Source organism: Girardinichthys multiradiatus, chromosome 19, assembly GCF_021462225.1.
Source record: "Girardinichthys multiradiatus isolate DD_20200921_A chromosome 19, DD_fGirMul_XY1, whole genome shotgun sequence".
Classification (NCBI taxonomy): Eukaryota; Metazoa; Chordata; class Actinopteri; order Cyprinodontiformes; family Goodeidae; genus Girardinichthys; species Girardinichthys multiradiatus.
Window position 1 is genome coordinate 9,545,351 of NC_061811.1, and position 144,179 is coordinate 9,689,529.

The 144,179-nt window shown below is 41.1% G+C and overlaps 3 protein-coding genes and 1 long non-coding RNA gene across 4 annotated transcripts in view; 3 read left to right on the forward strand and 1 right to left on the reverse strand.

The window, feature by feature from the left end:
* The first annotated feature begins 5,184 nt into the window (after nt 1-5,184).
* On the forward strand, nt 5,185-38,830 carry clmna (calmin a). Its single transcript, XM_047345574.1, has 13 exons — nt 5,185-7,325; nt 24,357-24,418; nt 28,813-28,908; nt 28,996-29,079; nt 29,167-29,259; nt 29,422-29,618; nt 29,705-29,898; nt 31,186-31,268; nt 31,351-33,432; nt 33,878-34,011; nt 34,806-34,887; nt 34,982-35,034; nt 35,505-38,830. Exons 1-13 carry the CDS (start codon nt 7,241-7,243, stop codon nt 35,620-35,622), a joined length of 3,363 nt encoding a protein of 1,120 aa, XP_047201530.1. The 5' UTR covers nt 5,185-7,240; the 3' UTR covers nt 35,623-38,830.
* Nucleotides 38,831-43,096: 4,266 nt separating this feature from the next.
* dicer1 (dicer 1, ribonuclease type III) lies at nt 43,097-80,211 on the forward strand. The gene is made up of 31 exons (XM_047344851.1): nt 43,097-43,355; nt 50,240-50,344; nt 50,523-50,578; nt 52,686-52,794; nt 52,914-53,120; nt 53,236-53,398; nt 53,480-53,610; nt 57,857-57,991; nt 58,071-58,231; nt 60,469-60,637; nt 60,785-61,257; nt 61,412-61,544; nt 65,728-65,970; nt 66,068-66,222; nt 66,307-66,439; nt 66,518-66,593; nt 66,681-66,820; nt 66,905-67,084; nt 67,183-67,396; nt 67,481-67,634; nt 67,713-67,895; nt 69,506-69,611; nt 69,740-69,915; nt 71,980-72,619; nt 72,754-72,906; nt 73,014-73,634; nt 73,953-74,208; nt 74,286-74,554; nt 76,148-76,310; nt 76,391-76,466; nt 76,769-80,211. Exons 5-31 carry the CDS (start codon nt 53,007-53,009, stop codon nt 76,932-76,934), a joined length of 5,583 nt encoding a protein of 1,860 aa, XP_047200807.1. The 5' UTR covers nt 43,097-43,355; nt 50,240-50,344; nt 50,523-50,578; nt 52,686-52,794; nt 52,914-53,006; the 3' UTR covers nt 76,935-80,211.
* Nucleotides 80,212-125,143: 44,932 nt separating this feature from the next.
* On the reverse strand, nt 125,144-125,851 carry LOC124855855. Its single transcript, XR_007035169.1, has 2 exons — nt 125,648-125,851; nt 125,144-125,481 (listed from the first exon to the last, which is right to left on the reverse strand). It is a non-coding gene; the product is annotated as an uncharacterized LOC124855855 (long non-coding RNA).
* Nucleotides 125,852-141,191: 15,340 nt separating this feature from the next.
* The window catches only part of gsc (goosecoid), a 3,147-nt gene continuing 159 nt past the window's right edge, over nt 141,192-144,179 (forward strand). Inside the window, exons 1-3 of the mRNA XM_047345786.1 lie at nt 141,192-141,772; nt 142,291-142,550; nt 143,544-144,179. The exon at nt 143,544-144,179 is cut by the window's right edge and continues 159 nt beyond it. Coding sequence (XP_047201742.1) covers nt 141,457-141,772; nt 142,291-142,550; nt 143,544-143,681 — 714 coding nt within the window. The 5' untranslated portion in view covers nt 141,192-141,456 and the 3' untranslated portion in view covers nt 143,682-144,179. The remainder of the gene's footprint in view (nt 141,773-142,290; nt 142,551-143,543) is intronic.

Consider the following 144,179-nt stretch of genomic DNA (forward strand, 5'->3'; position numbering starts at 1 on the left):
CCTTATTCTGGTTCAATCTCTAAAGCTGCCTCTTCACCTGACTTCTTGAGACACACAGGTGGAAGGGGGAGGCAAAGGGAGCATCAGCATCTTCTGATTGGGTTGAAGGTAAACATGGCTGAGGTGGAACATAAAACATTTGAGGTGTGACATGAAAACTGTGGGTCAAAGGAAGGTGGGATGTCTGATTGGCTGTAAGCGGGAGAGAACGATGCTGAGCTTGTTTCTGAACTGAGCTTATTGAAGACTGAATTCAGTTAATTGGTTCTGTCAAGACATCCATCTGGTTCTAATGGCCCCTCCTCTACCTCAGAGCCAGTCCCACTGAGCTGCGCTGCCATCTGGACCTCAAATCTTGCCAAAGAAGCAGAGCTGCCTCTCAGCTATAGCTATTTTTTTAATCCTTCTGCTGCAAAATGACTCCATCAATGATCTAAAATCAGACATTTTAGCCATCAGAGCTCCTGATTGGAAACATATTTTGGTTAGTTTGCTGCTAAATGTAAAGAAATTCAGGTTTTGAGATGGACAATAACAGCAACAGAGTGTCTGGGTGTGGCTCATGTGCTCCTCTGCATATTTCAAAGATTTTTCTGTACAACGATAACTTTGCAGTACGACCTATGCTTTCACGTAAAAATTATCTTCAATCAGAGAAATGTCTGAAACCTGTCCAGTAATGCTGGTTTCAGACCCAGATTACCAGTTAAATATAGCTGCAGTGCCATGTGTGTTCTCACTGTTAATTGGCTGAGAGCCTGCAGGCTGTGATTCTGGTCTGTTAACCTGTTTCTCAGCCAGAAGAAGCTCCAACCTGCTGGATGTTGAATGGGGGAAGTTGGGAAGATGCAGCTGGAGGGAAACTACACCAATATTGTCTTTACTTGGTGTTACCAGTAGCAGAATCAACAAATAGTTTAAACAGTTTATAATTTCTGAGACATCTGCGGACTCTGGATCTAAGCCTTTTACAACTGACGTATAACAGATTTTCAAGCTGTTTTTTTCTGCAGAGATATTAAATCATTCAGTCAGAATAACATGAAAAGTCAGAGTATGATGAATCAGAGACATCTGACGAAAGACACTGGACTGATACAGGTTCAATCTGCAGAGTATTGCTAGGTCTAAGCAGAAATTCAAAAGCAAATTAATCAGAATCAGAATATCCTTTATTGTCATTGTCACAATTACAGCGAAAATGTTCTGTGCATGAGCAATAAACAATTTATGGAAAATAGAAAAATTGTAGCCAAGACCTACAGCATGCACTGGGACGGTTCGCAGCCGAGTGTGAAGCGGCTGGGATGAAGATCAGCTCCTCCAAGTCCGAGGCCATGGTACTCGACCGGAAAAGGGTGGCTTGTCCTCTTCAGGTTGGAGGGGAGTTCCTGCCTCAAGTGGAGGAGTTTAAGTATCTCGGGGTCTTGCTCACGAGTGAGGGAAGAATGGAGCGGGAGATCAACAGACAGATCGGTGCGGCTGCCACAGTAATGCGGGCACTGTGTCGGTCCGTTGTGGTGAAGAGAGAGCTGAGCCAAAAAGCAAAGCTCTCGATTTACCGGTCGGTCTACGTTCCTACCCTCACCTATGGCCATGAACTTTGGGTCATGACCGAAAGAACGAGATCCCGGATACAAGCGGCTGAAATGAGCTTCCTCCGTAGGGTGGCCGGGCACTCCCTTAGAGATAGGGTGAGGAGCTCGGCCATCCGGGAGGGGCTCGGAGTAGAGCCGCTGCTTCTCCACATCGAGAGGAACCAGTTGAGGTGGCTCGGGCATCTATACCGGATGCCTCTTGGACGCCTTCCTCGGGAGGTGTTCCAGGCACGTCCCACCGGGAGGAGGCCCAGGACACGGCCCAGGACACGCTGGAGGGACTATGTCTCTCAGCTGGCCTGGGAACGCCTTGGGCCCCCCCCGGAGGAGCTGGAAGAGGTGTCTGGGGAGAGGGACGTCTGGGCGTCTCTGCTGAGTCTGCTGCCCCCGCGACCCGGTCCCGGATAAAGCGGAAGACGACGAGTACGAGTACGAGAAAAATTGTTAAAAAGACAAAAACACATCTACACACAATCATACAGATTGTGTATTCCCAATACTGTTTAATCATCTTGTCCTTGCTATAAGTGATCTGTAGCGTATGTCTGACGGTAACAGTTCAAGCAGACCGTGACCCAGGTGAGAAGTGTCCTTTATGATGTTATGGGCGTTTTGGAGGTAGCAGAAACTGTGAAGATCTTCAAGTGTGGGGAGAGGGCAGCCAACGTTCTACTGGGCTGCGTTAATGACTCTCTGGAGCTCTTTCCTCTGAGCCCCTGTACAGCTGGTGTACCACACACAGATCCACCAGTATAAGGACACCAGCAGCCTCTGTTTGATTTTATTTCTCCTAAGCACCATCAGGAGGTTCTTCCTCTGCTGGGTCTTTTTCAGCACCTCAGAGGTGTTCATGGTCCAGGTCAGGTCTTCCTTGAGTCCAAGGAAGAGGAAGTCCGCCACCCTGCTGAAGATCGATCGCTGATGACTTGATCCTCCATCTTGGTTTTTAAGACTGAAATCTCCCTGAAATTAGTTACTTTATTTAAATCAGTGAGTGGAAAGATACTATTCTCTGAAAATTATCCTTAAGTGATCTAATTGTTTATCAGGACAAATGCGCCAGATGGTTTAAAAAGATGCGCCCTGATGCTGCTGCTGATGATCTTGTCTGTCCCTATACTTTTCTGAGTTTATGCCTCTCATCTGTCCTCTCAAACCATAGACCACCGAGGCAGATGGCCGGTTATCCTGAGCCTGGTTCTGCTTCTGCTGGAGGTTTCATTGTGTTAAAAAGAAGTGGTTCCTGTCAGCTGCTTCCACATGCTTCCTCAGGTGCAAAGACAACATGGTGCAATTGATCGAACTTTCTAAAATAACTTTATACCAGTTGATATTAGAGATCCAATAAATTTGACTGGATGTGACATAATTGAACTGAATTATATTATTTTGTCCTGTACAGCGTGTTGAGGTGACTTATACTGTGATTTTGCATCATATAAATAAACTTAATAGAATTAATAGTTATGTTTCCTTGAATCTGTCTCCTGTGGTGGTACCTGTGAGCTGTTAGGGCTCAGCTGAGCCGGATTCAGTTCTAAAACAGGAGGATACTTAGGAGAATCTGGAGGCTGACGAGTGTCGATGTGGGTCAACATGCAGCAGAACCTCCTTCTGATCTGGTTTATTCATATCAATTGGTTGGTGTGGGTGAAGCAGACAGAAATATCTCCCCAGCTTCTAGAAATGTCAGACACAGTTATAAACCCTCTCAGATGTGCACTCAGAGCAACACAGAAGGTAGTATATTATGGATCGTCCTTCTTGAACATTTAAAACCTGAGCAGAATGGAAATGTTAAATGAAGTTGTTTTAGTATTACTAAAGTATTCTCAGAGCTCTGATGTTTTTCATGCTGATGCTATAGAAATACTTTATTATTCACCTTCTTCCCACTTAAACTTCATCTTCCTGCAGCAGAGTCCAAAACAGCTTCTGCTCTTTATTTAAAATACCTTCAAAATGATGAGATGATAAAACACAGGGTGAATTTTGTTTGTGAAAAGCTGAAGATCTGCTGTAAAGACCAGAATTTATACTGAATCTTATTTTCTATTGCTATCAGGAGTTATCTTCATATTTCTGCAGCACACATTCACAAGGTAAAATAGAGTTTCATTTGTCTTTTTTGTTTTTTAGGGGCTGCACGGTGGTGCAGTTGGTAGCACTGTTGCCTTGCAGCAAGAAGGTCCTGGGTTCAATTCCCAGCCTGGGGTCTTTCTGCATGGAGTTTGCATGTTCTCTCCCTGTGCATGCGTGGGTTCTCACCGGGTACTCCAGCTTCCTCCCACAGTCCAAAGACATGACTGTTAGGTTAATTGGTCACTCTAAATTGACCTTAGGTGTGTGCATGTTTGTTTGTGTGTTGCCCTGCGATGGACTGGCGACCTGTCCAGGGTGTATCTCGCCCATAGACTGCTGGAGTTAGGCACCAGCTCCCCTGTGACCCACTATGGAATAAGTGGTAGAAAATTACTGACTGACTTGTCTTTTTTATCACATTCCTCAACAGTGAAACAAGCTGTGTAACAAGTTTATCTGTTTTACACACAGTAATCTGACACAAACTATTCTGTTTGCTTCCTGCTACAAAACCACAGACTGAGACAATAGCTCAAGGTGTTTTTTGACCAGCCACTTTGTTTTTTGCATGCATTGTATTATTTTGATCTGCATTTCTCTGATGCAGCACCCCGACTAAGAGGATGTACACAAGGTGTAGTTAAAATTTAGGTTAAACGTCTGAGAACTTTCCTGTAAGGTAAACCTCAAGACGAGCTTTGGATTACATTTTTTACCATCAGTCACAGTTGATAAAGCGAATCTGAATGTTTTTCGCCTGCTTCTTTGCATGTTCTAAATCTGTAACCAGTTGTACAGACTTCAAAAACAGCAGAGAAATCCTGCAAAACATGTCTTGCTATAAACAAACCTGCATGTTTTCTGGAACACAAAACCTGATAGTTATTTTTATTGTATAATGACTCATTCTGGATCTCAGGAGGTCAATGTTGTAACTAAAGCAGATACAGCTAAAGCCAGTTTAGTTCATTTGTCCTCAATAAAATACATGCGAGGAAAGAGAAACGGCTTGTCACCAAAGCCTGGCAGCAGAGATGTCTTTAAAGATATAATGAGGTCACCAGCTCCTGAGGTCCACTTTGTAACTTTGTGACCACTTTGGAGCGCTGCTGGCCAGGGGCACTGCAAGAGAAATTAAACTTGTACAGACTGACAAATGTACCAGTTGCACACATACTAAGGCAGGACTTCATAGTTTGAAGTTATGTTAACAGAATCGTACATGTAAAGCCAGTTTAATCATCCTCCTGCTTCTGCTTAGCTAGAAAACATTTCACATGCAGCTGCATCTCGATAAATTTGAATTTACTGTATATCATATAGATTTTTTACAAACAGGGTAATACATTTAAAGTGTTTATGTTTGTTTTGATGATTATGGATTACAGCTAATGAAAACTCAAAATTCAGTTTATCAGAATATTAGAACATTAAATAAGATCAATAAAAAAGGATTTTTAAATAGAAATAGGGTTCTAGTAAAAAGTATGTCCATCTATAAAGTATCTGCTCTCAAAACTTAATCGCACCTCCTTCTGCATGAATTACTGTATCAATGCAGCGTGGCATGGAGGTGACCAGCCTGTTGCTCTGCTGAGGTGTTCCAGAAGCTCAGGTTGCTTTATTAGCAGCCATTAGGGGCTCCAAGATTTTCCCGTAGACGGTTGCGCTGACCTTAACCTTGATAAATCAATGTATGTTCAGGAGGGGTTGCAAAACTTTATTCATTTTTTATCTTTATAAATACATAATTTTTGTAATATCTTTTTTGGCATTAGTGGCCCTTATGTTGTAAGTTGACCAACAGGAAACAGGGTGGAGAGAGAGAGGGAAAGACAGGCAGCAAGGGTCAGCGAGGTCGGGACTTGAACCTGCAACAACTGCATTGAGGAATGTAGCCTACGCCTTTGGGTGATGCACTTTACCCCTGTGCCACCGCCACATCCATTTACATTTCAAGTGAATCGCCCCTCTCATTTACTCTTTATTCACCCCCATACAACATGATTACAAATGCTTGTAAATGCATGAGTCTTCTTCAGCCTCATTTCTAAATGTCTTTTTTGTGTTTTTTTTTTTTTTTTTACATAAAACCTGCAACAGTTAAACCAGTTTGTTATCAACATGTCTGCTACTGCCCTGCAGTGACATTTTTGGGTGACAAAGTAAGGATCTGAAACTGTTGCTCCTCATCATAAAGCCGCTGAGGAGAATTTATCAATGGATTTTTGGGATTTAAGACCAAGGAAGAAATTGTCTACAAGTAATGCTGCAACATTCAGCAAACAAAACCACATGACCCGCTTAGATTGGTTTCTCTCTGTTCAACAGCTGCAGATGTTCAGTCAGAATCAGCGGAATCTGAGGAGAACCAGTCTGGCATCAACAGCACAACAACTGTAGCCAGGTAGTTCTGGAAGTCGGTGAGCCCAGTGGACTCCCAGATCTGAGTAGAACATCTTCAAGTTTCTGGCATCATGAATCTGATATAATGAGCCAACATGAAGCAGAAGAGATCAGAAACCTGGTGAAACATAAGCTTCTCAAAATCTCAGAATTAAGATAGAAATCTTTACATGATTACAATGTTTTCATTCAGTGCTGCAGATCTTTTTTAGTCTAATTCTTCTTTCCAACATCATTCCTGCATGTTCATTTCTTATAGTACAAACATTTGTTTCAATATCCTGCTGTATGACTGAATAAAATGATAAACGTTTCCCGTCACTGTTTTATATTCCCACCATGTTTGTTTGCTTTCAGACTACCTTATTAAACCAGATATTCACAATAACTCCATAATTACAGCCTGTGTTGTGCGAAGATCATTTAGCCCATTTTATTAAAGGTTCTTGGTATTGGCCCCTGTGTTGTTGCTGTAGTGTTGCAGGGTCATTGGTGTGCTTATGTATTACCTATAAAACCATAATTAGACTATTAATTGATCTTCCAGAACCTAATTTTTTTATACTTAGTCATAATGAGTTATTGCTGATGAATCCATTAATTATTATTTAACAGTTGCAGCTGCGATTTTGAACTTTTAGACATAAAAGTGATAAATGTCCTAATAAATTCCCTGATAAAAGTTCTGATAAATGTCCTGACAAATCACCAGCTGCAAAAAATATCTCAACCATAACTCAGAATCCTGCAGCAGCCAGCACTGAGTCTGTCTGTGTGTGTGTGAAAGCATCTTATGGTTCAGTGCATGTGTGCGTGTGGATCATGCTGTGTGTATGTGTGTGTGTGTGTGTGTGTGTGTGTGAGTGGGTGCAGAAAGGCGGAGGTGGATAGGGGGGCGGTCCCTGGACCAGCTCCATCCCACCTCGGGAACACCAACCAGGTGCAGCGGCTCCTTCCTCCTCCTCCTCCCGGAGCTAGGTGACTCTGAGCGCGGTGCAGAGACGGAAGAAGCCGCAGTGTGGAGCAGAGATGTGGGTGTACTGATTAAACAGTCCGCTGTGTCTCTGTGGGCTGGCCGGATAACCGATTGCAGCCGCGTCCTCCTCCGGCTGCGGAGCTCCGTGTCCCTCCCGGATTTCCAAAGCGCTGTCCGGATGGCTGGACACCACTGCGAGGACTGGTTCGAGCGGGAGGAGTTCATCGGACAGATCAGCGACATCCGAGTGCAGAACCTGCAAGGTAGAAGCATTTGGGTTGGTACCGTGACACAGTGCACGCTAAACGCGTGCATGGTGAAGTTTAGTTAATGATGGAGCAGGAGGACCAAACAGAGGAGCCGCGGAGCTTTAGGAGCCTCATCCTCCCCATAAACGCGCAGCTCCCGGTGCACCGTGCGTGACAAAGTTTAGAGGCTCGGCTCAGTGATGGTGGAGTTCTGGTGATTCTTTCAGACTGAGCTCCTTCTGTGGGTCCAGATCAGAGACACAGGCCGGGACCAGCACCAAAACAGACGACCAGGGTCCCACAACAAGTATCCGCTGCACGTGATCTGTTTACTAATTTATGAGCAATAGATCGATATGCGACCACCAGCGTGGACTGAAGGTATCCCTCCGCAGCGCATGGGTGGAGGGACTATTTAGCCTACATCAGGTTTAGTTTAAGAAAATAAAAGATCAGAAAATAAAAATAATTGTGTGTTATAACAAAACAGAATATTTACCTTTAGTTTTACAGTCAAACAAGCTGCAGAAGCTCATTTAAAATCATTTATATACTATTATTAATTCCCTTTTTCGCAATAATTTCATAAAAAGTGCCATCAGATTAATACAGAAAACATATTTTATAAAGTATGTTGCGTGAGTTAATTGAATAAAATCTTAATTAGATAAGACAAGCTATTTCATCTCATTAACTTCATAAATATAAGCGATCTCAGTTTCCTTCAAAATAAAGCTGTGTTTCTTTCAGAATAAAAGGGTTGTTTGGGCAGCTGATGTTCAGAAAGTTAGGATTTTAGTGCACATGTTAACAACTGTCAGGTAAAGCTGATGAGGTGTTTCAGTGCTGACAGTTTTGTCTCTGTGGCCCACTGAGTGACTCAACGTGCCTTGTGTGTCATTGTGGTACCTGCAGCTCAATAAACACAAACTGACTTGAAACTTTTGCAGGAATCTGATCTGCTCTGCTAAACCCTGCTGTACATGATAATTCTAGATGTGTTTAAACTGCAGACACTCAGTCCTCTCTGAGCAAACATTGGCTGACCTAAGGGGGAAAAACTCTGGGGAATAAAATCTGATTTCTTTATTAAAAATAACACTCCGACGTAGGCAGGGATGAAGTTTGCTTCAGAGAAAACACAACACGCTTTGATGATTGTTACACTGAGCAACTGTTGCCATGGAAACACACACACTGAGAGCTGACACATAGTCTTGAATCAGAGAAAGTTCTGGATCATCTTAGAAATAACTGTGGGATTAATCTGGACACAGCTAGCATTACAAAGAGTCTATTTTAACCCGACACATCTTGTTTGTAGATAGTACCTGTGACATGCTGCGTGGTGAAGGCTGGAGTTACGCCCCACCCCTGCCTCAGATTTCAAGCTGTAATGTTCAAACTGTGCAGAAAGTGTACTCAGGTGTTTCATAATTCTCCTTAAGATCTCTGGTGCTCAACAGTTTGGGATAAATGCAGTAAGTCTCTCTCCATTTTAGGGCGAGTAATTTCTTCTATTAAAGGCAGTCTTATCTGTCTGTAGAGGTAGATCATGTCTGGTCTCAGCCATTTTATCATACATTGTTTTGCTTAATTTGGAATTTGGGCAATTTCCATTCATAGAGGTTCCTAAATGAGTACACAAGAGGTTCAGACTTAAACCGCACTATAAACATATTCACAGTTTGATACTTTCTATAACAAAATCTTTAATTAATTTGGAACAACATCAGCTAAATAATGTCAAACTTATACAAAATAAGATAATATCTTCACTGTTATTCTGGCTGTGATTACATGTTGCATGTTCAAAGAGAAAAGACTGAAGCAGTCTAGTTAAAATCAGAGTACAGAGATGTGGTTGTAACAGCCTGACCACACAGCAGACAACCACATTCATTTCAACTAAGAACTAGTTCAGGTTTGTGATTAAAGTTAGTAGGTTTGCAGCTGCTGTTAACCCCTGAACAGAAGGTAGTTAATGTCTCCAAAAAGAGCAATACTCTGTTTGAATTGGTCAGGGGTAAAATAGCCTCGTTGGTGTACAATATAGCTGCTGTGTACAGTGCAAAAGTATTCATACCTCAAACCTTTTCACATTCTGTTTGCATTGTATTTTATTGGGATTTTATGTGATACACTAATACAAAGGAGTTCATAATTGTGATAAGGAAAGAAGAGAGTGCACAAGGTTTAAAAGTTTTGTACAAATATTTTAAAAAGTGTGCTCTGCATTTGTGTTTAGCCTTCCTGAGTGAACGCTTTGTAAAACAACCTTGTGCTCCAATTACGGCAGCAAGCCTTTCGGGGTATGTCTATGCCAGCTTTGGACATTTAGAGTTTGAACTTATTGCAGATTCACCTCTGCAAAATAATTCAAGCTCAAGCGGAGAGGATGAGTGCACCTGGGAATCTTTTAAGTCTTGCCACAAATTCTGAATTGTATTTAGGTATAGGCTTTTACTGGACCATTTTTTATGTTTAGATCTAGCCATTCTATTGTTAAAAGCCACTGTCCTTCAGGAAGGTGAACATCTGTATCCAACAGGTTTTTTTTTTTTACCATACTTTCCTGAATTTAGCTCCATACATCTTCCCATTAACGCAACCAGCTATTGTGGAGTGCATGAATAAAACTGGTCCTATCAGCAGATTCTTCCACCTGAGCTGTGGATCTCTGCAGCTCCTCCAGAGTCAACATCTGCATCATGGCTGGTTCTATGATCAATGATCTCCTTGCCCAGCCTGTCTATTTAGGTGGATGACCATGTCTTGGTAGGTCAGCAGTTATGCTGGTTTTAAACCAATGCATTATTTTCTTTCTATTGCACAATTATGCCTTACTTTGATCTTTCACATAATAGTTCCGATAAAATGTGTTGACATTTGTGATTGTAACGTGACAAAAATGGAAAACAGTCAAGGGGTGTGAACATTTTTTGTCCAGCACTGTATATGATATATAACTCTTACAACATCTGTATGGTATGGCCAAAGCTGTCCTTCTGAGCCAAGCTTGTTCAGCTTCATCAGTTAATCAGCAATCAGTTCCTGTGTTTACCTTGCAGCAACTCTTCGGTAGTCCTGTCTGTGTGAGGTCTGTTGTTCCTCTCCTGGTTGTTTTAGCACCCACAGACTAAGGATCCGTTCTCAGCACTTTAAAACTTAAAATCGAATCATTTCTGGACATAAAATTGATGGATCATCATCACTTGTGTCAGTATTGGTCGTTGGACGTGTTGTTTTTACTTCATTAAAAAAGATGGTGGGTGCTGATTTATAGTGCTTTATCTGCTAAATCTGAGTGCACTGTTTGATGCTAAAATATGGATTTGATTTTGTGTGCAAGACCTGCAATAAAGCTTTAGTTACGCTGTTTGTAGTACAAGGTTATTGACTGGTTGATGGTTGATATGAATCAACCCAGGAGTCTGTGCATTGCTGTTATAACATATTAAAACCTTAAGACTCTTGGTGGTTGTGCTTCCTTGTTGCTGTTTCTCCTTGATTCTTCATGACCATCGTGATGTGTTAAAAAACACCTTTGAATGGTCAATATTGATGAGTAATGGCTGGAAACTGTTGGACCTTATGGAGGATGTCAGTCATGCCTTGCATACCATCATCAGAGCCTTTCCAGAGCTCCTTCCCAAGTACAGGACCATCACAGTACAGGCTGTGATCTGTGGGACAGGTTACCGATCATCAGGTGAAAATCTGGAGCTGCATTAATAGATTAGTTTGCATCCATCACCTGTAGAACCAGTTGGGCTAAAGCAATAAGAGCCTGCAATTTGTTTCTGATCAGGCTTGGAATTTGTCAGCCCGGCCTGTAACCAGTGCGTTCCAATGAAGAAGCGGCAGATTTCGGGCCTGTTTGATCCAAACATTCCCAATCTGTTCCTGTAAACGTGGATTTTGACAGCTCCTTGCAGTGTGTCTCTGCAGCTTTGTGGGCTGAAGCATCTGATGAGTGGAAGCAGTGAGAACATCGACCGAGGGCTTGTTACATAACACAACGATTTGAGGAAAAGATCAGAGCTGAACGCATCACACATCCCACACAGATCTGCCTCCCACCTCCGGAGCTGCCGGAACCAGAGGAGCGTTCAGGATCCAGGCTGAAGCTCACACACCATAATGTTCAGAGAATAACAGTCAGGAGAAACATTAATGCGTTTTGACTTTTATGCATAAAAATATCGGCACCGTTAATGAGTGATCTGAAGCTCACAACTTCACTTTGGTTTGCTCAGGCATTATTATCCAGAAGAAAAAAAACAAACAAGGTTTTAAGTCTAAACTTGTGATTCACAGTTTATTCTGGGAGCTGCAACTATTACTAGTGATAAACAGTGTTGTTTTATCTCTTTCGTTCAAATTTAATAAATCAAAAAAATCTAACCAGCTAGTTAAATGCAGTGAATCTGTCTCATATCATCTACTTGCTGCCTCATTTCTCTGTGAGCTAACCGATGGCGTGTGAAACACACTTTACACTACATTCAGTCATCCACCCATTCATACACTGACAGTGGTAGGCTACATTGTAGCCACAGCTACAGCGGGGGTTTAAACCGGCAACCCACCAGTTACAGAACGAACCCCTACCACCTGACCCACCTTCGCCCTCGTCATCAAAGCGTACAGTGAATGACCTTAATGATCGCCAGATATTAATTGCTCAGTTAAGAGGAAACAAAGTGGATAAAACATTAACATTCAGTACATTTTGATGAAACTGATGTGAACAGGCAAGTCTGAATAAACTGTGGCTTCTGTAACAGAGCACATTAACTCCTCGTGTTTCTGTTGAACTTCATAAACTCGGACCTGTTTGATTTTCTCATTGTTCCTCCACAGCAGAAGTTAAGAGTCTATGTGAGCTCCTGATACAGATCTTTACATTTTACATGTTCTTCTTATTACTGTTATCACTATAGTTACAAGTGATCCATGGTTCACAGCTCTTTACAATATAAAACAAACTCAAGGTGTTTATTTTCAGCTCCATATCGTTGATGTAGGTTTCTTCTTTCAAGTCGTCTCTAACTGACATACCGTCTCTAGAGTTTTTAAAGCCACCTTTGTCTTCATTCTCTGGACCTTGTGCTGACATGGCATTGAGTGTAAAGACATAACAATATTCTCTCATAACCCTGTCCTGTCCGACCATTTTTTAATAACCTTTGAGTTTAATTTAACCGAGTACTCCACACCTGAAAGAAAATTTCATTATAGTAGATCATTATCAGACAATGCTGTAACAACATTTAACAAATCTGTTCCACTTTTGATTTCCTCATTATCACAGAAAAACACAGTGGAGGGCAATCATTTTGTTTCTTCCCCTTCACAAATTGATTCTCTTGTTGATAGTATTACTTCATCATTGCGTGATGCATTAGACAATGCAGCCCCCCTTGAAAAAGAAAGCAATTATTCATAGGAGGCTGGCTCCTTGGTTTAATTCAGAGCTGCGTACTTTAAAGCACAATGTTAGAAAATTGGAGAGAAAATGGCGCTCTACACACCTAGAGGATTCCTACTTAATCTGGAAAAATAGCCTACTGTTGTATAAAAAGACACTTCGCCAAGCTAGAACAGCTTATTTCTCATCATTAATGGAAGAGAACAAGAATAATCCTAGGTTTCTCTTTAGTACAGTTGCTAAACTTACACAGAGTCATAGCTCTGTTGAGCCATCCATTCCCTTAGCTCTTAGCAGTCATGACTTTATGGGATTCTTCTTAAATAAAATTGATTCTATTAAAAAGAAAATCTTTGACATACTCCCGAAGATGATTACTTCATCCTCAGCAAGTGAGACAACATTGGAAGTAACTGTAGAACCTGATCTGTGTTTGGACTGTTTTGATCCTGTGAAGCTTCCTGAGTTTTCAGAAATATTAGCTTCATTTAAACCTGCAACTTGTATGTTAGACCCAATCCCAACCAAATTATTTAAGGAAGTGTTCCCTCTGATTACCAGCCCCATTTTAGATATGATTAATCTATCTTTAGTAAATGGATATGTACCACAGGCTTTTAAGGTAGCTGTAATTAAACCTTTACTTAAGAAACCTTCGCTTGATCGAGATGACTTGAAAAATTACAGACCTACATCCAATCTTCCATTCTTATCTAAAATTCTTGAGAAAATAGTTGCTAATCAAATGTGTGAACATTTACACAGCAATGACCTGTTTGAAGAGTTTCAGTCAGGCTTCAGAGCTCATCATAGCACTGAAACAGCTCTGCTGAAAGTCACTAATGATATTCTTATGGCCTCAGATAATGGACTTGTGTCTGTTCTGGTTCTGTTAGATCTCAGTGCTACATTTGATACAGTCGACCATAATATTCTCTTAGAAAGGCTGGAATATGCTTTAGGGATCAGGGGAACAGCGCTAGGCTGGTTTAAATCTTATCTGTCTGACAGATTGCAGTTTGTTCATGTAAATGATAAATCATCTTTAAACTCCAGGGTTAATTGTGGAGTACCACAGGGCTCAGTACTTGGGCCAATTCTCTTTACTATATTTATGCTTCCAATAGTTAAAATTATCAGGCAGCATAGGATAAATTTTCACTGTTACGCTGATGACACTCAGCTTTACTTATCCATGAAACCTGGTGAACCCAACCAGTTAGATAGACTACAAGCATGTCTTGAAGACATAAAAACCTGGATGACTTTAAATTTTCTGCTTCTAAATTCAGACAAGACAGAAGTTGTTGTCTTTGGACCAGAGTCTTTAAAAAAGAAACTGCTTAGTCAATCACTTAACCTGGATGGCATTAAATTGACCTCCGATAATAAAGTAAAAAACCTTGGTGTTATTTTTTACCAGGATATGTCATTTAAATCCCATATTAAACAGGTTTCTAGGATTTCCTTCTTTCACCTCCGGAACATTGCCAAAATTAGAAATATCCTGTCCAGGAGTGATGCTGAAAAACTAGTCCATGCATTTGTTACTTCAAAGCTGGACTATTGTAATTCTTTACTATCAGGATGTCCACAAAATGCAGTTAAAAGCCTTCAGCTGATTCAAAATGCTGCAGCAAGAGTTCTGATGAAAATTAGAAAGAGAGATCATATTTCTCCTATTTTAGCTTCCCTTCATTGGCTTCCTGTTAAATCCAGAATAAAATTTAAAATTCTCCTCCTCACATATAAAGCCCTTAATGATCTAGCTCCATCATACATCAGAGATCTGATTGGTCCATATGTTCCTAACAGAGCACTTCGTTCTCAGACTGCAGGTTTACTGGTGGTTCCTAGAGTCTCTAGAAGTAGAATGGGAGGCAGATCCTTTAGTTATCAGGCTCCTCTCCTGTGGAACCAGCTCCCAGTTTTAGTCCGTGAGGCAGACACCCTGTCTACTTTAAAGGCCTGGCTTAAAACCTTCCTTTTTGATAAAGCTTATAGTTAGAGTGGCTTAGGTTATCCTGAGCTATCTCTGTAGTTATGCTGCTATAGGCTTAGGCTGCTGGAGGACATAATGACCACTTTCACCCTCTTCGCTACATTCTCACACTACCCTCCAGTTTTGTATTATTTGCTGTTATTTCAGTTTTTAACTTTATGTTCTCCCTCTTTTCTCTTCCTAGAAGCTACACCTGGCCTGACTCTGTGTCTACCTGTGACACCTTTCTGGAGAGGGGCATCGTCCAAGCTTCTGCTGGCAACAGCTTAATGCTCACCTTCTACCGATGATCCACATGGCCCTGTCTTTTAGTGTTTAACCCTTTCTCTCTCCTAGACATGGCTGAGCTTCTGTGACTAACTCTATGTGCTCTCTTTCAGACTCTAACCTTGAAAACTGGCTCAGAGTTTATCTGTTCTTTCTTTCTAGGTGAAACGACTAAAGGAGCTACATCCATTAACATTTACTTTTCCTTCCCATAGAAAGGACTCCTGGATCAGCGCTTCTGTGGTCTCTTTCTGTCTCTGCTCTGTTCTCTCAAAGCCCCAGTTGGTCGTGGCAGATGGCCGCTCACACTGAGCCTAGTTCTGGTTCTGCTGGAGGTTTCTTCCTGTTAAAAGGGAGTTTTTCCTCTCCACTGTCGCTACATGCATGCTCAGTATGAGGGATTGCTGCAAAGTCAATGCCAGTGACTGTCCACTGTCTCTACATGCTCATCCAGGAGGAGTGAATGCTGCAAGTCACTGACTGGATGCAATCTGCTGGGTTTCCTTAGACAGAAAAACTTTTTATCCAATTTGAATAAATAACTGAATCTGACTGCACTGTTCAATTGTTACAATTAATTGGAATGTATGAACCTGACTTTTGTGAAGTGCCTTGAGACGACATGTGTTGTGAATTGGTGCTATATAAATAAACTGAATTGAATTGAGTTAAAGTTTAGCGTAAGGGTTATTAGCACTATTATTATATTGTTTTCCTTAGGGATGCAGCCAACTATTTAGCAATTTAGTTACAGAGAATCATTGAAGGAATATTTTCTGCCCTAGACTCTTTAAAGGAGTTTCTGCTTTGTTGAAGCTTTTTCTCTTTAGCTGAATTTTTCTCCTGTTTTGCTGAATTTTACTGATTGTGGTGAAAATAATCTTGAAGCAGAACCTCTAAGTGGAAGTGGAAGACAATGGATGGGTGAGTGGGACACTTAACTGTTTAATAGCTCAATAAATTTCAGTGCAGAGCTTTTCCCTCTGATCGGAAAATTCTCCTCCAGCAGTTTACCTTTCTTTTCTTATTCATCTGGTATCTGCCTTTTCAGAATCTGATGAGACCTGATCCAACACGTGGAGTCTCAGCTGGTGGCTTGCTCCTCTGACATAAATAGGAAGATCAGGTTCAGAGGCAGAAACACTGAGTTCTGTTTTTGTTCCTGATGTTTGTGTGCAGCCTCTGCCAGTCATACGTGTCCAAACAGAAACATATCCGGATTACGTGAGTCAGATGATCTGAGTATGTGCAGAAAAAATTATAACACACCTGTGATGACCTCACCTGTTTCTTATCTTGCCGGTGATTCAGCAACACCTCTCAGATCTCTTCAGATTAGAACTACAGGTTCTCCCAAAGATATCAGAGGCCATCTAAAGCAACTAAACACTTTGGGTCAGAACCAATCAGTGCAAATATCGATCTCTGATCAAACTGGAAGTTCAGAAACTGCATCTTAAATAAGTTTAATCAGTTTTCAAACAGCTCGAATGAAGAGTCCCTCCGGGTAAAACTGGTTTTGTTGTTGTAAGGCTGGATTCTGATCCAAACTCCTGCTGCTCGGTGGACCTTGATAGGAATAAAGTGTGCTGACTGTATGACGCTGACCTCATTTCCTGATTTCCTACCCTAAAAATACCTCGGCCCATTCGGAAAGGTCACTGCTCTCTTTGTGTATGATGTCAGGATGCTGAGCTCACGGCTGGACTGGAATGCTGCCTTTTATGAGAAGCAGGTGGTTTCAATGAGGTTTACACACACACACACATGCGCGCACACATACACACACACACAGATCCTCTGGCAACCCGAAGCTTGGTGAGGCTTTACTTTGTAAAGAAATTATGGCAGAGCGTCGGTGAGCACGTCTTGTCAACATTTTAATATTTTAATTTGTTTCCATGACAACAAAATCTTGACATCTTAACTGAAATTTGATGAACCAGTTTTACTCCTTTTCAACTATCTGTTCATTACTGTGTCTCTGATAGAAAAACCTGTTACTTTGAGGGAGTGGTGAGTCCACCACATCTCCGTTTTTGTGCAGCTCAGCTGAAGCTTTCTTTGTGAGAAAGACACTTTACAGCATGGCCCCCTTTTAATAAACTCTTTTTGTTCCATTTTTGTCCTCAGCTGAAATTCAATTTCCGTTTAGGTTTTGAAAGTTGTTTTTTTTTCAGTTCTTTTAAAAGCCAGAAACAAATGAAAACCTTCTGTGTCGGGTCTGCTGTGTTTGTGGCGGTGTGTATCTGACGAATTCGGGTGCAGTGGGACAAAACAGGGAATGCATGTTGTTAGTTTCACAGTTATCTTCAAGTATGGGATTCCGAATGTAAAAATGCAGCAACCCCATATGGAAGTGTGTTAATGAGATGCTTTTTACTTTGCTCAACTGCACAATGTTTAACTGGGTTTCAACTGTGGATGAGGGTAACTGTGGATAACTTTGTTTTGTTTTCATGATGTCGCTGCTTTGCATTTTGCAAACATGCAGTTCAAATGCGTCACATTCAGGTGATTTTCCCTGGAATACTAGAATATATATATGTTTCATGTGGTTCCTGCTGATCTTCCTACTACTGATTGTTGACGCTGACTGTGGCAGGGTGGTCTGGCCTGAATTTAATTTCCTGATATAGTTGGATTTTGTTGCGGTACGCGATATATATTGCAATGTTAAAAATTCATGCTTCATCGCTGTACTGCAGCTGTGAGCAGTGAGTTTGACTTTAATTCTTCTTCCATCAGCAGGACCACAGCAACACATTTTGCAGCTGTTTTTCCACATAATTCAACCGTAGAATGTTTTTTTTTTGGTTAACCAGTTCAGTTCCAAAACAAAGCTGCAGGATATCAGACTGTCAAATGTATCTGCAGAAACAAGTCCTAACCCATGAGACCCATGATGGAAATACAAATCCCTCTGACAAATAATCAGACCAATCAGATGCTAGGCCACAAAATTATCCACAAAACACACAAAAACAACTAAATAAAAACAGTTGACAGTGTGGTGGGGCATGGATGATTCGAGCACTGAAACATCAGAACAATGCTCAGGGACCAGATTTCACCTTTTAGGCTTCGTTTTCATATTTTGCTTTTAGGTTTAAAATAAATGAAGTATAATGTAAATGGCAACTCTGTTAACTGATCAATATTTAAAGCATTATAAAGCTGGTTCCGAACAACACTTTTTATGTTTATAATACTGCACAAAGTGACTGGGAAACATAACGTCAGATGATCAGCTAACAAACAGTGGAAATCGCAACAAAAGGTTAATCAGCCTCTGATAGTGAGAGCATTTGTAAAGTTCATGTCAAACGGTACCATAAACCCAAGCAGTTTTGATAGAAAAGAGCTGAAATATGATTGGTGCATCCCTAATACTGACTCTGAAACTTAACTCAGACTTTCTGTAGGACACCGGAAGTCATTTTTCCCCTGCTGTGTTTTTGAGGAATCTGACCTGCAGCTTATATGAACCTTCAGCACCTGCTCTGATTTCTTCTCAGCCTGATCTGCTAACTTTGTGTTTGCAGAGAAAGTTCGCCTGGGATCACCTGATTTACACATGCTGGATGTGATCCCCTCGAATCTCTGAGTTTCCTCTTTAATCTCTGTAACGAGCTGCTGCAGCAGGTTTTTAATAATCTGTAGGATGATTTAAGCTGCTTTAGAACAGAGCGCTCACTCTGATCTGATCTGATCTGACGTGACGGAGCAAACAGTCATCTTACGGTGACTGAAATTGGGCTGAAGCAGCTTGGGTTTGTTTCATGGAGACACTTCAGGTTCATTAACTGGTTTCCTATCTGATCTCCCAGCTAAAGCTAAAGGAGCAGCTGATTAAGAACAGTCCAGGTTTCTCCTGAAGGTTCAGTCTGCTCTGTTTTGTTTTTTTTCCCAGTTATTTCTGCTGAAGAGATGGTTTTAGACATTACATCTAAAGGTTGTTTGGTCTTTGATCTCAAGGTTTGATGTTCTAGATGCAGTCTTTCTTGGAACATGTCTTTGGAGGTTTTCTTGCCGTGACATAAAACTAAAGCATAAACAATCCTCCCACATGTTGAGTTTAATTATGTCTCTGAAAGTTTCTGCAGGAGCTGTTATCAGTTCAGTGTTCAGCTCTGCTTCCTGCTGATGCTTCGGGAGTTTATGGTTCTGCTGCAAAACGTCTGAACAGGTTTATGGTGCTGATAAGAATCCATTTAAATGTGATTAGAATTAACTTGGAGTATGCAGCTGCAGAGCGAGGCTACTGTCAGCTAACAGGATGAAGCCATAACCTGACCTCTACAAAAAGCTGCTGCAGAGACTCAGTCTGGACTCTGAGAGGGAACCGTATGTCAAAGACCTCTAGCACAGTTTGTGTTATCAGCTCACTGAACTCTGAACACGGATACAGAAATCAGGAGTCAGGCTTTCAAACCGTCTCGGTGAGGAAGATGCAGTTCCAGATGTTTCTTTATGGCTGCGATCATGTTTATGGCTGCGATGATTCTGAGTGACACAAACTGATCTGAACCCATTTGATCGGCTGAGGTTAAAGAGCTCAAAGTGAGTCACATCAATGTTTCCACACTGAATCATGTTTGTGTGGGTGGGAGGGCACAATGAAGGAAGTGACTGATCGATTCTGTTAATGACTGACCGCCTGCAGGAGTGAAAACCTGCCACGTCACACTCTGATCAGTTTAACATCAGTTGCTCTTTCCATCTGTTTATCCGTCTGTTTATCTTTACTTCTTTCCAACCTTTCTATAATCCATAAGCACCATTACATCCCTGTGTCTGTATGTTTATGTTCTGCTTTTTTCTGGCTGCCCAGCTTTTCTTCAGGAATAAAAAAACATTTTGTCTACTTTTTATGTGTTTATTTTTGAATAGATTGTAATTAGCTACCATGAACAGATTCTTGATTCTTCATAAGTTCCTGATTCCAAGCAGATTTCTGATTTTACTCCTGAGCAGATTCCCTGCTCTCAACAGATAATTGATCTGGAAGATTTTTGATTCCTGGTTGTTAAATAACCGATTCCTGAACAGATTTGATACTCCGTACCGATTACTGGCTCTGAACAGGTTCTTATTTGGTCAGGTTCAGTCTCTGAACTATAACGTTCTCTGGCAGAGGATCTGACTCAGGAGTGCTGGAGGAAGACGCCTGGGAATTGGAAATCAGTGTAAGATGTGTAGGAGTGATGGAAGTAAGGTATAAACTTATACACCTCTGATTTAGACTTTATCATGTTTAGAGCATGGTTATTTCACTGAAACGTCGTCTCTAACAATCAGTGATTGAAATCAGTGGAACATGAGGAACATGTGAGCAGATGGAGGGATGAAGACTCTCATCCTCTGTGAACTGTGATATTACATAACTGCGAGGCGACGCAGCACTGCAGTGTTCAGGGAACACCCCCCATCCCTCATGAATATTTTACCATCGCTGCAGCTCTTCCTGCGACCCCTGCAGCCACATTCACACCTCCGCTCTGATCGTTCTTGGCGGTGTCGCTCGTCATCTTTCATCTCTGAGCCAGCGTTCAGACTCAGTTTGTTTCCATGTGGGAGGACTGCAGGAAGAAGTCAGCTGCTTGTCTCTAATTGGCACCCAGGACGAGAAACTCTGCGGCGTGGAGGCAGATTGTCTTGTTGTAGGCAGGATTGAGGAGGAAGAGCCCTCTAATCAGAGACGTCAGGGTGAAACGTGGCTTCCAGAGACTGTAATCAGGGAAAAATCACACCCCAGCACCACATAAACTAAAATAAGCAGTGTTTAAAGGGAGTTTCTGACCAGAATCAGATGTAGGGCTCTTTATAGGTTAAAGATGTTAGGAAGACGCTTACTCGTCTCGTTAGCTCACAGTCAGACTCATTAAACAGTCTGTTGGGGAACAGCTGGCTGGATTTCTGCAATTTAATTACATAAAGTTGTCAGATTACACTAAGACATCACTAATCTAAACTGATCAGGATCAGATTGTTGGTGTGATTGATCGGCAGTGATCTGCTGTTAAACTTCGTGCTGTGAAGCTGCACCTGTTCCTGCTAATAAATAGCTTCCTTTATGGGATTTGATAACACAAAGCAAACACACTATGAGGTCTCTGTATGCCTTGACATGTTTGTTGGGTGTACAGGGTTGGTATTACCTCTGACCTAAGGACAGGATCTGCACTAAGAGATGCAGCAGAGGTCTGAACCTCTGATTTTCTGCTCCTGCTAATGTTTGACCTGCTCCCAGTTTATCACCTCCTCATGCTGTTTTTCTCCTGGTTTCAGTCTCTGTGTTCAGAACTGTAAAGGCTGCAGTCCTGCTGCGCTGTAAAGAAGGTACACTCTGATGTTTGCATGGCAAACAAATGAGCTGGAGCAGCTCTAGGGTTCACACTCGACCTTATCTGTGAGATGAAGCAGAAACATCACGTGTTTCTGAACAGGAAATACATTTGATCTGACTATGTCCTGTTTTAATGAGTAACGCGCTCAACTGTTTGCCGGAGGCTGAGGTAACCTGCTGCTTTAGAAACCTATATGAATCTGGGTATAGGAGGTTTCTGCAGGCCTGTGAGGTTCAGGACGGGTTTGGAACAGAAAATAAGATATTTCATCAACTTTTTAAACTAATTTCAGGACAGCAAACAAGTTGTTTACAAATCTTATCTATAGGTACAGCAGTAAAACTTTGTTTTGTCAACTTTGTTTAAAGTAAATTATTTATTCCCTTTAAAAATATCTGTGATTTACTAATGACCTGTTCCTGGTGTATCCATGTCTTCAGACAAACGCCATCAATTAGCAGTCTTTCTCTAGATGAAAAAAACTGGAACTGCTACTTAAATACAGAAAGTAAGATTTTTACTGTATTTATGCCAGTGTTACAAAGGATGGACTGGAGTGGAGAAAATTCTGTAAATTAAGAAAATAATACATTTGACCTCATCAACCACTTTTCCTCCCATGTTTTTTGAGCCTGGAAGTCAAAAGTCTTAGTGCATGTAGGATTTGAGCTAAACTGTATCACAGATAAAAATGGTTCCCAGTAACCATCCTTCAGGTTCTCCACAGTAAATAAAGCTCCCCAATAAAAGAAACTTATTGACTTTAAATTGAGTTGTTTAAATAGAAGGTAAACTGTGCACATTATTCACAAAGCAGTGTGGACTTGAATTGTCTTTTCTGTTGTCTTAAATGAAAACATGGTGTGAGGGATTTATTTCAGAATTTTGGCCAGAAACTCGAGTTGAATTTGGGTCGGATTAGTAAAGGATAGGTTGGTTTGAAAAATCTTTTGTTAAAAACGGGATCCTCTCTGAATGTTCCCGCAGTAAAACCTGATGGACATTTCTACAAAACCAGGAAGTTTGATCTCTTGCTGCAGATAGTTGGGGATATTTAGGTTCTTTCAGCTTCTATATGAAAACCAGAATCTGTCTGCAGGTTCTGTTGGACAATCAGGTTAGCCTCCTGCGTGATTCTGGTTTCTTTCCTGCAGTTGTAAGAGATCAACAACCCAGACAGCTGGAAGCAGTGAGTCTTATCATCGAACTTGCTTCTGGTTTCATCTGTCACATACATTAGGCTCCAATCCGGCTTTGCCCCTGCTCCATCATCACCCATCTTCATGCTCTCTGCCTCCACAATCTGCAGCTTTGTCTCAGAACATTGGAGAAGATCTTCTTCTGCTCAGGATGCTATTAACATCATTACATCAGCAACAGCTCTCATTACCTGGTGTGTGCTGTTGGGGAAGGAGGGGGTGAGTCATTCAGGACATTAAAATGAAAAACAGCTAACCGTGCTGCCATGGTAACGCTTCATAGCTCCTCCTATCACTTCCTGCTCTGTGCAGCATCAGGTTCCTCAACCTGACAGATAAAATAAAACATCCTATTGCTCTCAAGATCCATAACAACAGATTTTACATTAAACCTCTGCTCTGATCATTCAGTTTTTCCTGAAGGAACTCTGTGGTTTTATAAACTGGGATCCTGCAGCACTGATTCATCTTCACAGAGATAAAAGAGGACAACAGTTTCTGAACAGAACATCAGCTACTGTTTGAAGCTCAGTGAAACTTCAAATCTCCCTGTTATGCATGATAAAATACATTCTGTGGTATGGCAGATAGTGACATACAGTATCTAACATTTTTGGAATCCTACTACAAGCTTCTTGAAACAGTTCGCTGGATGTTTGGCCCATTCCTCCTGACAGAACTGGTGGAAATGAGTCAGGTTTGTAGGCCAGGTTTAGGGTCATCGTCCATTTGGAAGACCCATTTGTGTCCAAGCTTTAACTTCCTGGCTGACATCTTTAGATGTTGCTTCAAAATTACCACCTATTCTTCTTTTCCACACTTTGCCATCTGTTTTGTGAACTGCACCGGTTTTTCCAAAAGCCAAACACAGCATGATGCTGCCACCCCCATACCTCACAGTTGGGATGTTTGTTTCAGGCATACAAGCTTCACCAATGTTCCTCCAAATCTTATTATGGTCATTATGGCCAGACACTTCTCTCCAAGATTACAATCTGGCATTTTACGTTGCTGATGGAGTAATGGCTTCTTCCTCCCCGAGTGGCCTTTTAAGCAGGGAGAAAAATGTTGTCTGTGTTTTTTAGTGTATGTAGATTTCTGTTTTTAGCTGTAGCTCTGACTTTAGATTTTCACTTATTAAATGTGACAACCCACTGGGGTGGAAATATGTTAATGCGTTCAGACCTTCAGCATCCAAAAGCCACTGAAACCTTTAATTTCTCTCAGGAAACGTTAAATTAAAATCTTCTAAGATGCTTCTCCTCGTGCTTTTAATGTTAATGTTGCCGATTCACTGTTTTATAAATATTTCAACCAAGGTTTTTTCTGCAGCTACAAATCAATGACTGAATGCTCTTTAAACAGATGTGCTGCATCAGGTCAGAATGAGTTTATTTAGAGGGAAAGTCACTGGAAAATCTATTTTATCTCTAAAACTCAGATAAAATAAAGACTGTTTTCCTGAGATGCATTGTTTTTAACGGCTGCTGTATGTGCTGTGTGCTTTATTTTATAGCCGTTTGTTCATGTATGGGTGTGTAACTGAGCTATGAATAGAAATCGACCAATATAAGTCTAATAATGTCATACAAAATGAGGCCGACAGTGGCCACAACTGTAAACATCCTGGAGCAGAGAAATGATTCTGTTCCTATGGTTTCTAAAATAGTTAATTTAATGAATGGAAACCTGTCAAAAGTGGCTGTTTTATTCTAATTCTGTTTAATGTTCCTATCTCTGCATTGTCTCCACATTTCTGCAGCGTCTTATTATCTTCTTGTTTGTGTGTTTCAGTGGAAAGAGAGGTGGTTCAGAAGAGGACCTTCACACGATGGATGAACCTGCACTTAGAGAAGGTCTGTTCAGTTTCTCCTCCTTCACTCTCCACCTCAGGGGAACTTTGCTTTATGTTAAACTGTCCTGAAACTTCACAGTGCCGATCTGAGAGTAGCAGCGATAACAGCGCCCCCTTTCTGCTGATGTGAGGACCCGCTGACGGTTAGAGTAGGACCCTGAAAGTCCTCTGTAGACATCAACATGACAAACTGCTGAAAATGATCCGGTCATGCTGTGTCACGTGTAACTGGACACCTGCAGCCCATTTGTGTTTTATGGTCTGATCTTTGACAACGTGAATATGCAAACATGCAACGTGAGATCAGCAGCGGTTTTGAGGCTACAGCACCAACAGAACAGAAGATGATTTCAGCTGCACAGGTTGGACGGTCAGGATGCTCTGTGTTAATGTGGCACAGTGGGGACAGCAGCCATAAGGCAGAGATGTCTAATCTGTCCTGCTCCCTTTAGGGCTTACACTCCTTAAACCAGACCATAAACTGAAATAAACAGCACAGATTTAAAGCAAACAGCAAACTCACTGAAAAATGTTATCTTATGATCTGTATCTATGGCTGTGTTTACATTAACCAGGTTAAAATCTATTTCTGAAGCAGATTGTGCTGTTCAGACATCATTAACTTCAGTCAGGTCATATTCCGGATAATCAGTAATCGGATTATGATTATAGATTCAGATACTAACACCGTGTTGGCTCGTTTAAACCTCCATCATTCTGGAGACTTTAATCATTTATATGAACCGAGTTTTCACTGTAAACAGAGTCACAACAGAACATTGTTTCTGACCCAGAGCTCAACAATGACTGTCTGGACTGAGGCAGAAGTTACAGGGGAGCAGAAAGACGAGCCTTGGCCAGAGTTATTCATCAAACACTACAACGTTGTCCAGAATTGGTTCCAAAAAATTGGTTCCGACAGATACCAACCACTTATTAACGATTTAACTGAGTCTAAAATGTTTTGCTGTGCTTGGTTTGTTTTGGGATTCTGGACCAATGCCGTTGTTTATTTTATGTGTCTGTCTTCTCAAACCCCCAGCCTGTCGTAGTGGGTGGCCTCTTCTGGCCGGGTTCTGCTGAAGGTTTCTTTCTGAGTAATTCTTTTCCTCTGTTGAACTTCAGTATGGGGGACTGCTACAGTGTTTTAGACTGCAGTTGTCAGGATTTTATTAGAAAGAAAACTTTATGCCCATAATAAACCTGACTGTGTTTTATTATAACAAGGAACTAATTAGATCGTCTATATAATTGGACTGATTTGATTATATGTTCCTGTGTATAGTTTGGATCTGTTGATCAGAACTCGAATCTTAGAATGACGTCACACCCGAGTTGAGCCGGTTCATGTTGCCAGTTGGAAAACCAGCAGGAGTTAACGGTTGTAGTGTGACGGCTGTCAGTATTACATACTGATTACATCACATGTCTTTCGATTCTGTGTGTTTACACAGTAAAGGAACATGCTAACAAAAAGAAACTGTACAGTACTGCTGACTACACAGTTCTCTTGTGTGCATTAATGTGATAAAAACTGTCAGAATGCAGAGAAATAGTTTATTCTTGCACTATTTGACAACGTTCTGTATGGTTCAGCTCACAGATGGACAGAACCTTTGTCTTAAAAATCCTATTTAACTTGAGCGTGACCACAGGACCTAAAGCTGTGAAGCTTAATCAAACTTATGGATTTTAGGACAATGAAGAATGTCTCACTCTGTGATTGATTTTTTTATTACTACTGATTTTTGCTTTTATTTTATATTTTCAGTTATATTGTTATGTAATGTAGTTGCTATGATCGTGTATGTTTCAAACTGGTCTCTCTTTAAAAAAAAAGAGACCCTGTGACTCTATGAATGAAGGTAAAATAAAATAATACAAATGTGTATTCATATTGGATATTGAACGCAGGGTCTGGAAAACAAAAAAATAAAGTTAATAAAAACAGTAAAATTATATAAAATACATAAAAAATATAAATCAGTAGTACAAATAGGTAAAAGCTCTCATAGGATTTGAATAAAATAAAAGGTAAAATAAAATTTTAAACATTATTATAAAAAAAATATTCAGCCATGCTTTCCGTGTTTTGGGACTTCCAACCTAAGGAAGACACTGCAAACAAGACTGGGTCCTGAAATGCTTGAAAGTTATTGTACCAGAGTTCCTCCTGAAAGCTGCTGCATCAAAACGGCTTAGAAAAATGACATTTATTCTGCAACAATCAGAAAAGTTTCCTCTGTGAATACAGTCATACTGTGAGAGAAACGCTCGGTCCTGCTATGAATAAGCTGTCAGGAAAGTCGGTTCACATTAACATAAAAGTCAAGGTGTCGCCGCCTGCTGACAAGCTGAGGAGTTATGTAGTGTTTGTTGTATTGATCCTCTGCAGCCACCATCTACAGTTCAGTTTCTGTCTGTTTTTGTCCTGTTTGGTGTGCTGTTTTGGGTGGCATTAGGTTGTGTTTCTATTATTATTGTGTCGTCCAGCCTTAGCAGGCTTTGTCCTCAGCTTAGTTTGTCAACAGTGAGTCCGAGCCATCAGATTGTTTCTTTTGTCTTCTGCGACACAATAATCCTCTCTTCTCTCCCTCTGTGTCTGGCCTGCTGTCAGAACTCTGACACACTAATTAAACAATCAGACACTTGTTTTCAGCCATCTTGGAACGTTTCAGCTTCCCACCACCCCACCACCATGAACGCCCTCCATGTCCCAGCAGGTTCATGTCAGGGCTGAGTGTTTCCTCAGCCTCCTCTCTCTGAAGCAGTGATAAATCTGCAACCATCATCATCTTACCCCATTTGTCTCCTGCTCACATAACACAGAGCTGCTCCATCAGCAGCTTCTGAAAGTTCCTCAATGGGAAGATTTAATGGGAGGTCTGAGAGCTGCTAAACCTGGTTCCTCTGCAGTAATAATGTTTAATTATTTAGTCTTAAAACATGACTAACGGAGGATTTCGACCTGCGGCTTAGACAATTCAAAACGACATCATCATAGTTCCTCAGTTACGTATCTTCTCCATAAACTCTGGGCTAACCTGTAACTGCATCTGCTCTGAGTTTGGCTACAATAGAGCTGTTGAAATGACTTTATTGGATTAGATTGCTAGTACCGAGTTGGATTCCCCCGTTTGCCTTTACAATTTCCCTAATTCTTCATGGTATATTCAACAGCATGTTGGAAACATTCCTCAGAGATTTTGGACAAGATTGATAGCTGCAGATTATTCTGCTGCACATTCAGGGGGTCTAGTATCCCGATCCACCACAGCCCAAAGGATCCAGCGCTTCAGTTTGAGATGGTTTGAGTTTTGTGTCTCTGTGCATAATGATGCTAGAGGTAGCCATCAGAAGATGGGTACACTGTGGTCATAAAGGGATGGATATGGTCAGCAACAATACTCAGGCAGGCAGTGGGGTTTAAATGATGCTCAGTTGGTAGTAATGGGCCAAAGCTTGCGGAGAAAATACCTTCCACACGATAGCACTACCACCAGCTGCCTGAACCGTGGATACAAGGCAGGATGAATCAATGCTTTCATGTCATTAATGCCAAATGCTATCTGATTGTCGCAGCTGAAATGAAGACTCATCAGCCAACGTTTTTCCAATGTGTTTAAGTCCAAATGGCTGAGAATGTTTGCTGTTCTCAGCCAACAGTAGTGGTACCTGGTGTGGTTGTCTGCTGCTGTAGCCTATCTGCTTCAAGGTTTGATGAGTTGTGCACTGAGACAGTGGTTGTAATGGCTGGTAATTTAAGGTACTGTGGCTTTTTTGTTATATCAAAGCCTGTGTCCTTTAACCTGTGACATCAACAGAGCAATTTCACCCATTCAGCTTGCGATCATTGAATATTTTCTTCAAAATTCCCATCTGGCACCAACAGCCTTGTCACAATCAAAGTCTCTTTCTCACTCTGATGCTCAGTTTGAACCTCAGCAAGTTGTCTGAATCACAACTAAATGCCTAAATGGATTGAGTTGTTGCCGTGTGATCGGTCGGTAGGGTGGTTGTAAGCCAGTGTATCTAATAAAGTGGTTGGTGCTAACTGTTCATCTGCTTATTGATACTACATCAGTAATTAGTGAAAGCTTGGATCTTTAAACCATAAATGGGAAGAATCACAGAAAAAGTACAACCAGGAGATTCAGCCTTACTATAAACATCAATAACATTCTTCTTCGAAGATAAAGTGAATTTAATAGCTTTAAATAAAAACTTTACATCAAAAAACAAGTTAACTTTCTTCTTCCGTGTTCCATAAATGATGCAAATAAAGATAGAAGGACAGATAATCTAGCTCTCTGACATGAAACTGGAATTTGGGACACATATGAAGATGTTCAGATTTGACTATACATCTCCCTTCTTTCTTCTCTCTTCTCCCAGTGTGACCCACCCCTGCAGATCCAGGATCTGTTCCAGGACATTCAGGATGGATACGTCCTCATGGCCCTGCTGGAGGAGCTCTCTGGCTGCAAATTGGTCAGACTCTGATGTTCTCAATCATTTTCATGTAAACTCATGATGTCCTGAGCAGCTGTGTAACTGCTCTCTGTTTCCGTCTCATAGCTTCACAGCTTCAAGAAGTCCGCACATCGGATTTTCCGGCTCAACAACATCGCCAAGGTGCTGTCTTTCCTGGAGGAGAGAAACGTGAGACTCCCACTCAGTCGACTGTGCTTGAGCCGATCCCTGTCTGATTGATCGGTTTGTTAAAGCTGGATTTATTCGTGTTTCCAGGTGAAGCTGGTCAGCATCGATGCGGTCGACATCGCTGATGGAAACTCCTCCATCATCCTTGGACTCATCTGGAACGTCATCCTCTTCTTTCAGGTACTCCGTGTCTATCAGCATTTGGCTTTCATGCTCTACCTCTGATCCGTTGTTCCCAGTTAGGTGTGAGAAAAAAGAAAAAAAACGGACACTTTCAGCTGGTTTATGGTCATATCTGACATTCAAGGGTGTATCTAATCCAACTTTTCCATCTCCACTAAGATCAAAGAGCTTACGGGAAACATCCGGAGCCAGTTCCCCTCCTCGTCCAGCTTGTCATCCATACCCACCAGCTCCGACTCCGACACGTCCTTCAGCAGCACGCCATCAGAAGAGCGACAGTCTGCAGCCATCACCATGAGGGAGAACAGCAAGGCCATCAAGAAGCTGCTGCAGTGGATCCAGAGGAGAACCCGGAAGTGGGTTGGCTGTGGACTTTTGTAGCAGAATAAAACCCAGACTAATAAAGAAACTGATTCTGATTTGATCTCTTGTCGTCTTGTAGGTACGGGGTGGCTGTGCAAGACTTTGGGAAAAGCTGGACCAGTGGTCTGGCCTTCCTGGCAGTCATTAAGTCTATTGACTGCAGTCTGGTGGACATGAGGAAGGCCAAGCTGAGGACTCCCAGAGAGAACCTGGAGGATGCCTTCAGGATAGCTCACTACAGTTTGGGAATACCTCGACTGCTGGAACCTGAGGGTAAAAATCGCAGTTTTACATTTCTGATCCATGAATTAGACGCTGGCTACCGCTGATGCTGTGGCACATTCCTGATGTTCTGATTAGATGAACAGCAGTTTCTCTAGGACCTTCATGATGTGGAATGTCAGGGCAACAGGTCTATAGTCATTGAGGACTGATGGGGGACTTTTTGGACCTGCAGCCTTATTCCAGTTCAGTCTCTCCAGTTGCGTCTTCACCTGACTTCTTGAGACACACAAGTGGAAGTTGAGGCAAAGGAAGCATCAACATGTTCTGATTTTGTTGAAGACAAACATGTAGAAGCAGAAGGATCCATGGCTGAAGTGGAAGATAAAACTTTTGAGGTGTGAAAGTAAGGCTTTAGGTCAAAGGAGAGTGGGATGTCTGTTTGGCTGTGAGCAGGAGAGGAGGATGCAGAGCTTGTTTCAGAACTGAATCTATTGAGAATGTGTTTGGTTCATTGGCTCTGTCCAGACCTCCATCGGTCCGATCTTCTTACCTGTGATCTTCTTCATCCCTGACCACACATCTCCGATATTGTTTTGCTGGAGCTTGCTCTCCAGCTTCTTCTTGTACACCTCCTTGCTAAGTTGCTTCTGTATACTCCTCAATGATTTCCTTGTCTCCCCATCTCACAGCTATTTTTTTGTTGTTAAGGTCCTTCAGGTCACTGGTGATCCAGTGTTTGTGTAATGTATAAGGTCTAGGATATAGAGCGTATGGCAATATGAAGTAAGCTATAAGGTTTAGGAAATACGTAGAGCGTAAGGTAAGTAAAGAGTAAAGTAGAAGGAGAAGTCGAAATGGTGCTCTGTTTTAATTGTGAGAGGTTAATTTTTATTGGCCCATGTTTTCTTTCATAGCTACTAAGTTCTCAGAGCTGACCTTCCCTCCATCCAGGACTAGAGTGAGGAAATGGCAGCTAACATCTCTGCAGACCCCACACATGCTGGACAAAAATTGTTTATACATTTACCTTCCGGTCGGCGCTACGGATTACTGTTTTCAAAAAACCAGCCACCACAGAGATGGTTTCCTCCCCCAGACAGTCTCTCTCACTCAAGAACACTCAGTCAGATTGTGCATATTTGCACTAATTCAACGTTGTCTTCCTCTTTTGTAAAAACAATGTATATATACATAATTAACTGAACACTTTTATTATCCAATAAGTCTTATTTTATGTTTATATTTGAGAGCAAAGTGGAACTGATGTCAAATCCCTTGTTTGTGTCACAAACGTAGTGAATAAGACTGATTCTTATTTCCTCCTTTCCTGTGTAGACATGGCTATAAACGCTCCGGATGAGCAGTCCATCATCATGTATGTTTCACAGTTCCTGGAGCACTTCCCCGGCATACAGGAGGTAACAAAATGTGACTACAGATTCTGACAGGTTCTGATTCTGACAGAAAACCTCTCTGTTAACGTCTGTGTCCCTCTGACAGTCCGAGGAACCCTCCCAGCTGATTGAACGAAGTCTCTCCATGGGCAGACTCAACTTTCGTGACATTGACTCGGAGCACATGAGGAACGGAGCTCATCACGGCAGAGTGAAGCAGCGTTCCTACATGTTCCAGAAGGACGCAACCCAACCTCCACCCAAAGTCTTGATTTCCTCAGTGTCAGAGGACAGAAGTGTCCTTGAGCCACGTTTCAGGGTGGCTGCGGCTCGATCGTGGTCCAGTGAAGACATTTTATCAGACTCCCCCCACACTGAAGACCTCTCCCGCACTATGGACGTAAACTCCAGAGAGCCTGGCAGCAATGTCTTGCAGGACTTTGATTCCCCTGAGCATCCCTTCACTCACTCACCCTCATCAGTACCAGAGTCGCTGATTGGTGACTCTGCCATCAACTCTCCAGACTCCTGGATTGAGGGTGAGCTGAATCCTGACAGGTTCTGTGAGAGTCGCAGTGACAGTTCTTTATGTGACAGTGGGACGGCTTGGGATGTTTACCGGGCCACACCAGTGGAGGTAACTCCATATGATGAGGGATTTATCTCCTCCGTTGAGGATCGAGCTCCTGATGAGTCCATTTTTGAGACATACATTGATGAAAGCATGAGCTCCCTGGGCAGAAATGATATGCAGACTGTGAGAAACAAAGAGGAAGAGGGGAAGGAGAAACAGGAGAACACTGAGACTGAATACCTGGACCCAGAACCAGACCTGGCAGCTGATCTTAGAGAAACGAAACATGTAGTTGAAACTTCTCTTCAACAGGACAAAGTTCCCAAAGAACAAAAACCATTAGATAAGCTGTGTGAACCAGAAGGACTGGACAGCTCTGGTGCTGGAGATCTCCTTCAGAAATCGGATCAGCTGAACCAGTTTGAGCCCATCTTCTCCACTGAACCCCCTGATGAAGTAAACAGTGCTGAAGAGATCCCTATGAAAGAACAGGACAGAGAAGGAAGCTACCAGGATGAAAAGCTTAACGGTGAAAGAGAATGTCTGGAGCAAAGGTCTCCGGAGGAAACTAGAGGTCAAATAACTCATTCAGCCCCGGAGGATGAAGTAGAGGAGTTAGGAAAAAAGTCAGAAAGTTTAAAGGAAGGGAACGACTCAGCTATCGAAAGCCTAGAGGTTTTAGGAGACTCCTCACAGTATAAAGAAAGCAGCAACTCAGAAACATTAGATAAACATTCAGCCAACGGTGACACAACGTCCAAACCAAGTCTGAACATTCCTCTGATCTCCATCACCAGTGAGCCAGAGGAACCGGACGAAGAGACAGAATCTTACCCAGGAATACTTGATCAGGACGAGCATAAAGATAAGCAGAAAAACACAAAGGTCCAGAGTTCCCAAAGTCCAGATCCACTAAACATTGTTTGCAGTAAGGATGATGGACAAGAACCACCAGAGATCCCATCCAGTTTAATGCCTGGAAACAAAATACAAACGAGAGACCCAGAAAGAGAGTCTGTAAATGATCCAGGTGACCAGGATGGCAGCTATGGGACACACTCAGAAGGTAACGATGAAAGCAGAGACAAACAGAAGGAACGGTTTCCTGGGAAAGAAGGTGAGAATGTTTCAGATCAGTGTCCTTCAGCAAACACTGACACCCAGACGGAGAATCCTGGCGGCAGGAATCAGTCTGATGGACACCGGGGCAAACCGACTGAAAGGGAGACAGAGAACAGCCCACAGAACCTGCTGGATTCATTTGATACTTGTCAGAACATTCTGGATTCTCGTTCTCAGAAGCTGAATGGTCAAATGGGAACACCATTTTTGGAACCAGCAGATTTACCCAGAAACTTGGACCAGTTTTCCTCTGACTCTGATAGACGTTCTTCAACAGAGGATCTGGTCGGTGACCGAATAGAACCTATGGATCTGTTCTACCCCGACAAAGAGGAGTCCATTCTTCCAGAACCTCCTGACATTGAGATGCAGAGGTGGCCTTCGGTTTTGAGCGTTTCTGCTCTTCAACCAGCGCCTCCTTCAGACAGACCAGAGGACCTACAGGTGGACTTGCTGGGTGAAGACTTCCTGGGTGGAGGAGAGCAAGATCATGTGAGATTTCTTTTTTTCTGATAGATTCAGAACTGTTCCCTGAGTTTGGATAATGTTGTTCCTTAAAAAGAAATGCTGGATGTCTGTAACATTCAAAGAGCACAAATGTTTAGTATTCTACCAGTGATTTAAGTTATCAGGTCAGGTTCCAAGTTTGTTTAGCTGCTGGACCACATTCAAATGTATGCAAATGACACAGTGTGGGTGTGTCCATGTTCTACAGGGATCTTTGAGTCCATTTGGTAAAAAAACTGAGCTCACCAAACTTGCTGAACATGTTTAAGTCTGACAAAAAGAAAACAGCAATAAATCAACCATCTTTCTGATATTTTTGATCACTTAAAAAATTTTACATTTAATGACATGTTTCTCTGAGTTTTTCTGATTCTCTCTCCTTCTTACTAGTTATTGTTTGGCTAAAGGATTCTTCACTTTCTCTAATCAGGTGATCAGTCAGACCAATCAGACACCGTCCGACCCGCCTCCATCCCAGGAGCAGTGTGTAATGTGTGGAGTGAACATCGGAGCTCCGCAGGCCGCTGACGTTTCAGAAGCAGACAGTAAAGGAAGCTCTCTGAGGTAGAGCTTCTATTCTGGTACTGTGAGAACCAGACCAGGCCCGAGGGACAGCAGTGGGACCGTTCTGACCCAGATCCTCTCTGACTGCTCACAAGTTCCCATAAATGTACCGAGAGCAGACATCTGAGAGGGCTGCAGGGATGAATCATTGCAGCTTAAAGACAGGAGATGAGGATTATAGATGTTATTGTGCTTCAATTAATTCTTACATCACAGATTAACTGTTCCTGTTCTTCGGTTGGAATTAAATTTATGATCCGGCAGGCTGTCAGACATCTGACCTCTTTTCTGATTCTGGTGGAGCTCTGTCGTGTTTTAGCTGCAGCCTTCAGGGTTCTGTAATTGTTGCTCTGAAAGGGATGCGATGTACATACATTCAGGATGCATGAAAATGCGTGAATATATTGCATGAACAAAAATGCATACAGGATGTTGAGGGACTTGTGCATGAAAGGTTTGGTCATTTTTTAAGGTGGAAATTCAAAATTTACGATCTACTTTTTTGAGTAATTATAATTTTTAAATAAATTCTGATATCAGAGGAATGGGGAGTTTATTGTATTTTGTGATGTTAGAGGATTTCCAGCTGTCAAATGGTCACTCCTCCAGAGTAACATAACAGTGAACTGAATGTCCCAGGATCACACATCTAATTGAAACTTGAGTAGAACTGAACTAAATCCTCTAAGAACGACCAAGCACCTACAAGACCAAGACTTTTAATTAAAGATTTCAGAACTTACTGACACTTTTGTTTCTCTCCGGGACCATAACTGATGGATTCTGTCTTTTAGGATTGACTCCATCAGAACGGATGAGATCCACATCCCTCCGGTACTCCGACACAGGAAGGGAGCTCGCATCTCAGAGTCCATGGTGGGTTTGATCCTCTGGCTTGTCCTCTGTGGGCCTTTTTGCTGGGATGATGCCTTATAGATAATAAATAACAATAATTATGTACGTCTCACAGGACAAACATAGAGCTGTACCCAGAACAGCTGAACGTGAAGACACTGATTTATGGTGAGAAAATGTTTTTACATTTGTTTGCACAACGCTGTTATCTGCAGCCATTTGAAGGGTTTTAAACTCGTTGCAGAGTAGCATTGAACATGTAGGAGTATTGATCAGGTGAACAAAATGCAGAATGGGGTTAGCTGAAAAGTAGGACAGAAAGGAGCATAAATCTAGCTGGAAAAGGGTAGCTATGGGATGTTTTAGTCCAAGTTTTCAACGATCCTCTTTGATATTGGACCTTTGTGTCTGGAGAGCCAAAAGGGATCAAATTAAATAAATAAATATATCATGGTCTAAAGCCATCATGAAACTCTCTTTCTGCTACCTCTGAGGATCTACTGATGTGCTCCAGTGTGTTTCAGAGTGAAGTCTTCAGGGAATCTATGTTGATGTTGATTTTCTAACCTGTTCTGTCTGTTTTTGTCTAAACTCTGAGCTCTCTGGTCCTTAAGAGGTATTTCTGTGTGTGTTCGCAGGTGGAGGGAGAACTGGGAGCTGTGTGTGCTGCTGCTGCTGTGGCTGCTTCTCTACTCCTTCATGGTTCTTCCTCAGATGGACCTGAAGACGCTGCCGAGCCTGCTGCTCAACCGATAAACACACACACAAACACACTTACTAAAACACCCTTAGTAAAACTCACATTAAAACCTCTGACACAGAGTCAGAGCTGAGCTGCCATCCTCCTCTTCATCACTGAGTGCCCTCCAGATTAAATGAAGGCTTTTTATTCTTATTTTCTGACTGAATACATTTTGTTTTTGGTTTACTTTTGTAAAAAATACGGTGTCATATAAGAGTTCAGCTTTTATGTAAACAATGAAGTAAACAAATGTAAATTTACAGATTTATGAAGTTGGGAGACTAAACTGTCAAACTAAAGCTGCTGCTTTATATTTAAATCACTCACATCTGTTTAGGGGAAGAGCAACACATCTAGTAATCAGACAGAAAGAAGGCCTAATTCTACAAAAATGATGAACAGTTTCTGTTTAACTGCCGAGAAAACGCATTACAGGGACATTTTATTTAAAAAAAACAATAATTATCAACAAAATTTTTGTTTTTTGATAGAAACTGTGAAAATCTAAACTTCAGTTCTTTATTGACCGTTTTTAATAAATCCATGCCATTTACAGTCTCATAAGCATGAATTATTGATTTAGTCATCCATATTCAAAGTAGGCTTTTGCTTAATTTTACTCATATTTGCCTTATAATTTTCTTGTTTGTTGTAAGATCACACTACAGATACTGCTGCTTAATGCCATTACTAAATCAGGACTGCTGTTGTAACTTGTCATATGTCTGATGTTGTGAAATATTTTATTTTGAAATGTTCCTTTTGGGCAGATGTGTTAAGAGCAACAGAAATGTAAATACTGAAGATGTATGAAATGAAAGAAGATTTTAACTCAGATGATGAATGAGATTACAGTCTCTCTGCAGAATGTGTAATGAGTCACAGTAACAGCTGGAGGAAGAGAAGGTGGTTTTTCCCACATTCAAACCTGTAATCTGTTCCAGTTTGTCAGTAGAGTGATTTAAAGGGCCTTAGAAATATATTCACACCCTTAAAGTTTTCCACATTTTGTCACATCACAACCTCAAAAATCACTGTGTTTCATGGGTGCAACACACATTGTGCATAGGAAGTAAAGTGATTCATGGTTTTCAAAGCGTTTTACAAATGAAAATCTGAAATCAGTATGATCTGAGTTAATATTTTGTAGAGCCACCTTTTGTTGCATTTACAGCTGCATGTTTTGGGGGTTTAGGTCCCTACCATGTTTTCTGTGTTCCCTAAATGGCTTGTAGTTCACTGGAAACAGGACTTTGTTTGGCTTTTTTCAGCTGAGGACAGAAAAGCCATATTTGTGGATGGCACAACTGTTAGTTGATCTGTTGATAGTGTCCCTGCAGGTCCTCCAGAATTACCAGTTTAGGTGGACAGCCTTGTCTTGGTAAGTTTACAGTTGTGCCATCGTCTTTCATTTTTCAGATGATGGATTGCACAGAGCTCTAGGAGATATTCAAAGCTTGGGATATTGTTTTATCGCCTAACCTTGCTTTCATCTTCTCCACAATTTTCTACTTGACCTGTTTGTTCAAAAATGTGCTGTAAGAAGCTAAATGACATTCACAGGAAGCTGTATTTACACTGAGGTGACAGGGCCCAGCTGATTAGCTACTGTTTGTACTGGATTATTAGGGGTATCAGAGAGATTTTAATATGTAAAAAAACATTGAAAACATTTTATTGTCTCCCTCTACTTCTCCACTGCTCTGTGTCATATAAATGTCACAATAAAATACACTGACGTTTTTAATTGTAATCTAACAAAATCAGAAAAATACTTTTGAAAGGTATGGATGAGCACGTAACTTCTAGGAGGAGAAAAATCCGAAGGAGAATATAATGTTAAAAACTGAAATAACAGTAAACAATGCAAGGTCACTGAATCTGACCTGCAACAATCAACGGTCTGAGCATGCTCAGTTTGGTCAATCAGGCATTAGAAGTTATGACTCTGATGATCAGAATGTGAACATATGTGAATGTGACATAATTTAAAGGTTTCATCACACAAGAATATTCAAAATTGATCAAAATCCCCCTTTAATGCAAGTAAAGATTTGGATTACAAGTTAATAAATGGATCCAGGGTGGCATCCTGTTGCTTGCGCAATGTTACTGTTTGTTAAACTGGGAAGACTTACAGTTCCTGCTCATTTACTGTGACTCGGGACATTTCCAACAAACATTCTTGTTAACATTGAGATTGAACTGTGATAAAAGACTGAAGCAAGATGTAGATGATCAGTTCTAGATTTTCTGTATGTTTGTAAGGTTTGATAGAGCCTCTATGTGCTGCACCTTGTAAACAGGAAATCTGAAGAAGCAAACTGCCAAAGATCCTGTTGGATGCATTAATTCACCAGCAGATGCACATCAGGTCACTGGTTTCAGCAGGTTTAACCGTGTGGTTTTACAAGACTAAGTGGGAATGTTTGTGGATCCTAAAATGGGTGGATGGATTTTTGAGTATATGTTTGAAAACTTATTTTTTACTTAATTTCTGTGTGAAACCACCATCAAACACTAAACATTAATCATTCTTCTTATCACCATAAAGCTTTTCCCTCCATCTGAGTTAAATACAGCAGCTCCTATGTCCACTGGGGGGCAGCAGAGAGGCTGCTCGTCACAGTTCATCTTCATCACTACTGTGTGCCTGCTCTAAATTTACTATTTACACAACTTTGTACTAATTGTACACTTATTACGGACGGAAGTCTGTCATCAGCCTCAACATTAGAACCACTGGGAGGAGAAATAATGCACTTCCAGTCAGAGGAACCTTCATGTTGTCACATACCCTCCAGACCCCCACGACCCGGCTCCAACACGACTCCCGCTCAGGGACGGTTCCAGAAATGCAAAAGAGACCGATCCTAACAGTGACACCTCACTGAGACCCCGCTCAACACCCCTCAGGACCCACAACATACACAGCCCACATCCCACAGATGTCCTGTGTGCATACTGTTTGACCTACTCCACATAAGGAAACTGGTTTTAATGTTATGGCTGTTTGTTGCACTGTTATTATAAAATAAATATATGTAAGGTTTTTGTAGAAATGTTAAAAACCACTGAAATTCTGCATTTAATATCCTGTTTTATTTGCATTTAAACCAGCAGAAACCAGCCAGTGTGAGTGAATTGAGTATATTTTATGTATATTATTTACCTTATTAGGTTGTTGCTGATGCATTAAAGTGCTCCTAATATGGAAATTAACAGAGTTGTCCTTTTTATTTTGGTCAGCTGCTGTGTTTTGTTTTTCTGCTCATATTTCTGCAGCTCATTCTGTCTTAAACTAGTTTATGCCATGATTTGTTTCAACTTTTATGTTTGAGGACCACTAGGCAGAGCACTAGAGCAGCAGATTCTGTCATCTTGAATCAACCTTATTTCCTACACCTGTTCAATATCTTTTTAACACAATTATCAAATCAATCAATCACATGACAGAAACTCAAAGCAGTCAGGTATCTAGACATGGTGAACTTAGTGAAGTTCAAACTGTGCATCAGTGTGGGGAAGAAAGAGGATTTAAGTGAATTTAAAGGTGGCATGGTTGTTAGTGGTCTAAGTAGAGAAACTGCTGATCTGCTGGGATTTTCACACAGAGCTATCTCATACCTTGTTAATGGGAGAGGAAATAGACAGACTGATTTGAGGTGAGAGAAATTCACCAGTTGCTTAACTAACCACTTATTATAACTAAGGTATGCAGAAGACCATTTCTGAACACACAAGTCGAAGCTTGAATCAGCAGAGGACCATTTAAGATCAGGAAGCTGAGGTGCCAATTCACACAGACTCACCAACATTGGACTATAACAGAATGGAAAAATGCTGCTAGGTTGAGTCTTGGTTTCAGCTGCAACATTTAGATTGTAGGGCCGGAATCTGGTGTTAACATGAAAGCATGGCTCCATAGTACCTTGTATCAACGGTTCTCTTTGAACATTCGTTTCGGTATCTCACTATGGGTTGCTGAGATGCCTCACTCATGTTTTAGAGAACCGGGGTTAAATCCTTAACCTAAAGTTCAGTTTGATGGTGGAAGTGAATTGTGTGGGTGGTGTTTTCTTGGAACATTAGGGGGCCCCTTAATACCAATGAAAACATTGTTTAAACCCCACAGACTACCTGAGGATTATGATCATGTGCACCTCGTTATGACCACTGTGTACTCATCTTGTGATGGCTACTTCCGGCAGGATAACGCACCCTGTCACAAAGCTCAAATCCTCTCAAACTGGTTTATTGAACATGACAATGAGTTCACTGTGTTCCAATTGTCTCCACAGTCACCAGATTTCAATCCAGCAGAGCCCCTTTGGGATTTTGTGGAACGGGAGATTCACATGAATGTACATTCAAAAAATCTGCAGCAAATCTGTGATACTGTCACGTTAAGATGGACCTTGTTGAACCTATGACCTGAAGAACTAGGGCCAGGAACTAACAAGGTGTACCTAATAAACTGACCAGATAGTGTAAGCATATTATATTCCATGAAAACAACCGTGTCTGTCCGGTTTACAGCTGCTGTCTGTTAGATATTTCTGAGGTGGGTAACAATTAAAGATCCAGTGGGATCTGCGAATCTAAGCAGAGAAAATGGTGATGATGATAATAACCTTTGATCATGATAGATACGAATATCCAAAGTGTTAACACCAAACATATGGAAACATGAGATACTTAAAAATACTGAAAGAAGAGGTAGGCTAGGTGTTTGTGAGAAGCAGTAGAGGATGCACTCAATTACAAAGAAGACATGCGAGGACAGATGTTTAATAGCTTGAAAATCAATTAGCAGTCAAACATCTTCCAACAAGGATTTCCAGAAAACCACTTGTCTTTTCAGTATTCACTAGTAATATAATAAACAAAATATAAATACAAAGATAAAAAGACTCTCCTCTTTGTTTAGTAATCAGCTACTATAAAACAACACATTGGTGAAACTGTTTGGGTCAAATCATTTATATTTAAATCAGGACAACATATTTCACCCTAAAATAAAGGGAGTGGCTGGTTTCTGATGGGGTTTTCTTTAATGATTAGATTTTTTTGTATCAAGCCAGAAAATTATCTTTTTTATCAGTTTAATGGGGCCATCTAATGACCGTTGAACAAAACTACATGGGAAAACAAAGTACAATAATGACGAGCCCCTTTCAGATCATCCATTTAATCTGTGATCTGCATGTGTTCTTTATGCCTGGCAATCAGCTGGAGAGGGGTTGAAGTCAACCCACAAATGTTACACCCTTGACCCACCTTGATGCAGTCGCAGACCCGTAATGAAAATGAGCAGCTGAAGTAAGACAGGTGAAAATCCCCTAGTGAAAGTCTGATGCTAGTAATATGCTAAACTGCAGAATCTGATGTAGAAAATAATATATTGAGGATGGCCCAGAGTAACTTTTTTTCATATTTAAAGCACTGAGTGTGTATGACCAGCCTGCGTGAGGACCATAACACAGAGCTGAACAGAGGGAAAATTCCCAAACACATACCAGAGATATTGCTCAGGTAAATACTAAATACTTGTAGGCCACACCCCTAAAAAGGAGATTTGACCCATGAACTTAACAGTTCAACATGAATTATTTGAATGACATAATGATCCAGAGGAGGGTTATGGTTATGCATTAATTGCATGGCAATGATCTGAATGGGGTTTTAGAATGATCTGTCTTTCAACTGCACTATCTTTGAATACCCTGTAAGATCATTTATTAACACAGACAGATAACCTAACCTATTCTTCTAAAGTGCGGATATGAAGGCACCCATCGATCCATTGTCTATACCCGCTAATCATGCAGGGTCCAGGGATGGTGGCTGGTGCCTATCTACAGTGGTCACAGAGACACCTAACTGTGCACTACATACCTTTCTGCAAGGCAACAGTGCTAAGAACTGCTCCACTATGCAGCCAATATAGAGCAAATTCGGTTCGATTTTATTAAAATTAAATAAAGTGTTTTCGTTTCATTTTGATTTGGATTACATAGTTTATGATCTAGGTTCAGAGTTCAAATACGGCCTGGGGTCTTTCTGTATGGAGTGTACATGTTCTCCATGTGCATGCTCTGGCTTCCTACGACAGTCCAGAAACATGACTGTTAGGTCTGTTGGTTACAATGAATTGACATAGGGTGAGTGTGTGTGTGTGTGTGTTTCTGTTGCACTGGGATGGACTGGCAACCAGGTCCAGGTTGTACCCCGCCTATAGCCCAGTGACCTCTGGTGATTGGCACCTGCCCACCCTCGACCTCCAAACACAAACAGGTATAGCCAATGGATAGATGGTTTAATCTATCTTACTCTATCCTTTTAAAATCAGCCTAGTTTTTTTTTTTTTACTTCTATAAATATTAACTTTTATTAATTACAATAGTTTTAATTCATTTGACTAATTTTAACATTTTAGATAATATTTTTACTCGAACAATTATTCTATTTTGTGATTATGCAGCTTTTTTTTTAACAATTCTCACACAAATAAAGAGTTCTATACAATAGAAAGCAGCTAAGAGAAGCTACAGTGAGAAGCTTAAGAATAGCCTTTCTACTGGTGACGCTTCAGCTGTATGGACTGGTCTGAGAAACCTGACTGCCTACAGGAGCCCCCCCCACTCATCCTGAACAGAGTCGTCTCCTGGCCAACCGTCTGAATGCAGACATGACAAGAAGCCATTCACACCTCAAATCATCTCCTCCACATCCCATTCAGGAACAAATTCCTCCCATAAAGCAACCAACCCCCCACCATCAGATCCTCTGCCTGCACTAAAGATCTCAGAGGAAGATGTAAACAGGCTCTTATCAGCGCATGAAAACAGAGAAAGCTGGAGGACCTGATAACGTCTCCCCATCATGCCTGAAAGCCTGCGCACATCAACTCGCTCCGATCTTCACAAGGATCTTCAACAAGTCACTGGAGAAATGTGAGGTCCCCTCCTGCCTCAGACGATCCACTATCATCCCGGTTCCCAAGAAACCCACCATCGTAGGATTAAATGACTACAGGCCTGTTGCCCTGACGTCTGTGATCATGAAATCCTTTGAGCGGCTGGTGTTGAAGCACCTGAAAGACATCACAGTTTGTAAATGTGTATATTCTGTAATGCAGAATATTGCATTGTACATTGTATATTGTACATTGTAAATTGTAAATTTGTATATTCTGTAATGCAAAAACAGAACAAAAGAGCAAAGTGTACCGGAGTCAAATTCCTTGTTTGTATGTACGAAGTTGGCAATAAAGCTGATTCTGAAAACACTACTCAATGTACCTTATTGTCAAAAGAGCATACAATTAAACAGCGTTACTCTCGTTTTATCTCGATTAATTTTAATCAAGGTCATTTTAAGAACCTTGGTTGTTATTTTCGGGTGACATTTTTTGTATTTTGAACAGAGGTACCTGGTCAAACGACCCCTCAATACTCTCTTTACGCCTCTGTAATGTGCTCATTTTCCGTCTGAGGCGGGTTAGCTCCTTACGCAGGAACACTATTCTGCTCCATTTACGTAGGATGGGGCAGCGGATGAACAGCCACGGCTGCGCAGATAGCGTAAATGATTTAGCGTAGCAGAGGCCCAGGTAAAAGGAAGTGGTCCCCCCGTGGACGACTAGCTACAAACTGGGACAACGAGCTTGGATGGCAGAGAGGATTTCCACGGACCCGGTTCAGATGTTCTCATTTGGGACAATCAGAAGGAATTAACCCCGTGGGTGAGTTTCTGGGTGTCTGTTCGGTGTTTCTGGAATATTCTGTGCCTTACAGCGGCTCTGCTAGCTGTTAGCCCACTGACATGAGGATGATGATGATGGAAGAGCGTGGCGGTGCGGGGCCGTCCCCACGCTGCGGGACTCGGGCCCTGCTTCTGGTCCAGTCACACGTTCTTATGTCTGGCCGGCATAAACACCTGCACGAATGGGGTCAGAACCGGACCGAGTTAAAAGACTTTAACCTGCTAGCACTGCTAACAGGTTTGGACCAGGTTCAACTGAGGGGTCTTCGTCCTTGTCCTGGTTCAGGTTTTGCTAAACGCTCCTGTCGCAGATTCTAGTTCGACTAAATGTTTCTGGTTGTGTTTCCAGTTTTGCTGGTTTGAGTCCCAGTTCGGCTAGGAGCTCATAGGGCTAGTTTAGGTTCGGCGGTTTCGCCATGGTTCTGATCCCGGGCCGGTTTTAGCTCTGTCTGGGAGATACAAATGTGTTTAATCCTGCCTGAACATCCCTGAGGTTTATAACGTTTGTCTATCAGGTGACGTCAGCAGGTAAACACCAGTCCACCAGGTGAGGAAGAACTGAAACATCAAACCAATCAGAATGGTTAGTGATTAGTAATCAGCGCGGGGCAAACATTGCCAGGGATCTTACTTAAACTCAGATGCACCATACAGATCAGACACATTCTAGACCTTTTTTCTTATGTTGACCCAGTTTTCTGAGTTCTAATGAGAAGTTTGGGACATCCGTCAATCCTTCTTCTTGAGATTTTCTGGCAGGTGGCATCAAACGTTTAGATGCATTATCGCCATCTACTGTGCTGGAGTGTGGGCCAGAGTATCTAACTGACCTATTTTATATTCTTGCAAATAATCCCGCTTGTCTAAAAAATCTTATAAATACTCTATTTATCATTTCATGTTTAGCTAGTACACTTTTAATGCTTCCATACCATACTTCCTTAATTCATGCTTTAACTTTTTTCTCTACTCACCCTATACTTTTCACACTAAATGAAAACATGCTCTACTGTTTCCAAATCCATTCCACAATCACATCTGCCTGTTGGATGTTTACCCAACATATGTAATGTTTTATTTAATCGTGTATGTCCTAATCGTAATCTTGTTATGACTGCCTGTTCTTTCCGATATTCTCCAATTACTTCCATTTTACCTACCGATTTTTGTATTTGAAATAGATGTCGCCCTTTGGTTCCCTCCTCCCAAAGCCGCAGCCATTCTGATTTTACTTTGTTCTTGATAACAGATTTTATTTCAGTTTTACTAAATGCAATTTCCATAATTCTATCTGGACTTAAAGACTGTTTGGCTAAACAATCTGCAACTTCATTACCTTCTATTTCTTTATGAGCAGGAATCCACATGAACTTAACTATTAAATGAAATTGTATAAGTCTAAATAAAATTTCCTAAATTTAATATACTAAATCTACACGGCTTTTGGATGAGAAACCCATAATCGACATGAAGGAGGACAGTGAATCTGAGCAGATAAGAACTCTTTCTATTCTGTTTTGTTCTACCCATTGTAACGCCATCAGAATTGCAATCATTTCAACTGTAAAGACAGCTAAATGATCTGATGTTCTTTGTTTCAATTATGTTTAACTCAGGAATAAAATATGCAAATCCTGTTTTACCTCAATCTGAATCCTTAGAACCGTCTGTATACATTACAAGAAATGATCTATATGTGTTCTCAATTCTATGATGTACTACATCTATCCGATTCCTCTTATCTTTATGAATCTGCATTTCTTTATGGATGTCTAGATCAACATTAATGCTAGGAAACAACCAATAAGGTGTAACTGAATAGGGCACAGCTGTGCTATATCTCTTCCTTTGTAATCCCATTTCCTTACCACATTTGTTTGCTGCCCAAGCAAAACAGTCTACTTTTGCCTTTCCACTTTCCCAGCACGGCTGTAAAGTTTTAACTGCTGGATGTCTTTCTACCCTATGTCCTTGCACATTTGCCCAATAATTCATCATAACTTCTTTATATCTTATATGCAAAGGGAGCTCTCCCATTTCCACCTGTACAGCCAAATTCGGAGAAGTTCTCATAGCCCCACAGCATAATCTCAGCGCTTGATTCTGAATTATCTCTAATTTATGAATCATTGTTTTTGCAGCCTGTTTATATACTACAGATCCATAATCTAATATTGATCTTATCAGAGCGATATATATCGTTTTTAGAACTGTTTTATCTGCCGCCCAATCTGATCCTGTTAAGCACCTCATTATATTCACAAGTTTCTTACATTTTCCCTCAATATATCTTATATGATCACCCCATAGAAGTTTTAATTCAAATAATATTCCAAGAAATCTAAAGTTACTTACTTTTTCTATTTTTTCTCATACATTTTTAAATCAATTTGTTCAACCTTCTTTCTACTAAATACAACTGTTTTAGTTTTATCTACTGATAATTTTACCCCCACAAGTATAAGCCCAATTCTCAACAGATTTAATAGCATTTTGTATTTTTTCATACACTGTTACATTTTTTCCCCTTCTCCATAAAGCCTCATCATCAGCGAATAATGATTGCATAATACCCTGATCAACTCCAGAAAACATATCATTAACCATAATTGAAAACAATAAAGGACTTATAATACTGCCCTGTGGTGTTCCATTTTCTACTCTACATTTATCTGATCTTGCTACGCCCATCTGTACCTGAATAACTCTATCTAATAAAACATTTTAATCCAATTGTGGGCTCTTCCTGTTATTCCCGTTTTGTGTAGTTTTATGGGTAATCCATCCTTCGATACCATATCATACGCTTTTTCAATATCCAAAAATACCGCTACCACCACTTCCCTATTAACTTGGGCTTTTCTAATATCTGATTCCAAACATTCAATAGGGTCCTTTGTACCTCTTCCTTTTCTAAACCCACTTGGATGTGCTGACAGTAATCCTCTACTTTCTACATAATATGTAATTCTTTCAGTCATCATTCTCTCCATAATCCTACCTAAACATGATGTTAGTGGCCTATAACTTGAAGGATTTGTTGGGTCCTTTCCTGGTTTGATAATAGGAATAATAATTGCCTCCTTCCAATTAATAGGTAGCCTTCCTTCCTCCCATATTTTATTAAACAAGCCTAAAAGTTTATCTTTGATTTTGTTTCCTAAGTGCTTTAACATAATATAGCATATCTGATTTTTTTCTGGTGCTGTTAATCCTGATTTTGATATCTCTTCATTTTTTGCATAGTAAATGGAGCATCCATAATATTACCTATGTTTCTTTGATTATTTAAGATTATAGCGTTCTCTTCCCTTGTCTGTTCCCTCCTATTTTTCCCCTTGTTCTGTTCAATTATCTGAACTATGAATCTCTACTTTCTTCTCATTAGTTATAGCCATCTCTTGTTCATATTTTAAAATTGGATATGTTCTCTCCTGTCGATTATCTCTCATTTTCTTAATCATTCTGCATACATTATTTATAGGTGTTGTTCTTCCTATTGTTTCACAAAAATTCCTCCATTTATCCTTTGCTTTTTTTAATATCATTTCTGACTTGTGCCTGAGTTCTTTTATACTTAATAAAATTTTCAAAATTATGTGTTTTCCTCAGTCAGTCAGTCATTTCCTACCGCTTATTCCATAGTGGGTCACGGGGGAGCTGGTGCCTATCTCCAGCAGTCTATGGGCGAGAGGCGGGGTACTCCCTGGACAGGTCGCCAGTCCATCGCAGGGCAACACACAAACAACCATGCACACACTCATTCATACACCTAAGGGTAATTTAGAGACCAATTAACCTAACAGGTATGTCTTTGGACTGTGGGAGGAAGCCGCAGTACCCGGTGAAAACCCACGCATGCACGGGGAGAACATGCAAACTCCATGCAGAAAGACCCCTGGCTGGGAATTGAACCCAGGACCTTCTTGCTGCAAGGCAACAGTGCTACCAACTGTGGCACCGATTCTTTTCTTTTACAGCTTTACCACACTCTTGTGTCCAATATGGTACCGTTCTCTTTTTTAGCTTACCCTTAGTCATATGGATTTTCAGTTTTGCTGCCTTTAGTATAATTTCCCTAATTTTTCCCTCAACATCCTCTATATCTAAATTTAAATTAACTTCCTCACTTTATCTTTAACATAAATATTTAAAAATATCCCATTTAGCTTTTTAACTCCATGTATACTTTGTTCATTTTTTTGGTTTACCTTTACCTCCATCCTATTTTCCATCTACATTTCTTTCTTTTGTTTTACCACTTTGACTGCCTCTGCGTATGAGATTTTGTTTCGTACTCTAGACTGTTGAACCTGCACCTCCCTCATCATTACCTCACAGCCCCCATATGACACACTGTGGTTCCCACCACAACTGCAGCATTTAGGTTGACTGCTTTTATTGCACTGTTCATACTCATGATCTTCTCCACATCGTCTTTTTTCCTTACATGTCTGAGCTGTGTGGCCAAATCTTTGGCAGTTAAAGCACCTCAACGGTCTTGGGACATCCTCTCTTACATTATAGGTCATGTATTTCTGGAAGTTTTTCCTCATCAAATTCCAACAAAATGCTTTCACAATTCCTTTTTTCTCCATTTTTAAAAGTCTGAAGTCTTACCTCAATTCTCCCTCCTCTGATATTTGATTTGATTTCTTCAACTGAGACATCAGCCAGTATTCCCCAAATCACTCCTTTTTGCCATTTTCCTCCTTCTTTTATGTGGCTCACATTGTCACTTTACACCATCCTATTTCCTTCATCCTACATGCTCTGTCTCTTTCTTCTTCTGTTACAAATAATCATCCAATTTCCATCTCTTAGAACATTTGCAGTCTTAATTTCCCCAACTTGATTCTTCAGAATAGTAGACAGTTTAACTGGATTAATTGACTGCAGTCCTTTCTCATCACTAAATCTGACAATTACTTTAAACTCCTTTATCTCCACGTCCATTTATTCTTCAGATTCAGCCCAGTTTATTATCCCCCTTCCCTTCTTTCCGTACCTGCCTCCGCTGAAGAGTTTAGTCTTTTTGGACTCATCAGAATTTTCACTACTCCTGTCACTCTTATTACCTGTACTAATGTCCCACTCTGGCCCATTCACAGCACAGCCGTGCCTACCCGCCGTTTTTCTCGTCAAAAGTTCTTTAATTAATCCATGGGATTTCCTGATGGTATCTTGTGTGATCCCTGGACGCCGACTTCCAGACGACCGACGTGGCTTTACTTCTCTCTCTTCATCTACATCTTCTCTTACATTTCTCAAATAATGTTTCTTAACCATTAATAATCGTCCTTTTCTTTTAACGTGACAGATTCACACACAGCTGTTTAATTCAACAAAACAGCTTCTGTTCAAATTTTTCCCGAAAACCGCCTCCGCTCCACACTTCCGCCCCCGTGTCCCTCCTCTCATCGGGCATCCATCAATCCATTCTCAAGAATTCCTCTTATACAGGCGCCCAGGTAGGAGATCCAGCCAGGGAATGTTCTTCAAGCAACACTCTCCAGCTCCTCCTATTGGTTCACACCATCTACCCATGCCAGCAGGGATACACAGTATACAGTCTTTGCCATTTTTGGCCTCTAAACAGACCAACCAACAGTACTGCAGTTTGTTTTTGGGTTTAATAAAAGCTGGTAATGGGCATATGCTCTGATGCAGTCTTATAGTTGCTTTATATTTTAAATCCAGCTATTAAGCAACTTTGTCTCCCAAACAAAATAACGCAGCACATTTCTTTCTCGTTTATGTGTTTTAAGCCCCAGAAAAAAGTTGGAACCAGCCAAAATCAGAATTGACGGATCAGAAGAAAACCAGAAATCAATAATGGCCTAGATATGCCTGTTTGGTGCATCTCTCAAACCTCATGGCCGTAGTGGTTGAAACACAGATGTACTAGTAAATTCAAAGTTTCACATTTCACCTTTTTCACCAACACAACTGCAGATGAAGCTTTGATAGATAGATAGATAGATAGATAGATAGATAGATAGTATGCATGGTATCAATCTGGGCACTCTGACTGCCAAGTGTTCATAAAAGGAACAACCTGAGTGCAGAAGCCTTCTCTGTGGTGGCTGGTTTTTGCTTATAGGCTTCTGTAGTGGTGACCCAAAGGTAATAGTTTAAACAATCTGTGTCCAGGATTTGTAGGGTCTCCAAAGATGGGTTAGGTGTCCTTATCCTGACCCTAGACCTGCACACGTCCTGGATGGAGGGAAGGTCAGCCCTGATGATTCTCTCAGCAGACCTGATTGTTCATTGCAGTCTGGACCTGTTCTGTTTTGTAGCAGAGCCAAACCATAAAGTGTTGAATGTGCATAAGACTGACTGAATAATGGTAGTGTAGACATATATTTGGACTCAAATTCCCCTCCAGTACTATTGAACCAGGTGATTACCTTTAAACTTGTCAGAACTTAATAACCTGAGAGCTCAGACTAACACACTACATTGAAAATAACTGATAGTTAAGTTCTCGGGTACATTTAACTGGATTTTGACCATACATTGTTGCTACTGGGATGTCATGACATTCTGACCCATTTTGGTAAAGCAGCACAGAGAAAAACCAATGAACTCTGAGATACTTCAGGATTTTCACAGATGTGAGAAAGTGATGTACTTTGGATATTGCGACTTAAAGGTGAAACTGGTGTATCCAGAACTAACTAACCATTCAGATGAACGATTATTTAGTTAATCTTAAGAAACATTCAAACAAATTAACCAGATTGAGTCAGACTAATGCTGCTACATATCAGCACTGTGCAGACCTTTAGGGTCACTGTAGGAGAGATTTTCTGTTGCCGACACAAATATATTTGACTGACTGAAAATGTTTGTGTGTTATAGGTGCAATACTGTTTAAACCTGACTGCTGATCGAAATCATTACATAAAACGGCTTGTAAATAATTAACTGACAGGACAGAAATAGTCTCAGAACCCCTGAGAGCAGGTCAGTGTAACACAGTTGTGCTCTAACCTTCATACTTAAACGCATTGTGTGAGTGTTGCAGTGAACTCCTTATTTCTATGATGTGTCTGTAAAAGGTCAGTCTACCTGGTCGTTCAGTGTTGTCTATTTAGGAGCAGTGTAAAATGTGTCTCTCACCTTTTACTTTGTTTCGTTGCAGTTTTTTCAGAGCTGTAGGATTCAGTCTTACTGCTGCCATATGACACATGCGGACAGGTGAGTTGTTTTGTCTCGAGATGCACCAAGAAATATTCTTGTGCCTGAAATCAGACGGCTTTTCTGCTGACCAGTGACCACCTTATCTAAAAATGTAAAAAAAAAAAAGCAAAACTGATCTATTTCCGATCACAGTGCGTTTTCTAGGTCTAAAAGTACCTACAATCGTCAGCGACTTTCAAATAAGGGACTATTATATAACTTTATTAGAGAATAAAGTTATCCAAATTATAGTTGAAGAATATCAGGGAAGCAACATAATAATTATTTCATCATTGTATCATTGATTTTATACTAACAAGATACATTCAAATAAATATGTTAAGGTGAAATGGAAGGAAGAACTTTATGTAGACATTTCAGATAAGCATTGGCACCAAATGTGGAGGGTGCACCACTCATGCACTAGTTCACAATATGTAAGGAGCTGCAGCAAGTATTAGCATACAGAGGGCCTAGGACTCAGTGCTGTATCTATGCAGATTCTGAAAAGGAACTATGACCACTCACAATTAATATTTGATCAGATTACTGCTGATGGCAGCCAAGAAAGCCTTCAGAAGGACCTATGGAAGGGAGATAACACCTGCAAAAGTTCAGTGGATAACAATTGTGGAAGAAATCTTTTTGATGGAAAAATTGACATACTGGGACTACACGAAGCACAACTGAGCCGAAAATGGGAAAAATGGACCCTATACAAGACTTTAAAGGATGAAAGTGGACTGGATTAGTAATTTATGGATACACCAATCTGTAAGAATATTATGCTCCTCATAGGCAGCCATCTTTTTGGTTTATTTTTGTTTTCTTTTGTTTTTAAATAAGCCGTTAATAAAAACAATTGTGGGAAGAAGAAGCCTTTAATAATCAAGCTCCATCATATACCAGAGGTCTGATTGTTCCATATGTTCTCAGCAGAGCAGACTTACTGATGGTTCCGATAGAGTTTCTAAAAGTAGAATAGGTGGCAGATCGTTTAGTTACTGAGCTCGTCTCCTGTGGAACCAGCTCCCAGTTTTAGTCTGTGAGGTAGACGCGCTGATTATTTTTATGAGCTTTCTCTGTAGTTATGCTGCTGTAGGTTTAGGCTGCTGGAGGACATGATGCCCACCTCACCTCACTCTGCCACCTTCTCCTACTACTCTCCAATTATGCATTATCTGCAGTTATAAATGAAATTTACTCTGTTCTCAAATTGGAATGTATATAATTGACTTTGAATGTATGTGTATGATTGGATTGAATTAACTATATATTTCTGTATATAAATTGTCTGTTTTTCAATGTGCTAAGGAGAGTTTAAAATGTTAGCTGTCGGGCTGACCCGTGGTATAGTTGTAGAGCTTGCACTCCACATTCAGGGGCTATTAGTCCTCAACATTAGTCTTAGATTTTTTGGATTCAACTCCCAACCTGAGGATCTTTGCTGAATATCTTATCGTGTTTTGTTTTTGTCCGTCTCCTGTCTGAACAGTACAAATAAGCTACAAAAGCTAACTGTGGTTATAAAACAGGCATGATGTCGCTTCTGCTGTCAATATAAGTAATTAATGCCAATTATGGAAGGAAGACTCTTACCTCTACACTGCATTGCCAAAAGTATTTGTCAGTCTACTTTTACATGTACATGAACTTTGATAACATCCTGTTGTCAGTTTAAAAGGTCTAATTTGTTGATAGGCCATTGTTGCCAGCAACAGCAACTTTAACTATTCTGTACACATCTTCCACAAAGTTTAGGAGTGTGTTCATATTTGGATGAGAAAACCAGAACTGCAGCCTCCACTTTAATTCATTGCAAAGGTGTTCAAGACAGTTGAGGTCAGGACTGTGTGCCGGCCAGTCAAGTTTCTCCACACCAAACTTTATACACCTGGAGTGATTGGAAGTAATTGGAACACCTGGATTCATTGATTTGGTGGTGGGACCCGATACTTTTCTTCTAGTTTTAAAAGAGAAATAAATTGGCTACAATTGTTAGCGGTAGGTCAAAGCTTTACAACAATCAAATATTGTAACTCGGCCACAGAGCTGCGATGGGTGCAGCTAAAATGTTTCTATGTGAACATTGTGACGATAATTGTGTCCTCTGTGTTTTTGTTAGGTCTGTTTCCACCTAAATGAAGGGAAACGTCAGGAGTTGATGAACAGAAATGTTACCATGAAGCCCAGATTAACTGTTTTCTACTCACCAACAAACTCAGCTGTTACCTGTGAGTGTCTTTTCATGTTTAATCTGGTTAGCCAGTCGCTTGTGTACAGTCTGGAATAATCCTGATTTCCCCTGGCTGCTGATTCAGGTTTTCATCAGTGTTTTCACCTCTCCCATCAGTGATCGTCAGTAAAGAGAAGATGAAATGAGATAAGTGGACGTCTGGAGGAGCGCAGCCCCTTCACCTCCACCTCCAGCTCAGCTCAGTGAAGCATGGCAGGCCTGCAGCTCGTCACCCCTGCTACTTCACCCATGGGGCCCTTCTTTGGTCTGCCTTGGCAGCAGGAGGCCATCCATGACAACATCTACACGCCCAGGAAATATCAGGCAAGCCCTCTTCTTTCCTCACTTTTTCCATATTGCAGCCAAACTAACCACAATGAGCCCATTAATTCATTGCAACATTCCTAACTTTTATACCTGTTTGCACCGTTGTCCGCAGGTCGAACTTCTCGAAGCAGCTCTTGAACGCAATACTATTGTCTGCTTGAACACAGACTCAGGGAAGACCTTCATTGCAGTACTCCTAACTAAGGAGCTCTCCCACCAAATCCGAGGGAGCTACCAGGAAAATGCCAAAAGGACGGTTTTCCTGGTGAATTCAGGTAAATCAATGAATGTTTCTGGTGCACTCATTTTAAGATTAAAGTCTGATTGGTCGCCTAACTGCGAATGTTATTTTTTAGTGTCATCTGTAATTCAACAAGCGGCTGCCGTCAGGACTCACTCTGACCTCCAGGTGGGAGAGTACTCAGACTGGAAGGAGGCATCAGCTTGGTCGAATCAGAGATGGAGTCAGGAGATCTCCACGAATCAGGTGCTCATCTTTTTCAGGATAAGCAGCTCAAGGATGTTTTCACAGAGGGGTGTTATTAACATCGTCAGTCTCAGAAACAGAGAAAAATCTGATTTTTTTTTTTTTTTTTGTGTGTGTGTGTGAGAATGTCTTATGGTCCGATGAAACCAAACCGGACCTTTGAACCTTTATTCCAAATGGTATCTTTGGCACAAAACAACACTGCAGCATACAGAAAGAACACAATTCCAGCAGTAAAAGATGGTGGTGGTAGCATCGTTCTCTGGGGTAACCTTTCTTCAGCTGGAAGTGATGTTGAAGGTGGTTGAAGATTAGAAATAGTTTTAAATACCAGTAGGGATGCATGTGTATCAGCATTAACATCGGTATCAGCCGATTTCAGCACCACAGTGAGTCCAAGTATGCCTTCAAATGACAATAAATGGAGTTTATGAGAGATAAATTAAAGTTTTGGGATGGCCTAGCCAAAGTCTAAAACTAAATCTAACAGAAGAACTGTAGGGTCACCTCAAGCAGGTGATGTACAGGAGATATTGTCCACAATCTGATTGCTCTAGAGAACCTAGAGATGATTTAGGGGGCAAATATGGTCAAGTCAATTCGTGGGATGCTGACAGACGTCTACCAAAGACTAGATGCGGAAATTATGTCAAAAAGCAAGAAAAGTTATAATTCAAGGTTGTTTTCACCAATGCAACTTTATCACACTTTTTTAATTTTATTTTTATTATTTTACTTCAGGTTGGTTTATTTTTTTAGTTGAATTTTTGTAGATAAATATTGCACATTTGGAAACTGTATCCTCATATTGTGTCATCCCTTCACTGTAGGAGCAGTTTTCATCCAAATAATCCAGGCAGATCATTTTGAATTCTATTTATTTCCTATTATTTTAAACAGCTTCATCTTTTTAGTTCAGTTGTTCCATATTAAGTCTGCAGATAATCCTCCAGGACAATTATTCATTGGTTATATCAATTTAATGATGTAAAAAAAAAAAAAACATCTTACCTTCAAGAAAAGCTACATTAAATACACAGATGGAGAAAATATGTTTTTTTTTCAGGAAAATGCAACAATTGCTTGCAAGAATAAAAAAAAAGGTGTTACTCATGTTCCTACACCCACCCCTGCAAGTAAATCATCCTCTCTGAAATGAGATAATTCCCATTGTGTGTCAGTAGGAGTGACTGTTTGTAGATTCAGAAACATTTTTCCCATATTCATATGCTCAGCAGGTGTGGGTGTACTGCATTTATTTTTTTGACAGTTCTTCAGGAACAACTAAAATCTAACCCAATGCTATATCGTCAAAACACTTCAAGTCAAACCTTCCAGTGATGATTGTGCCTGTAAAAAATTTTAACTGAGGAAATCCTTGACTGTACAGGGGTTGAACAATGAAACTGAAACATCTGGTTTTAGACCACAATAATTTATTAGTATGGTGTAGGGCCTCCTTTTGTGGCCAATACAGCGTCAATTCGTCTTGGGAATGACATACAGGTCCTTCTCAAAATATTAGCATATTGTGATAAAGTTCATTATTTTCCATAATGTCATGATGAAAATTTAACATTCATATATTTTAGATTCATTGCACACTAACTGAAATATTTCAGGTCTTTTATTGTCTTAATACGGATGATTTTGGCATACAGCTCATGAAAACCCAAAATTCCTATCTCACAAAATTAGCATATTTCATCCGACCAATAAAAGAAAAGTGTTTTTAATACAAACAACGTCAACCTTCAAATCATCATGTACAGTTATGCACTCAATACTTGGTCGGGAATCCTTTGGCAGAAACGACTGCTTCAATGCGGCGTGGCATGGAGGCAATCAGCCTGTGGCACTGCTGAGGTCTTATGGAGGCCCAGGATGCTTCGATAGCGGCCTTTAGCTCATCCAGAGTGTTGGGTCTTGAGTCTCTCAACGTTCTCTTCACAATATCCCACAGATTCTCTATGGGGTTCAGGTCAGGAGAGTTGGCAGGCCAATTGAGCACAGTGATACCATGGTCAGTAAACCATTTACCAGTGGTTTTGGCACTGTGAGCAGGTGCCAGGTCGTGCTGAAAAATGAAATCTTCATCTCCATAAAGCTTTTCAGCAGATGGAAGCATGAAGTGCTCCAAAATCTCCTGATAGCTAGCTGCATTGACCCTGCCCTTGATAAAACACAGTGGACCAACACCAGCAGCTGACACGGCACCCCAGACCATCACTGACTGTGGGTACTTGACACTGGACTTCTGGCATTTTGGCATTTCCTTCTCCCCAGTCTTCCTCCAGACTCTGGCACCTTGATTTCCGAATGACATGCAGAATTTGCTTTCATCTGAAAAAAGTACTTTGGACCACTGAGCAACAGTCCAGTGCTGCTTCTCTGTAGCCCAGGTCTGGGAAATGCGACACCTGTAGCCCATTTCCTGCACACGCCTGTGCACGGTGGCTCTGGATGTTCCTACTTCCCACTGAGGTGCCTTGATACAGCACTCTGGGAACAGCCTATTCGTTCAGAAATTTATTTCTGTGTCTTACCCTCTTGCTTGAGGGTGTCAATAGTGGCCTTCTGGACAGCAGTCTGGTCGGCAGTCTTACCCATGATTGGGGTTTTGACTGATGAACCAGGCTGGGAGTTTTAAAGGCCTCAGGAATCTTTTGCAGGTGTTTAGAGTTAACTCGTTGATTCAGATGATTAGGTTCATAGCTCGTTTAGAGACCCTTTTAATGATATGCTAATTTTGTGAGATAGGAATTTTGGGTTTTCATGAGCTGTATGCCAAAATCATCCGTATTAAGACAATAAAAGACCTGAAATATTTCAGTTAATGTGCAATGAATCTAAAATATATGAATGTTAAATTTTCATCATGACCTTATGGAAAATAATGAACTTTATCACAATATGCTAATTTTTTGAGAAGGACCTGTACAAGTCCTTCACTGTGGTCAGAGGGATTTTAAGCCATTCTTCTTGCAGGATAGTGGCCAGGTCACTACGTGATACTGGTGGAGGAAAACGTTTCCTGACTCGCTCCTCCAAAACACCCCAAAGTGGCTCAATAATATTTAGATCTGGTGACTGTGCAGGCCATGGGAGATGTTCAACTTCACTTTCATGTTCATCAAACCAATCTTTCACCAGTCTTGCTGTGTGTATTGGTGCATTGTCATCCTGATAAACGGCACCGCCTTCAGGATACAATGTTTGAACCATTGGATGCACATGGTCCTCAAGAATGGTTCGGTAGTCCTTGGCAGTGACGCGCCCATCTAGCACAAGTATTGGGCCAAGGAAATGCCATGATATGGCAGCCCAAACCATCACCGATCCACCCCCATGCTACACTCTGGGCATGCAACAGTCTGGGTGGTACGCTTCTTTGGGGCCTCTCCACACCGTAACTCTCCCGGATGTGGGGAAAACAGTAAAGGTGGACTCATCAGAGAACAATACATGTTTCACATTGTCCACAGCCCAAGATTTGCGCTCCTTGCACCATTGAAACCGACGTTTGGCATTGGTATGAGTGACCAATGGTTTGGTTAAAGCAGCCCGGCCGTGTTTATTGACCCTGTGGAGCTCCTGATGGACAGTTCTGGTGGAAACAGGAGAGTTGAGGTGCACATTTAATTCTGCCGTGATTTGGGCAGCCGTGGTTTTATGTTTTATGGATACAATCCGGGTTAGCACCCGAACATCCCTTTCAGACAGCTTCCTCTTGCGTCCACAGTTAATCCTGTTGGATGTGGTTCGTCCTTCTTGGTGGTATGCTGACATTAGCCTGGATACCGTGTCTCTTGATACATCACAAAGACTTGCTGTCTTGGCCACAGATGCGCCAGCAAGACGTGCACCAACAATTTGTCCTCTTTTGAAGTCTGGTATGTCACCCATAATGTTGTGTACATTTCAATATTTTGAGCAAAACTGTGCTCTTACCCTGCTAATTGAACCTTCACACTCTGCTCTTACTGGTGCAATGTGCAATCAATGAAGACTGGCTACCAGGCTGGTCCAATTTAGCCATGAAACCTCCTACACTAAAATGACAGGTGTTTCAGTTTCATTGTCCAACCCCTGTATATTTATTGCCAGCTAATGCTCCTACGTTTCTTAGGTTCCTCTGAATTTTCTTTTTCTACAAGGGCCTTGAAAGCTGTTCTCATTCTTCCTGCCATGACAGATGTTAGAGTTGTTTGAAATCTGTCCTCTGATCAGTTATCTTCTTCCTCAGGTGCTGGTGATGACGTGCCACATCTTCCTTCACGTTCTGAGGAGTCAGACCTTACCTCTGTCTAAAATCAACCTGGTGGTGTTTGATGATTGTCATCTGGCAATCACAGAGCACCCATACTGTGACATCATGAAGGTGAGGCCGCTTCCAATATGTTTAGCTGTACATGCAGGATACCTGTCGTAACTTGGTTGTTCTTTCCATGTGTGTGCAGCTGTTTGAGGAGTGCACTTTTGGGCCACGTATACTGGGCCTCACCGCTTCCATTCTCAATGGGAAGTGTGACCCATCAGAACTGGAGCAGAAGATCCAGAATCTGGAGAGAATGCTCAAAAGCAACGCTGAAACGGCAACTGACTTGGTGGTCCTAGACAGGTGGGAATTACATTTCTTGAACAGTTTTGGTGAATGGGACGGGATTCCATCAAACGCACAGATTTGGTTTTATTTAACTGAATTTGGTCATATCAGAATTCAGGCTCAATGTGGCAGAATTGGCCCCATCAGAAGCTGGGATTTAGTTTAATTGAACAGTTCAGGGTCAATCAGAAACTAAGGCCAAATCTAACCTTTCTAACCTAAACGAAACTCACCCTCCATTTCTGCTACCTGTATGACCCCTTCTCTTTTCCGATGGTTATAATCAGTCTGACAGAGGGAGGTATCCCAATCCTTGTGGTTTTTAGTATAACAATGACCATCAGTGGGACCCTTTGTGAGGTACCTTGAGACGACATTGTTGTAAATAAGCTCCGTTTAACTAAATAATCTGAACTGAAACTATCTCTGTAGTTATGCTGCTATAGGCTTAGGCTGCTGGAGGACATAATGACCACTTTCCCCCTCTTTGCTACATTCTCACACTACTCTCTAATTCTGCATTATTTGCTGTTATTTCAGCTTTTAACTTTGTTCTCTCTATTCTCTTCCTAGAAGCTACACCTGGCCTGGTTATGTGTCTGCCTGTGACACCTTTCTGGAGAGGGGAATCGTCCAAGCTTCTGCTGGCAACAACTTAATGCTCACCCTCTACCGTTGATCCACATAGCCCTGTCTTTTAGTGTTTAACCCTTTTTCTCTCCTAGACATGGAAATTGACTGAGCTTAACTGTGACTAACTCTATGTGCTCTCTTTCAGACTCTAACCTTGAAAACTGGCTCAGAGTTTATCCGTTCTTTCTTTCTAGGTGAAACGACTAAAGGAGCTACATCCATTAACATTTACTTTCCTTCCCATAGAAAGTACTCCTGGATCAGTGCTTCTTTGTTCTCTTTGTGTCTCTGCTCTGTTCTCTCAAACCCCCAGTCGGTCGTGGCAGATGGCCGCTCACCCTAAGCCTGGTTCTGGTGGAGGTTTCTTCCTGTTAAAAGGGAGTTTTTCCTCTCCACTGTCGCTACATGCATGCTCAGTATGAGGGATTGCTGTAAAGTCAACGCAAGTGACAGTCCACTGTCTCTACATGGTCATCCAGGAGGAGGGAATGCTGCAAGTAACTGACTGGATGCAATCTGCTGGGTTCTTCTTCTTCTTCTGTGTTGTTTTTTGGCAGTTGGCAAATAACTTGAAGATGTGCATTACCGCCACCGACTGGTATGGAGTGTGGTTCTTCATGGTTTTAAATCTTATTTACCATTACAACAATCAAATTCTATTTATTAATTTAGTGCTTTTGAAAAATCTAATTATAATTTGAATATGTTTGCTACCTAAACTTCTTTGCAAAGTATCTCTCAATATAAAATTTTCTTTAATACCTACAAATTCTCTCCTCAAAATTGTTCTTTCTTGTTCATATTTCTGACACTTCAATATTACATGTTCTATTGTTTCCTCCTCTCCACAATAATCACATTTTCCTGTATTATGTTTATTTATCTTGAACAATGTAGAATTAAGTCCTGTATGTCCTATTCTTAATCTTGTAATTAATCTTTCCTCTTTTCTACTCCTTCTTCCTGTTCTTACTTCTCCTACTATCTTGTTGATTCTGTAAAACCATCTTCCTTTCTTTTCTTCATCCCACCTTTTTTGCCACTCTTTCCTGATTCTCTGTTTAATTATATTTCTTGCCTCTGAACTACTAATATTTATTATAAAGCTAATGTTGTTTTGTGTTGCCTTCTTTGCTATCCTGTCCGCCTTCTCATTCCCTCCAACTCCTACATGTGCTGATACCCATAAAAACACTAATATTAATCCCATTCTTTGTATTCTAAATAAAGTAAGTTTTATTTCCAACAAAATGTCTGGTCTACCCTCTGAATGATTATGTTTTAAACTTAATAATGCTGAACTTGAGTCTGAACAAATGATTGTTTTTAATGGTTTTATATCCTCCACCCACTGCACTGCTAACAATATGGCTAATAATTCTTCTGAATATACTGATAATCCATCTGTAATTCTTTTTCTAATCTGCTGGGTTTCCTTAGACAGAAAAACTTTTTATCCAATTTGAATAAATAACTGAATCTGACTGCACTGTTCAATGGTTAGGATTAATTGGAATGTATGAACCTGACTGTTGTGAAATGCCTTGAGACAACATGTGTTGTGAATTGGCACTATATAAATAAAACTGAATTGAATTGACAAATGCTGCATGTTTCAGGTACACCTCTCAGCCGAGGGAAGTGGTGTTGGACTGTGGTCCCTACGTGGACAGGAGTGGCCTTTCATCCCGTTTGCAGGCAGAGCTGGATGAAGCTCTCCTCTTCCTCAACGACTGTAACATCCCTTTTTATAGAGAGGACAGAGGTCCGACATTCATCTCCAAACAGGTCTGAATCAGACAGGCATGATGTTTTACAGTTGAACCAAAGACTTTTGAAATTATAGTTTTGGTTCAAAAAGCTGCAGGAAACAAATTATTGTTTTGTTTCTTGGGTCCTGACTGTACAAGCTGACCATCTCTCGGTTCACTGTAGATCCTGGGCGACTGCCGGGCTGTGCTGCTGGTTCTGGGTCCCTGGTGTGCAGATAAGGCTGCAGGTATAATGGTGCGAGAGCTGCAGAAGTATATCAAACACGAGCAGGAGGAGCTCAACAGAAAGTTCCTGCTCTTCACTGACACCATCCTGCGTAAAGTGCATGCTCTGTGCGAGGAGCACTTCTCCCCGGCTTCCCTGGACCTGAAGTTCGTCACGCCGAAGGTCCTGCGGTTGCTCGAGATCCTTCATGAGTATAAGCCGCTGGAGCGCCAGCAATTTGAGAGCGTGGAGTGGTACAACAACCGCAACCAGGACAACTACGTGTCGTGGAGCGACTCAGAGGATGAAGACGAGGATGAGGAGGTGGAGGCCAAAGAGAGGCCCGAGGCCAACTTCCCCTCGCCGTTCACCAACATCCTGTGTGGGATTATCTTCGTGGAGAGACGCTACACAGCTGTGGTTCTGAACCGGTATGATAATCCAGAGTTTTAATCTCTTAAAAGTCTTCATCAACGTTTTTCCAGGCTTTTCTTTATTGGCTTTTTCATCTACATTATGAGACTGTTATTATCCTCTCGTCACCTGGCAGCGAGGATTGTTTTAACACGCTGTGTTTGCTTGTAGTCTGATCAAGGAGGCGGGGAAGCAGGACCCCGACCTGGCCTACATCAGCAGCAACTTCATCACCGGACACAGCATCGGCAAGAACCAGCCAAGGAACAAGCAGATGGAGGTGGAGTTCAGGAAGCAGGAGGAGGTAAACCAAGCAATCCCACCTCATCAGTGCTGAACTCTGAAATCAGCAGAGCAGGAGGTGGAAATTAACTTTGTCAGTAGACCCTGCCGGGTCGGTTATTTGGTAAGCTTTCGGACCCAATCAGTGGAAGGAGCTGACTTAATAGACTCTTAGGCGTTTTTCTTGTTTAATTTATCCACAAAATGTTTGATTAATTGACTAAAATAACCTTAAACCATTTGTGTTTTTACAATTAACTTTGCATGCCACAAAATTAGTTAAAAAATAATTCAAATAAATCCGCTTCTATCCAGGTATTTACAAATAAAAAGTCTGACTATTTCATTATATTGTGGATGTCAAGTATGAGACTAAATGGGAAAATAGGGCTAAAATTATGGAGGTAAATTTGTCTCAATATTATTCAATCAAACAAAAAACTAATCTCAATCAAAAAAATAAATTGTGGTCAAAACTTTCAGAGTTGTAACAATTTTTTTTTTTTAATGGAATATTTTATTTTGGGGAGAAAAAAAATTGTTTGAAAAAACTTTTTTGATTGAAATGACTAATTTTTTCTCACGAAGAGAAAAAAGTTATTTGCAAAACATAAACTTTTATTTGCGTGTCAAAAATCTTTGGTTACTCGCTCTTTTGGTTTTGACGCTTTCTGTTTTTGGTTGAACTCAACGAATTTTGAGTGCTGGAAACATGAACATCCTGGGCGGGGCCTAAAGACGAACGCTGTAAGACGTTTCCCTATTGGTTAGCGCTGACTAAAGCGGCCGCTCGAACTGCAGGGCTTGCAGCGTCTTCAGTGAGGAGACATCAACTCTACAGAAGAAAACTGAGGTCAAGTGAGCCGACAGTCAGAAATACACGGTCACGCCAGCCAACACCAGTTCTCTCTTAAAGATTAGCGTCGCGCATACAAGGTTCATTACGGTAATGGAGCAGAAAGGACGCCGATCCTGGCAACGGTTGAGAAAATAAGAGGAAAACAGAAAAGTAACCTTCAGAACATTTATATTAATTACATTTTTACAACTTTCACATTTATGTTTTATGTAAAAGAATAAATATTTAATATTTTACTGTACAGTTTTGGAGAAATACACAACTCAATGTACCTCAAAATGCTCAACCATTATATGCATTTGTCCCACTTTCAGGAATTTATTTCTCCAAAACCAAGAGAGGCAACAACACAATCTCTTCAGATTATATTAGAGGGTCATCTATATTATAACCAGAATTAGTATTTCATAATTTCACTGTAGATGTCTGGAGAAATACACAACTACCCCAACAAAGTACCACAAACGCTTCTTTTTGGTGAGGTCGATGAGATCCTGGGAAGTGGTCTGGACAACTTAAAGTGCAAGAGCATCCAGATCTCCTCTGACCTCTCCTGGACCAGAAACGCCCCTCGCCTGTTGAAGAAGGTACAACAACAGCTCTTCTTCATCTCCTCAGCTGCTTACAGATATCTACAGGGCCACGGTGGAAAGCACTCTGTGTCTCAGCATGACAGTGTGGTGAGGGAACTGCACAGGAGAGGAAGTATCATGGGTTGTGAGGACAACACACAGAATTATGGGATGCCGTCTGCCCGACATGTATTCTGTTTTATACTACACTTGGGGTAGTTGTGTATTTCTCCAAACCTTTACAGTAAAATTATGAAATACTAATTCTGGTTATAATATAGATGACCCTGCGCTACTCTAATCTTTAAAGGTGCATTCACACCAAACGCTATTTCTGCGAAAGGAGCGGCCAATTTACATGTTATCCCTATGTAGAGGCGCTTTCAGGAGCGGAGAGGCGCGAGGCGGTGCGAAGGACGCGGCGCAGCAAGCGAAGCGGGAGCGGAGCGGCGCAGCAAGCGAAGCGGGAGCGGAGCGGCGCAGCAAGCGAAGCGGGAGCGGAGCGGCGCACCAAGCGAAGCGGGAGCGGAGCGGCGCACCAAGCGAAGCGGGAGCGGAGCGGCGCACCAAGCGAAGCGGGAGCGGAGCGGCGCACCAAGCGAAGCGGGAGCGGAGCGGCGCGATGGACGAGTTCAAAAATCTGAACTTTTTCCTAAATTCGCGTCGCGTCAACCAATCAGGGACTGGATGTGGCTGTGACGTTGGGTGAAGGACCAAAGCGGAGAAGAAGCAGTTGTCAATGATGGAGGACCAGATCATAGTGGCGGTGTGCGGCAAGCCAGAGTTGTATGACTCAACTAATTACTTTTACCGAGACAAGTACAGAAAGGACCTGGCCTGGTTATGTTTAGGCACAAATATCTTATATTTAGGAAATGTGGACATTAAAAATCGGCTGTTTTTTTTTACTGAGCTGAGATTTATTTACTCACCGAAGACAGATGGACAGGCGTTCAGCAGCGGGGATACAGTGCCGGTAAACCGCGGTGAAGTTAGTTTGAAGTTGGATGTTCAAGCTCCGCGGAGTTAGCAGCATCTAGCTCATTGTTGATCCAATTCAGGCGCTCAGATTTTCCACAATTGTTTGGTACAGAAACTTATTGACGGTCCCTAGTGAACCACCGCGCGTCAAATGTGGGAGCAACAGAGAACAGCTAGCCGAAATCTGGGTGCCTGACTCGGATCGGCCGCTGGCTCCGCGGAGCTTGAGTTTCCGGTGTCCGGCTTCGGGCTGGCTTCACTGCGGTTGCCGGTAGTTGGTGTCCCGGAGGCCGATTCATCTCCCAACGCGGGGCAGCAGATCTTCGAACTGGGTCCTGGATAGACGGAAGTACCGCTGAAATCGACCGTCATCCAGACGCAGCTCCTGGAGTAGGTGGTGGTAATCTCCGAACTATTCCCGTCCCTGAAGAATCTCGTGAACCCAGGGACATTGATGTCGGCGGCGTTTGTCGGCTCTCCACAGGTAAAACACCGTGATTATCCGTGAAATCCATGTCCGCCATGTTCAGTTGAAACCATCAAGCAGTAGATGGAAGCTCCTCCTATTTGATGACGCGGCGAAGCGTTGCCGCTTGTTGCCGAATGCCAACGCGGAGTTCACGCGGACTGTGAAGCGGGCAAAAGCACACAAATGAGGCAAAAAATTTGCAGAAATCGCCTTTGGTGTGAACACACCATAAGAGAGAGCTAGTGTCGGCTGACGTGACCGTGTATTTCTGACTGTCGGCTCACTTGACCGCAGTTTTCTTCTGTACAGTTGATGTTTCCTCACTGAAGACGCTGCAAACCCTGCAGTTCAAGCGGCCGCTTTAGTCAGCGCTAACCAATAGGGAAACGTCTTACAGCGTTCGTTTTTAGGCCCCGCCCAGGATGTTCATGTTCCCAGCACTCAAAATTTGTTGAGTTCAACCAAAAACACAAAGCGTCAAAACCAAAATAGAGTTGTAACCAAAGATTTTTGATATGTGCAAATAAAAGTTTGTTTTGCAAATAACTTTTTTCTCTTTGTGAGAAAAAATGAGTCATTTTAATCAAAAAACGTTTTTTCAAACAATTTTCTTTTCTCCCCAAAATAAAATATTCCATTTAAAAAAAATAAATTGTTACAACTCTGAAAGTTTTGATCACAACTTAATATTTTTTGATTGAGATTAGTTTTTTTTTTATTGAATATTACAAACGTTTTGACCACAATTTATTTTTTTGTGATTGAGTTTAGTTTTTTGTTTGATTGAATAATATTGAGACAAATTTACCTCCATATAAAATGTAATAATGTAGACTGGATACCGAAATAAAACCTGCATCCGCATCTAAACCTGCCTGGTCATGGTCACTCCTAAACGTTAGACCACTCTGGCTTTTATAAACGTTTTAAGCCATCTCATTTAATACTGAATCAGACTCTATAGGTGCCCAGGTAGAGCCAATCAAACAACCAGTGTTAAACTCAGCCGTCTCTTGGTAGAGCCTGGGCGACCCGGGATGTTGGTCTTCTCCTCATCGTGGAGGTCCAGCACTCCAACTAATCAGCAGAGCAGTGACACAGACTGCAGGCCTTTTTTAGACATACAGCATTTTATAGAAACTCTTGTTAAACTGTAAAAAAATTCAAAATGAAAGGTTCTTTTTTTTTTGCCAGAGAAGGATACAATTGGAGTTTGGACATCTTTTAATTTTCAGGCATGCAGAGTGTTGACAGATGTTGCAGGATGGTTGAGTCACTTGAAGTAAACCAGAACCCCTCTCTCCCCATCATCTTCTCCTTGCAGGTTCTCAGAAAGTTCAGAGCTCATGAAACCAACCTGCTGATCGCCACAAGCATCGTGGAAGAAGGTGTGGATATTCCAAAGTGTAACCTTGTGGTCCGCTTCGACCTGCCTGGAGAGTACAGGTCCTACGTCCAGTCCAAGGGTAGAGCCCGGGCCCCTGTGTCCAACTACATCATGCTGGCTGACTCTGAGAGGACCAAGAGCTTCGAGGAGGATCTGACCACCTACAAGGCCATCGAGAAGGTAGTTTGTTTATATCTGATTTAAGATGAGGAGAAATATTCTGAGGGTGGAAACAGAGGAGGAGAACTTCATGGTGCTGTGACCTTCCCCTGAGCAGATCCTGAGGAATAAGTGCTCCAAGTCCGTGGAGGTGGGAGAGTTTGAAGCAGAGCAGAGTCTGGATGACGATAACCTCCTCCCTCCATATGTCCTGCGGTCCGAGGATGGAGGTCCGCGGGTCACCATCAACACGGCCATCGGACACATCAACAGGTATCTTCCTCAGGTCTCCGTGGCTAGTTTGGTTCTGAATGAAGAACACATGTTTTAAGCTTTAGTTTTTCCTCTGGTTCTCAGGTATTGTGCTCGGCTGCCCAGTGACCCGTTCACTCACCTCGCTCCCAAATGTAAAACTGTGGAGATGGGAGACGGACGCTTCCAGTCTACCCTCTTCTTACCCATAAACTCTCCTCTGAGAGTTCCTGTCAAGGTTCGGATCCTTTCGTGCAGGTTCTTAATACTCAAGTTTAGCTCCTCCTCTCCATCATACTGATATGTCTGTGTTCAGGGTCCCGTCATGAACTGCTCTCGACTGGCTGAGAAAGCTGTTGCACTAGTCTGCTGTGAAAAACTCCATAAAATAGGTAAACCTGGAGTTCTGGCTTTCAGGAATGCTGGTTTGGATCTTGGCTGTTTTGATTCAGCTCATCCTGTTCTGCGCTCCATCACAGGTGAGCTGGACGACCACCTGATGCCTGTGGGGAAGGAGACGGTGAAGTATGAGGAGGAGCTGGACCTCCACGATGAGGAGGAGACCAACGTCCCGGGTCGGCCAGGCTCCACTAAGAGGAGGCAGTGCTACCCGAAAGCCGTATGTTCCTCTGCTTTCTGGTCCTTTTTAAAGCAGATCAGGATCATAAACAGCAACACGTCCTGTTCTTCTGTTCTTCTACAGATACCCGAGTGTCTGCAGGACAGCTATGCTCTGCCTGAGCTGACCTACTTCCTGTATGTGATTGGGATGGTCCTAACCACGCCCCTCCCTGATGAGCTGAACTTCCGCAGGAGGAAGCTTTACCCCCCCGAGGACACATCTCGTTGCTTCGGCATCCTGACTGCCAAACCCATACCTCGAGTACGTTTCCAAGTGCAGGGTTGACCTCATTCCATGAATCCTGTAAATATTCTCCTCTTTGTGGGATAATGATGATTCATTGTGTCCATGGTTTGCAGATTCCTCATTTCCCGGTGTACACTCGCTCAGGTGAGGTGACCATCTCCATTGAGCTGCAGAAGTCCGGCTTCACGCTTAGCTCAGCCCAGCTGGATCTCATCACCCGAATGCATCAGTACATCTTCTCCCACATCCTCCGCCTGGAGAAACCTGCACTGGAGTTCAAGCCAACGCTGGCTGACTCGGCTTATTGCGTACTACCTCTGAATGTTGGTGAGTGCTCCTCAGCTACTCCTCTTCCTCATAGATTACACTCAGAATCGGCGTCCTAACCTCATCCTGCGTCCTCCGCTTCAGTTGGAGACTCCGACACTCTGGATATGGACTTTATGTTCATGGAGGACATTGAGAAGTCTGAGGCCCGAACAGGCATTCCTACCACTAAGTACACCAAGCAGAACCCCTTCATCTTCAAGCTGGAGGACTACCAGGATGCTGTGATCATTCCAAGGTACCTTAACTTTGCTTCAAACGTTTCACAGCGAGCTGACATGAGACATTGATCACCTGTCAATCATCTCCTCCTCAGGTATCGTAACTTTGACCAGCCTCATCGTTTTTATGTCGCTGACGTCTACACAGACCTGACGCCGCTCAGCAAGTTCCCGTCGCCGGAGTACGAGACCTTCGCCGAGTACTACAAAACCAAGTACAACCTGGACCTGTCCAACCTGAACCAGCCGCTGTTGGACGTCGACCACACCTCGTCCAGGTGAGCAGGACTGTGGTCTGATGGTTCAGTCTCAGAAGCTCTGAGTTGAAGGATGCTCACAGCTCTTCTGGGATCATATTTATATTATTTATGTTCTAAGCTCTAATAAACACAGACTACTGCTCATGGTATAGCTTAACTTTCTTAAACGTTCTGTGGTATTTGGCTCCACGCTGTCATCAGCAGAACCTTTACAGTGCCCTGTATAGGTTCTCCAACACCTCCAGCTTTTTTACATTTTAAGCGACATGCCTAATCTAGCCAGTAAAATGCATTAAAGTTTGAGGTGTATGAATACTTTTGGAAGGCTCTGTAAGTCCTGGAATTTGTGCCTCTTGGTGTAGAACATCCCACAGATGCTCCACTGAATAGATCATTTGTGATGTGAGTGTTTTTATGTTTACACACGAGGGTGGGAATGTGTGATTGTGACTGTGTGTGCCTGTTTTTGTGTCAGGTTGGGTCTTGGGCTGCTCCCTCTCCTGGGTCAGTTTAGGCCCTCCATCAAATGTGGGGCCTATTTCCTCCCCACCGTGCTCCCAGCCGGTGGCTGGTGTTTCTGCCCGCCGGTTCACTTGTGGTTCTCATTGTCCGGGGCTGGGTGCTTTGGTTTGTGCTGGCTCACTCTAGGTGGCTGCTTGCCGGGGCCTGGGCCCCCTGGGCTCTTTCGGGCCTCTGCCGGGGGGTGATGTCTCTGGGTCCATGCCTGGATCTGCTCGTTGCTGCAGCTCCCTGGGGCTTCTGCACTGTGGCTGCTGGGTTGTTTCCCTGGACCCTCCTATGCTCTTCCCTGGGGGGGCGATAGTCCCGGCGGTGGTCGTCCCGTCTGTGGTTTTGACCTCCTCTGTATCTGTCTCGAGTCCAGGGGGGCAGGTCTGTGGCTCCTCACACTCACTATTGCATATTTTATTGGAGGAACCTTATATACACAGATGCGCTCACACTTACACCACAGGTGTTTGGATTCAGGTGTTAACAGATACACAGATGTTCTATATTGAGCCGCAGTTACCACTAAATACATCTTGCCTTCATTAATACCGTGCACGTTTTGGTAACATTGCTGTTGTTATATATGTTTCTGCAGGTGTAGAAGCAGTCTTCTAGTTTCTTGTATTTTCACATTTTCTTTCTCTCTATTCTTTTCTCCTTCTCTTTCTTGCTTCCTTTTTTTCCTTTTCGTTTCCGTCTCCTTGTCTATTGCAATTTAAATAATCCCAAAGCAGTTTCTAATAATGTTTTTTATATATATATCAAGTGTAACATTATAGCATTGGCCGTAATGCTCCATTTGTGAAAGTTAATCTGGTGGACTTCTTCCTGAGTGCTACTCTGCTGGACAGGACACACTAATAAAAAATAAAAATAAGAATAGATAATTTGTGGGGGGAATCTACACCTTAAACCTGTGGCTGCTGTTTTTAAACCCCTTCCTGAAGCGTTTCTGCAGAGAAGAATGGAGCATTTTTCTGCTGAAAAGGGTTGCAGCAATCAGGGAATATTGAAAACATGCAGTTTATCCATGTTAAAATTCTGTCAAGCTTTAACAAGGAAACTCCTAAATGTCGTCTTGGTTGAGCTTCAGTTGATCAGGTCTCTGCTGTCCTCAGACTGAACCTGTTGACTCCCCGTCACCTGAACCAGAAGGGCAAAGCTTTGCCTCTGAGCAGCGCAGAGAAGAGGAAGGCCAAGTGGGAGAGTCTGCAGAACAAGCAGGTAAAATCTGCAATGTGTTTACCTCTCTGCTAGTACTATGTGTTTGTGTGTGTGTTGAGAGCTGTGTACACCTGATTCAGCCTCTTCTGGATCAGAGTCTCTGTTTACTGTTAATGTTGTGGAATCAGATCCTGGTTCCGGAGCTGTGTGCCATCCATCCCATTCCTGCCTCCCTGTGGAGGAAAGCCGTGTGTCTGCCCAGCATCCTGTACCGCCTCCACTGCCTGCTGACGGCCGAGGAGCTGCGAGCTCAGACTGCCAGTGAGGCTGGAGTGGGGGTGCAGACCCTCCCCACCGACTTCAGGTAACTAGGCAGAGGCCACCCCCACTGATCCGTCATTTAGGTTGAAGAGGAAAATCACAAACATCCACCTTGACTCTGTTCTTTGAAGCAAATATCTCAGGAGCGGATATTCTATAGCTGTGAGAGGACAACTAACGCCATCTGGTGCTCATACTTTAGAATTACTAAAAACCATAAAAACATTCACATTTTCCAATTTATTCAGCTGATATTTTGTAGGAAACTAGAAAGGAGTTTTACGTATGTGTGCTTCTTTTCTGTTTTTTAAGCAGAACCCTAAACTTCCAGGTCCACATCATCGGTATAGATCAGGGGTGCCAAACACAAAAATACACAGTGGGACAAAATTAAAAACCTGGACAGAGTTGCAGGCCAGCCTTGATATTTATTCAAAAACATTTTTAAACTTGAGGACATTTTTTTTTCTTCTCTTCAATATATTGATTAACCTTTACATACAAACTGCTTAAACATGAATCTGAAACACTCGTACTCGTCGTCTTCCGCCTTATCCGGGACCGGGTCACAGGGGCAGCAGACTCGTCAGAGACGCCCAGACGTCCCTCTCCCCAGACACCATCTCCAGCTCCTCCGGGGGGAGCCCAAGGCGTTCCCAGGCCAGCCGAGAGACATAGTCCCTCCAGCGTGTCCTGGGCCGTCTCCTGGGCCTCCTCCCGGTGGGACGAGCCTGGAACACCTCCCGAGGAAGAGACAAACAAAGCTTGATACTACAAGCAGTAGTAGTGAGTACTACTACTTAATACTACAAGCAGATGTAAAATCAAATGTGAAATAGAAGTCTCATGTGTGGCACCCGCAGGCATTCTGGGATTTGTAGTATTAGCAGTTATTGTGATGTCTAAAGGCAGGCCATCTCTGATAGACATTTCCAATTATCTCGCAGGCCAAATACAATCATAGTGCGGGCCACATTTGGCCCACGGACCTGAGTTTGACACCGCTGGTGTAGCTCTTCTGCCTCTTTTTTCAGATGCAAGGTAGCATTCATGTTATCTGGTCTCGGTGCATGTTAAGGATCCAGGGGTATCTGAATAAATTAAAATGTCATCCCAGACTTATTTCTGAAATTCAATAAAAACAATTAAGCTTTTAAATTATATATAGCTTCATTGCACACACAGTGAATTTTTTTTTTTCAGCTGTTCATTTCTGAGAATCTTGATAATTATGGCCTAAAATTGATGAAAACGCAAAATTCAGTTTTCTGAAAATTAAAATATCACATAAGTCTAAACACATATTTTCTATGCAGTTTGTAGGCATAATGTATGTCCATGTACTGTACAGTAAATGTGTTCAGGACTTGGTTGGGGCTCCTTTTGCATGAGTTACTGCATCAATGCGATGTGGCATAGAGGTGAACAGCCTGTGGCACTGCTGAGGTGTTCAGGAAGCCCAGGTTGCTTTGAAAGAGGACTTCAGCTGGTGTCTGGTGTCTCTAATCTTCCTCTAATACTCCACAGATTCTTCATGGGGTTTATGTAAGGCCAGTTTGTTGGCCAGTCAATCACAGGGACACTATGGTCATTAAAGCAGTTGTGGCTTATAACAAGGAATGAGAATGTTGTTGTATCTCATGTTTCATGAATTGTTTGTGTGTGGCGAACCTTGACACACTGACTCCAGTCACATCCTGCTTATGAATCTTCCCCCAAACCCTTGAATTGGTTGTTAATCCTGTTATCCCTGTTGCTTTGGCACTTTTATCTACCACTCTTTTTCCTTTCACTGATCTTTCCATAAACTTGGTTTTATTTTTCTTATGTAATAAGCACATTTTCAGAGAAATAGCTATACCCATCTAAATTACCAGAAGTAAATGCTTCAGATATCAGTCTATGTGTAATGAATCTGTATGATACGAATTTCATTTATTGAATTAAAACAATAAACTAGATGAAGCTTTTGATGATATTGTAATTTGTTAAACTTGTACATCAGAGTTGGTCAGACCTCTCTTCAGCAGTTGCAGATAACCTGTGCTGATCCGTTAAACATGCAGCTGTTCCTGATCGCGGTAACACTGGGCTGCTTTGTCTGCAGGTATCCAAACCTGGACTTTGGCTGGAAGAGATCCATTGACATAAAAACATTCAGCCCCTGTCCTGGATCCTGCAGCGAAGACGCTGATTGTAAGCACCAGAATCTCACCTTCTTAGCCCTTCCCAGCAGTCACCAGGGGCTGCTCCCAGCCCCCGCAGACGGGCCCTGCACAGGAAACCTAACTAATGGCACTACCGTGATCAATGACGGCCACAGAGACGAGCACCTTCACCAACATGACAGTTGCCAAGGCTGCGACGGCAGCTCTGAATGGAAACACGACGCTACCTCAGCTCCTGTGCAGGCCCCCCTCAGCTTGAGTCCTCCTCAGCCCAGCCATGAATGTACCTCTGGGAGGACCTCACACCACATTAATGAAGCTACCTCAGACTGCACTCATACAGCACCTTCCCCTGACCTCACCTCCGGGCCCCAGGCTGTGGACTCCCCAAGAAACCTGGGCCCCAACCCTGGCCTCATTCTTCAGGCCTTGACTCTGTCCAACGCCAGCGACGGCTTCAACCTGGAACGGCTTGAGATGCTCGGGGACTCCTTCCTGAAGCACGCCATAACCACCTACCTGTTCTGCACATACCCCGATGCACACGAAGGGAGACTCAGCTACATGCGCAGCAAGAAGGTGAGACGCACTGACTTTACCTGGTTTATTAGATTCCAGTAACCAGATCAGATAAGTAACATGTCTCCGTTTCAGCCGATGTTTAATCCAGGATGAATCTAACTGAACCATGTCATGGTCTTTCTCTCCCACAGGTGAGCAACTGTAACCTGTACCGTCTGGGGAAGAGGAAGGGGCTTCCCAGCAGGATGGTGGTGTCCATCTTTGACCCTCCTGTTAACTGGCTGCCGCCTGGATATGTGGTGAACCAGGACAAAAGCATCTCAGACAGAGTGGACTCGGAGGAGGTTGGTGCTTTTTTTCAGTTTTTTTAGAAACTGGCTTGATGGAGTAGCACAGCGACCCGGTCCTGCCTTGAGTTTTTGATGTTTCCTGTTTCCTGTCCTTCATCCAGGCAAGAGAGGAGCTGGTGTCCAACGGGAGATCTGGAAACGACTTTGATGATGAGGACCGGGTTGATGAGGGTGAAGATGTGGATGAAGATGAGCTCATGTTGAAGGACGAACCGAAGGACGATGTCAACATGGAGGATGACCTGGAATACTACAAGGAGCACATCCGTTTCATCGACAACATGCTGCTGGGGTCCGGGGCGTTTGGAAAGAAGATCTCTCTTAGCAACTTTGGCACCTCCCTCAGCCCAGCCCCAGGCTCCTCCCCTTCCATGGACTCCTCCTATGATTGGAAGGCCCCCAAGAAGCCCGTCCATCACTCTGAGCAGGCACACTGTGGGTCGGCGGCTGAGGAGTTTGACTACAGCTCGTGGGACGCCATGTGTTACCTGGACCCCAGCAAGGCAGGCGAGGAGGACGACTTTGTGGTGGGATTCTGGAATCCGTCGGAGGAGAACTGCGGCACCGAGCTCGGAAAGCAGTCCATCTCCTACGATCTGCACACGGAGCAGTGTATCGCAGACAAGAGCATTGCCGACTGCGTGGAGGCCCTGCTCGGCTGCTACCTGACCAGCTGTGGGGAGAGGGCCGCCCAGATGTTCCTCTGCTCGCTGGGCCTCAAGGTGAGATGGGGTATCTCAAACTGGGCTGCCTCACACAGCAGGAGTGAATCTGAGGAATCTCTTTGCGCTTTTCCACCGAAGGAACTCTCGTTTTCGGAGAAAACTCTTGGGTATACTTAAGTAAACTGGCATAATCCAGTGGAAACAGAGTTTTTGGGTTCCGCGATTCAAACTGTGAGGTGTTACATCTGTACATTTATTCATCACACTTGCTTCTCTCAGCGTTCCTAGCATGAAATTAGTTTTAGACTGTTTCCTGATCCAAACGTTGACACCAAATGTTCCCCTCTCTCTTGTTTCCGTTGTTGTTGTCTGCAGGTTCTACCGGTGCAAAGGGGGTCTAACGCTGCGGCGGTGGTGGCAAGCGTTCCGACTCCAGCCGTGGAGCTGATGTACGGCTGGCTGAAGATCCCGCCCCGCTGCATGTTGGACCATCCTGACGCAGAGCGGACTCTGCAGCACCTCATCTCGGGCTTTGAAAACTTTGAGAGGAAGATCAACTACACATTTCAGAACAAGGCTTACCTGCTGCAGGCCTTCACCCACGCCTCCTACCATTATAACACCATCACAGGTCAGACTGGGCTCAGTGGGTTGATGTTGCTCGTAGTGATGCTGATCTTTGACTTCAGCTCTCGTCCGTGTCCTCAGATTGTTACCAGCGGCTGGAGTTTCTCGGCGATGCGATCTTAGACTACCTCATAACGAAGCACCTTTATGAAGACCCTCGGCAGCACTCGCCTGGCGTGCTGACCGACCTGCGCTCTGCGCTCGTCAACAACACCATCTTCGCCTCGCTCGCCGTTAAATACAACTACCACAAGTTCTTCAAGGCCATCTCTCCCGAGCTGTTCCACGTCATCGACGACTTTGTGCAGTTCCAGCTGGAGAAGGACGAGATGCAGGGCATGGACTCCGAGGTGAGTCCGCTTTACTGAGAACAACGAAGGCCTTCTGCCAGAAAGCCAACCTGAACTCTCGGCAAGATCTGCTTCATATTCCAGAGAGTTCAGGGCCGAGAACAACAGGCATTTGGATTTAATTTGCCTGGAAATGACTAACTTGGCACCAGATCTGCTCCAGTTATTCCTGAGAAGGACTTTTCTGCCTCGGGAAAAATACAAACATACAAGGCTGAAAAAAGGAGAAAATCTCTGTTGGTCATGGTGTTGTTGCATGTCTCTGTTTTCAGTGATTCTCAGTCATTTACAACTTAAAACACACAGCTATGGGAAATTGTCGGTTCGTCTTCCTGTCAGTTTACAATTTATTTAACCTTCTAATCATTTTTCCGTATAAGAGTTCAGGAGTTTAGGAGAGATTAGGCCCCTAACTTAAAGCTAATGGATTACCCACGGTAACATTTTATTAAAATGTGCTGTTTGGGAGCTGATAATGCGCTGGTATAAATTCAGTGCTCATTTAAAACGGATCAATATTTAGAATCATATTTGTTCCTGCAGTTGTTGTGGGAGAGATCGGATTGTAAATCCACTGAGCTGCAGTGTCCTTTCATCATATTTGGTGAACAAAGAGCGATTTTTCTGCTTGTCAGTGTAAAAGTTTGAATGGTTTACTTTAAACTCTGGGAAGTGATTTTAAATCAGTCATTTGCACGCGTTTCAGTTTTTCCTTGTTTAAATAGCAACACTTTATCGCCTATCTTCAGGGTATCATATTTATAATGCTAATATATGTTCATTGAATGTTATGCACCTTGCTTCACACACTAACTGCTTGAAGTCTGATTTGTTGATTGTCAGCAGGTCTTTAGGTTCTTCTCTGGTAATGCTCTGCAGAGCCTCTCCTGCCTCCAGCTTCATATCCTGGAGGATTCTCTCTTTAAGTGTCTTCTTTGGGACTTGGAAAACATGCTTAGGTTGGATTTAAATCAGCTTGCTCAGCAATTCTAGAACTTTCTTAGTTTTAGCTTGGAGAAGCTCCCATGTTGCTTCAGCAAGATGTGCTGAGAAGGTCATCCTCTTGTTGTAGGATGAATCTGTCTGTTTGGAGGCCTTTGCTGGAACTGGAGCAGATCAGTGAAGATCTGTGTTTCAGTAACTTTTTAAGCCAAATGATAACCGTCCCACCACCATGGTTTGGACTCTGCATTCTCCTCTGTCGGTCACCCTGATCTTTGTTTATCTCGGTCTCTGACGTCTTCTGTGCGTAGTCGTATCTGACAAACATAAGGCTGCCTCCTGCAAACTGATTCTGACCAGAGGTCATTTTCACACAGCAGATTTTATACTAAAGTTTACTGATTGCTCTACTGGTTTTAATTCATGTTTTGTCTCCAGAATCTGGAAAAACAGCGGTTCGCATGTCGGATGTCTTAGACCAGTGAAATAATAAGACCAAATGCTTCAACTTCCTAATAAGTGGCATTATTATTACTACAATTTTAAATTACTCCTCCAAGTGTCCGTATATCCTCCAACATCACGTCAGCGTTCAGCAGTTTTAATCCCTTTGCTTCTGTGGGCTGAGCCGCTGCTTGTGTTTCCCTGCAGCTGCGACGCTCCGAAGAAGACGAGGAGAAGGAGGAGGACATCGAGGTCCCCAAGGCCATGGGGGACATCTTTGAGTCTCTGGCTGGAGCTATTTACATGGACAGCAGGATGTCCCTGGAGACGGTGTGGCACGTCTATTATCCAATGATGAGGCCTCTCATTGGTGAGACTGCTGAATTTATCGTGGGTGTTTCTGTTGGTTTCTGTCCGTCTGTTTTATCGCTGCGTGTTTTTCTCCTCCAGAGAAATTCTCTGCCAACGTTCCTCGCTCTCCTGTCCGGGAACTCCTAGAGATGGAACCGGAAACTGCCAAGTTCAGGTAGGATAACCCAGACATCTGGGTTTTTCTGTGAGTTTTATGGGAATTAAAGGAGAATTTTGTGAATAAATTGAAATAAACCTGGAGGTTTTGCTCTTAACAGGGATCTTTGAACATAGTTTGGAGAAAATCTAGATTTGATCAGAATCTTGTTTAAAACAACCAAATTTCATGCCAGTATAGTTCACTATGTCTATGCTACTCATTAATCACATGCATATAACACACTGTTTAGTGCGTTAGTCAAATGCACTTCTAGTTTGCAACTGAAGTGATAAGTTGTCCTCGATCCTGTTTCGCAGCCCTGCAGAGCGCACCTACGATGGGAAGGTGCGTGTGACGGTGGAGGTGGTCGGGAAGGGAAAGTTCAAAGGAGTTGGCCGCAGCTATCGGATCGCCAAGTCAGCGGCTGCCCGCCGAGCTCTGCGCAGCCTCAAAGCCAATCAACCTCAGGTCCAAACCAACTGAGCTGCCAGCAGCTCGCAGCATTAGCACCTAGCGGAGAGGACGGAGCGGCGATCCTGCGACATGCGACGGGAACGCTGCGTGGAGACGCCACAGCAGAGCACTCTGAGCTCACATCCCGTTTATTTTTCCTTTTTGTTTGCGCAGACACAATCTTTCTTTGTGCTTCGTGTGATCACGAGGGCTTTATCATCCTAGCGGAAGAGGTCAGGTGAGCTGTTGTATTCGTGAGACGAGCCTCATGCTGAATCCTAGAAAGAAAAAGCTCCGGAGCCGGTGAGAGTGAAATGGGCCCGATACCACTGCAGCCAGCCAGCTCTCTGTCTCGACCTCCAGCCGCGTTCCTCATCAGTTTGCACCTATTCCATCACTTTTCTGAACAATCTGTCACTCTGACACCAAAATCCCCTTCGTAGCAAAGCGACTGAATATATCTGCAAATATGAACTCCATAATGATGATGATGTTGATGATGTGGTGGCCTCGGACGCTGAGGCCGGCCCTCATATCCAGAGATAGGAATCCCAACATTCCCAGTTACTGTAGGCGGTCCCATGTTGCTGTAGCTTTTGTGGAAACACGCGGACGGCTCGGTGACGTGAAGAGCCGTCCTCCTCAGCCGGATCTGCCAAAGCTGAACCAACATGTGACGTTGCTCTGAGGCTGTCTGATTCCTGAGGATACCAGCGTCAGATTTGATTTCCTTCTAATTAATATTGCTTCCTGCTAAATGTGGTCAATACGCCTTGTTTATCTTGTTTTTTACGTGAATACCTCAGTTAACTGCATGCATGTCTCTTTTCTGTTTGTTTGGTGCTATGTTTTTGTATTAAGCTTGAACTTCTCATCTTTTTGCACTGTAACTACAATACCTCCTTATTTGACCTTTTGTTGATCTGTCGCCATGAGGCCCCGCCCCCTCTCGCCCAGCGGGAGGGGGGCGGGGCCAGCTAGCTGTTATGATTGAATCCGTGCAGATGCATCAGTGTTGCTGCAGAGGAGATCATCAGGCTGCACTCTCAGATCTGTGTGGTTTCTACCTCAGCTCCGTGACTCCGACATCGACGCTCGCTGCAGCCGTGTTTCTCAGTGCCTTCCCCGCGGGAATCCTCCACTCATCAACATTTCACCGTGACTGGTCTTTACCCGGAAGCTGGACAGGCTGTACAGTGCACCAGTGTTCAACACACTGAAGAGTAGGGTTATAAACTTAAAAATAATCAGCAGAAAGGCTTTAAAGGTCAGAACAGATTGTCTGAGCGTGCCGTGCTGCAGCAGGAATTCCCTGTTTACAAGTTTCTATTGAACGGTTAACAAGATCTGTGAGGTTAAAATTCACGCGTTCTGTATATTTAACAGCAGAGTTGACAAAAATATTTTTGCAGATATTTTGCCAATATCCCATTTTAGATTGACAGGTTTTTGCTTATAATACTTTTCCCTTGTTATTGGGGAAATCTCTACATATTGCTGCATGAAGCCGTAAAAAAAGTCCATTTAATTGAAGAAGCCAACATTTGACCCCACCCATGTAGAACCTGCAGAACATGCACCCGTTTCAGTGTGTTGATCGTGTAGAAACATACAACGTGCCGTGACTCCAGAGCCGCTCTCCTGTCGTTGCTGTAACCTCACGATCTCAGCAGCTCTAGCGCCATCCCACGGCATGACACTCGGACCGGACTGGTTGCGTATCTGCCCGTTTGTCAGCTCGGTCCAGCGGAGTGCAGCCTGTAGTCACCTCTCCGAGGTCGGATCCGAGGTCACCTCTCAGATCCGACCTTCTGGGTCTGCAGTTATCTCGAGAAGTGAAGCAACTCAGTCGGACTCTGCATCCTCTTCCTCCTGGCTCTCGTTTCCTATTTCTTTTTTAAACATGTAGCACAAAGAGCATTGCACTTGGCGCCATATTTTACCTCATGTCAGAGTGGAAGGGACCAGGCAGGGGAGAAGCCTGGACCGCCGGGGTCACACAGAACGTTCCTACAGGTCGCCACCTGACCTTACACTGGAAGAAGCTGACCTGCTGCCTTCCTTCAATCCAACCACGAAGAACTGTTGCCAGTTCATGTCGGCCTGGGTTCTGTTTGGATCTCTGACCTCCTGACAGCAGCCTAAAGGAACACCCACTCAGAGCTGACCTGATGATCTGCCCACTGATAAACACCCAGCTGACACCTTTCTGTTAGACCAGAGTTGATGAAGCTTGAGTTCAGATTTTTAGACCATCAGAGTGTTCAGATGTTTGCCTGAGAGGAAACCTGCAGCTCGTTTTTACACAGATCGATGATCATGTTTGACTCTGGGAGTCAGAATCATGTTCTTGTTTGACTCGGACCGAGCCTCTGTTAGGATGGATGTTTGTGTGGATTTACCGTTCTCAGTTTTGCTTTAAATGACCTGAATCTTTCCAGTGGATTTCAGGAAGGTTGTTTCTTACTCCTCCTATGTTTTCCAGGGAGTTATTGATCTGGTTTGGATCCACCTGTTTGAGCTGGGTTGTCGGTTCTATCTGTGTATAGTTTCCGTTGAGCTTTTCTTTAAGCTGCCATCTGTTTGGGAACGTAGTGTTTAAGGGCCTCGGTCAACTCCAGTTTCTTCCTGATCTGAACAGATCTGATGGTGGTTGTTGCTTCAACTCCTGCAGAACCTCCTCCCCTCAGAACCTGAATGTCTTTATCTATCCAACACTACTCTGGGTTGCTTTGCTGTTTCTGAGAGTATCCCCAGCTCCTCGTCAGTGAGTCCTGGGCCTCAGTCACTGAGAAAACTCACCTCAATGTTTCAGTTTTCAGTTTAAGAAAGAAGGTCTGCAGCTGTTTCAGTTTTGATGTTCTGCTCAAAAAGCTGTTGCAGAAAATTAACTTCAGATAGACAGTATTAATGGTAGAAGTTGCAGAACACTTAAGACTCATAAGTTCAGTCCAAAAGGCCCTTTAGAGAAGTTCAACGACTGAGCTCCAGGAGATGGCAGCGGTGGCCTGCGATGTGCAGCAGAACAGCACCTGCCTCAGGTCCAGGGTTTGGGTTTTATCAACAGTGCTAAATGCAGAGGCTGATCTGAGGTCAGTCCTACGCAGTGCTGCTTGGCTCGTTACAGTGCTGTAACGGTGTTGATCTCGGGTCAGCTTGGGGAACTGTCAGGAACATTACTGTAACAGCGAGCTGCAGTGGTGTACAGTCTGCACCTTATGGATCACAGAAACGTTTACCATGTTGTTTTCTTTGGATGTTTCTGTTCGTGTAGCTCTGTATATCTCCAATAAAATCTTGGATCATCTTCTCCGTCTGTGTGAAATTTCATCAGATGAACCTCTGCTAATCTCTCTGAACATTAATTTTTAAACCTGAGTCTTTGGAGTCCCTTTAGGCCTGTTTCCTCTCATGCATCCATCCAACATCTCCTCCTCCTCCTCGGTCGGCTCTGAGGCTCGTCAGCAGCACCAAGTTTATTGGCTCAGAGTGAGCAGCAGGCTGAGGCTTCAGAGCAGGTTTATCGGGCCCCGGGGACCGAACGTGGAGCAGCTCCAGCAGCAGGTTCATGCTCTGAACTCGGTCACTGGATTCTGATGGTTCAGTTTATCCAAACTCAAACAGCAGCTCTTAGTGTGATTGAATGTAGTTGCAGTTTCTGATGAAGTATGAAATAATTTTCCAGTTATAATTGGTGATAAATATCATTTAAAGTAACGAAAAGTACATAGCTCTGTTGTCCCCCCCCATCCCACCCCTGAAATAAAAGTTAATTTAAAAGATAAATTCGTTTTTATGGGTTTAAATTAAAACAATCTTTTCAGCTCCAGCATGTTTTATCATTTATTGGTGGGTGCACATTCTCTGTATTTGAATGATTTGTAAGGGATGTGGTTCAAATCATAGTGTGGAGTTCAATCAGTGAGGTCATTCATTCTTTATCCTAATATGGGTCTGGTTTTAGTGCATAACTTTGTGAGAATCTTGAGTAAAATGGGTCATTTCTGAGGTTTTCAGAACAGCATACTTCGATTAAACATTTGATTTGAGAGGGACGTAAATGCAGAACATCTCAAATTTAATAAAATCCAGAAAGGTGTAGAAGAAAACTGAAATAATACAATTCTAATGGATGGCAGACTGGCCAAAATATTATTTGCTTCAGGTCAATCAATGAAGGGCAACAGCTGACCCTGAGCACTGTACCCATTAGAAGATGCTTTTGTGAAGCCAAGCTATCTGGAAAAAGCCCCCAAAAGTCACAATTATGGATTAAAGAGCTTACAGTTTGTAAAGAGCACACTGATTGGCCTTATGAGACAGGATAAAAATAAGATTTAGGTCTAGAGGTCACAGAGTTGGTCAATAGACCTCGATAGACTACATTTACGCCACAGTACACTGAAGCACGGTAGCTCAGGAATCCTGATGTGGGGATGTTTGCCTATATATTCAAACCAAGATCATGTATCAGTTTGAATACGAGCAGCATCTTGGTTCCAGACCAACAAAGTTGATGTTATGGAGCCCCCTACCGAGTCCCTGGACCTAGATCCAATAGAAAAGTTGTGGGGTGACATCAAACGTGCTGCTTCTAAGGGGAAACCAAGAAATGCAGAGGAACTGGAATGTGGTCCAATCATCATGGAGCTGAAATACCTGTTTACAGGTGCCAGAAGTTGGCTGACTCCAAGCAATGCCGATGCTAAGTGGTAAGACAACTAATCACCGGTGCAGAGCTTCACAGGAACCATGAGTCTTCAGCTGTGTTGATGTGTGGAAAGAAAAGTGCAGACAACAACCTTAAATTCCCTTTTACTCACTTTCTGAACATTTATAACATCATTTTTTAAAACCAAATGAAACTTATTTACTTTAACTATTCTGAATATATTCCACCCTCAACAGCGTTGTCTCAGATAAACCTGTAATATCTCACAAGTAATAAATCTACCTAATTTTCAAATAATCAGGGCTGATTAAGGATTACAGAGGATTTAATCTGCCCCCAGATTAACTGCGGCTAGTCTCACCATCACAGAGGTATGTTACGTGGTGTCCCTCAGGGCTCTGTTTGAGCCCAGCTGTCTTCTCGTGAACAATAGGATGATGATCTGATAATCATGTTTAATAAATCCAGTCAGGCTGTTTCTGTCTTTTTTCTTTTCCCATTGAAGCTTCTGTGGTCTTCTCACATTCAAAAATCCTCAAATGTGGCTGGGGGTCTATATAAAATTAATATAATTTATTGTGACTTTTTTTAATCCGTCATGATTTTTCCAAGATTATTCCCTGGATTATCCAGCCTCTAAACCTGCAGTGTCCTGCTGATGTTCACAGGAACACTGCAAGTTTGTTCACTCTGAGGAGAGCTAAGGTGAGCAGAGCTTTGAGACGTGAAGTTTGACTAAACTGAAAGTAAACCCGGTCAAACTGGAGCAGAGAGGGGGTTTAGACTGGAGCTGGATGGGTCACACTGGGGAGGCTTAATGGTGACTTATTACCTGTGCTGATGATGTGCAGACTGCTGCCGTGTCACATGGGTCATTTATTCTGAGCTGGAAAAACAAAGGAGACATGAACCCATGAGGCTGGGTGGGACAAGAAACCAAACTGATTTTAGTGCAACCCGCTTCATTCAGAACCTTACGACAGAGATCCGAGCAGCAACCGATTTTATGCCAAAAGCTTCCTGGTTTTCCTACTTTTTATGTCCTTTTACTTCCACACCTGGATTCCTGCTCAATTTTCCATCAAATAATGTTCTCAATAGTAAGGTTTCATATTTAAAGCTGCAGTTCTTGCCACATTTCACTGGAATATTAATGCAGCATAAGATACAACATATTCACAATACGTTTAAAATTTGTTTTTATTGTTTTGTTCCAAAAAGCATTAAAGGCTCTGATTTAAAAATATTTTAAAAAAATTATAATTTTCACTGTTTCTGTCAGCTTTTAGACGGGTAACGTATGTTTTGACATAGATTTTATATTTTGCTCTTTTTTCATTTAATAAGATTTTATCTTGTTTTTCTAGTTAAAATTAACAGTGACCTGAATAAAAACTATTTCCCTTTCCTTGTTAATTCATATTTTCTTCCATTAAGGGAATTCTCTTGAATTTCCCCATCATAAAAATAAATTACTAATAATTAGGAATTCATAACCATCACACTCTTTTTTTTTTTTTGTTATTAAACACATCAGTCGTTTTAGCTTCTATCATATTTAGTTTTTATTGTCATATTCTGCAGGTTTAAATTAATCATTTTACTTGACTGTATATCTGTCCCTGTTAGGAAATGTTGCTTTAAGACTTTAAAAAGTTGTTTTTAACCCCTTTGTTCTGAATGGGTGTAGCTGTTATGTAAAGCGAACTGATGCAGACTCTTTAGATGGTCACTGACTGATGCAAGAACAGAAATCTGTTCAGTTTCCATCTCTGTGCTTGGATGGAAACTATTCGATTGTACGATACAGGACGGATCGTCTGGGATACTTCCTGCAGCTTTATTCACACCAGGAGAAACAGATTCACTGGCTCAACATAAAAACTATAGGTAACAATTTGCATGTAGAATAACTAAACAATATTTAAGATAATCCAACTTTACAACAATAAAGAAAAAAATTCAATTCATTTGATTTTAGGTGTAAAACTTAGTAAATATTCCTAAGTTACTTTTTTAAGCTACTGTAAATTATTGACATTCTGCTAAGAAAAGGCTGTGCAGATTTTTACCTCAATTCAGCTCCAACAAATACTGTAAATTGGGTTAAATATGCCGATCAATTACAGTTTTCTTCTTAGACTGGGGCGTAAAATAAATCTGAACAATGTAGGCATGAGTTTGTGTTTTCAGAATTAAATTTTTTTAGGAACCTTCATAAAGTTTTGCATTTTCAAAGACAAGTCCTCTGCAGCCTTGGAGAACTGCTGTTCCCTCAGTGAGGATTGTTGCTCTGGCTTCTCCAGATGTCAAGGTCCCTCCACAGGTGGCGGTCTTTATCACCGGGATCATTTCTTCCTGCATGATGAAGTGACTCCTTGAAATGTATCCCTCAAAATGGAAGGTAAGCAGCAAAGCTGGAGCACTTCTTGGTTTTAAACAAGCTGAGTAGTTTCACCTTGGACCAAATTTGTTTAAAAAAGGAAGAAATAATAGAAAAAAAACAACTTTGCAATGACCTGCTAAGATGGCCCATCTGTAACTGGTACCAGACAATTCCAACTTCCTCTCTGTAAAAACATTGCAGAAAAGGACGTTCTTACATATTTAAAATATTAGATAAAATACAAATGATTAATTTGCATTAATAGCATCAAATTTGCAGATCTACCTGAACAAAGTTTCCTTAACATGGCTGGAAACCTGTCTTTTGATGTCCTTCGTCTACCTACGAGCTTTGCATTAAGACACAGAAAACACCTTTTTATCATCTTACAGCAAACTAAATGTTCTTCTGTGTGTTAATTGTTCCTCTGGGCTCTGTTTGATCTAGCTGATTACTTTAGCCCTGTTCCTGGTTTTCTCACACACCTTTAAGCTTCTTTATTTTTATTTGAATGTCTTAATTAGTTATAAACTCTGTAATGCTTATTCCTGCAGCAAATCTACTATTTTTAAAATGCTCTTTTTTTTTATTTGAATCATTATTTTAGGATAAAGTCTATCTGAAGGCCAACATGATGATACCGTTGAAGCTGGATGATTGATGACCAACAGTCTGAATTCAATTTTTTTATTTTTTTATCATATTTATTTTTTGCATCACTTTTAGATCCAAACTAAACTTGTTCGTTCTTATTTTTCCTGTTTTTTTTAACTCTTCTCCCAGTTTGATTGAAACCAGAAATTGAAGATATTTATATTTATCTTTCTCTGATGAAACATCTTTGCAGGATTGATTAGAATCAGTCTCATAGCTTTGGTAATGCATTCATCCTCCTGATATAAATGACTTTTCAATTTGTCTCCTCTTATTTGTGTGTCTGTTGATGTTTTATAGACCTCATCCTCCAGTTATTTTTCAGCTCCTGAGCTTCTCTAATGTTTGTGTAAATTCTCTAAGCGGAGGGTTTTATTTGTGTTTAATCTTTTGTCAGATTTCTTGTGGGCTAAGCTGGTTTTAATGTTTTCTTATTTGTCTGATTCTGGTTTTGTTGAGGAGGAAATCAGCTGCAGTAAATTAGAATCAAGCTGCAGCAGTGGAGCAGATAATTAACACGACATGGCTTTCTACATCTAGCTGCTGCCTCTGCTGTTGATTTGTTTGCAGGTATCACCGTCTACCTCCTCCTCCTCAGTCCTCTTCCTCTACGTTTGACGAGAAACAAATATTGAAATGAGGTTTGGGAGTCAGAGGCAGCGAGGAAAACAGTGGGAGAGGAGCTTCGTAATTAGAAATATCATTTCAGCTCCTGCCGGCCTATTTCTCCTCAGCATTACCTCGTCTGCAGGTAAATTGGTGGCTGTACTCCTGCCATGATGGTAATGAGCTGTGGTTAGGCCCCATACCACATCTCTCTGATTTAACCATAATGAGAAATATGCCATCAGTGGTGGGGGGGCCCGTCTGAGCTGGAGGGGGTGAATCACAACGTAAAAGTATGATATTAGGTCTACTGATGGGCAGAGACGCTCCATCACAGGAGTCAAAAAAACCTTATTATGCAGATAATAATATAGGAAGGACATCTCAGCCTTGGTGTTAGACTGCAGGCCGTCACTGCATTGCAGCTAATTAGGTGTTTCACAGAAGCCAAATGTGATCTCCTCCCACAGGACCAGTCTCATCTCACGACTCAGACATCCATTACACAGGAATATGCATCCAAAAGTTTTAGTTTTTTTTTCTGCTGAAGACACTCTTCTGGTTCTGTTTAAAAGCTCAGACCACCAATTGTTCGGTAACAGTTTTGTCTAAAAAGTGAAGAAAGTTGGTTTTTCCTCCTCCTGTTCTGCGGTTTTATTCATCATGGCTAAACAGAAATCATCTGCCCCTCAGCAGGTTCTCATAACAGGTAGATGTGATCAATAATACAGAACATATGACTCCGAGCTGTGGTCTGTTTAAAGATGAACTAAGCCAGTATGCAGAAACGGGGAAGTTCATCCTTTCTGCTTCCATTGGAGTCAAGAGTTAAGTTCCAGTTTATTCTGACTGGGAAAGGATTTTAAATATAATACTATTTAGATCAGGGGAGGAGAAGCCTTGCAGATGTTTTCTCAGGTCTTTTTGGCAACAACTGCTTTGTGTCATTTGGCAATTATAAATCTGAGGGGGAAAATATCACATATGAGGTTCCTCAAGGCTCCATTCTTGGGCAGCTTTCATTTAATATTTGTATGATCCTCATACCTCAAATTATGCCATTCAAAAAACATATTTTACTATATAGTTACTGACACACAATTTGTGATTTACCACACCAGTCATGATTGAACACATTATTCTTTACACAATCTTTCCTATGAAATAATCAAAGATTATTTTATCAGATCGTTCTGATCATGTAGGAGCTATTTGTTTGTTAGAAATTTTATATTTAAAACATTAAAACCAAACACTGAAACATTTGTTTTATAGCAGTAACAGAAATGAACTTCCTTGTGATTCAGTTTATTAGAAGTGTAGGACAGAAATGTTTTTTTCTGTTTTATAATTATTTCAGAGGAAATTATTATGTGGTTAAACTGTCTTGCAAAAGTTTTACTCCCTCTTGAAATCTTTCACATGTTTTCACATCTCCAGATTTACCACTAGCCTCTCAGCTGCGCCTCTTGCCTGACCATTTTGTTTAAGTGGACAATCATGTTTTGGTAGGTTTACAGGTGTGCCATGTCCTTTTTTTCAGATGATGAATCAGAGCTCTATGAGATGTTCAACGCTTGAAATATTTGTATAACCTAACCCTGCTTTAAAATTCTCCACAACTTCCTCCGTCATCTGTCTGTTGTCCTAATGTTGCTGTTTGCTAAATAATTAACTGCTGCAACATTTTACATTTTTATTGGGGATATGAGAGTAAGGGGGATCAATACAGATGCACCTATTAGATTTTTATTTGTAGATAACTTTAAAACTCCTGTATAATTTTCCTTCCTCTCCAAAATGATGCAGTACCTACCTGTGGTCTATCACATACAATCTCAATAAAATACTCTGAGACACCACTGTAAACCTGAGCACCTAAAACTCTTTAGTTTAAACCATCTGATCATTTCAGCCTCGTCTGTCTGAGTTCAGTTTTCTCTAAAAACCCCGATGCTGTATGGGTGTAAACTGTCGAGGACAGAAAGCATAATTATCCCCTCAAAGAATAAAATAAAATTCTATGTTGGATAACTTGAACACATAAAATGAATACATACAATTTAAAATTACTTAAATGTGTCAATTTACACAAATTCGATTGTCAAAACATTTAATTTAAACTAGTTTTTTTTTATCTGTTAAAAAGATAAAAAAAAAACATCTGCATAACAGTGTTAGCTGCACCAACTGCCTTTAATGATGGATAAAAAAAATTAAGGTATTCTGCAACACAGAATGATGGAATCATTGAATAAATCTGAAAATAAAGATATATGCTATTAAGTTTGATGAATTCACATTTTAATTTTACATTTAAGTCAGCATTTAGGAAACTACTGAAACATTTAAAAACTTTTACATGCATATTTATATATATGTGTAAAATATATAATTTAATGTATCTTTTTCCAATTTTGTATGGAAGACCACATATAAATACTTAATATACTTAATGGCGTACTGAAATGTGGCACTTTTGGTCTTTGATACTACAAACATTTGGATTTCAGTATTGGATGTTCAGTATTCAGTTTTCACCTTTTAAACATGTAAATTAAAGAGATAAAATAATAAAATCTCAAATTCAGCTCTGAAACAATCCCTATACAACATATCTAGATCTGATCAAACTGTGAGATATCTGGCAGACTTCGCAGATATTTTTTGGTTTCACATAGTTGCTTTGTCCAACCTGGCCACCAGATGGCAGTAGCTGTTGCAGACTGCCCCTTTAACATGCGAATCCTGAGTGTGAGTTGCAAAGAGAAAGGGATGAGAGAGGAGATGCAGATGTGGGAGTTGTGGAGTCTGGAGGCCGTCGGTGGCTGAGGCTGATGAAGCTCAGATGAAGTCATGTGTCCAGATGTTTCAGCGACATAGATATGAGCAGCGATGAGCCGCAGCATCTCCTCGTCCAAACTGCAGCTGCGACCATGAAATCAGGACTTACTGTAATTAGGCACTTTGAAGCAGAGATTTAATACCCAAATCTTCGTATAAATACCAGGGGATCGAGTGCGACTTGATGATAATCTGATATGCAAAACTCTGCTCTCTGTGTTTTTCCTTCTCTTCGTGGTATTTTGGTGCGGTCGGATTGAAGCTGGCTTCCATTTGGGCCGTCTGTTCAGCAGCCAGAGAGAAATACTGCGGTGCAATGCCCTCAATTCCTATTTGTAGGAGAGAGCCCAGAATGACACATGCACTTCTTGAAAAAAAAAAAAAAAATGAGAGTCTGAGTCTAATATTACACTGTTATTAGGAGGCTTTTTAACCCTCCGTCATGTGCACATGCAGCCCGCTCCATCTGCTCAGTCTAGTCGCCTTAACTTTCTGTTCACTTGTTTGGTTTGTTGCTGGTGACTTTCTGAGCTGTGGTAACTCTGAGTAATGGCTGGAACAAGAGGTTACACTCCCAGACAAAAATATGCCAAAAGCGAGCATTATTTTATGACTGAGACATGTTGAAATTATTATACCACCACTAAAATAACCCAAAACGTCCCTAGCAAGGACTGCATGAAGGTCAGTCCGGTGTCCGTACCCTCCTCTTCCTCAACCATGCCATATGTAGGATACGGGTTTGTGTTATTTTGGTTAAAATACATGGACAGCCCTGAAAAATAATTTAAAGTTGCTCTAAAATATCTTAATAAACTTTTCTGTATTAATGCTGACACCATAGAGACTGACTTTAGGACTTGTTACTTACAACAGAACTGGATGTTCCTCTTCATCATTGCTCCATTTCTTCCAAGAAAGAACTGTAACACTGATCGGTCCGACAACAGTCCACAGAGACAAGGTCAATTGTTATTAGAGCTGTGTGATTTCAGGAAAATATGTAACTGAGGTACTGATCCTGTAAATTGAGATAGCGATGATTACCCCTCATTTACCAGAAACTTTTCTATCTTTGTACCAATACACAATGTCCTCGCCACTCTCTTTGACCTTTAGCATATCAGCCACTGTAGATATATACTTGTTGTGGGCGTTGAGGAAAGTTAGAGTCCATTCAGCTGGCCAGATATGTTTTAGATACACAGATACTTGAAGCATTTTATTATACCAAATACTGCATCATCCGAGCAGTCCTTATAACATTGCACACCTTGCTACATTTGTGCTGGTGGGAATAAAGACCACACTCACACCATTATCCTATCTGCCTTCGGCCGTATTGGGCTGTAAGTTTTATTTATTTACTTACTTAACTAAATTACCTTTAGCCACTGATCATTCCAAGAGCAGGAGAGAATGCTACAGGAAATCTTTCCTGTCAGCAGCCACTAGGATCTAAATCAGACAGTAATATAATATATATATATCATTAACTTATTCTTTTATCGCTATATTTTATGCATACTGTGCTAAGTATAGATAAATGATGAAGCCTCTATCCTCCTTGCACAGCTTTTGTTAATAATGTTTCCATGTTGTATCTACTGTTGTTTTATTCTACATTTCTTTGCTACTGCTGCTGTAAGTCAACAATTTCCCACACAGGATTAATAAAAAACCTATTCTATTCTATTCTATTCTATTCTATTCTATTCTATTCTATTCTATTCTATTCTATTCTATTCTATTGCAGTGTTGCATTTGCAGTGGCTTTGGTAATTCTGTTGTAGATCAGCTGCTGATGAATGATGATTCTTGATGCAGCGCTGTCTGCAGGATTGAAAACTGCTGTCCAGCTTTGGGTTGGTCTTAAATGGTTTCATAAGGTTCTGCACTGCAGATGGGAAGAAAATGCAAATCCCGTCTTGACCTTTTGAAATAAATTTTTATCACCTTTGTTGTGCAATTTATAAATCTTTCTCCTTATTACTAGAATAAAAATATTTACTGTAATGGGCTAAAGTTTAAAATTCATGAATAGATGGATATAAACTTATGAACCGGGCAGAAATGGTTGTTAACTGGGTCGTTGTTATTGTTTTGAAACAGTTGTAGGCTAAATTATTGCAGAAAAAGAAAATGCCTGTTAACTTTCGGCTCAGTGGTTCCACCGTGTAGATCAGAGCTGGATTTCTGGTGACAGTACCACAAGCAGTGTAAGCTGAGATCCTTCCCAATGATGAGGAGGTAAATGCTCCAAATTAAGCCTCAACCTCAACTGCTCCAAATCAACAAATCAACCCCCCCAAAAAGTAAAAAAAAAAAAATTGCATAGTCTTGCTACCCCCCCAGTCCTGTCCATGTTTAATGAAGCTGAGAGATATTTACGGCTGCTCTAATCTCACTCTAACCAGCTCTGGAACTGTTTTCCTGCCTGCTCCGTGGTTATTACTCACTAACCCAATTTGCACTTGCTGTATGTAACACACACCAGTGTGGATAGGGAGGGGCTGTACAGGTCAGCAGCAGGCTGCTGCATGCTGGGGAGTGAAGGTGGAGTTGGAGGGTTGAATCTAAGAGGTGGAGGTCCAGAGTGCGTCACCAAATGGGCATCTGACGAGTTCAGGGGCAGAACCAACAGCAGAGCTACTGTACCTGAGCGGGGACCGAGGTGTTGTTGGAGTCCAATTCCATCAGAACTCCTGAGGGGCATCGTAAACGCGAAGAAACCGAGAATTAACTCATATCTGAGAGCAAATAACATGGTTGGAACAGATGACGTAAAGGCATTAATGTTTGAAAAACAGTCAGAAATTTCTGTTGGCACAGAGGGAGCTGGTTTAACATTTTATTCTCTGCTATAAACTGACTGTAATGAACAATGTGTCCAAACAGCCAGAAGTCACAATGCAGATATGAAGCAGAAAAAAGTAGTTCAACAAAAGGAAAGGCCGGGGTAAAAAAGAGGTAAAGTTGGTGACGGAAGTGAAAAAATGTCTCAATCAGATGAAAGTAGGCTTTAAATTCATATTTTAGTACATCCCCCACATCAATGTTTAGAGTTAATCTAAATAGTAAAATAAATCAATAAATGGATCATTGCTGTTCAACACTCACAGGACATCCACACGAATATTTTAAGTAAGAAATTCAGACTTTCTCTGAGAAAAAGAGGGAAAGACATTTATTAAGAAGACGGAAAGACCCTGCATTAAATAAAAAATGTAATTAAAAGATTAAAATCCACATAAGGCACAAATAAACTGTCAGCGTTTTAATATACAATAAAAACAGAGACACCACTGTTTGAATGGAGCTCAAATTTCAGATATCTGCTAGTTGTTGTTGGATCTGCAATTCAGCCCCCCCATCCAAACATGCAACCAACCAACTAACAAATCAACTAACCCTCTAACCCACCAACTCACTTTCCAACCCCAGGACTAACCAACCCTTTAACTTATTTTGCAACCAACTTATCCTAGAACCAGCGAACTCTTTGCCAACTCTCCAACCTCACAACCTTTTAGCCAACCAACCAACACTCCAACCTCCAACCACACTCTTAATTCTCTAAACAACTAACCTTCCAGCTAACCCTGCAGTTAACTAACCCTCAAACCAATCCACAACAAACCAAACCTCTGTCCTCTGACCACCCACCCAACTACTATTAATTTAATTTGCTTATAGTAACCTAATTTAATCTTGAGGAATGTTTCTGTAGCTCACTTGTTATTGAATAAGTAATTTATAAGGTTTTATTTTTCCATTTTCCTTGTTTATGTGTGTGGTTTAACTCGTATTTCACCTGTTTTAACAACTGTTTTTCCTAAAAACATCTTCATGATTTAAACCAGGTCAACACTATATTGACAAACGGCGCCCTCTGCTGGCCAAAACTAAATGTTTTGAAGTTCAAAGTTTCTGTTTTAGCAAAAATTTTAGTCAGAGATCACTTTGGGGGATTGATCAGCTGACATTATGATTCACCTGTGGCACTGAGTGACAGGTGTTTGGACCAATAACGGCTCTGGAAACTCTTAGTTCCTTTGCGAGTCTCCATCAGATTTCTCCAGCACTGTCTATAAATTTACTCTGAACCAAACAGAAATCTGAACCTGCATCTGAGCCGGAGCAGGAACTCTGACCCCCCTACAGAGGAACATGTGTGATGTGAGGCGGACCAGAAAGGTGAATGTTTCACACCTGAGCTGTCAAAAAGCTGAGAGGTCGGGGGGCTTCAACACAACACCGGCCTTCGCGTTGTAGACCCCTGAGAAAGCCCAGAGCCCCTCTCTGTGGACTGTTGGTGCCACATCAGACGTGCTGTTTATTTTCACCGCTTCACACAGGAATTTTCATTTATTTCATCGTCTGCTCATTTTTCTGGGGATGCTGAGCGTTGTTTAAGGATACTTGGGCTCCCCGGGCAATTATTTTGTCAGGAAGAGTAAGCTTAAACATCTGCAGCCCCTTCAGGGAGATTTAGCAGCATCAGAACAGCGATGTGTAAAAAAAAAACTCTGATACATGGCTGAAAACAAGAAGAAAACACACTTGTTTTTCTTGTTTTCTCCTCTGGTTTTTATCTGCCAGCCTTTTCCACACCGAGCAGCAGACTGAGCGTGGATTAGCATCATGAGCTGAGAAATATCCCCGATTACCCCCAAACACTGTGACAATTTCTGGGCCGATCTCTCTTTGTTGGAGTTGAGAGTCAGTTGAGCACACATGGGCAATGTCAGCCATAATTAGCTTTGACAGGGGCATTTAGTGGTTGTAATTCAAATCTAATTCAGAACATCTTAACCCTGAAGTCTGTCAGGAGGCCTGAAATGGTCCCAATCAGGGCAGCGTTTGTGTGGCAGTGCGCTGATGTGTCAGAGACACAGAAACTCTGATGCAGAGATTCATCCTGCAGCTTTGTGCTTCACACAACATTACCAACTCTGGCTGCAGAGAGAGAAACACAAAACTAATCTCAGATCAATTATTTAAGTTTGAATTTACCAAAAAAAAAACATCTTCAGTCACTTTTCTTGCTGCATTTAAGGGCTGAACTTTAACCCTAAACATCATGTGTGTCCAGCTGCAGCATAAACACACCTCACAACTCTGCTTCTGTTTTCTGTAAAGTACAGATGATTTATTTATCCTTCCTTAATTCCACCATGAAGTGCCCTCTGAGAGCTTTTCATTCAGCATGGCGGCAGAAAACCACCAACAGCTTAACAGAAACCATATATTTCACTTGTTTGTGCAGATTAAAACACCACATTGAGATATCAGAAACACATTTCACCTTCAGTTAAAAACCTAAGCAGGTTTTACTTCAGGGTGGCATGGAGGTCTGAAAAGATGCTGTTTCTGAAGGCCATTCGAAGCTTACAAAATATAAGGTTTTCCAGCTTCTACCCAAACTGTATTTTTTCTTCCACTTTAAAGCACTGTCTTCTGAAAAAATAAAATATCAAAGATTCATATTAGAAGTAATTCACTGGACACAGACTTTTATGTGTGAAATAAAACGTACTCAATTCACAAAGTAAAATACATTATAAAGACTATTTAAACACAGACTGATGTTTTAAAGCCTGCATTTCTGTTAATTATAATGATTTCTCGCTTACAGCTAATTAGAACAAGCCATTTAAGATAAGAATATTATATCAGACCATTAAAACACATTTTTAATGCAGAAATATAGGCTTAGCCCTCCCGCAGTCCTGGCTAAGAGCTAGTACAGAGCAAGGCAGATGTCACGGGAGGCGCCAGAAAAGAACTGCATGCGGGGTTTTTCTGACCCCCACAGGACCTACAATCTAGGGCAGTGGTAGGAAACGTGATGTGGAAAACTCCCTGCACTGTGGGAAAACCACAAAAGAGACAGGGGAAAAGTCGAGTAGGGCACAAGGGGTCCGTGCGACCCCTCCAGGGTTGCAGGAGGGTTAATGAAAAGCATGTTTAATACCTATTTTAGAAAGGTACTTTTAATCTGACTAATAGTTTCATCGGAACGCATATTCTAATTTATTGAATATGACTAAAAAAAAAAAAAAAAAAAAAAAAAAAATACATATATATATATATATATATATAAATATATATATATATAGTATATTCAAATATAAGACATTCTAATTTGAATTTTACACACCAACAAACATTTCAGTATTTAGTATGCAAATTAGCTGAAATTGGCATAATTGCACACTGTGACTGCTAGATGGCAGCAAAATCACCTAGCCTATGTGGTGGTTTGAGGTGATTTTGTGACAGTAGGCTGCAGAGGTTTAATTAAAAAGTTTCTCAATTCAAACAAAGTTCTGCTGTGTGAAGGAGGAGTCATCAGCATAGAAGGTTGATCTTAAACCCTATTTGAATCAAAAGTTTTTCAGTTCAAAGAAAGATCTGTCAAACAAAGCAGACTGTCATCAGCTTATAATTGTTTTTTTTTTATATTGTTTTAAAGCACCATTTGACTAAAACATTTCTCAAGTTGACGAAGGTTTTGCTGTATGCCATCAGCATAGAAATGTATCTTGGTTTGCTTGTAAAAAGCATATAATTTAAAGTCAAATTAAAATGTGATATTATGGTGTCCACCTGTGTTTTGGTGTAGTTGGTTGTGTTCTAATAGTATGAGAAAATTGTGGTATCATAATACTGGAAACCCCGTGTTCTTCATTGGATGCAGTTGTTAGACCATCATTTTCTCATTGCACAGGAAAGAAAATACCCCGGAATGAGTCTGCATCTGATCATATTTCAGGTTCCTGATGGGCTAAACAAAAAAAATCATTCCTCTGAGATAATTTCAAAGCCATTTATTTCTCCTCAAATCAGATCCTGAGTGGCTGACCGACATCAGGCAGACTGTGAGGCTTCATTTGTTAGATTCAGCAGACTTTGACCTGAATATCAATCTGACACTTAGTGATGGGGAGATCCAGTTATCTCCCCCGCTGCTGCTGGAAGGAGTTGACTGTAAACATGATGGGGAGATTAATTCCGATTATCAGGTGTTGGGGCCCCTCGGCTCCTGCTTCCCATGTTTTCTCTGCGTTTGGAGCCTAATAAGGAAAGCAAACAGAGATATTTCAGCTGCTTTGTTGCTGATGAGGAGGAGGGATAAGGAGCAGAGGAAATGGGCCTGGAGAAGGGGGGCTCTCTCAGTGGCCCAGCAGGAGGCAGAATAACAAATGAGTTATCCTGAGGATTTGGCTAATCATCTCAGGCCGCCGCTGCCCCGGGACAACTGGACACATCGAACAGAGGAGGCAGGGAGAAAGGGAAGCCCAGCACTTGAACCAAGGACCCCGGGCCCTAATTAACCAAGGGCGCAAATGAAAAGCATCTGGAAATAATTATATAATTAAAGTGCCCTTGGGGGGAAGAAAAGCATAATTTCAGCAGCCATCGTCATAAATCTTGTGCTGTCTGACTTGATGCATTTAAGGTGAGCTTTTCTCCAAGCAGGTTCATGCATTTCTCCCAAAAACACAGGATGCCTTTGTGTTGCTCTGAGAGGTGGATCTCCGTCTGCTTCAGCAGGGCGAGGCCAAAAACTCCTCCACCAGAATCCATGCTGACCTTCCATCAGGTGCTGAGTTGCTGTGCAGGCAGTTTACGTTATTTTTCTGCTCAGTGTAAATGTGTATGAGCCTTAAAAAAACTTTAGGCTCAAAGGCAACATTTGGTTTTACTTTGGATAATTCCTGTGAAACTCAAGTTCGACTTTTAGCTACAGCCACCAGCAGACAAGCAATTAAGCAATTAGAGCCATTTGACAAAGTAAGCCATAAACACCTCGGTGTGCAAAGAGAACCGGCCCAGCACGATCCGACCCCATCTTTTGTCAGCCGCTCCAGGGGATGATTAATAGTTTAATTTATGAAAATTATTTAGACACATAAATAATTTGATCCAACGAGGGGCTATTAGCACATCTTGTAACAGACGAGCTGCGCTGATGAAAGCCTTAATTTGTTTTTAGAGCACTTACAGGGGTTAGAAAAGCCACCTTCCTCCCCATCATCAATCATGTGTCACTTAGCAGAAGTGTTACATTATGGCAGAAATGCAAAAAAATGGAAAGTGAAGAGCATGCTGCCTGACAGGAGGCTCTTTGAATCCGAGCTCCCTGTTTTCATTCTAAAGAAAATTACAAGTAGCAGTCAGCCGAGGATTTGTCCTGAGTGAAGGATGGGACAGACAGCGGGATGAGTGGGGATGGGGAGGGGGGATGTTTCTGCTCTCTGATGAGATCGATCCAAAACTTGACAAAAAAACTCAGAAACAAGACAGTTTTATTCCATAAATGTCTGAAATAGTACAGAAGAATTTATAAAATTATGCACCACCGATATTCATGTATTTTGTTTTATTATATCCTCGGTTTACATCTAATTAATAAGTAATTATTAACTCATTATCTAAAAACTGTATGTATGTTTGTACATACATACATACATACATATATATATGTGTGTGTGTGTGTGTGTGTATTTTGTTTTTCAAATTCATCCATACACACATATATATACACACACATATAAATATATATATTTGTGCATGGATGAATTTGGAAAACAAAAGAATATTCTAGTTATTAAAGTTGCATTTCTATAAATTGTATTATCATATTTATTTATTGGTGCATTAATTCTACAAAACATCAGCTATCCACAACAAAACAAGTAAAACAAAAATCTACAATACACAAACCATAAAAAGTATTTAAAAATAATTGTACATCTTGATAAATTAGGCGTTCTAAATAATGAAGTATTCATTTAAATACATTTTTTGAGCTGTGAGTGAAATGTCTTCTCTTTCCATGGAATCATCCTATTCCTCTGATGGTAAAAGATGACTTACATTTTGTCTCATAACTGAAAGGGTTTCAAAGCTGAACAGGGGCCCCTTCTAGATTGAGCTGTTTCTGATCCAGCCCCCGAGGGGCCTCACATGAATCCCGAGGCTTTCTGATACATTTAAGGAAGGATAAACTTGTGGAAGCTCGGCTGCACTCTTCCTGAGTGGGTACTGTGATTGTGAGCTGACAGCTCTGACAGGGGGCCTGGCATTTTACTCATGGAAATGACGGTCCTCCACAGCCATCAGTGTCGCGGCGTCTCTCTCGGCATCCATCAGCAGCTTTACAGGAGTGAGAATAAAACCTGAGAGGAGAAAAACATGGAAAAAAGGATGTTTTTGATGTTGGAGTGGCCCTTCAATTGGCCTGTCAGTGGCTGGGAGTGACATCCATGTGATTACCTATGCATTAGAGGGATGATGAGGCCTTACAGCTCAGAAGGCTTGAAAGGAGCGGAGACACATGAAAGCAGCGAATGGACGACTGTTTATCTAAAGCTTAAATATTCCAGCTTCCTTGATACCGCCTGAGATGTGGGATGCACAAACACAGGACTGCCGTTTGAAAACACATTTCTCTCATAATAATGCTGAAAAAACATCCATCTCTTTTAAACGCAAACATTTTTCAGTGTCATTATTTAACCAAACTGATGAAGAAATCCTGTGCTTACTTCAGTTCATAACAGCGTTTTCAGAAAATGCATCATGATGTTTAGTTCAAGACGGCTCAGATAAAGATGTAGACGTTGCATAATTCTCCACAAGCTGGTTCTGATTTAGCTTCAACAGAACTCCACAAAACTGACCAGGTCACCAAGGGAGGGGTCTTCAGACACCCTGACAGAAATGGTGTAATAAAATCAATGCAGACTGATAGACATCTGCTACCAGACACAGATATGGAGAATTAAAGTTTAAAATATGGTATGTATGATACAGAACATGGCGTAGCGGTAGAACAGGCGCCTCACATCTGCAGGATATTGGTTCTTGATGCAGCCATCTGGGACTTGAATACCTACCTTGGGACCTTTGCTGAATGAATGTTGGATTGATGGATGGATGGATGGATGGATGGATAGAAGGTTGAATGGATGGATGGACGCATGGATGAATGGATGGATGTTACAATAATACTGAAGTGATTTGGTTGAAAACATGTTGACTTTAGTCAGGCCATTATTCAAAGCATAAACCCAGGTTCAGTGAAAATTTTCTCCAGCAGTTTAGATCCGAGATCATTCTGATCTGTGGATCTTTCATCATCATATTAACAGCTAAATTCACATGCATTTTAAACACAAATAAACACCCTTCATTGCTGCAGAAACAAACAAGTTGTAGAACCTCCGGAGTCTTATATAGAAAGTCAAACAGAAACATTTCCCAGCTCCATCAGTTTTGTTTGAACTGTGTCCAGTTAAATATGGAGTTTAATGATTTGGAAATGGTTGCTTGTGTTTATATTTCTAACTCTTCTGGAAACAGTTCATTTAGGAAAACAGCATTTCTTTTGTAAATTCCCTGCTGTGCTTTTATTTCTCTGGTCACAAATCACAGTCATTCTGTATTTTCCTGAGATAAAAAACTGCATGCATTAAGTTCATGATGGAAAAAGGGATTAAGTGTTGCATGAAAAAACTGAGCTCTGGTTTCCAGCAGACATGTGATAGCTCTCTCTGGGACTTTTTTATCCACTTAAGCAAAGCTTTTCAACAAGCAGAGTTATCAGTGATAGTCCACACATCATACTCATACGCAGTGTGGCAGGAGGGGTCATTCACAGGCAGCATTCATCAGATGACGGCTGACTTTCTCCTCATGGCCACTTCCAAATACATAATTAAGATTCCTCCATCTTCAGAACATTTTCACTTGTTCACATGTGTTTTATGAATTAGTTTCTGTGTGATTTGTTAGTTTCAGCTTCCCGTTAAGCAGCACAGATTTGTCCTGAAAGAAGCAGAAAACAGCAGCGTTAATGCTGTCAGGGTTAAAACCTCAATGCGGACGTTTAGGACCCTTAAAGGCAGAGTCTTGGTTGTTTCTGACGGCTGGATGACTGAGTGAGAGAAGACAGAATCATGTTTTAACATCAGTCAAGTTGTCTGAGGATCAAAAACACTCCAAAGTCTGGGTCGAGCCATCACTCTTCACCAAAGGATCTGCTCTACCTCACATGAAAACTTCTATTGTTGGGAATTAATGTTCAGAAAGACCCAGTAAGGGGGGGAGTAAATACAGAGAGGAGTGAAGTGGGGGGGGGTCTGACTGTTACACAGTCCAGGCCCCTACAGTCTGAGGTCGGCTGTTGGTTTTATGAGAAGTGTCTTTCTGCAGCAAGGTGATGGTCATGACCTCAGGCATCAGCCCAAACTTCCTGTCTGTTCTGAGCGAGAGCCAATTTAAGAACATGTTGATTTAATTTATGAAATGAGCATTACAGATCTAACAAACATCTCATCGGCTCATCCTTCCTATCAGTCCTGAACGAGGGCAAATCCACAAATGAACATCATAAATCTAACATGACCAAACACCTTGACTGATCCTGTCTGTGAGTCCTGAGTCAAGGTAGTACCAAAAACGGAACCTTACAGATCTATCAGAACCTAACATTCAGCCCATCATGCCTGTAAGTCTTCTGTCAGGGCAAATCTAGAACTTGATTATAAATCTAACAAAATCCTGCCTTCCAGTCCTGAATGAGGGCAATACGCTCATGAGTTCGGCAAATTAGCAAACTGAACATTTATTAATGTAAAATAAACAAACACGTCAGCTGATCGTACTTGTCAATCCTGTGTCAGGGCAAATCCACCAACTGAACTTCATAAATCTGACTGGGACAGGGTTGAACTCTTCCTGGAAAGCCTGTTCTCACCTCCAGGCATGTTGCTCGTTTTGTTAATTCAGCTCACATTCTCGTAAAGCTCTTTCATTCAGAAGGTGTTTGCCAAATCGATGGTGGGTATTTGGATTGGAACGCTCCAGCAAGTGCTGCTCTAGTTTCTTCTTTTCTGCCATTACAGCCACTTATTTTCTGATGGGAGCACTTTAAGCCTGCAGTAACAGACTGAAAGGCTTTTTCTCTCTGAGCTATGAGGTTCTCCGTGGGCAGTTCTGTTGACACCATCCATGTCCACTCATTTGACAGAAGACAAGACTGACTCAGACTGAGAGTAAACAGATGATCTGAGATTTATTGGTACTCGTCCTGTTTTTTACTGGAACCTGTAGGTTTTACACCATTCAGCAGCTGTTTATTATCGCCAGCTGCCAAACTCTATATTCTTTTATGGGATGGTAAGGATCTTCTTCCACTCACTGTTGTATTACATCCTTAAAGGTGAACTTGGTTATGCAGTAACAGCTGTAATGAGACCTGCTTCAATTCTTTGTTCAGAGGAAGAATCCAACAGAGACAAGTCAAATTACACAGCATGCTGCCAGAAACTTAGCAGCTCAAATATCCAGTTATCCTGATTCACAACAGATCCTACAGGGATCTACAGACACAGATCAATCAGAGGAGAAACTGACTTTGGACAAGCAAGACATAAGTTAGTGTACAGGAACAAGCTAGAAAACACCTTATACTTTCCACTGAAATATTTTTGGGTTTTGTTGATCATTACAAGCAAATTAATGGACTAGAAAAGAATAATGGACTGTCTGGTACTGCACTAAATTGGTTTAAGTATTCTTCTAACTACTTCTTGTCATTTGGCAAATATAAATCTAAGGAGATAAAATCACATGTGGTTTTCCTCAGATGTCTATTCTCGAGCAACTTCAGTTCAGAATCTACATGCCCTGTCACTTTACGTTGATGACACGCAACATAACATTTCTGTCGCTAAATAAACATAGTCCCTAACAGTCATTAAAAGTGTCCATAATCTCAACGAATGGTTGGCTCAGAATTTTCTTGAACTTCATGAAATCGTCAGTATTATGAAAATGTGTTACAAAGGTTAATGAGCAGCACTCAGCTAGACTGAGTGAAGTTAAAAATAACAGAGCATGTGAGAAACTTAGGTGCAGCAGTGGAATCAGAATTAAATTTTAACAGTCACATAAAGTCTGTCACTGAATCATTTTGAAAATTACATACTAATTAATAGAGTTGAAAATTGGGTGGGACTCTATAATTCAGTGTTAAATTATTTTATTCTAAATGTCCTGTCAGCTTAGACTGATGACACATAAATGTATATTTCTTTGTCACCAATGGAAACAGTTCCTTGCAGTCACTGAATTGGTGTGTTTATAATATCAATAAGTGAATAGATTCCAGCTTCAAAAGAAAAGGCAGAAATGATTGGTTCTGGTAAAAAAACAAAAAACAATCAAGAAACTTAGCAATCGGTGTGGAAAACTGAGTGAGACTTTCTGGTACTGTGTTAAACTGGATTAAATTCTACTTGAGACTTATTTAGACTTGTTTTGTGTTATATGATCATTTTAAAGCTGAAAAGGTATACATTGTGTATGGGGTTCCTCAAGGCTCCATTCTCAGACCACTTTCAATCAACTTCAATCACCTTATGCTACATAAGGCACACAATTCCTTATTTCTGTGTCAAGAAATGACTACATAACCTTTCATGTGACTGATTCCCAAATATAAATTAGTGGATGGGTTCGTATTTCCTTCAGCTTCGTGACTCTCTAAAACCTGGCTGAAAACCTTATTGTTTACTGCAGGGTTACCATTAAAGCCAACATTTATTTTATCACTTTATTCTATCAGTTCTTAGTTGTTAATTTGGATAACATTATAAGTTTTTTTGTTTTTTTATATTTAATGCTTTAATTTTAATGTATTATTTGCCTCCACAGTATTTTGAATCAGTAAAATACATCTAAACACCTTGCTTTCATTCTTTGCTGATGTGCGTCATAATCTATTTATTGTCTTCTGCTAAGGAAAAGTTGGAGATCCAGGCATCTCTCTGTCTAGCAACACTGTTCCGCTCCTTAATGAGCATCTCAAGGTGTTCCCAGGTCAAATGGGATATACAATTCTTCCACAGAGTTCTGTGTCTACCCCCGGACCTCCTTCCAGTGGAAAGTGGCTGGAAAACAGCCATCCAGGAGGCATCCTGATCAGATGAATCACCTCAGCTGACTCCTTTCTTTGTAAAAGAACAGCAGGTATACGCCGAATGCCCCTCAGATGATGGAGGTTCTCCTGGCCACTCTATGGAGGAAGCTCCTTTCAGCTGCCCAGATCTTGTTCTTTTTGTCATGATCTACGTGTGCAGAAGCCCCGATCTTTTATGGATCTGTTTGTAGTGTTCATGGATAGTATCTCAAGGCTTACTCGTGTGGAGGAGGGTGTCAAGTTTGAGAATCTTAGGGTTGTGTCTTTGCTGTTTTGCAGTAGATAAGTGTCTTGGTGTCTTGTTTAAATAGTGCAGCAGGATGCAAAAGGATGTTTAATTAGATTTCTTAACTTCCTTGGTCTTGATATTGATGAAACACAAATCTCACATCAAGCCTAAAGGGTAAAAGTTCTGTTTAAAAAATGAAAAAGGATGATCAGGATGGAGATTTGACTCCTTACCTTTACTGGCTCTGCTTGCATCTCTTTTCCGATGACTGATTGAAATTTCCTTTGAAATTGACACATTCTTCATTCAAATGTCCACTGGGGGTTTTCTGATTAGTATTTCTCAGATCTTTTAAACCAGTTCATGCGAAACTTGATTTTTCTGACAGTTTTTATTGCTCTAACAATAGTTTATCAGCATTCTATGGTTAAAAGGAAATACTTTTTCACTTTTTTTTTACTATAAAGATCTCTTTCTGGATGACGGTTCAGAGTTTTTTGGTTTCTCCAATCTTCTGAACCATTATGTTTGTATATTTATGTTTGTACCTGCCAGTGAATCAGTGGTGGATTACATCACTGTCAGTAGTTTTTTGATTAGCTCAGTGACAGAGAAACACTGCAGTAATGACCTGTAAGACCTCAGTCCTGTTATAGGACCGGTTTGTAGTTTTAGTATGTATATGTTCAAACTGTAACATGTGGCGGTTCGATCCTTTGATGAGTTATTTTCCTCATCTCCTGATCCAGACCTACAGAGACCAGGAGAACCATTTGAGGCAAATGTTAATAAAAAAATCTTCAACAGTTGGACAAAGATGATCCTTATCTGGTGTGTTTAACTAAGAATGCATGTTTGTCTTTCTCAGGCCCCATCAATGCTAATGGATCAACCTTTGTGCCCTGGAAAATAATTCAGATGAAGTGGTTCCACTTTGAGCTGATCCGTCCCCTCCCATCCCAGTTCTGCTGATTTGTAGGTAAATCATGGCTGTCAGTGTAGTAGCAACCCTGATTAAAGTTCAGGGCTTTAATAGATCATTTTAAATAACCCCCAAATTGCTCAGCTCTCCCCTGCCGATCCACCTGAACCCCTGCCCCTAGTGCATGGCAGTTTTCAGCCGTCGCAGGCCGAGCCAAGTCCAGCCTCGCGGTTCCTGCCTATTCCCCCAGGATGCTGCGCTGCAGGCCTACACCAACATTCTCAGCTGGGTTTAATCTGTGCTCAGACAAGCCGGCTATGAGAAAATGCGAAGGGGAAAATGGCACACAAACACACACATATCCAGGAGGAGAGAGCTGGAAAATCCTGGACAGTTAGCATGCATGGTTAAGCTGGAATCTGTCCAGGAACACCCTGATTTGTATGCAGACATGCACACGCACTGCAACTAGAGTCCCTCCAATTAATAGTGTTTAAGCGTTCTAATCACACTTCAGCACATTAATCCTATTTTCTTTGAGCGAGCCGTCTGAGATGACCGGCATGTGGCCTTTTTACTGCCACCACAGAGCAGATGAAGCCCAGAAGTGGCTGCAGGCGTGTGCGTCAGTGTGCACTCTCCCTGAACCTGGCCTTTCCTCTCCTCTCCTCCCTCGGCAGAATTTATAGAATGATGCTGATGCCTTCACTCACACAGCGTCCCTGCAGAGTTTAATAATTACCTCTCTGAGGTAACTGAGGAAGTGCGCATTTTTCCTGCTTTCCTTGATTATTCTGTGTTATTGCAGATCGTTTTGTGTGGACACAGTCTCGGTATCTTATCAGTTTCAGGTCCTGAATCACCAAGTCAGCTATAATAATTTGAGTCCAATCCATCCGCTGCTGCAGTGCCCCCGAAGGTAGGTCAGGACACTGTATCTAAAACACACGAGTAGAATAATTTCACACCGCCTCCTTTGGGTCCTAACAGAAACACAAAATTCTGGGATAGTCTCAAACTGGCACCAGCCGAGGTGTTTAGCGCCCCCCAGGGTTTCTCCTGGAAAGTCCTTGAAAAATCACAGATCTAACTTCAGCTGGAGCTCCTAAAACACTACAGCCGGGGGTCCAGTAAAAGGTGCTGCTACACTGATAATTGAGCCGTGCAAAGCAAACAACGTGTCAGAAATGGTGTTTTAATGGCCACTTTGTGGGAACCGCTACAGCGTTCAAGACACATTAAGTTAATTGAGTTTTAGAGGCGAGGTGAAGCTGGCACCGAGTGATGCTCACAGAGAGCAAAATAAACAAAGGAGTCACTCATAGAAAACAAATGAGCTGGAGGCTGAGTAAACTCAGTGACATCGCTGCAGTGTGGGGGGAAATGATGTAATGGGAGCTGCCCCCTCATTACAACAGCCATGCTCAGCCTGACACCTTTTAATTAATCATGCGTTAATTAGTCCGAGCAAATAAAACTGTTGTCTTTGCAGGACAAGTCCTCCTCCTGATGTGCTGCTAACCATGATGTTGAGAAAGCAGGATTAATCCAGAGGAAGTGGGAGGAACGGGACAGTTCAGAGCTGCTGGACTGCTGGAGAGTGTCTCAGCTGCAAAAAGGTTGAACTTAACTGAAATGAAAGAATCAGGTTCTGTGTGTTTTAAGGAACACAGTTTATGCTAGATTTAAAGTTTAGAGGCTCAAAAGATTCAAACCCTATAAATCTAGTAGTTTTTTTCTATTACATTTCTCCACAGTAAAGTCACCTAATGAGCAGAGTTTTAATAAGAAAAATCGACTCATAATCACTCACACTGAGTTGGATTCTGCTGGTGGTTTCCTCCTGTTAAAAGGGAGTTGTTCCTCTGCACTCTCATCAAATGATTTCTCAAGAGGAGATGTTGCTGTAAAATCAGTGAGTTATTGTAATTGGATGGATGGATGGATGGAATGATTATGGAATAACATTTTCCAGTGACAGATGTCTAAATGACGATAAAACCCAGATGAAAAGAACCCATGTTGTTGAAGTAGAAAAGTTTCACTCTGTCTTAAAGTCTCAGAGAGAAGCATCTGACTCAAGCCCACAGTCATTAGAAGGATGATGTATCTGCAGTTTCTCCACTCTGACTTTTTGAAATATGAAAAGCCTTAGAGTGGGCTCAATTTTCCCACTCAGCGTGGAAAATACGTTCCCACACGATCAGAGAATGATTCTTTGTTTCCTGCTTTTTCACAGCTGCGACTTAAAGCAGTGTAGAGTAAATAAGCTGGCAACAAGGAAACTTCGCAGACCTAGAGTGTGTCGTGTGGACGGCCACCATCATCGGTGTGTCAGTGTGGGAAAAACATACGTTTACAGGGATTTCACTGAAAGGTTTTTACCCAGCCTGGAAGGTCTGGACGGAAAAATGTCTGAGGGTCATATGATGTGATCCAAAGCTTCAGCTGAGGGGGACTGGTGTTAGATAATAAATTTGATGAATGGGATCTTCTTGTGTGGTAGATATTTGGATTCCAGCTGAGAAGGACCATGTTTCTTTCTTAGTTTAGTTTCACAAGCATGGTGCCTTTCAGCTGTAGTCAGAATGCAGGCACTCTGTTTCAGTCTACCATCAACTCTTCGTGTGCTGGCTGCAGTTGGCAGGCCTCTGTCCAATCATCTCCACATCATTTCAGGCTTGCTTCAGTTCAGGGTCTCCTAGTGAGCAGGTTGAGCCTGTTTGACTCTTATCACCGGAGATGATGAGATCAACCTGTGAGATCACTGCACAGCTGGAGTCACAATATACTCTGCTACATCAGCTGCTGATGAAAACCTCCACAAATCAAACATCTCCTTCCTTTATTTAGTGTGATTCTGTTTCAAAAATTCAGACCTGCACTTACAGCCTGGCTGGAGCAGAAAACACAACCTTGAGATCTGAAGTCAACATGTTTCTCTGTACGGAAATATCAGAAGATGATAGCTTTTCTGTCAGAGCTGATGGATTCATCAATAGGTGATGTACTAGTTGCAGTCTTATGTAAATTTTATAGTTAGCCCATCTTACTTTACCTAACAAATAATTGTGGACAGTAAAATGGCAAAACATAGTGACTTGTAAAGGTGTTCATACCCTTTGAACCTCAATTTGTCACATTGCAACTAAAAACCCCAAATATTTTATTTGCTTTTTAATGATGGACCCACACAAATAATTGTGAAGCTATAGATAAATGTGTAGTTTTCCTTTTATTTTGCAAATAAAAATCTGGAATCTGGGCATATGTATTCAGTCCCCTTCACTCTGATGCACCTAAATGAAATTTAGAGAAACAAATTGAAAAAATTAGATAATAAGTAAAAAAGAGTCAAGCTGTGTATATTTATCTCAGCATGACTCAAAATATTCTGTGAAGGCCTCAGAGATGTGTTAGAAAACAAAAATCATCATGAAGACCAAGTAACACAGCAGACAGTTCAAAGAGAAAGTTGTGGAGACCTTTAACCCCTTGTAGGCTATTGTCACCAACTCACCTCAAAACACCACATAGCCACTAATGCCTGTTGATGAATATTCAACACCTACCAAGGATCATATTGGGAGCACGTTGCCACCTTCTAGTGGCTGGGGTTAGGTAAACTTTTTCCTAATTTAGGTCAGTAATTTAGGTACTTATGTAGTACCTACCTATATCTACTGTTTGGTTCTACTATTTTTAAACTAACAATTTGTACTTCCTTCAAAATCAATTTGACAAAATATACTCCAATAATTTATTTAGTTTATATGTTAAGAAATAAATACGGGCATTAGGAGTTTAAACAGGGTTAGGATATAAAAGAGCACACAAGTGCTGAAAATGCCACTGAACACTGTTCAATAAAAACTCAATGAGAATGAAACCGACCTGCATACCTGCCAAGACGCGGCCCTCCACTTAAACAGGTCAGGTCATGGCAGGTCTGGTAGGGAGAGCATTAATCAGAGAAGAAGCTAAGTGGTCTATGGTACCTCTGGAGGAACCACAGAGATCCACAGCTCAGGTAGGAGGATCTCTGTGTTAGTCCGGCACTCTACAAGTCTCTGTGGGAAGAGTGGATATATTGTTGAATTGCTAGAAGCATACCTAAAGAATAGCCCTCTGCATTTTGGCAGAAGCAGTGTAGGGGATAGCCGTGTGAGAGAAGGTCCGATGAAACTAAAATTAAACATATTAGCCTACTAATCTGTCTTAAATTTTAAGTAAAAACTTGCTTTTTATTTTTTTATTTTCAGATTCTGACTAAAATGTGTTTTTCTCATGACCTTTTAATTTATTGGGTGTGGCAGTTTATTTTGTTGTAAAAAGATATGTCTAGATTGCGATGTAAAATTAAAACACTGTTTGGATTTTTTTGTCTGAAAGCAGAAACTTTTTTTTCCACATCTTTACAAAATGTAATAAAAGATCAGGCGACTCTTAGTGCGCTGAATTATTATGTTTCTGAGTAGAAACCTCACATGTTTGTTTTCAAACTTAAATAAAAGAATAATAAATGAACAAAAAAATAATTCGACCAACAACCATGAGCCTTCACTCATAGAGTCTATGAGTTCCTGGATTTATTGACGATCCACCTTTTTTTTTTTTCACTTTAAACCTCCCAGTTAAAAATACTAAAAGGGGGTTTAGGTCAGATGGGGAACAAGGCCATGCCATTCATCTTTCTGAATCTCTGGGGCCTTTACTGGTTTACCACACAGTGGAGAACATTGATGCATCTGTTGATACATTGTCCTGTGTAAGAATCATGGTCATATTCAAAGATTCAGACTTTTTTTCCTGTATAACTGCTTGAGGAAAGTGTCTTTTAAAAACTGCCAAACTGCTAAAGGTTGTATGTGGCCTTATTGGGCTCCTCATTCTGTTAAGAACATCAACACTTACAGTGTTTCAGTACCTATGTGGTGCTATCTAGGAGAGGGTCAGACATTTTAATTGGCTGAGCTTAAAAGCAATCAAAGATAATTGGTTATAATATGCAGACATGTATTTGTGGGCAAATCTGGCCTAAACACAAAGAAAAGATTTAACTCGTAGCATCAGATTACCATGTTAACAGATCAATCAAACAATGAAGATTATTCATTCACTTAAATAAAATAAACTTGTTCCTTTAAATGGCTTTAAAATAAAAAAAATTTTAATCTATACTGAAATTGTCAAATAAAATTTAATTGCATTCTCATTCTTTATAAATGAATATAAAAATTTAAGCTCTATGGTTTGTATTAAAATTAAAACATTTATGGGAGGCCCCTGGTGGTTTGGTGCCCTCAATCCTTGGAGAAAGCTCTTCAGAGCATGATTTTACTTAGCATCAGTGTTGATGCACCTTAATTAATGTTGTCACTACCTGTGAATTTCCCTAATCGAGCCAACTGGCTAAATGTTTTCATCTAGTCGGAGGCAAAAGAGAGAATGAACAAATCTAAATTGTGCTAACAGACAAAAATTAAAAACAAAGAAACTGAACTGAAATAAACTGAATTTAGTTTAGTTCATTTTTCTCTCTGCTCTTATGTAAGTGAAATTAATCCAATGTATTTCCAATGATTTTGTTCAGCAGGAATAAGGTGATTTTCATTTGAAAACTGGACATTTTAATTCTTTTTTTTCTTTTAACATTTAACTTTTTATTGCCATTTTCCAAAACTACTTACATACAGAACAAATACGAACAATTCGCATTCAACGTTACACAAAACAAAAACCAAAAAACGTTTGCTTGGGAGCTATTCTTCTGACAATCTTCTTGTCCAGTCCCGTTTGTCAAGTTCTTTTCCTATCCTTGGTCGCTGTCTTTGGTTTTAAATAATGTCCATTTCATCCACGTTTCTTCCACATTTTGATTCTTTTTTATTCCCATTTTAAGATTCTTACAACAAAATATGACATTTATTTCCAAAAAACAGACAAAGGGGCACATGAACCACCTGATCAATTGTTAAGGTTTTAAAGCTTTAATACAGGAAAATTTACTCTGGCAAAATTCATAAATCTAAGTTATACAAGTTTGTTTTAATACTTTTCATTATCGGTAGTTGTTGAATATTTCTAGAGCTTGGAGGATGATTCATATCAGCTTGCATGTGTCATTTGTTACAAACTTCCTTAGATTTCAAAAGAGAGTGTTTTTAGGTAAATAAAAATCTGGTTTTAAAGCAAACAGTCCAGAAGGAATGCTTTTAAAGCGTACTTTCACTGCAGAAACATTCTGTCTTCATTCTTCGAATCCAGTATTGCAGTTGTGTTGACGTCTGAGGCCTCCCCAAAGTTTAAAGCTCTGGAAAGTACTTTCTCCTGAACATGTACGGTTGCAGAGAAGCCTTCTGTTCACAAGTTTTTGTGTTTTTATTTCTCCTTTCTGCTCTGACGATCCCACTCAGTGCAAACGAAGTGAATGAAAGTGTGGCACAGGGAAAATGCAAACGCAGTAACTGGGACCACATGTGACGAATATGAACCAAATGATGTCGTCTGGCAGGAGGCATGTCCGTGTAATTCTCTATCTGCAATACAATCTCATCCAGCCGAGGCCAAAGCCCAGAGCGGTGCAGAGCGAGCACGGGCGTGCACATCTGTGTTCACACGATAAATGAGTAGATTTCTACATACACTGCTGACACGCTGTTATTAAATTCTGATGTCTGAGTTGACCTAAAGTCAGCGCTAGAATGAATTTGGTGCTTTATGGAGGAAGATGGAGAACAGAGAACTGTGGGCCGATGTGAATGCTCTCATTCAAACTCTCATTCTCAGCTGCAAAAAATTGGATGTGGTAATGTCAAAGTTCCATGTAGCTGGCATGCACATGTGGCTGATTGTTACAAATTTTACCGATTGGCTCTTTAAATATGCTCTTTCAGAGTGACAAAAACATTATTCTTTATATGAGTCTTTTTCAGCTTATTCTGTTGCAATGTGTTTCTTTAAAGTAACAGAACACAGTTCTTAACACCGAGGTTGAACTGACGCAAAAACGTGTTGTGTTGCATCAATGTTCTAAATCTGATAAATCAGAAACTGGAACAGAAAACAGAAATCTTTTAGTATTAGTTTTCAGTTTGCACAGATATTTACACAAATGCTTATTGCTCCCCCAGTGGGCCGACCACCTGCAGGGGGAACAGTGAGGGACCGGTGCAAAGAGGATTGGGTGGCGGATGAAGGTGGAGACCTCAGCGGCCCGATCCCCGGATGCTTAGGCTGGCTCTAGGGACGTGGAATGTCACCTTGCTGCGGGGGAAGGAGCCTGAGCTTGTGCGGGAGGTCGAGAGATATCGACTAGAGATAGTCGGTCTCGCCTCCACGCACAGCGTGGGCTCTGGAACCCATCTCCTTGAGAGGGGTTGGACTCTCTTCTACTCTGGAGTGGCTCACGGGAATAGGCGGCGGGCTGGTGTGGGTTTGCTTGTTGCCACCCAGCTCAGCCATCTCGTGTTGGGGTTTACCCCAGTAGATGAGAGGGTCGTATCCCTGCGCCTTCGGGTTGGGGAGAGGTCTCTGACTGTCGTCTCGGCCTACGACAGTAAGGTACAGTCAGGTAGTGCGGAGTACCCGGCCTTCTTGGTGTCCCTGTCGGGGGGTGCTGGATAGTGCCCCTCCTGGGGACTCCATTATTCTGCTGGGGGACTTCAACGCCCACGTGGGAAACGACAGTGATACCTGGAGAGGCGTGATCGGGAGGAATGGCCTCCCCGATCTGAATCCGAGTGGTGTTTTGTTATTGGACTTCTGTGCTAGTCACGGATTGTCCATAACGAACACCATGTTGAAACATAAGGGTGTCCATCAGTGCACTTGGCACCAGGACACGCTAGGCAGGAGGTCGATGATCGACTTTGTTGTCGTATCATCAGACCTTTGGGCGCATGTTTTGGACACTCGGGTGAAGAGAGGGGCTGAGCTGTCCACTGATCACCACCTGGTGGTGAGTTGGATCTGCTGGAGGAGGAGAAAGCCAGACAGACTTGGCAGGCCCAAGCGCATAGTGAGGGTCTGCTGGGAACGCCTGGCAGTGCCCTCAGCCAGGGATGTATTCAACTCCCACCTCCGGGAGAGCTTTGACCAGATCCCGGGGGATGTTGGAGACATAGAGTTCGAGTGGACCATGTTCTCCGCATCTATTGTCGATGCTGCTGCCCGTAGCTGCAGCCGTAAGGTCTGCTGTGCCTGTCGCGGCGGCAATCCCAGAACCTGGTGGTGGACTCCGGCAGTAAGGGATGCTGTCAAGCTGAAGAAGGAGTCCTATTGGCTGTGGTTGGCTTGTGGGACTCCTGAGGCGGCTGACGGGTACCGTGAGGCCAAGCGTGCTGCGGCCCGGGCAGTGGCAGAGGCAAAAACTCGGGCCTGGGAGGAGTTTGGTGAAGCCATGGAGAAGGACTACCGGTTGGCCTCGAAGCGATTCTGGCAAACCGTCCGGCGCCTCAGGAGGGGGAAGCAGTGCTTCGCCAACACTGTTTATAGTGGGGGCGGGGGACTGCTGACCTCAACTGAGGACATTATCGGGCGGTGGAAGAAGTACTTCGAGGATCTCCTCAATCCTGCCATCACGCATTCCGTGGTGGAAACAGAGGCTGGGGACTCGGGGTTGGACTCTTTCATCACCCAGGCTGAAGTCACTGAGGTGGTTAAAAAGCTCCGTGGTGGCAAGGCTTCGGGGGTGGATGAGATCCGCCCTGAGTACCTCAAGTCTCTGGATGTTGTAGGGCTGTCATGGTTGACACGTCTCTTCAACATTGCGTGGCGGTCGGGGACAGTGCCTCTGGACTGGCAGACTGGGGTGGTGGTCCCCCTTCATAAGAAGGGGGACCGGAGGGTGTGTTCCAACTACAAGGGGATCACACTTCTCAGCCTCCCTGGTAAGGCCTACGCCAGGGTATTGGAGAGGAGAGTCCGGCCGATAGTCAAACCTCGGCTTCAGGAGGAGCAGTGTGGTTTTTGTCCAGGCCGTGGAACACTGGACCAGCTCTACACCCTCTACAGGGTACTCGAGGGTTCATGGGAGTTTGCCCAACTGGTTCACATGTGTTGTGTGGACCTGGAGAAGGCATTCGACTGTGTCCCTCGTGATGCCCTGTGGGGGGTGCTCCAGGAGTATGGAATCGGGGGCCCTTTATTAGGGGCCATCCGGTCCCTGTACGAGCGGAGCAGGAGTTTGGTCCGCATTGCCGGCACTAAGTCGGACCTGTTCCCGGTGCACGTTGGACTCCGGCAGGGCTGCCCTTTGTCACCGATCCTGTTCATAACTTTTATGGACAGGATTTCTAGATGCAGCCAAGGGCCGGAGGGGGTCTGGTTTGGGGACCAGTGGATTTTGTCTCTTCTTTTTGCAGATGACGTGGTCCTGCTGGCCCCCTCTAGCCAAGACCTACAGCATGCACTGTGGCGGTTCGCAGCCGAGTGTGAAGCGGCTGGGATGAAGATCAGCTCCTCCAAGTCCGAGGCCATGGTACTCGACCGGAAAAGGGTGGCTTGTCCTCTTCAGGTTGGAGGGGAGTTCCTGCCTCAAGTGGAGGAGTTTAAGTATCTCGGGGTCTTGTTCATGAGTGATGGAAGAATGGAGCGGGAGATCGACAGACGGATCGGTGCGGCTGCCGCAGTAATGGTGGCGCTGTACCGGTCCGTTGTGGTGAAGAGAGAGCTGAGCCGAAAAGCGAAGCTCTCAATTTACCAGTCGGTCTACGTTCCTACCCTCACCTATGGCCATGAACTGTGGGTCATGACCGAAAGAATGAGATCCCGGATACAAGCGGCTGAAATGAGCTTCCTCCGGCGGGTGGCCGGGCACTCCCTTAGAGATAGGATGAGGTGCTCGGCCATCCGGGAGGGGCTCGGAGTAGAGCCGCTGCTCCTCCTATCGAGAGGAGCCAGTTGAGGTGGCTCGGGCATCTATACCGGATGCCTCCTGGACGCCTTCCTCGGGAGGTGTTCCAGGCACGTCCCACCGGGAGGAGGCCCAGGGGACGGCCCAGGACATGCTGGAGGGACTATGTCTCTCAGCTGGCCTGGGAACGCCTTGGGCTCCACCCGGAGGAGCTGGAGGAGGTGTCTGGAGAGAGGGACGTCTGGGCGTCTCTGCTGAGTCTGCTGCCCCCGCGACCCGGTCCTGGATAAGCGGAAGACGACGAGTACGAGATTGCAGTCGCAGGTTCAAGAAGATGAAGCCTGATTGTCAATGAAAAATCAAATTGAATAAAGATAATACTAAAACTAGCCTCTTTTTCATGAAATGAGTGTCCTTTAACTTTTGTTTACATTTTTTGTGGAAAATATTCAATATTCATCTTTTCTCCTAATTTCTCTTGATCACAAAAAATGTTTTCATTAAACATGTTGGACTTTTTAAACACTGAGCACTTAATAAGGGTTAGATAATATATAACAGTTTAAATGTTTGGTTTGATTATCATTTGTTTTCAGTTATAGGAAAGAAATCTAAAAATGTCCCATCTCTATTTCAGATACTTCTTAAACAGATTTTCTTTTCTTTTAAATAAAATCTCCATCTATCTACATGTTTTCTGCATGGATGGATGGACGGACGGATGGATGGATGGATAGATAGATAGATGGATGGACGGACGGATGGATGGATGGATAGATAGATAGATGGATGGATGGATGGATGGATGGATGGATGGATGGATGGATGGATGGATGGATGGATGGACGGATGGATGGATGGATGGATAGATAGATAGATGGATGGATGGATGGATGGATGGATGGATGGATGGACGGATGGATGGATGGTTTTTCTTCAAGAATGGAGTTCTTACATGTGCATGAGGGACACAAACCCCACAGAAGGCATACCAGTTGTTCAGGACAAGTTAGCTGTTGGATGGGTGCAAAAACTTGTTATCACTCATGTAAAAACCTTGGGTTGCAAGGCACCTGCACTATGCCTTCCTCCCTGTGTGTGTGAGATCATTGTTATCTCTGTGTGAACCAGCCTCCTTTCCGTCTCACACACACACACCCTGTCTGAACTGTCTGTTGAACTGTGTATATAAATAAAGAGATAGGGTGTCAAAACTTTGTAGTTTCACTGCAAAGTGGGCTACCCTTGTCACAAGTAACTATGACTGTATCGTTCTTACCTCTGAGTTGACTAAATAACAAAGAACATTTATTGGTCCTTCGAAGCCGGATTAATTCAATAACCTTATTTCTCTTTGCTTTAACAGTGACTCTGGGATCCGTGGGGGAAGCCTGACGTCGAGCGAAGCACCGCTGCACAGCCTCCTTTAGCCGGAGTGGCTGAAAGTCCCGGTGTGTGTGAATTCACACCTGGCCAGTGGGTTATTGCCTTCCTCTGCGCGGGGTGACTCTCACAGGGTCCAAAGAGTCACCAAGAAGTCAACTCCGAGGTGAGACAGTTTTAAAATACAGTTCATAGGAAAAGTACTTAACAGTCGTTGGTAGTGCGTCGCCGGTAAGGACGCTGCATTCGAATGGTTTTATTCCACCGTGAAAGGAATAGTGACAAATTTGGTACAATCCCGCCGTGAAGGGGATTAAAGAAAACGACTGAGGATTATTCTCCTGAGAGGGAAAAGAGTAAGCGCTATATAAATAAAAGAAGAAAAGTACTTAAAAGTCGTTGGTAGTGCGTCGCCGGTAAGGACGCTGCATTGGGATGGTTTTATTCCACCGTGAAAGGAATAGTGACAAATTAAGGTAGGGCCCCGCCAAGAAGGGGGCCAAATAAAACGACTAAGGGTTATTCCCCTGCGAGGGAATAGAATAAGCGCTATAAAAGTAAAAAGAACGGAGTAAATTGAGCTCATAAAATAACACCAAGTTAACTTAGAAAAATTACAAGTACCTGAAACTAACTGTGTGACTGTGTTGTGTGTGTTTGGAGGACTAAGCATTTTAATAGAATCAGCAGGATTCTGCTAGTCCTGTGTTTTCTTTTGCCCAGATTAAAACTACGTACTGGTGACTTTGGAGATTCAGGTCGGATTTCATTCCAGAAAATTAACACCGCTGCGAATTAGTCGCAGTAGAAGGGCGTGTTAATGTCCTCTCCTTAAAGTCTCATGCCAGTGACCTTTTATCTGGGACATTTATACTATAATTAAACTAACATAAAACATAATGGGGAAGAAACAAAGTAAACTAATTGACTTAGAAGGGGAGGTAAAGTTTATGGAGAACTATGTAAAAGGAGCAGGTATGATCTGTCATAGATGGAATAAAAAATAAAAAACATGGGTTTTTGGGAAAATTAGATACAAAGGATGTCTTAAAATTACAAGGGGATCTAAAATTAGCAATAATGAAAACTAAAAAGAGAAAAATAACAAAGAACAATGGGGGAAGAACAGAGAAAAAGCTCTGATTTAACAGGAATATGTGCACGATGGCATAAAAATACGGATTTTCAGGTAACTTAATTATCACTGAAATCCTAAAACTACACGGGGATCTTAAACTGGAGATTATGCATTCAAAAGATTCAAGAGACAATAAAAAACCTTGTCAGATTATAATTTCAAAGGGGACTTTTCAGTCCCTGAGTGCTCACAGTTGATAAACAGATTAAAACAAAAAGATGAATTAAAAAAACAACAATAAGAGCAGCTTTTAACTGACATAGCCATAATACTGAGGCCTTAAGAAAAGCACAGGAAAAAACTTTCAGCTTAACTGAAAACAAATAAAGGGGGGCGGACTGCCACCCATCCCAGTTTAGAATACCAAGGTAGCCCCAAATTATAAAGACTAAGGTGGTTTTAGAGGACGTGGTAAAAGAAGTTAAAAGAGGAGGTGACAATGTGGACAACATGGAAACTGTCCAACTGGACAACCCAGTGAACAATGACTAGAGAAGGGAGAACAGAATGTTGTTAAAGAAGTAATCTGAGAGTAAAAGATTTTGTAGGCAAGCATTAGTGAGAAACAGGTGCTTTAAAAATCATTCTATGGTGTTATACTACTAACAATATCATGATAAAATGCAAAAGATTCATTTTACAGGGAAATAATTCCATATTTGGCTCAGATTGTGTGCATTCTTGATTTTTCCTCTTTGAGAGAAGTTAAATTTCAGCTCTGTGAAACGACCTTGACAAAGAGATGCAGCTGCCTGAAAACAAAGATAAAACTTCTGCAAACAGCAGAAGCCTGTCTCTGCTGAAAGGTCTGAAAATAAAATTGTAACTCTACCTCTGCATGTGTCAAACTCAAGGTCCGCGGGCCAAAACCGGACCTCAAAAGTTTAGTGATTCTCTAGAAGTAGAGCCTTTTAATATGGTGATTGTGTGCTTGAATGTTATTTTGTCAATCAATAAGCAGTTTTGTCTACATTCTGCCACAATCTGCCTTTTGAAAATGTTTTGAATCTTGCTCTTTATGTATAAAAAAAAAAAAAGAAAGAAAAGAAAAATTGGCTAAAGTCTGCAGACACAAAATGAACCTGGATTGAAGCTCTAACTAAGTTTATTTAATCTGAGATCCTCTCCAAATGCAACAGTATATGTCAGTCTACATGAGATACTAACAACTTCACCTACTGATATAATATAAAGATCTGAGTGAATATGTGAAACAAACAATGATGAAAGTTTTTCAACAGGTGATGCTCATCCAGGAGGAAGACAGTGTTCCTAGGAAATGCAGCTCATTCATTAACAATCAATTTTTCTCCTATAGGTGGAAGTTTTGCTGACTAATCATAGGCTGGATCTATGAAACATTATGTGCACAGAACAAATGACCAAGGTTCTGACTGACTTATGAACCTCACTGACCTGACAATGATAACATGACACCCAACAGACAACACCTTTAAGGTGGACCCACTAAGACCACCTTATTGATTCTTGGTGAATAAAAAAAAAAGAATTGAAGCGTTCAAAACAGACCTAGTGGAAACAAAAGGGGTTATGAGGAAACAATGTGCATTTTAAGAATAATAGAAGTCAAATTATGTTCAAATTTTTGCAAATAAAAATTACTCTGACAGAAAAATAAGTAAGTAGTGTGTGAATGTGTGTGAATGGGAATGACTGATTTCATTGTAATGCATCTTTGAGGGACCTTAAAAGCGCTAATAAAGGTCTGATGTTCTGATGATCTTTGCCAAATTTATATCTTAATAAGGTTTCCAGAATCTTTTTCGAAAAATCATATAAAGATGGCAAAGGTTCTACCTGTATTGAAAATACTGATAACCATAAGAAAGTTCATAGATCTGTCTTCAATTTTTCACAATTCTTGTACAAACAGGTTATTTAAACTTTCATGTGGCCAAATGTCTGTGTTTGACTTTCTGTTTTTGTGAAATAAATGTCTTTCATGTTATGTAAAAATTAGAGTCCTCAACATTACCATAATAATATTAGGTCAGTTCTCTATGGTAAAACAAAAAGATTTTAACAGATGTTTAGACTTTTTCCAGTCAGGTTCAAAATGATTGAATTAGACTCAAACTTAACATAAGATGAAATGAACCTTAACAGAATTACTGAACTGGTCTGAAATAGAGAAAACTTGAGTTAATTGAAACAAACTTTAGTTACTTGAACTAAATACAAAGCTGACTGAAACTGTATGTTGTATCTATAAAACTGGGTAAGATAAACTAAGATTATAAGATATAATATGACCTTCATTTTTTTGTGTTCATCAGTGAGTGAGTTTTTATTTTTTATTTTTAATAAGAACTAAACCAAGCATTATTTATAATAATAGCAATTACCAAAAATAGTGATCTCATTTTTAAATGTAATAAGGACTTACTTTATAATATATGATAAAAAAGAATAATAAGAATTTGGAAAAACAGAGGCTTTCAACCTCTGCAGGAACAGCACTGACACTGTCAAAGGTAGATCCTAATACAGGAATCTGGAAGCTCATTCTGGCGTGGACAGTCAAAGTCCATCCAAGGATACATTTAGATGAGGCAGAGGGACAAATACAGGGCTTAGCTGAGAGCAAAGAGAGCAACATGTATCCTGCCCTAGCTGCTGTCCCACCTGAACTGTGGTCCCAATCATCAACTGATGTAGGGCTTATAAAGGGGTTCCCACCATACAAGGTTAAACTAATATCTGAAAAAAGGCCATTAGTCCGCCAATACCCCTTAAAGCCAGAAGCTGAAGAAGGTACTAAGCCAGTAATACAAGATATGTTGAAGTCAGGAATATTAAGAGAAGCACCTGACGCTACATGCAAGACATATCACACTGACATCGCTATTATTATCACAGCCAAACATAACTCTAAAAAGATGTGCCCTTTAAATCCAAGTACTCTAATACCTACTGCAGAAGATGGAAAACCACATTCTTATAAAGCAAAAGTTGAAGAAGACACCAAACCCAGACAAGACATTTCTCAAACCCTTATACCAGATTCATGTGTTGTGTTTGTAGATGGCTCAGCATCTAAAGATGAATATGGAAAGAATAGAGTTGGTTATGCAATAACAACCATCGACAGGATAATAGAAGCTAAATCTCTACCCAATACATGCTCAGCCCAAACAGCAGAATTATATGCTGTAGTAAGAGCATGTGAATTACATGAGGGACAAATACTTACTATATACACAGACAGCCAATACGTTTTCGGATCAGTACATCACCATGCTAAGATTTGGCAAAATAGAGGTTTTAAAACATCATCAGGGACAGAACTAACTCATTTCAACCTATTAAAGAGAAAATGTCAGATCTGCTATTAATAGACACAGATGTGCTGAAAGACGCCCAACAGTCAGCACCCAAGACAGAAATAAAGGCCTGGCTAAAGAGAGGAGCACAGAAAAAAGATGACATCTATCAGATAGAAGATAAACCAATCCTCCCAAAATATTTATACAACACAGCAACTACAGTGACACATTGGGAAGACCCACGTGTCAAGGGGGGAATATGTCACATCTGGTAAAGCATTAATGCTACACTATAAATATTTCTGACTATGCAAATCATTTTTGCAGATCATGCATAATTTGTTGCAAACACGGGGGAAGAAATATTGCCTAGTTGTAATAGATGAACCTAGTGACACATTTCTTCCCCACATATGGTATCCCACAGATTATAAGGTCAGATAATGGAACTCATTTTGTAAATAAATTAATAGAACTAAGTTCTAATGCATTAGGGTTTCAGTTAAAGATTAAGGAAAACAATGGAAGAAACAGGGAGGCCATGGCCCGGATCCCTATCCCTGGTTAAATTATGGATGAGAATAACTCCAAATCAAACTGGTCTTACTCCATTTGCCACCTACTGTACATCATTGTATGGCTCCACCCACTATATTCTGAGTCTGAGATCACGTGACACCAAGTTGATGATATAAATTTGTATTCTCAAAGAAATAGTACATGGCAGACCGTTTTCTCTGCCCTCTGACATGAATGAAATAGAGAAAGCACAACAGGAACCTTCATTAGCTGAGTGGATGAATAAAATGTTGCAGACAAAAGAAGAACAAATGTCCAGTGGTCTGCCGATAATCTCTGCTCCTATCCCACAGAATGAGGCCTGGAGACCTGGTCCTGATTAAGACACTCCACCGGAAGGATTGGAGCACTCCTCGGTGGAAAGGGCCGTTTCAAATACTCCTGACAAAGCCCACAGTTCTGAAAATAGCAGAGAGGCCTTCCTGGATCCATAAAAGCCACTGTAAGCCAGTTTTGCCGTTACAGGAGCCAAACCAACCGACGGGGTAGCAGAGGAAGTCCGGGTTCAAAGATGGCCCAGCGTCTCAAACCGGTGAAGAAAACAGCTGATCTGCGCCCAATTATAAAATGGCTCTCTGTAACATGTGGACAGGACTGATAAGCCTGAGCTTAATTCTGGTAGCAGGACTCTTTCTCTATCTAAAGCAGGATCCACAGGAGGTGATACCGAACCAGAAGAGATGGACATCAGACGGGACCCATCTCAGAACACTGACGGAAGAACATGACGCACATCCATTCCTACAGAATTTCTGGTATTGTTCATGGTGGCATATGCAACACTGAACCAGGTAGAAATGCACGAAAATGAAGGGGACGATTATGATGACATGTTGTAAATAAATCACATCAAAAGCCTGAGTGTACTCATACATTGTATTTCATAAAATAACCTTACAGCAGAAAATCGGAAGAAGTTGTTGCTTAAGTGAAATGAGAAAAAGTACAATGATGACATAAACAGGGCAGATTTTTTAATTCTTTTATTTTTATGATTTCAAGTATTATTCTTTTATTTTTATGATTTCAAGTATTATTCTTTTATTTTTATGATTTCAAGTATTATTCTTTTATTTTTATGATTTCAAGTATTATTCTTTTATTTTTATGATTTCAAGTATTATTCTTTTATTTTTATGATTTCAAGTATCATTCTTTTATTTTTATAATTTCAAGTATCATTATTTTATTTTTATGATTTCAAGTATCATTATTTTATTTTTATGATTTCAAGTATTAATCAACATTTAACTTTTAATGGTCGCCGAGGGCGGCGGGGCCGTATGAGTATTTCCCACAAAATATAATCTGTTTACCGTCCGTGGGTTTTCGCTCATACAAAGCATTTTTCTTACTTGTTTTTATATTAAATGTTTTTACTTGTGATAAAAGGAGGGACTGTTGGATGGGTGCAAAAACTTGTTATCACTCATGTAAAAACCTTGGGTTGCAAGGCACCTGCACTATGCCTTCCTCCCTGTGTGTGTGAGATCATTGTTATCTCTGTGTGAACCAGCCTCCTTTCCGTCTCACACACACACACCCTGTCTGAACTGTCTGTTGAACTGTGTATATAAATAAAGAGATAGGGTGTCAAAACTTTGTAGTTTCACTGCAAAGTGGGCTACCCTTGTCACAAGTAACTATGACTGTATCGTTCTTACCTCTGAGTTGACTAAATAATACCTAACATTAGCCTTTTCAAATGTTTGAATTTGGAGCAACTTCAACCAAAACTGTTGTTCATGGATAAGCATTGAATGACAGAATGTTGGAAGCCATTGTCATCTGATTTTCTTTAAGTCAGGGGTGTCCAAAGTGCGAGACTGAGGCAAGGTTTCTGACTTTGAAAGGTGCTTGTGTGACCTGTGACCAGAGTTCAAAGCAGATAGAAGAAAGACACATAAACGTGTTTTAGGGTGAAAATATTAGTGATGGAGGGACTTTTAAAAAGCCGTCGAAATATTTAAATTCTAGGTACAACACAAAGTCTTTGTGGAGTAAATAACACCACAAACATCCAGTGACTTTAACTATAGCCAGCAAAACCAGCATTTTTAAAGAACATAATCCTGTTCTAAGAATAAATCTAGACCAAAAAACAGAAAAAAGTTGACCCGAACTATTTCGGACATTATATTACTTTCTATTAAAAGGGCAAACATGAGAGATCCTTTTATTTTTTTTAATCTAAAATAATAATACAAATAAAAAAATAACAATCATTATAAAAAATGGGCTATGAGTACTTTTCACTTTTTTCCAAAAATGTGGCCACGTTGGCCAATTGGACACCATTGCTTTAACCCATCACACATAGACATAACTATAGGTAATGGTTGGGACACAGATCAGCAGGTCAAGTCAAAGCTTCCCCTTTTGGCTCAACTTCATCTTTACCAAAGCAGACCAGCACCAACCAATTGATATCTTGCTACCTTCTACCCCAGCTTACAAGGCACTTGAAGAACTCGATCTAAATCTTCCAAGCAATGCACTTTGTCAATTTTAACCTCCTATCCTACAACTTGGAGGTACTAACCTTATAAATCATAACATCACCTCATTGTGAACTGCTATTTTGTTTTTTAAGATATTTTTTTTGGCACTAGTGGCCTTTATTTATTTATTTTTTGACAGTAGGCAGACAGGGGGAGACATTCGGCAAATGTCACCAGGTCCAGGACTTGAACCCAGGACAGCCGCTTCGAGGACTGTAGCCTCTGCACATGGTTGTGCACTTAACCCCTACACCATCAGCACCGTGCCCGTGAACTGTTCTTTTATTGCATCTTAGTTCTTTTAATGCCAGACTTCACCATATTTGGACAAGAGGGCGGAGCAAACCTGGAGTTTTGCATCTGTTTAATCATTGGAACTAGTTTATAGTACCAGAATGACTTCTGAGAGACCTTTTTAAGTTAGTTTTATTAAGAGGATTTAGGAAAGCAGGTGTTTGAACCATATGTTGTGTAGACAGCACCTAGTGGTTATTAATGTTACTGCACTTGCTGCTTGTGTCTTTTTTATTTTATTTTATTGAATCTGTGTGGGGTTCTTCTGAACTAACCAGAAGGATTGTTTTTGTGTTTAATTAACACTTTCTGCTTCAGTGAGTTCATCACTTTGCTTTTAAACAAAGCTGACATAAACTGATCTAAGGCACACTAACAGAAGTAAGTCATACAGGTTGCGCAGAATCCAAAGGAATATATTGTGATAATAAAGGTTGAGGAATCTTTGAAATAAAACTTTATTTCCAAACAGCTGTGATTTCACAGTGTTACTAAAGACAGTCTCGGTTGCACAGCTCATTTCCATAAACTGACATGTATGACTGGTAATGTTTGTATAGATTATGTATTAGGTCGCCTCAGACCTTTCCCTCGTCATCAAAGCCTACCATTTCCCTCTCTATAATTATGTTCATCTGGTCGAAGCTGTTAAAGTGCGCGTTTCATCAATCGCTCTCGTCTGAAACCTTTTGGAGGAGGGGTTCTTCATGCTCCTGGACATTTCAGCTGCAGCCACTCAAAGTTTGAACATGAAGCGAGTAGGGTTCACTGCAAAGACCTGACCGGTTTCCTGCAGATCTCTGAGCTTTCTGCTGAAGCTGCTGCTGTCAGAGCACCCTCAGACTCCTGCAGGGCACACATGATGAAGCTAGTGAAACACTTGAAGCTGCAGCTCAATTAATAGGAATGTTCTGCAGGCCATGATGAAATGCCAAGTGAATTTATTTAGGGGAAAATTACACAGAGCTCCGACCTGCTGTTAGATTCACTCAGAAATAAGACACGCGTTGGATCAACTAAATAGAGGAGATAAAGACATGCTACCTGTCCATAAGATTCTTAATGTGATACTGAGTTAAACTTCAAGGTTTCTGATCAACATATTGGATGGATCAGTGAAGCATAATGTTAAATATGTCTGTGAAAGATTTATCTGAAGTATGAATGTTTTTCTCTCCACTTAACAATCAAATTAAGATACTAAGCATCAATCACATGAATTATTGTTTAATAAAGCTGTATGAGAAAAACCACCAGGAGGAAATCATGGATGTAATAGGAATTTATTTCATTTTTAATCATGCAGAGGTCTGTTTCCAAATGATTTCACTAAATAAAAACAGACACATAAAAAATACAGTTTTGTTAATAAGAAATTTAACATTCAATATGTCATCTAAGTCAATTAAAGGTTTAGCTTTTATCAAAAATTTATCTTTTGTAAGTTTAAACAACTGGGGTTGCAGCCTAGTTTTAAACACTTTCAAAGTGCTGAACAGTTACAGAGAGATAAAAAATTATCAAAACAGATCAGTGCTGTTTAAAACAATTAAAACAAGGAAATACCTCCCAGCTGGAGGACCAGTACCTCAGTTTGCCAGAGGTCACACTGAATGGCAGTAGCACTGGTCTGCCCTCTTAAAGAGAGTCACTGAACAAGTCCAAAGCATGGGGCAAAAAAACATAACAGAAATCTAGCAGGAACATCACACCTCATTAGACAAAGTTTTATTGCTCAAAGACATTAAATCATTAGAAAACATCTTTTTGTATTTACTCATGTCATCTTTGTCTGGTATTAATATTTGTGTGATGATCTGAAACACTGAGGTTTATTTTGTGGAACCCAGGCCCCTTCATCATCTGCTCAGGTGATGGTGAGTTGCTGCTGATCCAGATTAAAAAGCAGACCGCATTCACCTGATCAGGACACCTCTCTTCAGATGTTTTACAAGCACATCCTCATTTTTTTTCTTGGATACGTTGATGGATGGATTGGATGGATGTTTCTTGATGTTTTCATCCTCTTTCTGTGTGCATGTATTAAAGGTTTAAAAACTATTTGAGTTCATCTTAACATGACCCGACAGAACCATAACTAGGTTCTTTACTCTGTGGTCTAATAATCATCATCTTGAATATTACACCTTTGAGCTCTGTGTGATTTTTATCAATTCATATCAGGTCCTCACAGCTCCTTGGTGGCTTGACATCTATTTCAAATGAAAGCTACAAATGTTTCAGCAGTAAGTTCTGGACCATGCCAGCGCCACCTGCAGGTTGAGTGTTGGAACTGCAGCAAGTTGGATCACAAAACACATCTCCATCTCTGAGATGGCAGAGTGGGCTCAGACCACCCAAAACAATCAGATATGTGTTAGAGTCATGCTTGGCCCTAATCACACACACATTGCCAGGTTTCCACAGGCTTCTTGCTTATTATCTTTGCACAGTAGCTGCGAAGCAGCAGCTGATGGTGGCGCTGCTGCCCTGATCTTCTACCAGAACCAAATGTTGTGGTGATGGCTGGGGTGGAACTGGGTATGTGATGTGTTGTGAGACCAATGACTGTCAGAGGAGAAAAAATGAGAGTCCAAATCCCCCAGCTCTGCAGGTTTATGAACTTTAAATGCCTCTGAGGTTTAGTGTGTCCAATTGTCTAACCGTCCTTAGTCTGATGGGTAATTTTCTTCCACAAACAACCCAAAAACACACACACACACACTATAACTGTGAGAAAAAGAAGAAAAATACAAAAGACGCTTTGAGTTCCCTCAAAAAGTTTTCTATCTCAGAGGAATCCAATAATAAGTGGCAAAACAACCAATTGCTTTGATCAAAACTAAATAAAAACATACAAACAGCCCTGGGACAAAACAGGCACTCGATGGCTTTCCATGAAAATACTGAAATTTTTTTTTTTAATTACATTTTAAGTCAGCAGGCCTTATTTAAATCACCAACACATCCAAAATTGGCCTGAACAGGGACATCTGAAGTCACTTCATCAATTCTTTATCAACCCATTCGTTGTCATCCTCTTATCCTGTCGGTTCCAGACAATTACAGGTCCAGGGAAACTCCAGTCATCTCTCTCCCCAACAATGGTCTTCAGCTCAATAAAGATGATTGCAAGGTGTTCCCAGACCAGAACAGATAGAGCACACAGTCCCTCCAGTGTGTTCTGTTGTGGCCTCAGTGTCTCCCAGTTGGAGTTACCTGGAAAACATCTTAAAAAAAAACAAAAAACCTTAGTAGATGATCCAAATGCTACAATTGATTCCTTATTTGAGTTATGGTGTGTTTTACATGTCCCACTGGTAGGAGATACTGGGGCAAGCCAAGGACTAACTAGAGAGATATACATATACTACACTGACAAAAGTATTCTCTCACCAGTCAAAATCATTCAGGTGCTCCAATAACATCCATGGCCACAGGTATGAAGCTGAAGCTAGGCATGCAGCCTACTTCTTGTCATAATGTGGTTTGCGGGCGGACCAAAGTGCAGACAAGAGCTAAGCAGCAACATGTTGTAAAAGATTTCAAAGAAACCAAACAAGGCACTGCAGATACAAACAAAAGTCCAGATCCACAAAAACTTACAAGACAGGTTCTGCAGGAACATGGAAAAACTCAGCCCAAATACATGGGTAGAGAACAGGAGGAACCAGCAATGAACAGAGACACCAAACCAACTAATATACTGGGGAAAGACAAAGACAGGTAATCAAAGGAACTGAGAACAGGTGTGACAAGGAGGCAGGGAAGTAGAAGGAACAGGTGATACAAATACAAAGGTTGAGGAAAGTGAAAGGAATAAACAAACAGAAAACACAAACTAAGCAAGAGCATAAAGCAGAGGATGAAATAAAGAACTAGAATAACTATGAACTAAAGTAAACAGAGAAACTAGAGGGAAACATAGAAACAAAAACAATAACCTAAGAAATAAACAAGAGCCCATAAGAATCTAAGTTACAAAATAAACAAACGTAAACAATAACTAAAGCTGGAATAAGAACAAATACCTAACCATAACTAAACATAGAGATACTAAATAAGAATCCAAGGGTGAATAATAATAATAATAATAATAATAATAATAATAATACAAAAAATAAAAGAAAGCAACAACAAAAGGAACTAAGAGTTAGAGGAACACAATACACACAAGGAGATGGTAGAGGGAGGAAAAGAAACAAATAAACATGATGCAAAAACCAAAATAGAAACATCTAGACAAAATAAACCCTCACAAGACACCAAAACCAAAGTCCAAATTGTCACACCGTGACACTTCTACAAACAATGGGTCACTCTCAGGAGGTCTGTGGATTCCAGGGTGGTGCTATGGTAGGATGCTATCTGTGCAAAAAGTCTAGTCCTGAAGTCTCCTTGTCATTAAATATTCCACTGTCGACTGTTACTGATGTCATAACAAAGTGGAAGCAATTTCGCGTCACAGTAGCTCAGCCAGGAAGTGGGAGGTCACTTAAAATCACAAAGTGGTGTCAGCAGACCTAGAGCGGTATAGTTTGGAGAAGTTGAAAACTTTCTGCAGGCTCAATAGCTACAGACCTCCAACCCTTATGTGGCCATCAGATTAAAGTGCATAGGTTTGCATGTCAGAGGAGGTTACATCACCATGTGCAGTTGGATGAGATGGTGGTCTCTCAGAGGAACCTGTGCTGCTTCTCTGACTTTAAAGGAGCAAATCAAGGAAGTTTGATCATTTATTAAACAATGGATCCCCTGTAGCCCAATCTCTAATAAATTATAGTTCCTTTGTTTCTTTGCTTTTGTTGTTTAATTAAGCTTCTGTACAACACATAAATGGACTTTAAATATAAAACAATGGATCCTTCACACAATCCAGCTTCTATAACCTAAAATCCAGACGTCTAAGCCTTCATTATCTGGTATGCCGTCCCCTCACACAGCTGCAGTTGTTTAAGCTCTTTATGTTGTTTGTTCTGCAGCCTCCTCTATTGTCAGATTAGTGACATAGCAGCTCATTAGTCCATTCTCATTGACATGGGACCAGAACACTGCATGGGCTCGCCTCTGTGTTTCTCCCTGGAGTCTGCATCTGTTTGCATCTGTATAGATACGTTACAGAACAGCTTCAGGAGGCAGAGGCCAGATACACAAACCTGAGGAATGTTGGAAAACAGCAGAGAAAAACAGCAGAATTAAATAAGAGTGATACCTGATACTCAGACTTCACCAACCGCTGCTTTTTTAGAATATCAACACTCCCTGCAACAAAGCAGGCCAAATCTCTTTAACAGTGCACTGAAACCTTATCCCTCCTCTAAAAGGCAGGACTCTCAGATTTCACCCTGATTTATAAGAAACAAAACAGGATGGATTTGGGGATATTTCATGTATCTTTCTCGTCTTTCATCGGATGGGAAATTAAAGTGAATAGAGTTAAAAACGTGCATTTCATCCCCCTTTTTTTCCTCCATTCTCAGTCTAAAGCTAGCCAGGATGCTAGAACCTCATTAATGGGCTGAATACCTGACTGATCCCTGCAGCTGGATGTGTATTCGGCCGCAGGTGTAAACATGAGCTGAGGGATTAAACCAGTTTTCACTACGGCACTGAAAACATTTTATATTCTGTGTGAACAAAGATTACAACAAACCAAGAACTGCTCCACAGTTCTAGTCAACCCTGCATCCACGTATAGACTGTAAATATCCGATGCAATAAAATGCACTGAGCTGCTTGTGTTCCCAGATTTTGACATGATTTTAACCTGTCTTCATTCTGATTTTATCCTCAGTTTATATTGATTCCGTCATGGCTTAATGTGAAGCACTTTGGGAGTTTTTATCTGGAAAGGTGATATATGTCCCCGATTTTATAGCAGTTTTGTCCTGGTTCCTCCATGGTTAATTCTGTTTTTGTCTTGGCCGTAGTCTGATTTTATCACAGTTTATCCTAGTTTTATCATGGTTGCTTGAAGATTTAGCTTTTTTCCTGCTTGATCCTAATTTTCCTTGTTTCACCCGTTCCTGTTTTGTTAATTTTTGGGTTTATCCTGTTTTTTTCCTAATTTTACCCAAATATTAACCTGATTTTGTCTGTCTTTTACCCTGATATTATTCTGATTTAGTTATTGGTTTACCCTAATTTTATTCAGATTTCTTCCCTATGTTATCTTGATTCCTTCTTTTTTTCTGGTTTTGTTCTGCTTTTACTCTGACATGATGCTAATTTCATCCTGGATTTGTTCTGCTTTGTTTTTGTTTTAATCTGATTTTGTCTTGGTTTTGCCCAGGTTTTTTTCTGGTTTACCCTGATATATCTCCTGTTTCTTCTCCTAGTTTTTCCATAAATTAAGAATTAACTGCTGTTGCCTGTAAAATATTATGAGGCCATTTCCAAACTATGCTAAGGCAATCCTTCAATGAAGAGAAACAAATATTCACAAGTTGAAACTCTGTAAAACACTTTTCTTTCTTCCCTGAGGTGAACACCCCTGCATATTCCCCCAAGGTCAGTGAGCGCAGTTCTCACAGAAATGACAAAAAACATTGTCAGCATGTTAAATGTTAAAGATCGTGACTTACGATTGCAAATTTAGATTAAAATAAAAAAAACAAGGCTTCTGCAACAAAGTCCTTTATTCAGAGACCAGATTTGTTTAGAAATAATACACAGCAAAACGTTTTTAAAGTAAACCAAACACATCATATCATCAAAAAGACATCGTACCAACTGTTCAGCACGGTGGTGGAAAGATGATGATTTGGGCCTATTTTCCATCCTCGGGACCTGGGCATCTTCTGAACTGGGTCATCATCAGCAATGCACAACAGAATGGCTGAAAAAGTGCTGTACTGGCCCAGCAGAGCTCAGCAGAAACAAATGTCTGCAAACATCAAAGAATAGAATCAATGCAGTAAAGTAAAGTAAAGTAAAGTAAAGTAAAGTAAAGTAAAGTAAAGTAAAGTAAAGTAAAGTAAAGTAAAGTAAAGTAAAGTAAAGTAAAGTAAAGTAAAGTAACGTAACGTAACGTAACGTAACGTAACGTAACGTAAAGTAAAGTAAAGTAAAGTAAAGTAAAGTAAAGCAAAGCAAAGCAAAGCAAAGTAAAGTAAAGTAAAGTAAAGTAAAGTAAAGTAAAGTAAAGTAAAGTAAAGTAAAGTAAAGTAACATAAAGTAAAGTAAAGTAACGTAACGTAACGTAAAGTAACGTAACGTAACGTAACGTAAAGTAAAGTAAAGTAAAGTAAAGTAACGTAACGTAACGTAAAGTAAAGTAAAGTAAAGTAAAGTAAAGTAAAGTAAAGTAAAGTAAAGCAAAGTAAAGTAAAGTAAAGTAAAGTAAAGTAAAGTAAAGTAAAGTAAAGTAAAGTAAAGTAAAGTAAAGTAAAGTAAAGTAAAGTAAAGTAAAGTAACATAAAGTAAAGCAAAGTAAAGTAAAGTAACGTAAAGTAAAGTAAAGTAAAGTAAAGTAAAGTGGGCCTAACATCCTTTACAATGATGTAAGAGAATGAAGAGATGAAGCCATGCAGAAAACAATAAGAGTTACTGCTGCTTCACCACTTACTGTTTGTCATTAAAAATATCTTTTTATTATTAAAAGAAAGATAAGATAAAAGCTAGTTTCTTGTTGATCTCTCAGTGTTTTTAGACGTTTCTCCTTCGCTTCGTTGAATGAACCTCAGAGAGAAATATTTGTTGTTCCAGTTCATACTGAACTTTCTGTTTTCCTCCACCAGTGCTGTTTTACATTAGAACATCTGATTGTGAAGGACACAAGGTGGAGTTTGTGGTTTACGCTTGTTGCACATCTCTCTCGTTTCCTTTCCCTGTCCAAAAAAATCCATTGTTGATTCCAAGTTGTGTTTATCGGTGTATCTCCCAGATTTTTCCCATAAATGCACATTAAAACAGTATGACATTAACCAGAACATAACCCAGCGAGCTGCTTCCAGGCTGTGCTTATTGAATTACCCGACCTGCGATAGAAATCTGCAGCAGTTACGTGCCAATAACAACACACTGAGAGGGCTCTAATTGAAGAGACTGGAGTCAGGGTTGAGTAAAGGTTTTAAAGCATTACCAGGCATTGTTTACTGCAGCAGATACGCTTGTTGTAATGAAGTGTTCTGTCGATTTAAGGCATGGAGGGCTTTCAAATCCATCTGAAGGGAGCTGTTAAATGCCCTTATCATGAAGCAGTTGATAAATATGTGCAGAATGCTGAGAGTTTTCCTCTTTCTCAAACATTTTTCTGTGTGATTAAGACACATTGATTATCTGAACCCGGCTCCGATATTAAATTTTATGCTGAGGCTCCCTCTGAGGCCGCGCACTGAGAGGAAGGGGGAAATATGGAAGTTGACCCCGGAAGCTCCAGGGAGTCGTGGAGCAGAGCTCTGACAGTTTTCAGCTGCAGGGGAATGTTAATATGTATTTCCAGGATTACTGAATTATGTATATGACAAGCGTCTGGAGGAATGCTTCAGCTTTATGAGCACAGCCTGGTCATCTGCATGCTCCAGTTACTCCTAATGATGGTAATTATTACAAGGCTTAACTGTAATACAGGTTTGATTCTCAGGCTCCTGGATAACCCCTCATGCTGGCACACTGCTCGCCCCCCCCCGGGCCCCTCCTCAGCTGCCCCAACAAAGGCCACGTTGAGGCCCAGGAACAGCTCTCAGTGGGGTCCTCGGAGCCGGCTGGCAGCCCGTTTCTGACGAAGGTTAATACTCGGACACATAAAGAGCGGATTAGGAGCTTGGCTCACACGACCAAGAAGAACATTGAACGTTTGGAGGGAAATATGTGGCTAATTCCATTCTGTCATCAGTGGATATTAAAGTTTTTAGCTGCTACGTCAAATTATTTGTAAATAACAATGGCAGCACTGTTAAAATCCACTTTAATTTCCAGGGGCTAGAAGTGATCGGGGAGTTTAAGTCTCATCCAGAGTCCGGCTTTTTAAGGGATTTACACAATTTTGTTGAAAGAATCAACTCACCTTCTGCTGTCTGACTGTACAGTTACATTAAAATTTATCCATGTAGGAAAACACACAACATATCTGCAGAAATCCACATGAACGGGATGTGAAGGCTTCTACCTCTGCAGAGGGTAAACTGGGATCTCTGGCACCTGTACTGGATTAATGGGGAGCCTCTGCCAGTAGCTCCACAGAGTTAAGCTGCTGGATTGGGTTTCGGAGAGGGGTGGGACCCAGGCAGGCCAGGTGCTGGCTGGGGAAAAACCTCCCAGGTTTCAACAATCTGGTTCTGTTTCTGTGCGGCTGAGCTCCCCTTCCCCTGCTGCTGCTGTTTCTGCGGCTGCTAAGGTGAGGGGGGTTCCTGGAGGTTAATGCAGCGGTTCTGTTTAAGACCAAAACCAAGCTCAGTCAGATCCACTTGTTGTGTTGGTTGGAGCTGCTTTCCAGAACATGTGATGGGAACTTTAATGCATCTCTCAGTGAAATAAAAAGTTACTGTAGAGTTTAGTTTGTTGCTTTTCTGAACATCTTAATGTTTTAGATTCAAGAGGTCACTTCCAACAAGCTCTGCTGCCATAATGCTGAAACATACGAATAAAGAAACGCAGCACAGAGCAAATGATTTTCTGCTTTTTAACAGTTGTTTAACTTTACTCGTTCACTTTAACCTTTAGATTATTTTGGAATAAGAAAAACATAAATATTTGCAGTTCCTGTTATATTTGATATGGATGCACCCGACATATCAGATGTTTGTCCAGGCTTTTAGCTTGATTTTCTGGCCTGAATCAAAGCAGACATTAGGGCTAAACTTCATTCACCCAGGAAACCGAAAGATTTAATAATACAATGTGATGCCATATTGTTTAACACAATATAATACAATATAAATGGGTAAAACATGTTGCATTGCATGGTATAAAACATAGATAGACAGATTGAAATATACTGTTGAAATCAATTGAAAGTTCATGAATTTCACACACAAACAAGCAACATAAAAGTAGTTTGGGTCACAACTGACCAATAACCTTTGTTTTATTTTTTATTTTTTGGTTTGTGCTGCCCCTGACTGAAGGGCATCCTAGGCAGACAACCATATCACCCTTTTCAAAAACTACCACTGTGTACTAGTTAGAGGAGACGTTTTTACCATATCATAATCATTTCTTTGCACGATTTTTTATACCATACTATTAACAACGTAGTAAACTTGGGTGCAAAAGTTTGAATACAGATATGTACCCTCACTAATATTTAATTTAATCTCTTAATAAATTGTGTCTCAACCACAAGCATTTCATACACAGCTTCACTTCTTCTCTTCCTGGCAGAAGTGAGTTTTTTTTACTCCTGGGTTCATTTACTAAATGTGCATACATGTTCAGACTCTTCTTTAAAATGTTTTAAAATGGTTGCTCCCTTTTTAATAGTTTTAATAAAGTCACTAATTAAATTTTAATCATATTTCCTTACTTTCCCTTAGTTTTTTCTCTTTAGGTCTGTTTAAGTCCCCTGAATTTGTCTATTTAATATTTCTTATTTTTTCATGTAGCTTTTTTAAATCTGTCAATCCTCTCAGTTGATGCTGCAATTACAGACATTGATTAATGTTTACTGATTATACTGGTCTTTCTGTGCATCACTAAGAAAAAAAGTCAGTTACCATACTAAATAAATCAGTTTGGATGTTGTCTTGTTGCTGTAAATGAAAAATATCCACGTGCGACAACTTCTGACCATTATCAAACACACTGCAGTAGAGATGATGTTAACTTTGCCCAACTCTGCTGATTAGTTTTCTGCTAGATATTCAGAGAGCTCTCACTCATTTCCACACTGAAACTTTGAGCTTGATCCCACCAGAATGTGGATCTGCACTGTGAGTTATTAGCAGTGATGGAGCTGCATGTTAAATCATTCTGAGCGAGTGTTCCCCACACAGCTGTGACATGTGTGTGCACATGTTAAAGACATGTTAAAGTGGCGTGTTGTGCAGAGACAGAGCTGAGGTCTAAATGCTACACTGCCGCCTTGTTTTGATAGAATAATTCCAGGTTTCATTATGTTGCTGCCAGCCTGCAGAGCTCATTTGAATTTCTTATAGATCCAAAGTGTGTTAAGTAGCACCTCTGTGCAAAGAGGGGGAGGCAGAGAACCCGTTTCAGACCTTCTAATGTGAAAATGTGTTTTTGATTCCTGACTTGACACACAGTCAGAGGGCCCTGAGTGTGTGTGTGTTTCCTTGATCCTGCCTGTAATCAGTAATTACCAGGATTGGCTGATGGATTGTAGTTATAATGAATGATTGATGAGCACTGAAAGAGCGTGCCCGGGCCATTTCTGTCCTCTGACAGCCTGATGTTAGCTCTGAATTGAAACCATTTAAGTAGAAAATGACTGGACGCAGGAAAGGCTCAATAGCAGGTACCGCGCTGCCATTTGAAAAATAGACGTTTGCATTTAGCCTTCTTTGAATAGCCTGAGTGAAACCTGAGCTGCTGCTGAGACACAGAGAAGAGAAACACACTTTAATGCTTAAAGAGCATTTTGATATGTTTGGACTGTTTTCATGTGTGCAGCCCACAGTCAGGTTTTAACTCTGCAATCCCCTGTCATTGATGCGGACACTTTTTACACTTCACCTCCTGTTTCTGGATGTTTATGCAGCCAGGATTAGCCCCGAAATAACTGAAACAGGTTTTGAATCGGTCTAAAAAACCCACAAAAATCTGGATCTTTAACATGAAAGGAAAATGTTTAGAAGGAATTTGGTCCTAGATTAGATCTTCACAGCAAAAAGGTTCTGGGTTCAGATTTTCTGTGTATATTTTGCATGTTTTCCTTAAGGATGAGTGAGCTTTGACTTCGCTTTTTTGCTTTCCTGCCAAATGGTACTTGTATTTTGCTTTTGGGTGTGTGTATTGTTATGTCTTTAGTGTGACAATGTGATTGACCTAATACCTGTCCAGTCTCTGTCAGAAGTTTAGATCCAATCATCATGGGCATAAATGTCAGATTATTTAGTGGTTTAAATGATTTTAGATTTGCTCTTTTTCAGGAGGAAATTGTTATAGAGCATACAACAGCATAGCTATTAAAACAAGAAATGGCTGCATGAGTTTTAATTTATTGTTAATATTCTGTAGTCAACACACTGCCATTACAGTGCCTTGCGAACATACTCGGCTCCCTTGAACTTTTCAACCTTTTGCCACATTTCAGGCTTCAAACTTAAAGATATAAAATTCTAATTTTTTGTGAAGAATCAACAACAAGTGGGACAAAATCGTGAAGTGGAATGAAATTTATTGGATGTGTCAAACTTTTTTAACAAATAAAAAACTGAAAAGTGGGGCGTGCAATATCATTCAGCCCCTTTACTTTCAGTGCAGCAAACTCACTCCAGAAGTTCAGTGAGGATCTCTGAATGATCCAATGTTGTCCCAAATGACTGATGATGATAAATAGAATCCCTCTAAACTTTCATCTTGAACAAGGAGAAGACTGATCAGAGATGCAGATGCCAAAAGGCCCATGATCACTCTGGATGAACTGCAGAGATCTACAGCTGAGGTGGGAGAGTCTGTCCATAGGACAACGATCAGTCATACACTGCACAAATCTGGCCTTTATGGAAGAGTGGCAAGAAGAAAGCCATTTCTCAAAGATATCCATAAAAAGTCTCGTTTAAAGTTTGCCACAAGCCACCTGGGAGACACACCAAACATGTGGAAGAAGGTGCTCTGGTCAGATGAAACCAAAATTGAACTGTTTGATCACAATGCAAAACGATATGTTTGGCGTAAAAGCAACACAGCTCATCACCCTGAACACACCATCCCCACTGTCAAACATGGTGGTGGCAGCATCATGGTTTGGGCCTGCTTTTCATCAGCAGGGACAGGGAAGATGGTCAAAATTGATGGGAAGATGGATGGGGCCAAATACAGGACCATTCTGGAAGAAAACCTGTTGGAGTCTGCAAGAGACCTGAGACTGGGACGGAGATTTATCTTCCAACAAGACAATGATCCAAAACATGAAGCCAAATCTACAATGGAATAGTTCACAAATAAACGTATCCAGGTGTTGGAATGGCCAAGTCAAAGTCCAGACCTGAATCCAATCGAGAATCTGTGGAAAGAGCTGAAGACTGCTGTTCACGAACGCTCTCCATCCAACCTCACTGAGCTCCAGCTGTTTTGCAAGGAAGAATGGGCAAGAATTTCAGTCTCTTGATGTGCAAAACTGATAGAGACAAACCCCAAGCGACTTGCAGCTGTAATTGCAGCAAAGGGTGGCGCTACAAAGTATTAACACAAGGGGGCCGAATAATAGTGAACACCCCACTTTTCAGTTTATTTGATAAACAAGTTTGACACGTCCAATAAATTTCATTCCACTTCACGATTGTGTCCCACTTGTGGTTGATTCTTCACAAAAAATTAGAATTTTATATCTTTATGTTTGAAGCCTGAAATGTGGCAAGAGGTTGAAAAGTTCAAAGGGGCCGAGTACTTCCGCAAGGCACTGTATATATAAAGGCCCATATATATGTATACATCCTCACAAATATTTGGTAAATTGCTTCTCAATTACACATTTGACCATTTTTTCTGGCAGATTTTGTTTTAGTTGGTCTGTTTCCCGGTATAGACTTGGTTTTGTGGCATTGTTTAAACAAATTTTTATTAGGTTTTGAGGTTGTATAAAGTTTAGCCATCTAAACCAAACTGTCCCTCTCAGGTGAAAGAAAAGTGGTCAGGCTGTTCAAAAGCATCAACCCCCAAGGATCAAACTCAGAATAAACAGGAAACTGTCACAACACCAATGCCACTTCTCCCACTAAAGTCAATTTAACAACAAAATGTACTAAACTGGTGCAGATCAAGAAAAAGCTTTGTTTTCGGAATTAAAGCATTCAAACTTGTCTGAAAATTGCTTCTGCCCATGTGAACAAGCCTAATGCCCTCTGTAGAAAACTTTAATGATCAAACCAGACAAAGATTGAGGTGTTTGGCTACAGTGACAAAGAACAAACTAAAGCACATGTATAAACTGTCAGGCACAGTGGTGGCTGCATTATGCTGAGGGGCTGTTTTACTGCCAGTGGTGATGGTGCGTTGAACAGAGCATATAGAATATTGAAGAAAGAGCACTACCTCCAAACTCTTAAACTTTCTTTTTAAATCAGCCGCTACAGATTAAAATACAATGTTTGAAAAGACCGAACCTTTTTGTTCACTGTCTGAGATTAAATCAGACTTAACGTTTTCTTTGCCTTTTCACCAAAATTATGTCTATTGCTCAACGCGAGAATAATCAGAAGATAATTTACTTTCTTCAAAGTCAGAAGTTTAAATACACTTTCTTAGTATCTGGTAGAGTTTCCTTTTAAACTGTACAAATTGGATCAAACGGGTTTCCTTCCACAAGTCTCTCTCAACAGTTAGCTAGAATTTTGGTCCATTCCTCTTGACAGAACCGGTGTAACTGGATCAGGTTTAAAGGTCACTTTTCTCACACACACATTTCAGCGCTGCCCCTAAATTTCCTTTAGGAAATATAGGGATTTACATATATATAGTAGACCTGTTACTTCTTCTTGAATGGAGTCACCTGACGTTGTTCATTGTTTTCCAGGTACATCACACAGGGACAAAACCCCAAGGTGGATCTGGACATTTCTGGCCAGAATACATGTCTCAGCTGGCCTTGGGAATGCCTCGGGATCCCCTGGAAGAAGCTAGAGTTACTGAGAGTGTCCCTGGTTCTTGCCTGTTTTGTTTTTGAGAACAACCAACATGAGCTTCTATAAATCTAGATGACTGCTCCCTTATTGTGACCATGTCTCCTGTCAATCATCTTAGTAAGATCTAAAATCTCACTACGCAAATCTGTAAAAGACAAATGTTCCAAACTTGCTTAGTATGACTTTTTAAGGACATATCCTGGTCAAAAAATAACACCCATGTTATTTACATTGCTAGAGATAAACTAATGTCATTCAGAGTCAGTGACTGATTAAGCAGAACCTCTGACATAATGATAAAAATATATGACATGCTTGTGCCATTATTTTAACAAGTGGAAACATATATATCTATAAATAAAATGTAACTGGCCCAAACATAGAACCCTGTTGTACTCCATAGCAAACCTTGCTTTCTGAAGAAGATCATTAACATAAACAAGACTCAGGCAAATACAATCTAAAGCAACATAGTGCTGGTCCTTTGACCCCTGAGACATGTCCTCTGGAATGGTGATTGACTGTATCAGATGCAGCCCTCAAATCTATCAAGTTTAGTATAGACACAAGTCCATAATCTGAAGACAGAAGAATTCCTGCAGTGACTTTCACCTGTACTATGATGAGCTCTGAAACCTGACCTACATTTTTCAAACACCTCACTATAAATATTGTAAATATTCCCAGTATTCCCATTTTGTTGCACGAAGTTTAGAAATGAAGGGAGGATTAGATACTGATGTACTCACTCTTGTCTCTTGAGCTTGTGTGAGTGTGAACATATACTTCCTCCTAACCCTGTCATGTCTGAACATTTTATATTATATTTTTCATTAAATATGATTTCCTGGATAACTCACAGAACTGATTTGCATAATTAACAGTCTAAACAAAGAAACGATTGTTTAGTTATTTCTGAGAATTTCATGATGCCCAGGTTGGGAAGCATGGAAATAATTTTATTTCTAATAAACTCTTTTATTTGTAAAGAATCAGATGACACCATCACTGTTACGGGCTAAAGTAACTCAACAGAGCAATGTATAATGTTTTTTTTTTTCCAACCCTTTCAAACGATTTATTATGCTTTCTAAATTATATTAAATGTTTGAAAATATGTAAAGCGCCATTTAATTTACCAATTTGTTAGGGTATTGAGGTCATTTATCTTTTCAGTGTTTGGTAATTCCATATTATTTTTCTTACATTAATGTTAAAAGCTTGCTTGAATTAAAACTAACACGTTTGAGGTATTTGTAACTAAAATATCGAATGAAACAATTGATTGTCTAAGGAAACATTTACATTTATTAGTTTAGGATATCTGGGCTTTCATATTTTTGGAGATTGTATGGTGAAAACTATCTAAAAAAAGGGTGTCGTCGCCTGGTCTGCAGCAGAAAAGGGTAATTTTCTGACCTTTGTTAAAGTTGCTGTTTCAAGAACGTAATGGAAAAGAAGCCAGATTCTGGTTTTTGTAGTCTTTGATTTGCGGAGCAGATATTAAATCTGTGGTGGAGTTAACAGGCTTTTTGTGGTTTGGTTTTAGCTGCAGTTTTTTTTTTTTTTTTTAAGAGTCTGAACGCAGACCGACAAATCTAACAAAGAGAACAGGAGACTGCAGGATGTGTGTGTGTATTAGAAATGATAGACGTAATTAAAACAGCTATATTTGTCTGCTTATACGCAGCTGTGTGTTTGACAATACAGGATCTATCTATCTATCTATCTATCTATCTATCTATCTATCTATCTATCTATCTATCTATCTATCTATCTATCTATCTATCTATCTATCTATCTATCTATCTATCTATCTATCTATCTATCTATCTATCTATCTATCTATCTATCTATCTATCTATCTATCTATCTATCTATCTATCTATCTATCTATCTATCTATCTATCTATCTATCTATCTATCTATCTATCTATCTATCTATCTATCTATCTATCTATCTATCTATCTATGATTTTTCCAGCTTTTCATGTCAAACAGACGTTTGATCTGCAGCACTTCTTTTCTCCTACTCGCTACCATTCTGCAGCGGAAATGTAGGAATAAATGTGAAACTAATAACAACACCAGACGGCTGGAATCACAGAGTGACTGCATCACTTAAATAAAAACACAAAAGAAACGCTTTTCTTCGAGGAAAGCGGCAGGTTTCAGTGAAAAAACTTCAATATCTGAACCTTCAGGGAGGAATAACATTTATTTATTTATTCTTAAATTCTCTCGGAAGGATATGTGTTTGTGTGAAGCTGCAGAATTACAAACAGTTTAGTGTTTAAGCTCAGAGCGAAATAAATCATTGTCCCAAAAAGTCAGAGATGATGTTCACACCTCATACAGATGATGTTATGGTTATTTCAGGAAGCTGCAGTTGGTGCAAGCTGTGACGAATTAAGATAAGTAATAAATAAAACCTGTCCAGTAGATTCTAAATCTTGTTTTCTTTCTGGGTAATTTCTTTGCAAAAAACAGCTCACATGCTAAATATGTCTTTAATTTCTCAGTCGCAGAGAAAGAGAACCCCGACGGTTTCACTGCTCTGCAGGAGGACGGGCCCAGCTCAAGACAGGCTGAAAAAAACTTACAAATAATTATACAATAAATACATTTCGGAAATTCCTGAAACTGTTTAGAATAGTTATTATATAAAAACCGATGTAATTTTATAATTTAAACAAATACTGTTTTGCTTTGCTCTATTGCATTAAATGCAGATATGTAGAAAATTTAATTGAACTTTTTCTTGAAATGAAAACAAAGCCTTTTATTTAGAAACCTGTCCATCTGTGCCTGGCAATACATGATCTATCAATTAATTTTATCTATCTATCTATCTATCTATCTATCTATCTATCTATCTATCTATCTATCTATCTATCTATCTATCTATCTATCTATCTATCTATCTATCTATCTATCTATCTATCTATCTATCTATCTATCTATCTATCTATCTATCTATCTATCTATCTATCTATCTATCTATCTATCTATCTATCTATCTATCTATCTATCTATCTATCTATCTATCTATCTATCTATCTATCTATCTATCTATCTATCTATCTATCTATCTATCTATCTATCTATCATAATAACCTTATAAAATCCATATAAAACGCTCACAAATCAAAGGAAACTAAAGAAGAAGCTCAAGCTAATTAACGACAAGAAACATACTCATTGTTCCTGAGAAAATCTAAATATCAGGTTGATTTTTAACTTCGATTAATGAATGCATGTTTGTCTTAACAGTCGGTTAGATTTCCTGCAGCGAATAAAGAATGAAACATAGAAATAGCACCAAAATATGAGTTTATTATGAGCTGATGGCGGAGCATGATTCAAGTAAATTCAAACACATTTAAAGGAAAACATGATAAACTTAACGCAAAGGTAAAAAATATATTCTGATAGATATAATTAAATGTCCCCGCTTTGTTAAAGTCTGTGAATCATTTTTATACATCCGTGCTTTTAAATCCCTCAGAAGTCATACGTCCTCGGCGCTTTCATCACACCTCAGATCTGAACTGCACATTTTCACCTCATTAGTTTATCTGTGAGCCTAACGCGCGCATGTGTGAAATCCCCATTGAGACGTAAATGAAATCAACTGCTTTCATTAAAGTCTGCAGCGCGAATCCACGTTTCTGCACAGCTTCCGGGTCGTGTTGATTAGCTGCGTAAAGACCCGATCTGTTCTCCGTTGGGGCCTGAATGGAAGCGATAATGGGCAGTTATCTTATCCCTGTCAGAAAGGAAGCTGCTGCCAAGGGCGAGGGAATGACCTGTTCCCAGAGAGCAGAGTGGAGGCCGGATAGTGAGAGGAATATCAGATATAATGCTCCGCAGTTTGTGTCTAACATGAAATCATATTCATTTTGATGCATTCGCAGAAACAGATGAAGGCGCTGATTAAAATCTTGGTTACGTGTGAAAAGAATCGATTCGGATTGAGAATAGGTCTATATCTGAACCTGCACGCTGCAGTTTAACTCCAAATCTTAACATGTGAAACAATCCAGACTCCTGGAGTTTAGCGGCCTGCACGCACTAACACCGCTGTGTTCACTCTGATGGCTCCTCCGACGAGGAAATAATCGGATTACTCCGCAGGAAGAGCCTCTGTGACCCGACAGCGCGTTTCCAATAGTCTGCGAACACTGCGGATTATCTTAATTCAATTAATTCTCAATACACAAACCCGCGGCCCTTCAACCTGGCCAAACGCTGCCTCTGCGCCGTGACGTCACTGCCTATAAGAGCAGCCCCGCGCGCAGCAGTCCGCATCCTGAACCAGAACTTGCGCCGCTGCGCGTGCAGAGGAGAGTAGAGCGCAGCGCGTCACCATGTCGCCTTCAGTCTAAACTTTCTTTCCTCTTCTTCAGGAGTTTTGATCCCCAGTTTGATCTAGTTTTTCCTCCTCCGCGCAGCCGCGTGATGCCCGCCGGGATGTTTAGCATCGACAGCATCCTGTCCGGACGGCCGAGCTCTAAGGAACCGCTGCTGCTGCATCGCAGCGGCCCAGTGGTGCTGCCCACCGGCTTCACGGACGCCATCTACACCGACTACAGCGGACTGTATTCGGCTGCCCGCGGACCGTCTCCGCCGGGGCTCCACGCTGTGAGCGGGGCGAGGATCGGATATAACGGCTATTACTACGGACAGCTGCAGGTCCAGGGGCCCGGAGGAGGTCCGCCGTGCTGCGGGGCCGTGCCCGGCCTCAGTCCGCAGCAGTGCCCCTGCATCCCTTCAGGTAGCACATCCCACTCAGTTCTCCATTCACAGCTTAAAATAAATTAAATCTGCTTTTTAAAACTGTCAATTATTTTTTTCCCGGCAAGCATATAGGATAAATATGCATCTGCTAAGTTGTCTCAGTTTTAGAAGTTTTAAAAATTATCTTTAAACGCAACTGAACCTTGTCCTTGTCTTTTAAAAATGAATTGTTTTGTGTTTTCACGACTTTAAAAGTGGTCTAAGACAGAAGAAAACCATTAAATGTGGGAAAACGTCACTGTTTTAACTTCTCCAACTAAATCTGCACATTTCATAAGATTTCCGCTGCCTACTGCGTCAGATATTTTGTTGTTGGCTTCAGTGTCATTCTGCTTGATCAGAACAAGTCTTTGAACTGCAGAAAAACTTCAACGTAAACATAAAGAAAAGCGTAGGCTGCACATGCTGATGAAAGAACACAGAAATCTGCAAAATGTCTTCATTTCTACGCCTCAGACGCTTCAGTTTCTCCCTCTTTGCATCCCCGTCTTACAGGTTACGACAACCCGGCCTCGGTGCTTCTATCCCCGGTTCCTCACCACATGATGTCCTACATGAACATGGGCAGCCTGTCGCGGACCGAGCTGCAGCTCCTCAACCAGCTGCACTGCCGCAGGAAGCGCAGGCATCGAACCATCTTTACCGACGAGCAGCTGGAGGCTCTGGAGGGACTCTTCCAGGAGACCAAGTACCCGGACGTGGGAACACGGGAGCAGCTGGCCCGGAAAGTCCACCTGCGGGAGGAGAAGGTCGAGGTCAGACACGTTTCATTTTCTTTTTTCGGTGCAGGTGTTGTTGTTTTTTTTTTTTTTTTCAAAGATGTTGATTTAAATTTAATAAACAACATTTAACTCTTTGCATAACAATTTTAATAATAATTTTAATAATGATAATAATAACAGTTATTATCATGGTTTGTTAAATACATCTTTATATTTATTGAAAATTATATATTTAATAAATGTTATTTATTTTAATAATACAAAAATTATTTAGTTATTTCAATAATTTCGTTGAAAAAGAAAGAATAATAAAGCAAAAATATTGTTTTAACATATAAACATATCTAATTACATATATTAGAATATTGTAAATAATATAGCAAATTATACTAGACTCGCGATTGTTATTATTATTATTATTATTTTATAATAGAATAATCATTTATATATTTGCCAGTTCAATTTATGTCGTTATATTGACATATACAGAATAGGCTTTATTATTATTATTAGTAGTAGTATTAGTAGTCGTAGTAGTTTGATTTGTTTTAATGCTTTTTGTTTAATTTCAACTTATTTATTTACAAACTATTCGAAACATTTGTTCTGGTTCTTTACATAAGCAATTCCTTTTTCCAGAATGATAATCTTTTGAAAATGATAAAATGCAGTTATTTATAAAACAGTAGGATTAATCTATAGCAGCTTATTAGTTTTATGTGTTGTATGTATTGTCAAATCTTTTCTTGCCTGTGTTTAAAATGGGTCTGTCTTAAAAGTGACAACCATTGTCTCAATAAGAGACACCCGTGTAATGAAAGTTATAAAATAAAAAGCTATTAAATAACATAAACAAAACTGATACAGGCAAATTATTTCAAACTATATTTAAGCCTCAGGAAAAAAAAAAAAGATAAATATTAAAGATATGCATTGTTGCAATGAAAATTATTATTGTTGGTAAATCCGGTGGGAAGCCATGTATATATCTGAACTTTCTGACCCCTTGCCCCTTGCGTCCCGCAGGTGTGGTTCAAGAACCGACGGGCCAAGTGGAGGCGGCAGAAGCGCTCCTCCTCGGAAGAGTCGGAGAACTCTCAGAAATGGAGCAAAAAAGCGGAGAAAACGGACGGGACTAAAAGCGATGCGGACTCTGACAGCTGATGGAGACGGGGGCGCGCGCCGCGGCCACGTGATGTGATGTTGCACAGGTGTACATATCGTTTTATTATTGACTGTCTCTGTGAGGCCTATTTATATTTAATTTAAACTCCCTTTATGTCGTGTTTAAAGCGCGCGGACTCGCGGTGCACCATGTGACAGCATGTGGATGTTTGCATTTCATTGGGAATAAGGTGACATGATTAAAGTGTAGCGGGAGAAGGCGCTCTATGGCTTGTGTCTGAAAGGTGACGTGCGCACACGCGGGCGCGCTCACGGCGTTGGTCTGACTGAAACTAAAAATTCAGCAGCGTTGGTTTGGGTTTGGATTTTACAGCAGATAAAATGTTATCTTAAAGTTGAACCTGTTTGACAATTTTCATTTAGCAAATTAAAAATAGCTAAATTACCTAAATTTTATCTGCGAAACAAGAAAATTTACCCATGCTAAGAAATTAAAAATCAGCGTAAAAGAAACCCAGCTGATGCTGGTTTATGTTG

Coding starts and splice junctions, on each gene's coding strand:
- dicer1 (XM_047344851.1), top strand. CDS start 53,007: ATGGCAGGCCTGCAGCTCGTCACCCCTGCTACTTCACCCATGGGGCCC. Junction 67,085..67,182: donor CTGCCAAACCCATACCTCGA/GTACGTTTCCAA, acceptor CATGGTTTGCAG/ATTCCTCATTTCCCGGTGTA. Junction 69,916..71,979: donor ACCCTCCCCACCGACTTCAG/GTAACTAGGCAG, acceptor CTTTGTCTGCAG/GTATCCAAACCTGGACTTTG.
- clmna (XM_047345574.1), top strand. CDS start 7,241: ATGGCTGGACACCACTGCGAGGACTGGTTCGAGCGGGAGGAGTTCATC. Junction 29,080..29,166: donor CTTTCCTGGAGGAGAGAAAC/GTGAGACTCCCA, acceptor TCGTGTTTCCAG/GTGAAGCTGGTCAGCATCGA. Junction 34,888..34,981: donor CTCGCATCTCAGAGTCCATG/GTGGGTTTGATC, acceptor TACGTCTCACAG/GACAAACATAGAGCTGTACC.